This window comes from Scyliorhinus torazame, chromosome 14 (assembly GCF_047496885.1).
Source record: "Scyliorhinus torazame isolate Kashiwa2021f chromosome 14, sScyTor2.1, whole genome shotgun sequence".
Classification (NCBI taxonomy): domain Eukaryota; kingdom Metazoa; phylum Chordata; class Chondrichthyes; order Carcharhiniformes; family Scyliorhinidae; genus Scyliorhinus; species Scyliorhinus torazame.
The window spans coordinates 97,487,225-97,631,403 of NC_092720.1; the positions used below are offsets into that span (position 1 = coordinate 97,487,225).

General features: G+C 46.9%; 1 protein-coding gene across 2 annotated transcripts; it reads right to left on the bottom strand.

The window, feature by feature from the left end:
* Positions 1-11,066: 11,066 nt before the first annotated feature.
* On the bottom strand, positions 11,067-114,506 carry sgpp2 (sphingosine-1-phosphate phosphatase 2). 2 transcript variants are annotated; one of them, XM_072474536.1, is made up of 5 exons: positions 114,098-114,506; positions 71,493-71,648; positions 23,124-23,303; positions 15,052-15,141; positions 11,067-11,713 (listed from the first exon to the last, which is right to left on the bottom strand). In XM_072474536.1, the coding sequence occupies exons 1-5, from the start codon at positions 114,377-114,379 to the stop codon at positions 11,168-11,170; spliced, it is 1,254 nt and encodes a 417-aa protein (XP_072330637.1). In that variant the 5' UTR covers positions 114,380-114,506; the 3' UTR covers positions 11,067-11,167. The 2 variants fall into 2 exon arrangements, with proteins under 2 accessions (XP_072330637.1, XP_072330638.1); XM_072474537.1 differs by lacking the exon at positions 71,493-71,648.
* Positions 114,507-144,179: the final 29,673 nt, after the last annotated feature.

A 144,179-nucleotide genomic window follows, 5' to 3' on the forward strand; every position in this document is an offset into this window, starting at 1 on the left:
GGGTCCTATGTAACCTATCTGCAAATCCGTCCAGGGGCCATTAACGAGGCGGGTGTGACTAAGCTGAGCCTTTCTTGCATATCTGTCCGAATTGTTCTGGGCATAGATCAAGCAATTTTCAATGTAGTGAGTAACATCGGCTTTTAAATCAGACCACCAGCAGAAAGGTCTGAGGTGGGTTAGGGTGGGTTCAGTGCCTTGGTGTCCATGATTGTCATGGAACTGACAAATAATCTGGTTCCTGTCCTGGCTGGGAACTACATAAAGCCTTCCTTCAAAATCACACCGCCGTGTGTGGTGATTGCGTCCTTAAACTTGTCGTACAGGGCTGGGAAGGTTCCTTTTAAAACTTCCCTGAGTTTTTCATCTTCCTTCTGGGCCTTTGCTAGATCCTGAATGTTGGGCTGTGAGACCTGAACCGCGTGTACTGGGCTCTCGGGGGGGTTCCAAAAGTAACCATGTCTGGAACCTGCCTTCGCTAGGGCATCTGCTTTAACGTTACCAAGGGGGGGGGGGGGGGGGAGAACGGTGATGACTGCAAAATTTAATTGTACCGTATTTGTTATCTTTAGCTGTCTCTAGGATATGTCGGAGTAATGTGGCTGAGGGTAGGGGCTTTCTGGCTGCGGAAACAAATCCTCGAATTTCCCACAGGGATAGGAATTCCGTTAAGCTGTTACAGACATATAAGCTGTCCGAATAGATGTCTGCTGGGGTCGGAAACGAGTCAGGGAGGTTTACACTGTAAGCTATGGCTGCCAGTTCTGTTGCCTGCGAGCCTAGATGGCCTGGCAACTTTAGTGAAATCTCATCAAGGGCACGTCCCTGCGCGTCCTCTACATAAATGCCGCAACCGGTGATTCTCTTTCCATCCAAAACTGTGGAGGAGCCATCCACATAAAGTTTCAGGGGTGCGCATGTGTCTGTGGGCTGTGGTCTCTGCGGTGTACTACCTGCTTTCCTGGGAGCTGACTTAGGCATAAATGGGCCTGTGTTGTGTTTTGTGGTGATGATCTCACACTCATGTGGGGTACCTGCAGATTGCAAATTGTCGGCTAGGAAAGTGTGGGTCTTGGTTCTTTTAACTGTAATGTCCCGTCCCTGTAAAAGAAGGGTCCAACGGGCTGCGCGGATTTGGCTGACTGTGCCATCTTTAAGTCGACCGTCTAGTAATTGCTGTGTTGGGGTGTGTTCAGTGAGAATGGTGATGGGGTTGAGTCCTGTAATGTAGGCGAAGTATTGTACTGCCCAAAAAATTGCGAGCAGGTGCCTTTCGCAGGCAGAAAATCCTTGCTCGACAGAATCTAACACGCGTGAGGCGTATGCCATGGGGCGCAATTGGTCATGGCGTTCCTGGAGGAGTACGGCCGAAAGGGTTGGGTCGGTGCTTGCAACTTCGATTGCATATGGGGAAAGTGGATCTGGGACCTGTAATGCGGGGGCTGTGCTGAGGGCTCTTTTTAAAGCATCCACAGCATCCGTGTGCTGTGGAAGCCGTCCCAAGATGCCTGCTTCTTGAGAAGGTCGGATAGGGGCACTGATTTTGTGGCGAAACCTTCGATATGGTTTCGGCAGTAGCCAACCAGTCCTAAAAATGACCGGCGGGCTGTTACGTTATGGGGAAGGGGCAATTTGAAGATCGAGTCAATTTGCTTTTGCGCGATCTCACATTTACCATGTGTGATTACTGTACCCAAGTAAATCACTTTTTCGTGCAAAATCAGGGCCTTCTTGGGGTTGACTTTACATCCAATTTCTTTAGGAGTGCAAGGAGTTCGGCGAGAAGTGAAATGTGCTCTCCCTTTGTGTCTGTCTTCTACATACTGGACCAGACAATCGGGGCGGGAAAAGTTTGCTGTCCATTTGCCAGCTGTCGGTGGAAAATGGAGGGGGAGTTGTGGAAGCCTTGTGGAAGGCACATCCATGTATACTGTTGCCCCTGGAATGTAAAGGCGAATTTGTACTGGCACGCTTTTCCCAATGGAATGGACCAAAAGCAGTTGCTAACGTCCAAAACCGAAAATTCTTTTGACTGGAGTCCCTGTTTGAGCATGTTCTCGGGACTCGTGGCTATGGTGGGGGCTGCTACTGGGGTTACTTTGTTCAGTTCCCGGTAATCAATGGTCAGTCGCCATGATCCATCGGGTTTCCTGACGGGCCAAATCGGTGCGTTGTTCGTGGAGGCTATTGATCTGAGTACGCCTTGACCAAGCAAACTCTCTATTACTTTGGAGATTTCTCCCTCTGCCTCTAGGGGAAAACCATACTGCTTTTGGGGTCTGGGGTCGAGACCTGTAATGTTTACCAAGCCAGCAACCTTGCCACAGTCGTGCTTGTGCTGCGCAAAGCTGCTTTGTGTTGCTGCAGGACTTCCCTAAACTGTTTGTCCTGACTAATGGCTCGAGGGTCGAACCAGAGGTCTCCTACTGAGCTAATCCTGTTTCATAGTCTCCAACTCTGAGCGTGGCGGGGACTCGTGCTGCCTTTGCCATTCTCCATACACATCTATTAACTGGATCAAAAGATAGGTTGTGGGAGCTCATAAAATCGATTCTTACGATGTGTTCAGCTGTCTGGGGTAGATCGACCAAAACTACAGGGTGTTTAGTTGTAATGTTCCCTATTTGTATCACTACAGGGGCTGTGATATGTCCTTGTTGTAAATGACCTGTAAAGCCGCTGAGTGTGATGGTGTCTGTTGTGGGCCACGTGTCTCCTTGAAACATCGTGGAGGAATTGAGTGTGGTGCGGGACCCTCCTGTGTCCCAAAGAAATTCTACGGGGTGTCCCCGGACTTTGCCTGCTACGACCGGACTACCGGACTTGTCCCAAAGGGTGTCGCAGACCCAAGTTGGGGAGCCCGAACACCATCAGTCGGTGCTGTTCATGTCTATGTTCTCTGAACGGGCGCTAACGCTACGGATTGGCTTTGCCCTATTCTTATTTAGGGTGCCTGTCTGTTGGTTCCTCTGCTGCTTTTGGGACAGGTTGCACTCTCGTGCAAAGTGCCCTAATTGTCCACAGTTATAACATCCTGGGATTTTGGCTGTGTTGGGCTGTTCCGGCCCTCATTTACCCATGCGGGATTCTGGTGCGCTTTAACTGGATTCATGTCTGCCTGCTCTTCCTCGGGTTTGCAAATGCGGTTTTGCCTTGGATTGATTGTTCCCAAGTGCGGGACAATCCCTTCAGAACCCATTTCTCATTGTGGTCCTCGTCTGAGAGGTTGTAATTTGCGCTAGCTCTCTGTCCTGCCTCTGTCGCTTGGGAGATGAGGATTCAAATCCATTTGACCATATTATCTGCAGACAAATGGGCGCGGGCTAATTCTCCGAATACCGCTGAAAAATGTATCCACAAGCGTCCAGCAAACACGGTGGGGTGCTCTGTTTTCTTTTGCCTACACTTGTTCAGGCCTTCTACGGGGTCTCCTCTGTTCTAGCCGATCGCATCTAGGATCGCTTTGTGCATCTCTTGGAGTGAACCTCCTCCTACATTCTGTGGGTCGGGAAGGGCTGCCACGACTGAAGGGTCGAGGCTTAAAACTGTGAGATTCACTTGCTCCTTTTCGTCAGGCCGTACATGGTAGCTTGCTGTTTAACTCTAGCGAAAAACTGGTGGGGGTCCGATGTGGGAAGGAATGGTGTAATCTTTCCACACGCGTCCCGTAATTGGGTCACGGTTAATGGGGTTGTATATAGGAAACCTGCGTTTCCTTCTGCTGCGGCCCTGCAGTGTGTGGTTACAGGGTTCATGGGGGGGTGTTCTGCCTGTTCAGTCGGGGGTTGGGGTGCTTTCCTCTTTTGGGGTTTTTCTTGCGTACATGTCCCATATACGTATCTGTGGGCAGTTTCATTGAACTCCTGCCAATCGGGGCCGTTTTCCTGGTCTAATTGGGGTCCAAACGTAATTTGAAACCCATTCTGGACAGAAAGCAGAGATTGCAATTCTGCAATTTGCTTCCGGCACTTTGCGTGATCTACTGAGCTCTGCCTTTGTTCCGTCGTGGAAGTGTGGAGCACTCGTAGGGCTGCTTTCAAATCATTGCATTGTTTCTGCAATTGCTCTACCTGTTGCTCAGCTTCTTGTCTTACCAAGACCGCGCATTGCGTGTCCTGGTAGGCCTTATCGTACTGGGTCTGAAAACTACTCAAATGGGCGAGACAAGGCTGGTGTGCCCACTTGGCATCATCCACCTCTCTGTCCCTCGCTGCTAACTGTTCTCTCAAATCTTTATTCTCCTTCTCAAACTCGCTCTCATTTCCCTCACTATTTCTGTCTCTCTCCTCAATCTCTCTACGGAGCATCCTAATGACCTCCGCTGTGCCTCGCAATTGTGCCAAGCAGGACACAATTGCCATCGGCTTGCGAACTTTCCCTAAGCTCTTCTGTGGATCTCTGACAGATTCTCCCACCAAGTATGTCCTATACTCACGGGACCTGTTTCATCATTCGCACCGAATTTTCTCCAAAGGGGCCATCCTTTCCCTTTGAGGTACTTTCTGATTTCCTCTTCCCATACGGGACACTGACCTACTCTACTGGGTCGCTGCGACCTCGAATTCTTGGGGGTTCATAAGGCGTTCCATTGCCTTCATTGCCATTTTCTCTATCTGGGTTCTCTACTGAATTTGGAACAAGGGGTGATAAAGTGGTGATGTAAACACGGGTATGGCTTACGCTATTTTCCAGCCTACAAAACTCCCGACAGTTTTATGCAACAAAATCTCTCAGGTTTACCTTATATCCCTGTTAGTACGCATGCATTGACACACTTCCAAATCTTGGAGGTTTGATCAGTATCGTTCTCACACTTGTGGTTTTTCTGTTTCCAATTGGATTCCAATTCAAATTTGGGTTCTCTCGGAGTGGTTAGGTCACTTCTAAGACGGATCCCGGCGGAGTCGCCAGTAAATGTTGCTCATTGTGTTTCTCTTTATTTGACTCTGACTATGGCGGTCAATATGGTCGCCTTCCTTAATTCTAATTACGTTTTGCTCTAGAGTCGCTATGTATCTTTCGATGCCGCCACAAGGTTCAAACCGAATACTGATCAAAGACTCGATACACCAGTTAGTTAGTTCAAAGTCAAATTCTTATTTATTTGCACACACAGTTAAATATACTCATGCACAAACACTACAGACTAAACTATCACTACTGCTAAAGCCTATACTTAGCTTCGGGCGCCCGCTCAGTCAGAGGAACAATGGCTGTTGTTCGGTTCTGAGGCTGCTGGGGTGGAACTGGGACGGGATAACAGCTAAGGTTGTCTGTCTGGTAGAGTGTTGACCTTGGACTTATTTGTTCTGGTGCAGCTGTTGGGCAGATCTCTCCTCGGTGAGAGCCGGAGCCAAGAGAGCGATTCTCTCTCACGCTTTTGGGCGGGCCTTGAACTTGGCCCCAATTAATTGGGCCATTTCTCAATCGTTCCTATCGATTTCCTCCAATAGAGAGGTGGGTGCCCTGATGGCTGGGCGTTTCCTAGGTGGCCGTTGCCTGCTTTGTTCTGGTCTCCTCTGGCGCCAGGGTGTCTGCCTTAGTATCGTTTACTTAAATGTTACACTTTTGTCCCCGGAGATGGCTCATCAGTATGGTAATGGATTTGCAGTTTCGGTCTTGTCTGGGAGCTGCGGCTCCAATCAACAGACAAACCCTGCATCTGCTTGCTTTCTCAGTATTGTCCATTTGCCTTGAAATCTTTGCAAAATGTCCATTTGATAATCGGGAAGTGGCCACCCCAGATAGCTACACTATTGACCAGAAACTGAACTGGACTAGCGATATTAATACTGTGGCGACCAGAGCAGGTCAAAGGCTAGGAAATCTGAGGCAAGTAACTCACCTCTTGAACCCTCCAAAGCCTGTCCACCATCTGCAAGGCACAAGTCAGGAGTGTGATGGAATACTCTCCACTTGCCTGGGTGAATGCATCTCCAACAACACTCAAGAAGCTTGTCCATCCAGGACAAAACAACACGCTTGATTCCTATCCCTTCCACAAACATTTAAACCCTCCACCACCGACGAACAGTGGCAGCAGTGTGTAACATCTACAAGATGCTCTGCAGGAACTAAGGCTCCTTCTGCAGCACCTTCGAAAACTACGATCTTTTAGAGCAGCAGATACCTGGGAAAACCACCACCTGGAGGTTCCCCTCCAAGTCACTCATCAACTTGAGTTGGAAATATATTGCCACTCCTTCACTGTCACTGGGTCAAAATCCACCCTTAACAGCACTGTGGATGCACCTACTCAGGGGTTACATTGGTACAGGAAGGCAACTTACCACCACCTTCTGAAGAGCAACTAGGGATGGACAATAAATGCTGGTCCAGCCAGTGACACCCACATACCATAAAGGAATTTTTTTAAACTATTGTGATTAGGGTACAAATGTCACTACTATTCTAGTCCAGATTTCAAAAAGTAACTGGAAATGGATTAAGAAAAATTGCAATCATTACAATAGAGCAAGGTATAATCGAGGAGGTTGCTTAAATCACAAAGTGATTTATTCAATCAACAATGTGGAAATTTATTTACAGGCACAGCAACTACAATACATGTCTTTACTCTTTGACACTCAGGCTTGCACTCTAGGTCCCTTGCTCCCCAGACCCACACACTTCCTTGACATAGATTTGATTTTTGGGGGGATTTTTTTGATTTATTTCGTGTCACATGTGCCGAAGTACAGCGAAAAGCATTTTTCTGCAGCCAAAGAAACATACATAGTACATATACAGTAGACAAAAAAAAATAGTGCATAGTTACAGTGAATGCGAAAAAGTACACAGTACATCGACAAATAAGTAATTAGTTACAGTACGGAACAAGGGCAAAATAACAAAGCAAATAGGACATAAAGAAGAGCAGCATAGGGTGTCGTGAATAGTGTCTTATAGGGAACAGATCAGTCCGAGGGAGAGTCGTTGAGAAGTCCAGTAGCTGTGGGGAAGAAGCTGTTCCTATGTCTGGATGTGCGAGTCTTCAGACTTCTGTATCTTCTGCCTGATGGAAGGGTCTGGAAGAGGGAAAAGCTTGGGTGTGAGGGGTCTCTGACAATGCTGTCTGCTGAGGTTCACACTCTTCCAAGCATTGGAAATCAGCATTAAAAATCTGAGTCCCTGGCCGATCTTGAAAAACGCAGTAAGAAGCCTTACAACACCAAGTTAAAGTCCAACAGGTTTGCTTCAAATCACTAGCTTTCGGAGCACTGCTCCTTCTTTTTCAATTTGCGAGTATCTCCTTTTTACAGAGATTAATGATTGGGAAGTGAAAGCGATGGGTCGGGGGACTGATGGAAGCTTGTCTGGGGATGGCGCAGAAGGTTGCAGGGGAGCACTATCTGGCAGGCCGGGTCCATTGCCATGTTGTACGGCGCGACCGCTGCAGGTCGCCGCCATGTACTTGCACCGCCATGGACCCGGCAATTCTCTGTCCATATCTGCAGGCAAGGCCAGGGGCTTTACGTAGCATGGCTGCTAGCCCCCCAGCGGGCGGAGCATCGGCGGATTGTGGTCGCAATACTAGACACATGCTCCAGACATAGACTCAAAATTGGAGAATCTAGCCCAAAATCTTTGCATGACACAGATCCTGAGGGTAATCTCCCCCCTCATCTAGAACACTTCTGTCCACGATCCTGCTCCTGGTTTCTCAGTTCAACTTCCTCTGTGCCTGCCACTCGGGTCCTTGTCCAGCAGTGTCCCCCTCCAGAGTTGATTCACCTCCCACTCCTGCAAGCACTGTATCTTGCAAACATCCGCTTCAGCATATTTAGTGACTTGAGCTATGTCTATCACTTTTTCTCTGGATATTTTTATTTCTGCGAATAGTTTTCTTTGGATACTGTGATTGTTGATGTCACCTGTGTAATGGCACGAGGGATTAATGAGGAGGCTGCTTAAATCACAAAGGGACTTATTCAAACAACAATATGGTAAAACACAGGCACAGCAACAATATGTCTTTCATTACTCCTTGACTCTCTGGCTCACATTTCAGGTCCCTTGCTCCCTGTACCCACACACCTCCTTGCCTTTGGTTTGTGCGTTCCTAAGCAATGTGTCCCAGGTGGGTCACATGGACCGTGAACAATCACACCTTAAAGAGGCCATGCTACCACAGCATGCATTATTTCAGTGCATGACACAGGAATGATCAATAAGATAATCAAGGTTGTAGTTCACTGTAGAATTGCCAAGGATTTATTTCATGCATTCAGTATGTACCATCTTAAGAGCCCTTCACACCATGCATTTCCACAACAGATGCAGAGGTCTTTACTGATAGTTTTACATTGCAATAATTCCAATTTTAAATAGGGTCTGCAACAACATGTATTTATGTAGCAACTTTAACAGATTAAAAGATCCTATGGTGCTTCACCGACACAGTATAAATTAAATATGACTCTGAGTGCCAGATGGCGATATTTGGTCAGATGAGCTGAATGAAAGAGGTAGATTTTAAAGAGTATCTTAAAGGAGGAAAGTGAGGGAGTCAGACAGAGAGCTGTAGGGAGGAAATTCCAGAGCTTAGGGTTTAGGAGCTGAAGATATGGCCACCGATGGATGAGTAATAAAAGCAAGGATGCTCCAGAGCCAGAATGAGAAGAGTGTGAATATCTGGGAGGGTTGCGGGACTGCAGGAGATTACAGAGATTGGGAAGACCAGATAATGGAGCGATTTGAATAAAAGATGAGAGTTTTAAAGTCGAGGTGTTGCTTCACCAGGAACACATGCAGACAGTGGGAACAGGGTTGCACAGGATTTGTTGGACATTAGTACATGGGCAGTCGTTTTAGATTAGCTCATGTTTCCCAGGGAGAGAATGTGGGAGGCCAGTCAAGAGTGGGTTAGGATAGGCAAGTCTGGCTGGAACAAAGGCATGAATGAGAGTTTCATTAGCAAAAGAGCTGGGGCAGGGGCAGAACGCGGCACTGTTAAGGAGATGGAAGTAGGCGGTCTTGGTGAAAACGCAGATATGTGGTTGAAAGCTCATCTCAAATATGACACTGAGGCTGCAGTCTGGTTCATCCTCGGCAGTTTCCATCGAGAGGGGTGGAATTATTGGCTAGGATGCAGAATTTGTGGCATGGATCAAAGACAATGGCCTTAGTGTTCCTGATGTTTAATTGGAGGAAATTTCTGCTCATTTAGCACTGAATATCAGACAAGCAGTTTGACAATTTAGAGACAGTGGAGGGGTAGAGAGGTGGTGGTGAGGTGTGTGTGTGTGCGCTGTTAGTCTCCAGCACCCATAAGGATGATGTGTTTTCGGATAATGTCACTGAGGGGCAGCATGAACATGAGGAATAGAAGGGGAATAAAGATAGATCCTTGGGGAGACACCGGAATTAACTGTGTGAGGGTAAGAAGAGAAGCCATTGCATGTGATTCTATGTTTTGCAATTGCATCATGAAAAATGGGAGCTGGTGAATGTAGTGCCACCCAGCTAGATACTGTGGAGAGGAGTTGAAGCAGAATGATGTGATCAAATATGCCAAAGGCTAAAGATAGGTTGGTAAGGCTGAGTAGGGACGGTATATCTTTGTCACGGTCAAATGGGATGTCATTTGTGACTTTGATAAGAGTTGTTTTGGCACGATGACAGAGGAGGAAACCTAATTTGAGAGATTCAACCATAGAGTTCCAGGAAAGATGGGCACATATTTTGGAGGCAACAGCATGCACAGGGACTTTGAACAGAAAAGGGACGTTTGAGATGGGTATGCTTTATTGACAAATTTTAATTAATTGTTTTAAGTAACATTTTCCAGAGTACATTGCGTTCATCATCTAATTGCTCCACCTTTGCTTGGTTATGCTTGACTAACAATAAACGGGTAATTATTCCACTGTCCCTCCATCCTCACATCCTTATGATTGAAACACTCTGGAACGTTGTTATCAGTGTTAAAGGTGCTACAGAAATGCAGATATTATGGCTACATTATCAGTACAATACATACTCAGAACATAGTCAAAAGTTAAATAAGTTATTTATGGAATGGATAGAAGAAGCACGTACTGATTAGTTGGCAAGTGGAGTCTGATTGGCAGAGGTATTGCCATGGAAAATGCAGCAGTGAACAATTAACTGTTAAATGACAAGCTTTTAATTCAAATTCAAACCAGACAGGTCAACTATAATTTGCCAAGGTATTGCACTGGTGAATGAACTAGGGAATGGCTGTCCCCAAGCTTTTGTTTGCTTGGAAAAGGCATGATGCATGGACATACGCCTGCTGTCTGTAAAGGACTGGACCCTATGTATAAATATATGTATCTTCTAGCATGTATAAGTGAGCCACAAGTAAGGTAGAAGTATATATATATTCACACACAGTGGGCAGCACAGTAGCACAAGTGGGCAGCACAGTAGCACAAGTGGCTAGCACTATGGCTTCACTGCGCCAGGGTCCCAGGTTTGATTCCTCACTGGGTCACTGTCTGTGCGGAGTCTGCACGTTCTTCCTGTATCTGCGTGGGTTTCCTCCAGGTGCTCCCATTTCCTCCCATAGTCCAAAGACATGCAGGTTAGGTGGATTGGCCATGCTAAATTGCCCTTAGTGCCCAAAAAGGTTAGGAGGGGTTATTGGGTTCTGGGGATAGGGTAGAAGTGAGGGCTTAAGTGGGTTGGTGCAGACTCGATGGGCCGAATGGCCTCCTTCTGCACTGTATGTTCTATGTATGTTCAGTGCCCTCTCTTTTTCCAACTGAACAAAAGCTTAGGGGACAGCCATTCCCCAGTTCATTGGTCATGGCAATGTCTTGATCAATCAGGGTTAACCTATCTCGTTTGAATTTGAAATAAAAGCTTGATATTTAGCTGTTAATTGTTCACTGCTGCATTCGCCATGGCAATGCTTCTACCAATCATAGTACAATTGCCAATCAATCAGCGCCCTCTTCTCACATAGTACAACATGTTGTTTCTCTTTACTGTTGCATAGCTGTCCTGCTGAATAAAAAGCTACAATAGTATGAATCTATCCAACATACTAAATACTAAAATAGCAATACTAAAAAATTAAATAGGAAGTTGAGTCTTGATAGTGTTTGCAGGAATTTATTACCATTAGGTCTTCATCAACACATTAAACACATCTCAGGCCCATATGAATTTACAGAGAAACTCTATCCACTTGCAATCCTCAGAGTAGTTCTAGTAATTGATGCAGCAAAGGCACTACTACTGTTGCATTGAAGCCAATAGATGAATATGTTGCAAATTTATATGGTACTTCAATCTCCAGTCTTTTCCTAGCTTGCATATCATGTCCTGCAACATCAAACCAAGCATACAGTACTTTGAGGGAAAGAGTTTTGACAACTTGACGAGTAGCAACAAGAACAATAATTCCGATGAGAAAGCGTGCAATGGCCAATGACACAATTTGCAGGGTTATCGCAGGAATTTTAAATGGGAGAGATCCTGTAGGCTCATATGTTCGACCATACTGATAGTTCATCCAAAATCCAACTGTACATCCTGATGCAACACCCAGGATAATGGTGGTGTCCCCTCTGGTTGGGCTGTAGTGGTCTAACTCTGGATAGGTATAACTCATGAAAAAGGGCATAACAATTGCGATGATGGGGGTTAGGGGACTGGTTAATTGGAAATTGTCGAGAATGTCCCAGAAAGGATATGTAAGAGTCATAAGCACTGCAGTAATCAGGACTCCACAGATCACATCCTGAAAATTGATATAAACAGAATTAGCATACATTGACAGTAAACTGTTATTAAAATTACTTCAGTGGTATATTTTTGAAAAAAACAACAAAAGAATTAACACTTTCTGAGATGTTGGGTACGGACTACAATAAAATCTTGACAACTAAAGTTAGCAATCATTAGGGTTGAAATCTAATATTATTTTCCTGAATTTTATTCCTCTTATCTCTTAAAGACGGTGACAACTTGGATCACAACTTCATGATTCTAGCAGTGCTGTTAAACTGCTCACTCCTCTTGTGTGACCATAGATGTTAAGTGTTGGTGCTATTTGGCAAGGGATGGCTAAACCTGATTCTGTCGTTGTTTAACAATGGACGGAATTTAATGGCCAAGGCAAATTTGGAAGTGTACGCGGATGGGGGGGGGGGGGGGGGGGGGGGGGGGGTAGGGGACCTTTCCACCCTGATGCTAATTGAGACCCTTAAGTTGACACAATGCAACTTAAGTGCCTCATTCTGCCACTACCAGAGAAGTTGACAAGCTTCAAGCTCACAAAGCAAATCCTGTTCAGTTTGCTTGCAGGCTCCCAGGAGGAGGAGAGGGGGTGGTATATGTTTCTATGAAGTCCCCCTTCATTCTTCTGAACTCCAGCGAATATAATCCTAAACGATTCCATCTCTCCTCATACATCAGTCCTGCCATCCCAAGAATCAGTCTGGTAAACGTTTGCTGCACTCCTTCTAGAGCAAGAACATCCTTCCAAAAATAAGGAGACCAAAACTGTACACAATATTCCAGGTGTGCCTCACCAAGGCCCTGTATAATTGCAGCAAGACACCCCTGCTCCTGTATTCGAACCCTCTCGCTATGAAGGCCAACATACCACTTGCTTTCTTTACCGCGTGCTGAACCTGCATGCTTGCCTTCAGTGACTGTTGCATGAGGACACCCAGGTCTCATTGCACATCCCCCTCTCCTAATTTATGGCCATTCAGATAATAGTCTGCCTTCTCGTTTTTGTTACTAAAGTGGAAAACCTCGCATTTCTCCAAATTATACTGTATCCGCGATTCATTTGCCCCCTCACTTAACTTGTCCAAATCACACTGAAGGATCTCTGGATCCCCCACACAGCTCACCCTCCCACCCAACTTGGTGTCATCTGCAAATTTGGAGAGATTACATTTTGTTCCCTCATCTAAATCATTAATATATATTGTGAATAGCTGGGGTCCTTGCACCGATCCCTGAGGTACCCCACTAGTCACTGCCTACCAATTTGCAAAAGGTCAGTTAATTCCTACTTTTTGTTTGCTCTCATGCTACCAGTTTTCAATCCATCTGAATACACTACATCTGATCCCATGCACTTTAATTTTACAAACTAATCTCTTATGTGGGACTTTGTCAAAAGCCTTCTGAAAGTCCAAATATACCACAACCACTGGCTCCCCCTTGTCAACTCTACTAGTTACATCCTCAAAGAATTCCAGTAAATTTGTCAAGCATGATTTCCCCTTCATAAATCCATGCTGACTCGGTCTAATCTTGCCACTATTTTCTAAGTACTCTGTTTTAACATATTTGATAATGGATTCTAAAAATTTACCCACAGCTGACATCAGGATGACTGATCTACAATTCCCTGTTTTCTCTCTACTCCCTTTTTAAATAGTGGGGCTACATTAGCTACCCTCCAAGCTGCAAGAATTGTTCCAGAGTCTATAGAATCCTGGAAGATGACCACTGATGCATCCACTATTCTTAGAGCCACTACCTCAAGTACTCTGGGATGTAGATTATCAGACCCTGGGGATTTATCAGCCATCAATCCCATCCATTTCCCCAACACCATTTCTCTACTAATATTGATCTCCATCAGTTCTTCCCGCTCACTAAATACTGCATTCTCCAACATTTCTGACGTCTGATTTGTGTCCTCATTTGAAGACAGAACCAAAGTACATGTTTAGTTGCTCAGCCATTTCTTTGTCCCCTATTATACATTCCCCTGTTTCTGACTGTAAGGGACCTACATTTGTCGTCACCAATTTTTTTCTCTTCACGCACCTATAGAAAATTTTATAGTCAGTTTTCTATTCCCTGCAAGCTTACACTCATACTCTATTCTCCCCTTCTTAATCAATCCCTTGGTCCTTCTTTGCTGAACTCTAAACTGATCCCAATCCTTAGACCTGCTGTTTATCTTGGCCATTTTGTGTACTTCTTGGATCGAATGTTTAGAACACAATAACTACTAGGTCAATTACTAGGGGGCATAGGTTTAAGGTGAGAGGGGCAAAGTTTAGAGTAGATGTACGAGGCAAGTTTTTTACGCAGAGGGTAGTGGGTGCCTGGAACTCACTACCGGAGGAGGTAGTGGAGGCAGGGACAATAGGGACATTTAAGGGGCATCTTGACAAATATATGAATAGGATGGGAATAGAAGGATACGGACCCAGGAAGTGTAGAAGATTGTAGTTTAGTCGGGCAGTATGGTCGGCACGGGCTTGGAGGGCCGAAGGGCCTGTTCCTGTGCTGTACATTTCTTTGTTCTTTGTTCTTTGTTGTTAACACACCATTTTTGACCCATTAGGTTGCTGGGTAGCTGAACTTTGTTTTTCGACACACAAATTACACATCTGACTCAGAATACCTTTTAATTGGGAATATGCTAAACGCGCATTAAGATTACACACATTACATGGGATTTAGGGCACACTAAAAGACCATTTCGCCCAACCAGTCCTTGTCGGTGGTTATACTCCACTCGAACCTCCCCCCATTTTTCCTCATTTTAATCTGTCATCGTAACCCTCTATTCTCTTCTCCCTCATATGTCTCTCTCACTTCCCCTTAAATTTATCCATACAATTTACTTCAACCACTCTTTGTGGTGAGGTTCCACATTCCATTGTTCCACATCCTTACCACTCTTTGGGTAAAATAGTTTCTTCTGAATTCCCTTTCAGATGTACCCTAACCTATTTGAAAGTAGTGGACTCTAGCTGTTCTCTTCCACACAAGAGGAAACATCCCCTCCCCCGCATCCACTCTATCAAAATCTTTCATCATTTTGAAGACCTCTGTTAGTCACCCCGAGCCTTCATTTTTCAAGTGAAGAGACTCAGTCTGTCAATCCTTTACTGATGTATTGATAACAGAATGTGCCCAGAGTTAGAAAAGGTATTCTTTCAAGTATAATTACCATACTAGTTGAAAATTAATTAACTTGTTTCCAAATTATTTTTAGCCCTTTGAAGTGCAATATCATCATTTGGTCTTTTGTGCTTCTGTTAGTTATTTTTCATCTGGTGGGAGCTAACTTAGTAATAAAGGGAATTGATGTCTTACCAGCACAGTATGCATTCCTGTGTAGAGCCTGCTGAGTGAGACCAGAGCAGACAGCACCGTCGAAGCCATTAGTCCGAATGCAACTGAATACTGTAAATCAGGCAAATCAAATCTATTAATGGAATGGTTAATTTATTCAGAACAGCAAATTTCACTGAGATAACTGATTAAATTCAAATTAAATTAATATATATAAAATACATAATATTAAAATATGTATATAAAAATATATCCCAGTTTGATAGTAGCATGTTATGTTAATAATATGTTATGACCAATAAATGAAAAAGAATGCCCCACGATGGTATTAAATTGCTGTAAAAAACACAAAGGTAAGGACAAATAAACAAACTTGTAACACAGTGAGGGCTCGACAATTGTCTGATGAGCAAATTAGTATGCATGACATATGCCTTTAACGGACTGTAAAAGGAACAAAATCACTGCAATTCCACTGTACATTTGTTGTTTTTAGAAAATCTATAATGACACGTATAGTATTCTGACTGTTGTCACTGGGGTAAAGTTCATGGATACTTTAATTTTGTGAATGATGGAAGTAAGCAATGTGCCATAGATTAGCAAGAATCAGGCATACACCTACAAACAATTCTGTCTTCACTTTGACAAGTACGGGATATATTTTTTGTAAAGGTTGCTCAGTAAGTGAGTGAAGCTATGTGACTCACCCTGGCACACTTGCTGGTGGCCAGTTCAAGAACACCCTCAACGGCTTGGGAACTTCATCCAAGGAGAACATAAATGGGAGAAAAATATTCATACAATTCTTGTCGTCTCTGGAGTGGTACATGTGGTATTATCAGGTATTACGGTACCTGAGAGGCTGAAATACCATTGGTTAAGCCTAGGGGTTTTACCATTGGCAGTAGAGTATGGTAGCTCCGCCCCGATAGGCGGGGTATAAGAACTTGTGCCGTCCCAGCAGCCCTCATTCTGTACCTGAGCTGCTGGGGAATACTTCTAGCTTATTAAAGCCTTCAGTTGCACTACAACCTCATTTTAGTAGTTATTGATCGTGCATCAATTTAATAAGCTAGATTTAAGTAGAAAGGATGGACCTCCGAATCAAGCCAGAGTGTCTGCAACTCAGTCCCCACGTGGAGAACTCATCGGCGATCTTTAAGCACTGGCTGGCGTGTTTTAAAGGCTACCTGGAGACGGCTGAAGGCACATCCTCGGGGGAGCAGAAACTGCACATCCTGCACTCAAGGGTAAGCCCAGAGATCTACACCCTCATCGAGGAGGCGGAAGACTTTGATGCAGCAATCGAACTTTTAAAAGGACACTATATTCGCCCAGTAAACCAGGTCTATGCTCGTCACCTGCTGGCAACAAGACGACAAACCCCCGGGGAACCGTTGGAGAAATTCTACCGCGCGTTACTGGTGCTGGGCAGAAGCTGTGGCTGCCCGCAAGTTTCGGTGAGCGAGCACACGGAACCCCTAGTCCAGGACGCCCTTGTAGCAGGTATGAGTTCTTCACTAATCCGCCAGCGTCTTTTAGAAAAAGACACCCTGGGGCTTAGGGAGGCACGGGCCCTTGCAGGGTCCATGGACATGGCCTCCAGGAACGCAGGAGCCTACGTGTCCGAACGCGCGGCGGCCCTCTGGGCCACGTGGAATCCCGCAGCGGCCGACCCAGAGACCTTCCCCATTTCCCCGCAGGTCTGCGCTGTAAGGTGGCCTGCCAACCCCGATGGGCCCCGCTGTTTCTTTTGTGGGCAGGCAAAGCAACCCCGCCAGCGCTGCCCGGCCCGCACATCCATCTGCAAGGGATGCGGCAAAAAGGGCCATTTCGTGGAGGTCTGCCAGGCACGAGCGGTGGCCGCGGTCTCCAGCGGCGACTCTGGACCGCCACAGCGAACGTCTCCACGGGCCCTGTGTGGCCAGCGGTCGCCGCCACCCCCATATCCAAGGGCCACATGCGGACCCCGGGCGCCGCCATCTTGTCCCGCGGACACCACGCTGGAAGGATGGGCGCCACCATTTTGTGCACCCCCGGCCACCATGTGCGACCAATGGGAGACGCCATCTTGGATGGGGCCCCAGGACTCCAGCTCGGCCGACCACGCACTGCCGGAACAAAATCCACAACTACTGCATCTGGACTCGGTGACTCTGGACCAAACTCGACCTCGAACACTCTCAACAGCAACGACGACTGTCTTCATCAACGGCCGCGAAACTTCCTGCCTGATCGCCTCTGGGCTCTCCATAGTATCTTTGCACTGTTCGGTTTCCCCACTTACATACACACTGACAGGGGGTCCTCCTTTTTGAGTGCCGAACTGCATCAATTCCTGCTCAGCAAGGGCATCGCCTCGAGCAGGACGACCAGTTACAACCCCTGGGGAAACGGACAGGTAGAGAGGGAGACCGGAATGGTCTGGAAAACCGTCCTACTGGCCCTACGGTCCAGGAACCTCCCAGTCTCCCGCTGGCAACAAGAGGATCAGTCCACCCGCCGCCCATGCCTAGGCCCCCCCACCCACCGACGCCCCCTACAGGCGCCCCCTTCCCGGGTCAGCCGTTTTTCCCACCAGCGCCGTCTAGGGGTGACAAAGCTGCCATGGAGGCCGAAGTCACGTTCCCGGAGTCGCAGACGCCCGAGCCCCCACCGGAGGCACCACCGAGGCTCAGACGATCACAGAGGAGGCCAGGGCACCCGACCAACTGATTGCAACATTTTAACTGATCTGTAAATATTAAACACTGAGTGTACATGTCTGCCATACCTGTAAATAATCACTAAATACTGTACCTCCCGAACTGATTATACCATGTTGTTACATTTTGTAGTTGCTGACCACCAGCCCCGCAGGACTCTTTTTTTAACAGGGGGTGAATGTGGTATTATCAGGTATTACGGTACCTGAGAGGCTGAAGTACCATTGGTTAAACCTAGGGGTTTTACCATTGGCTTTAGGATATGGTAACTCCGCCCCGATCGGCGGGGTATAAGAACACATGCCGTCCCAGCAGCCCTCATTCTGTACCTGAGCTGCTGGGGAATACTTCTAGCTTAATAAAGCCTTCAGTTGCATTACAACCTCGTTTTAGTAGTTATTGATCGTGCATCAGTACATAGGAATTATTTTTATTCTGAGACCCAGTGTGAGATTACCAATACATTTCCACACATGTCACTGCTTCATCCAACAAACTATCAAGTTGTTTCTTTTGTTTTTATTTCCTTGGCCAGAGAGGCCTTAGATTTTGCTGCAAATATAATTAGCGCAGGCAATAAATAACGTATGGAGAGTATTTGACATGGATTAAACTCATGGTTGTGTGAACTTGGCACTCTGCTGTCATCAGATACTGACCTAGTAAATAACCATTTGCCACATTCATATGATTAAACAAAGTAAAGCTGATTAAATCAACAACTTTTAAGGACTGATAAACCTATTAAATACAGATTTATTGGACTAGGCTCAAGAAGATTAAATTGTGTTTTAAAGAGAACAATGAAAATATTAAATGTTTTCTTTGTAAATTTTCAGTTTTGCTTTACGTGACCTTCTATGGTGTTATACTGATGGATACATGATGATACATGATGATACTATTGCTGTTTATTCCTGCAATATTTATTTAGTCGATAACATTAATATAAATGATCAATAGGATTTTATCATCTATTTTGAGCCTTGGAAACTATACCCTAAATTAGTGCAATGCAATTAAAAGGTAACATAACTAAATGGCATTTGTGTGGTTTAATGCATTCATTTTCTGCATAAAAGTTGCAGGAAAGAAATATTTTTGATTCTAAATGTGCCCACGGTGAACAATCATTCACAATTTACCACTCGTTAATAAGGACTGTTTTCACGCTATTAACCCAAGTTATGATATGATGACAATATTTTGACATCACCAAGTAAACACTGCCTCAAAGCAACCTTACTGCAGAGTCTGATGTGGATGTGATAAAAATGAACGACCTTAGAATGTGCAAGTCATTGTTTCAGCCAAGTGCCAATTCTCACAAATTTCTATTTGTCGGAACTGTTACTCAAAAGGCAAAAAAAAGTAATCAATTTTATTTCACTCAGAAAAACTGTTCACAATTGCTCTGTTTAATTTAAAAACAAATAGATGCTGAATTTTGGGTATAGATGTAATGTACAGTACAACTCAGGCATACCATGCTTTTGAAACACATTTTAAACAACATTTAATCAGCTTACGATGTTTTTGCTCGTGCTTAACTAAATATGAAAGATTTGCACTTACATAGTGTTTTTCGTGACCACCAGCCGTCTCAAAGCTCTTCACGGCCAATTAAATACTTTTTAAGTGTAGTTACTGTTTGTAATATAGGAAATACAGTAGCCAAGGTACCACACATAGCAATGTAATAATGACTAGATTCTTTGTTTTTGTGATTGAGCAATGAATCTTGGTCTGGAGAAAATTCCTATGCTCTTTTTCAAAACAGTAGCATGGGATCTTTTATGTCCCTCGAAGATAACTGATGGGGCCTCAGTTTAATGCCCGATTTGAAGATGGTCTGGCAGTCTGGGACTTCTTCAGTACTGTATTGGAGTGTCAGCCTTGATATCGGCAGTCAAATCAGGAACTTAAATCCAGGACCTGTGACTTAGACTCAGTAAACAGTTATACTTGAAACTATCTATCAAATTCCAAGATAGAATCAAGTTGGGAGTTTACAGGATAGCTACTCAGCATTTCTACCTGGATGCAAGGCCCATGCCATTGACATGAGGATGTGCTTTGAGGGGGGAATAGACCATGGAATGCCATTACAGTATCAGGTTACATGCTATTTTCTTAAGATATCCCTGAGCCTTAAAGCCAGGTCAGTCTGAAAAAACCTGAGAGAGTAGAGAGAGAGAGGCAGCCAGGCTCTGTTGTTCACCATGCAGAATATAGGTGGGAGCTCATGCTTGGATTGAAGAGACCATGTTTATGAGGATTTAAACATAGCTGGAAGATTCATTTAGCTGTGTTGCAAGTGAGGGATGTCCAGGGTAACCCTCATCATAAAAATAGGTTCATGGATTAAAGGTTATCTGTCTAGAAATGGAAAAGGGAATCAAGCCATTGGGAGCTGAGAATAGTTTTGGACTGGTTCCTGGAGAAGGAAATGTCCACTTAAAGGACAGAGGAACTGATCAATAACTGACACTGTGGTAAGATTTAGTTACAAACTGTCTGCATAAAGTCTAATTAGATTTAGTTTAATAAGCAATATATCTAATTCATCCATTCATTACCATCAGCATTTAACTATTTGCCTTTGCCAAACAAAAATAATTTTTGTTCAGGTAGCTTTTTATTTAAGAAGGAACAAGACTGAACAAAATCGATCTGGAATTATATTTAATTAGCTTTTATATTTTATTTAACATGAAATAATCAAAATGCACACACATACCCTGAAGGTTGTTATAATGATGTAGTCATTTCCTAAGTTAACCTGGCATGTCTCTTCGTGGATAGTTTCAGAAAGAGTTTTAGAAAGGATAGAGAAAGATCTGGGATCATAACACTGGCTGTCCTCTTGTCTGGTGATATGAAGCATAGGGAAATTTACTTTTTGATAATGGTTGATATTTTCTACTTTTGTGTTTCCCAATCTCCAACCCCCCCACTCAAAAAAAGTGGAAGTCTTAAGAAGTCATTATTAAGAGAGGTGGGCAGAGGGGACGGGGTTCCCTTGTTAATTAGGAATGAAATTAAATCAATAGCACTAAATGACATAGGGTCAGATGATGTGGAGTCTGTGTGGGTAGAGTTGAGGAACCACAAAGGCAAAAAAACCATAATGGGAGTTGTGTACAGGCCTCCTAACAGTGGTCAGGACCAGGGGCACAAAATGCACCATGAAATAGAAAGGGCATGTCAGAAAGGCAAGGTCACAGTGATCATGGGGGACTTCAATATGCAGGTGGACTGGGTAAGTAATGTTGCCAGTGGACCCAAAGAAAGGGAATTCATTGAATGTTTACAGGAGGGCTTTTTGGAACAGCTTGTGATGGAGCCCACGAGGGAACAGGCCATTCTGGACTTAGTATTATGTAACGAGCCAGACTTGATTAAAGATCTTAAAGTAAGGGAGCACTTAGGAGGCAGTGATCATAATATGGTCGAATTCAATCTCCAATTTGAAAGAAAGGTAGAATCAGATGTAAAGGTGTTACAGTTAAATAAAGGTAACTACAGGGGCATGAGGGAGGAACTGATGAAAATCGACTGGGAGCAGAGCCTAGTGGGAAAGACAGTAGAACAGTAATGGCAGGAGTTTCTGGGAGTAATTGAGGACACAGTACAGAGGTTCATCCCAAAGAAAAGAAAGGTTATCAGAGGAGGGATTAGGCAGCCATGGCTGACAAAGGAAGTCAGGGAATGCATCAAAGCAAAAGAGAAAGCCTATAATGTGGCAAAGAGTAGTGGGAAGTCAGAAGATTGGGAAGGCTACAAAAACAAACAGAGGATAAAGAGAGAAATAAGGAAAGAGAGGATCAAATATGAAGATAGGCTAGCCAGTAACATTAGGAATGATTTTATTTAAAAGTTTATTTAAATACATTAAAAACAAACGGGAGGCAAAAGTAGACATTGGGCCGCTCCAAAATGACGCTGGTAATCTAGTGATGGGAGACAAGGAAATAACTGAGGAACTAAATAAGTACTTTGCGTCAGTCTTCACAGTAGAAGACATGAGTAATATCCCAACAATTCAGGAGAGGCAGAGTTGAATATGGTAGCCATCACAAAGGAAAAGTGCTAGAGAAACTAAGAGGTCTAAAAATTGATAAATCTCCGGGCCCAGATGGGCTACATCCTAGAGTACTAAAGGAGATAGCTGAAGAAATAGTGGAGGCGTTAGTTGTGATCTTTCAAAAGTCACTGGAGTCAGGGAAAGTCCCAGAGGATTGGAAAACCGCTGTTGTAACCCCCCTGTTCAAGAAGGGAACAAGAAAAAAGATTTCTAAATTCTTGGAAGTGCAGGGTCGGATTAGGACAAGTCAGCATGGATGTAGTAAGGGGAGGTCGTGCCTGACAAACCTGTTAGAGTTCTTTGAAGAGATAACAAATAGGTTAGACCAAGGAGAGCCAATGGATGTTATCCATCTTGACTTCCAAAAGGCCTTTGATAAGGTGCATCACGGGAGACTGCTGAGTAAAATAAGGGCCCATGGTATTCGAGGCAAAGTACGAGGGAGAATTCAGAATGTCCAATTCCCTTACAGCACGTCTTTCGTGACTTGTGGGAGGAAACCGGAGTACCTGGAGGAAACCCACGTAGACATGGAGAGAACGTGCAGACTCCACACAGACAGTGACCCAAGCCAGGAATCGAACCTGGCACCCTGGTGCTGTGAAGCAACAGTCCTAGCCACCGTGCTACCGTTTTTGAAAGAATGCTAGGTAAAGAAATTAGTTTGGAATAGGATCACAAATTTGAAAGGCAAATGGAGATAGATACGATTCATAAACACCATGGCTGGAGATCTCCGGCCATTGAGAATGCCATTTCCCGCTGGCAGCACACCCCTGCCCGCAGGTTTCCTGGTAGTGTGGCTTCAATGGGAAATCACATTGACAAGCGATGGGAAGAGAGAATCCCGCCGCCAGTGAATGGCGCGCCGCCGAGAAACATGCGGCTGGGGGCCGGAGAATCCCCCCCCCATAGAGAACAAATTCTGAGTTGGTGCAGGTTTGTCTTGACATTACTTTAAAATATATATGAGCTATTTAATCTGCTGTAGAATCTGGTGCTTCTGTTTTGAAATCACCTCAAATGGTATTATTTAAAGGAACTCATCATGTCCAAACAATTATCAGTAAATGCTGTGAATCAGATGCTGCTGACTTTTGAGAAGTTCAGCTTGTAGTCCTGAAGTCTGCCTGTACATGAGCAAGGCTGTGAGCAAACTCTGGAAGTAGTTAGGTGTTAACAACTAGGGCCGGGGTTCCTTTTAATGAAAAGCAAAACCTTCAAATGACCTTTAAAGCTGCACATTATTGGATATCACTTGTGGTTTTATATTTGTGAGATCTTTTAGGAATGCCTACCTTGTATCTGTACATTGTAGCCATTAGGAATGTAAAGGAGATAGCGGTTGCTGCCATAGCATGGGTTGATGGCATACCGTACTCTGCATCAACTCTTGTTTCCAACTTTACAACCGGTGGGGATAATGGACGAGGCCATTTAATGATGTCTTTTGAGGCCTGTCCCAAGTACATAACAATCTGTAAAAAACCAACAGAAAAAATAAGAGTCAGCTGTTCATGAAGGTACATTGTACAATTCCACTCTTTTCTGCATATTTCTTTCTGCTCTGTTGCTTCATGTTAGAACTTGTTAACGTTTAAATATGTCAAACTATTTAATAAAAAACATTTGAAAGAAAACTCGAATTTATATAACGCCTTTAATAATCACAGAACAGAACAAATAGGAGTTGGAGTCACTTAGAATCACTTCAGTAAAGAGCGCGGAGAGAGAGAGGTCGATACTTCAATAAAGAGTGCGGAGAGAGGGCGAGACTTCTGTAAAGAGCGCGGAGAGAGAGAGGGCGAGACTTCAGTAAAGAGCGCGGAGAGAGAGGGCGAGACTTCAGTAAAGAGCGTGGAGAGAGAGAGGATGAGACTTCAATAAAGAGCGCGAAGAGAGAGAGGGCGAGACTTCAATAAAGAGCGCGAAGAGAGAGAGGGCGAGACTTCAATAAAGATCACGGAGCAAGAGAGGGCGAGATTTCAATAATGAGCGCGAAGAGAGAGAGGGCGAGACTTCAATAAAGAACGTGGAGAGACAGAGGGCGAGACTTCAGTAAAGAGCGTGGAGAGAGGGAGGATGAGACTTCAATAAAGAACGCGAAGAGCGAGACTTCAATAAAGAACGCGGAGAGACAGAGGGCGAGACTTCAGTAAAGAGCGCGGAGAGAGAGAGGGTGAGATTTCAATAAAGAGCGCGAAGAGAGAGGGCGAGACTGCAATAAAGAGCGCGGAGAGAGAGAGCGAAACTTCAATAAAGAGCGCGGAGAGAGAGAGGGCGAGACTTCAGTAAAGAGCTCTGTCCGGTAAGACAGCTGTTTGTTCAAAATTGAGCGCGATAGAGAGGTGGTCACACTACAGGCTCAGACTCTGCAGGCAGGAAGGGAATGGGTGACCACCAGACAGAGCAAGAGAGCGAGTGCAGGAATCTCCTGTGGCCATTCCCCTGCAGAACAGATATACCGTTTTGGATACTGTTGAGGGGAATGGCCTCTCAGGGGAAAACAGCAATAGCCAAACCCATGGCACCACAGTTGGTTCTGCTGCAGAGGGGAGGAGTAATAAGTGTGACAGTGCAATAGTTATACGGGATCCAATAGTAAGGGGAAAAGACAGGTGTTTCTGTGGCCGCAAACGAGACTCCAGGATGGTTTATTGCCTCCCTGGTGCTAGGGTCAAGGATGTCTCGGAGCAGAACATTCTGGAAGGGGAGGGTGAACAGCCAGTGGTCGTGGTACACATCAGTACAAACGACTTTGTTAAAAATAGGGATGAGGTCCTAAAGGCAGAATACAGGGAGCTAGGAAGGAAGTTAAGAAATCGGACCTCAAAGGTAGTGATCTCAGGATTACTACCGGTGCCACGTGCGAGTCAGAGTAGAAATGACAGGATATATAGGATGAATACGTGGCTGAAGAGATGGTGTCAGGGGGAGGGTTTCAGATTCCTGGAGCATTGGGACCGGTTCTGGGGGAGGTGGGACCTGTACAAACTGGACGGGTTACACCTGGGCAGGACTGGAACTGATGTCCTAGAGGGCTATTTGCTAGAGCGGTTGGGGAGGGGATGGGGACCTACGCAAGGTGTCAGAGAAAGAGGGAGTGAGGAGAAAAGTGAATAAGAAAAGTGATAGGTGAAGAAACCAAGGACAAAATTCAAACAGGGCAATAGAGAAAAATATTGGGAGCAAGACAAGCATTGTGAAAAAGACAAACTTAAAGGCTCTGTGCCATAATGCACAGAGCATTTGCAATAAAGTGGATGAACTAATCGCGCAGATAGATATAAATGGGTATGATATCATTGGGATTACAGAGACATGGCTGCAGGGTGAACAGGGATGGGAATTGAATGTCCCAGGATTCTCAGTATTTAGGAAGGACAGGCATAAAAGAAAAGGTGGTGGCGTGGCACTGCTGGTTAAAGAGGAAATTAGCACAATAATGAGAAAGGATATTAGCTCTGACATTGTGGAATCTGTATGGGTAGAGTTGAGAAATACCAAGGGACAAAAAACATTAGTGGGTGTCATATATAGACCCCCAAACTGCACTGGTGAGGTTGGGAATGGCATTAAACAAGAAATTAGTGATGCATGGAATAAGGGAATATCGATGATCATGGGTGATGTTAATCTTCACATAGATTGGGCAAATTAAATTAGCCACAATGCCATAGAGGAGGAATTCCTGGAGATGGTTTTCTTGACCAATATGTGGAGGAATCAACTAGAGAGCAGGCCATCTTAGACTGGGTACTGTGTAATGAGAAGGAAATTATTGCCAATCTGGCTGTACGAGACCTCTTAGGGTTGAGTGACCAAAACATGATAGAATTTTTTATCAAGATGGAGAGTGAAGTAGTTGATTCGGAGACTAGTGTGCTGAATCTTAATAAAGGGAACTATGAGGATATGAGGCGTGAGTTGGCCTTGATAGATTGGGGAGATTTGATTAAAGGGATGACAGTGGATAGACAATGGCAAACATTCAAGGAACGCATGGAGGAACTACGGCAACTGTTCATTCCTGTCTGTCACAAAAGCAAAGGGGGTAAGAGGGCCAATCCATGGCTTACAAAGGAAATTAGAAATAGTATCCGATCCAAGGAAGAAGCATACAGATTGGCCAAGAAAAATAATAGCTCTGAGGATTGGGAGCAGTTTAGAATTCAGCAAAGAAGAACAAAGGGATTGATTAAGAAGGGGAAAATACAGTATGAAAGGAAGCTTGCAGGGAACATAAAGACTGACACTAAGAGTTTCTACAGATATGTGAAGAGAAAGAGATTAGTAAAGAGAAATGTAGGCCCACTGCAGACAGAAACAGGGGAATGCATAATTAGGGACAAAGAAATGGTTGAGCAATTAAATATATACTTTGGTTCTGTCTTCACAAATGAGGACACAAATCAGATCCCAGAAATGTTGGAGAATGAAAGGTTTAGTGAGAGGGAAGAACTGAGGGAGATCAACATTAGTAGAGAGATGGTGCTGGGAAAACTGATGGGATTGAAGGCGGATAAATTCCCAGGGCCTGAGAATCTGCATCCCAGAGTGCTTAAGGAGGTGGCTCTGGAAATCGTGGATGCATTGGTTGTCATCTTCCGGGATTCTATAGACTCTGGAACTGTCCCTGCAGATTGGAATGTACTCACGTCACTCCGATATTCAAAAAGGGAGGTAGAGAGAAAACAGGGAATTATAGACCAGTAAACCTAACATCGGTAGTGGGGAAAATGCTTGAATCCATTATCAAGGAATTTAAAGCGGAACATTTAGAAAGCAGTGGCAGGATCAGTCAGAGTCAGCATGGATTTATGAAGGGAAAATCATGCTTGACAAATCTGTTGGAATTCTTTGAAGAGGTAACCAGTACAGTCGACAAGGGGGAGCCAGTCGATGTGGTATATTTGGACTTTCAGAAGGCGTTTGACAAAGTCCCGCATAAGAGATTATTGTGCAAAATTAAAGAGCATGGGATTAGGGGAAATGTATTGAGGTGGATAGAAAACTGGTTGGCAGAGAGGAAACAAAGAGTAGGGATTAATGGGTCCTTTTCAAATTGGCAGGCAGTAACCAGTGGGGTACTGTCACACTCACTCACTTTCATACTCACTCAATCACTATCACACTCACTCAGTCTCACTGACACTCTTGCACACATTCACACAAACTCAGTATCACAGAAACATTCTCACACTCACTCACTCACCCTCACATGTTCACTCACTCACTCCTCTTAGGACTGGGAGGTTTTGAGATGTTATCGCTGAGGACGAGATCAGGATGGCTGTTGTTATGACCATACTCCAGACAAGGTTCCCCAATGTTGATCCAGATGAGACTCCTCAATTTGTCACCGCCCCCAGTAAGGATACAGATGCATCATAGAAAGCATCCTACCTGGCTGCATTACAGCCTGGTATGTCAATGCTCGGCCCAAGACCGTAAGAAACTACCGAGAGTTGTGAACACCGTCCAGTCCATCACACGAACCCGCCTCCCATCCATTGACTCTGTCTACACCTCCGTTGCCTTCCTTGGGAAAGCGAGCAACATAATCAAAGACCCCTCCCATCCGGCTTATTCACTCTTCCAACTACTTCCATCGGGCAGGAGATACAAAAGTCTGAGAACACGCACTAGCAGATTCAAAAATAGCTTCTTCCCCGCGGTTACCAGACTCCTAAATGACCCTCTCATGGACTCATCTGATCTCTTCACACATCTTCTCTACTGAGTTGTACTACTGAGTAGTATGCTTCACCCAATGTCTGTGTCTATGTATTTACATTGTGTATTTTATGGTTGCCCTATGTATTGTCTTTTCATGTATGGAATGATCTGTCTGAACTGTATGCAGAATAATACTTTTCACTGTACCTCGGTACATGTGACAACAAACAAATCCAAAGTCAAAGTCAAAAGTCCTGGATGAGGCAGGATGAGCTGGCTCCCTGTCTTTATCCAACCCCCTCTGTTGGAAGCAAGGAGATTGAATCTAAAAAATGATCGCTTTTCACAAATACCTTTCTCAGACCCAATAGTTATGTTTTAAAAGGAGCCACTTTAATTAGGCTCTCTTGAGTTAAAGATAGAGTGAGTTTATTAATTACTAAAGGCAAGAATATGGGATCACACATGTAAATACATTATTATAAATTAGAAGTGAGAATTGACTCCCAAGTAAGTTAAAAAAAAGGCATACGGAACAGTCCTTGACTTGCAAGGAGTAAATGATGAAGTGTTGCCAACATTGCAATCCAAGATTGTAGTAGAGTTGACTTCATTGGGCGTATAGTTGGTTTTGTCAGTCTAGTGTTCTGTAGTTTGGTGGAGAAGCTATCCATTTTTGTTTTCAGCTGTGGTCTTTTGCTGACTGGATTGACTTCCACAGAGAGGGATTTGTGATATACCTGTAAAAATAGCTATTTTTAGAGGCAGTGTGTGTGTGTTGCTGTTTTGTTTTTGAGTCAAAACTGCCAGCACTCCTTCTCATAGAGCATACACAGACTGAGAACCTGGGGCAGTTTTCAGCTGGCTTTAAACCCACTCTTTGTATATTCCAAGTTGAAGCTGGAATCCACAATTCCGTCCTGGCATTACCGAAAGGATCTCTTGAGACGAGATGGCCATTATATCCCTTTGTCTTTACCAGAGATGGTAATTTGTTCACTAGATTGGCCCCGAGGATGGGAGGGTTGTCCATGATGAGAGGCTGAGTAAATAGTGTCTTGATCAGGGATGGCCAAATTTACTGAACTTAAGAGCCACATACACCAATCTTCAGATACGCGAGAGCCACAAGACATGAGCAAACTTTACTTACTGTTAGTAGAGGTTTTGTGGCTCTTCACCCTGGCTCTAAGCCTTTGAAAGTCTGACTGATAGCGGTCAAGGCTGTACGAAGGATTTTCATCAAGTGTTAATTTGTAGGGACTACAAGGTGCTTCAACTTGACAAAGTTCTTTACGGAATACAGCAGTATGTTGTGCTAAATATTGAAATGAAGTCACACACTAGCTTTCTTGAGTTGGGGATTTTTTTTTGCTGTCTCATGCTCGAAGAATTTGATTGTAGATCGTGACTTATGCATCATCTTTCGACCCATCCCATCTGGAAGTCCACCAGTCCCTTTTCTACAGCAGATGTTCTGTAACCAGATGTTTGAGAATCGGTAAACCTGCATTGGCCACATCAACCATGAATGGGTTTACAAGGAAGGTGAAACAGGATCTCAACTTTTTTTTTAATAAACAATTTTAATGAGGTATTTTTGGCATTACAAACAGCAACAGTATAAAAACAATGTACAAAGAACAATAAACATAGTGCAATCACCGACGCCCATCCCGCCACGACCTGCCTAATTGACCCCCTATTCTACGCTACCCTAACCCCCCCCTCCCCCTGCTGACGATTAATTCTCCGTGAAGAAGTCGATGAATGGTTGCCACCTCTGGGCGAACCCTAACAGTGACCCTCTCAAGACAAACTTAATCTTCTCTAGGCCGAGGAAGCTCGCAATGTCAGTTAGCCAGGTCTCCGACTTCGGAGGCGTTGAGTCCCTCCAAGCTAGCAGCATCCGTCTCCAGGCTATCAGGGAAGCAAAGGCCAGAACATCTGCCTCTTTCTCCTCCTGGCTTCCCGGGTCTTCCGACACCCCGAAAATCACCATCCCTGAACTCATTGCCATCCTTGTTTTCAATACTCTGGAAATGACGCAGGATCTCAACTTCTGCAAGTCAGCAAACGCGGCTCAAAAATTATCATGCAGTCTTTGTAATTTATCTCTTTATTCTTTTTGAGTTTGTGATCTTTCACTTGGATATCAGGGAATATGTTGACCCACCATTTTAGATGGAGAAAGCCGTTGAGGTTTCTTTACAGTATGCCTCTTTGCAAAAGCTTCATTTTAGTCTAGAAGCAGAAAGTTGTCTGAGTATGGTCAGGAATAACTTTATCTTGTTCCTGGAGGGCCAGGTTGAGAGTCTGCAGATGCTGCATTAGATTAGTGAGAAACATCTCTGATCCTGTATCCACTGATTATTTTCCAGCGGTGGATTGGAACTTTTCATCAAGAATAGCAATGATATGCTCCAACCATTCCCCAAATGTGCCTAAGACATTGCTGGTCCACAACCATCTCACAATGCTGGTCTTCAAGATCCAGCTCTTCAGTAAAATTTTTAAATGTTGGTGTTCTTCCCATTTGAGCAGATGGAATTGACAATTACAAGGATTGCTTTCAGAACGTTTTGTATTTGAAGTATCTAGCTGCTGGATGTTAACGATGAATGATACAACGAATAGGAAGAAACTCCAGAAAGTTGGGATCACTTTTCAACAGGGTCAATGCTGGAATCCCAACCGTTGTAACACTGCCGAGTTTATCCAGTCGTACATCAACATCTGTTAATGCTCTGTCACGTGTCTCCTTTATGACAACACCACAAGGTGTTTCCTTTAGCACCACTAAGTCCAACATTTCTTCTTTCACAATTACATTGGAGGAAACATAATGAACAATTATCGCCAGTTGTGGGTTGTCTTGTACATTTGTGGATTCATGAAGACATAAGCTGGACGCTACATAATACTTCAGATAATTTTGCATCTTCCTTGCAATATCTGCACTGATATGTGAAATGTGCCTCTCCGCATGGTAATGTGAAATTATAATTTGTGCTCTTAGTCACTGAAATTTTGTGTGCTTTGGCTCTAAAGCTGCAACAGCTTCAGCAATATTCTTCATAACAAGTTCTCCTTAGAGTATAGATATTTAGCATGAGCAAAATTCCTTATCATAACAAAGCTAGCTTCAGACATTGTGTCAGCTGGCTATTTACCGATGATTTTAACATGGTTAACTTGCTTCCCCATGATTCTGATTTAGGAGCATTGAGCAGCCTGGTGTCTGTTCTTACAAGAGGTCGAATAGTTTACCTACCAAACAAATACTTCACACTGTATTTTATAATTCAACATGCTTTTATTAACTAAACTTCAATCAAACACACTACGCATGCAATTCTTATGCTTTACAAATGATCACAATTGTCCCAAAACTCACAGCTTTAGACATAAGATATTATCCAGTTAGAACGGGCCAGGTTCTTTCTTCTTCAGAGGTCTCTTCTGTTCACTAAGCTTTCACTCAGGGCATTGCATGTGCAACGTGGGTCCCAAGAGTTATCGCTCGGAGAGAAATGACCTCTGAGCTCTGATATTTATGCTCATCTGTATGCATAGTCCATGGAAAAGAGGTCATGTCCTTGTGTTCTGCTCTGAAAGAATAAGAGGCCGAATGACCTAGTTCTTTTTACCTCATTGGTTTTGTTATGCAGTCATTGCTTCAATACATGGCGTATGATAAGACCTTTTGGGTTTCAGGTACCTGGTCCTGCCTTGGTCAACATAAGCTTTGATGAGGTCTTGTGGTTAAGGTGTTGTGTTTTGTCTGGTTCCAGAAAAGCCTTGATGGAGTCTACGGTTAAGGGCGTAGAGAATTTCCTGTTTTCGTATTTTGCAAGCTTTCCTAAATAGGTCATTTCAAAGTTGACCAAATTTCCCATCATGCCGTAAAGGATTCTGGTTGTTGGGCAACACGGTGGTGCAGTGGTTAGCACTGCTGCTTCACGGCGCCAGGGTTCCAGGTTCGATCCGGCTCTGGTTCACTGTCCGTGTGGAGTTTGCACATTCTCCCCGTGTTTGGGTGGGTTTCGCCCCCACAACCCAAAGATGTGCAAGGATTGGCCACGCTAAAATTGCCCCTTAATTGGCAAAAATGAGTAAGGTCCTCTAAATTTATTTTAAAAAAGGATTCTGGTTGTTAGCCATTTTGCACGAGTGGAGCCACATTGCTACGTTTGCCCCTTTGATCCATTAAACAATTATATGTCCAGATGTTCTTCAGCCAAGTTCATATTTGCACATAGGTATATATACTCGTCCAAGCTATGTTGCACAGTTTTGTATTTTTAACAATTCATTTCTTATAAACTTGCCAATTCTCACACAGGTATATGTTTAGCATTGGTTGTACAACTTTTAGGATAAGTCCTTAAGCGATTATTTCTAAACTGACACTTTTCATAGTCAACTACAACATTTATCACATTTATTCCCATAGCAATCTTTTATATCAAAAGCTGGAATGACATGTTTTTTTAGATCACCATCTGTGTCTAACATTCTCTTTCGTTTCAGCACATACAATTCTATTTGCAATTTCTTTTCCATCTTAATTCTCCAATGTTTAAACATCATCAAAGTACACATTTGGTATACTAGTATGAAAATCAATACAATGATAGTGACATGAGAAATAATTATTATCCAAGGGTGAATCTGTACATTTGTATCCCAGTTCCAAATATCATCCCACAAACTTGTTTCTTTAATAGCCTTCCGCTCAGTGTCTTTGGCTTGTTGGATAACTCTAATGAATGTGGGTGACCTGTATGACTTCCTGCGATTAGAGTTATTTCCTTGATTTCCTTGTCAGCTGCCTGCCACAATTCCTTCACAAACTGGAGAAGGAATTCTTTGTTTTCTGGGTTTTATCTTAGTTGGAGGTTGTACAACACCACCTGCCAAGCCTAATGCTCCTCCCACTGCTGCCCCTGCTGGAGGCTGAGGCACAGTTTCACACACATCAATAGGTACAAGGTGAGCGTGATTACTTTGGCTGCCAAATGCTTTCATTTGGTTCACATGGTACCATCTGGTCTTCCCTGAATCCAATGGTACTTGCAGCACGGTAGCACAATGGTTAGCACTGATGCTTCACGGCGCCAGGGACCCGGGTTCGATTCCTATCTTGGGTCACTGCCTGTGCGGAGTCTGCACGTTCTCCCTGTGTCTGCATGCGTTTCCTCCGGGTGCTCCGGTTTCCTCCCAGAAGTCTTGAAAGACGTGCTGTTAGGTAATTTGGACATTCGGAATTCTCCTTCAGTATACCCGAACAGGCGCCGGAATGTGGTTACTAGGGGCTTTTCACGGTAACTTCATTGCAGTGGTAATGTAAGCCTACTTGTGACACTAATAAAGGGGCTTACTTTGTCAGCCATGGAGTACGAGCCATGATATTTTGGGGATAAGAAGGTTCCGGGTTGGTACACCTGCAACATGACCTTTTGACCTCCATCATATTCCACAGGTTTTACCTTTCCAAGAAAATAGGTAAAACCTATTTTCAACACCTCCACCCTATCTTACCTATTTTACCAATACCTTTGCTGCCTTTCTTCTTTTGTCCCATTTTTATGGCTACGGTTAAGTTGGCCGCTTGTACCTTGTCCATTTAGTTGTTGTCCAGCTTTATCATAACTGACAGCTGCCAGTTCAGGTTCCGATAGGTTCAATCGCAAGAGGGCTTCAATCTCCCTCATGGGTTGTCCCATCATTAGGACATGCGGTGTGGATCCAGTGGAGTAGGGTACAATATTTCTTACTAAGATTAGTACAAAGGGTAGCACCACATTTGATGTTGAGTTATTTTGCTGTACTGATTTCCGAATCATTGTTTTTAAGGCTCTATTCATTCTTTCCACTATCCCGCTGGATTTTGGGTGCTCGTCTGTGTGGAACTTCTGACTGATTCCTATTAGTGCCATTACATTCTGCATTATTTGAACTGTAAAGTGAGTACCCTGATCAGATTCAATACTGCAGGGCAAGCCCCAATGGGTAAACACCAAGATCTTGGCTGTGATCTTGGCTGTATTTATTCTGATATGTTGATTACCACTGGGATGTACCTGTACCCCCACCCTCCCTTTGCAGAGTGGCAAAGGTCCCACGTAATCAATCTGTAAATGCATCCATGATCCTTCAACTGGTCGGGTATACCTTAATTCCCCTTTCTTTGCATAATGGTCTGGATTGTTTTGTGCACACACTATACAATTTTCTATATAATGTTTCACTTCTTTGACATAATTTGGCCACCAACATAAGTTTCCAATTCTGTCAGTAGTTGTGTCAATTCCTTGATGTCTGTGCCCATCATGATACTGGTAAATGATTTGGTTTCTGTCCTGGGTAAGTACCACGTGGCTTCCTTCTTTTAGTACCAGACCGTTCTTAATTTCCGATTCTTGTAGGAGTGAGACATATCACCTTCTTTGATTGAGGTAATCTCTTTGACTTCCCTTTGAGCTGCTTCATGATCCTCGATCTTAATTTGGTTAGTGGCTATGCGCCAATTTGTTCTGTTTCTTTGAGAAAAACAAAGGGGGTTGCCATGGGATCCCAGCATAGGCAACCTGATTTGCTAACTCATCTGCTTTTATGTTGCTGGCAGGAGAAGATCTGTGATGGGCCTTTACCTTAATGAAGCCATGCTCGCGGCCTTGGGCTTGTGATAAGGTTTATTTAAGGAGTGGGGCAGAGGGCAAGGGTTTACCATCTGAAGATACAAAGACTCTGGCTTCCCGTAGTGGTAAGAAATCTGTTTGGCTGTTGGAAACAGACATGCTATCTGAATGGACATCTGCTGGGGTTGTAAAATCTTGGTGAAAACGTGCAACGTAAATCACAGCTACTAGTTCAGCTGTTTATGAGCTCATAGCTCTGGGTAGTTTAAGTGCTAATTCATGTATGTCATTGCCTTTGGAATCTACTTTTTAAAAGTAAATTTAGAGTAACCAATTCATTTTTTCCAATTAAGGGGCAATTAGCATGGCCAGTCCACATACCCTGCACATCTTTGGGTTGTGGGGGCGAAACACACGCAAACTCCACACGGATACTGACCCAGCGCCAGGATCGAACCTGGGACCATGGTGCCGTGAGGCAGCAGTGCTAACCACTATGCCCCCGTGCTGCCCATCTTTTGAATCTTCAACAATCATTATTGTGTTGCAAGTAGGTTTAGATTAACACCGTAATGAAGTTACTGTGAAAATCCCCTAGTTGCCACACTGCGGCGCCTGTTTGGGTAATCTGAGGGAGAACTCAGAATGTCCAATTCACCTAACAAACACGTCTTTCGAGACTTGTGGGAGGAAACCGGGGCACCGGAGGAAACCCAAGCAGACACAGGGAGAACATGCAGACTCTGCACATACGTGGGAGCACGATAGCCTTGTGGATAGCACAATTGCTTCACAGCTCCAGGGTCCCAGGTTCGATTCCGGCTTGGGTCACTGTCTGTGCGGAGTCTGCACGTCCTCCCCGTGTGTGCGTGGGTTTCCTCCGGGTGCTCCGGTTTCCTCCCACAGTCCAAAGATGTGCAGGTTAGGTGGATTGGCCATGATAAATTGCCCTTAGTGTCCAAAATTGCCCTTAGTGTTGGGTGGGGTTACTGGGTTATGGGGATAGGGTGGAGGTGTTGACTTTGGGTAGGGTGCTCTTTCCAAGAGCCGGTGCAGACCCGATGGGCCGAATGGCCTCCTTCTGCACTGTAAATTCTATAATTCTATGATACAGTGACCCAAGCTGAGAATCTAACCCGGATCCTTTGCGCTGTGAAGCAACAGTGAAGCTAACCACTGTGCTACCGTGGCCCATAGATATGGATGACATAGATGACACATCCTGTTTTGCGGATGCCATCCACCATCCTGGATTAAACATCTACAAAAATGTTTAATTTGTGGGTTTGGGTGTCCTTCGGACAATATCTTTCTCTTCCTCTGCTGTATTGTTATTTGTTTTCATGCTTGTTTGGTGGGTGGCGTTTACCTTGCCATCTCCACTATTTTATTTTGGCACAAAGGGGCCCTTGGGATCCTTTGCTGTCAAAATTTGGCACTCGTGTGGCTCCCCACTATAATTCAAATTGTCTGCGAAGAGGGTTGGTGTTTTGGTTCTTTCTTTAGCTATGTCCTGTCCCTGGAGCATCAGAGTCCAGAGGGCAATGCGATTTTTGCTCTGTACCCTCTTTTATTCTTCCATTGTGTGGTCTGTTAAAATGGTAAACAGATTTAATCCAATTAAGTGATAGAGTGATAGATTGTCCAACCAGAGGAGGGGCAATATTGGATTTAGTACTGGGTAATGAACCAGGGCAAGTGATAGATTTGTTAGTGGGGGAGCATTTTGGAGATAGTGACCACAATTCTGTGACTTTCACTTTAGTAATGGAGAGGGATAGGTACGTGCAACAGGGCAAGGTTTACAATTGGGGGAAGGGTAAATACGATGTTGTCAGACAAGAATTGAAGTGCATAAGTTGGGAACATAGGCTGGCAGGGAAGGACACAAGTGAAATGTGGAACTTGTTCAAGGAACAGATGCTACGTGTCCTTGATATGTATGTCCCTGTCAGGCAGGGAAGAGATGGTCGAGTGAGGGAACCATGGTTGACAAGAGAGGTTGAATGTCTTGTTAAGAGGAAAAAGGTGACTTATGTAAGGCTGAGGAAACAAGGTTCAGACAGGGCATTGGAGGGATACAAGATAGTCAGGAGGGAACTGAAGAAAGGGATTAGGAGAGCTAAGAGAGGGCATGAACAATCTTTGGCGGGTAGGATCAAGGAAAACCCCAAGGCCTTTTACACATATGTGAGAAATATGAGAATGACTAGAGCGAGGGTAGGTCCGATCAAGGACGGTAGCGGGAGATTGTGTATTGAGTCTGAAGAGATAGGAGAGGTCTTGAATGAGTACTTTTCTTCTGTATTTACAAATGAGAGGGGCGATATTGTTGGAGAGGACAGTGTGAAACAGATTGGTAAGCTCGAGGAAATACTTGTTAGGAAGGAAGATGTGTTGGGCATTTTGAAAAACTTGAGGATAGACAAGCCCCCCGGGCCTGACGGGATATATCCAAGGATTCTATGGGAAGCAAGAGATGAAATTGCAGAGCCGTTGGCAATTATCTTTTCGTCCTCACTGTCAACAGGGGTGGTACCAGGGGATTGGAGAGTGGCGAATGTCGTGCCCCTGTTCAAAAAAGGAACTAGGGATAACCCTGGGAATTACAGGCCAGTTAGTCTTACTTCGGTGGTAGGCAAAGTAATGGAAAGGGTACTGAAGGATAGGATTTCTGAGCATCTGGAAAGACACTGCTTGATTAGGGATAGTCAGCACGGATTTGTGAGGGGTAGGTCTTGCCTTACAAATCTTATTGAATTCTTTGAGGAGGTGACCAAGCATGTGGATGTAGTGTACATGGATTTTAGTAAGGCATTTGATAAAGTTCCCCATGGTAGGCTTCTGCACAAAGTAAGGAGGCATGGGATAGTGGGAAATTTGGCCAGTTGGATAACGAACTGGCTAACCGATAGAAGTCAGAGAGTGGTGGTGGATGGCAAATATTCAGCCTGGATCCCAGTTACCAGTGGTGTACCGCAGGGATCAGTTCTGGGTCCTCTGCTGTTTGTGATTTTCATTAATGACTTGGATGAGGGAGTTGAAGGGTGGGTCAGTAAATTTGCAGACGATACGAAGATTGGTGGAGTTGTGGATAGTAAGGAGGGCTGTTGTCGGCTGCAAAGAGACATAGATAGGATGCAGAGCTGGGCTGAGAAGTGGCAGATGGAGTTTAACCCTGAAAAGTGTGAGGTTGTCCATTTTGGAAGGACAAATATGAATGCGGAATACAGGGTTAACGGTAGAGTTCTTGGCATTGTGGAGGAGCAGAGAGACCTTGGGGTCTATGTTCATACATCTTTGAAAGTTGCCACTCAAGTGGATAGAGCTGTGAAGAAGGCCTATGGTGTGCTCGCGTTCATTAACAGAGGGATTGAATTTAAGAGCCATGAGGTAATGATGCAGCTGTACAAAACCTTGGTAAGGCCACATTTGGAGTACTGTGTACAGTTCTGGTCGCCTCATTTTAGGAAGGATGTGGAAGCTCTGGAAAAGGTGCAAAGAAGATTTACCAGGATGTTGCCTGGAATGGAGAGTAGGTCTTACGAGGAAAGGTTGAGGGTGCTAGGCCTTTTCTCATTAGAGCGGAGAAGGATGAGGGGCGACTTGATAGAGGTTTATAAGATGATCAGGGGAATAGATAGAGTAGACAGTCAGAGACTTTTTCCCCAGGTGGAACACACCATTACAAGGGGACATAAATTTAAGGTGAAAGGTGGAAGATATAGGAGGGATATCAGAGGTAGGTTCTTTACCCAGAGAGTAGTGGGGGCATGGAATGCACTGCCTGTGGAAGTAGTTGAGTCGGAAACATTAGGGACCTTCAAGCAGCTGTTGGATAGGTACATGGATTACGGGAAAATGATATAGTGTAGATTTATTTGTTCTTAAGGGCAGCACGGTAGCATTGTGGATAGCACAATTGCTTCACAGATCCATGGTCCCAGGTTCGATTCCAGCTTGGGTCATTGTCTGTGCGGAGTCTGCACGTCCTCCCCGTGTCTGCGTGGGTTTCCTCCGGGTGCTCCGGTTTCCTCCCACAGTCCAAAGATGTGCGGGTTAGGTGAATTGGCCAATGATAAATTGCCCTTAATGTCCAAATTGCCCTTGGTGGTGGGTGGAGGTGTTGAGTTTGGGTAGGGTGCTCTTTCCAAGAGCTGGTGCAGACTCAAGGGGCCGAATGGCCTCCTTCTGCACTGTAAATTCAATGATAATCTATGATTAATCTAGGACAAAGGTTCGGCACAACATCGTGGGCCGAAGGGCCTGTTCTGTGCTGTATTTTCTATGTTCTATGTTCTATGTACGCAAGTGTTTCACAGGCCAAAATACTGCCAGTAAATATCTTTCACCACTGTAAAGCCTTGTTCCACAGGAGTTAGTAACCTAGATGCATAGGAATACGTCCCAATCTCCCATGTCGTTCCTGCAGTAAGACTGCCAAAATGGTGCTTTCAGTGGCTTCCACTTCTAGCACAAAGGGTAGTTTGGGGTCATACGACCATAAAACATAGGAGCAGAATTAGGCCACTTGCCCCATCGAGTCTGCTCCGCCATTCAATCATGGCATATATTTTCTCATCTCCATTCTCCTGCCTTCTCCCCATAACCCCTGATCACCTTATTAATCAAGAACCTATCTATCTCTGTCTCAAAGACACTCAATGATTTGGCCTCCACAGCCTCTGCGGCAAAGAGTTCCACAGATTCACCACCCTCTGGCTGAAGAAATTCCTCCTCATCTCTGTTTTAAAGGATCGTCCTTTTAGTCTGAGATTGTGCCCTCTGGTTCTAGTTTTTGTACTATTCTTTCTAGTTTTCCACATCCACTCTATCCAGTCAGTTTCAATAAGCTCCCCCCTCATCCCTCTAAACTCAAAACGAGTTCCACTGATTCACCACCGTCTGGCTGAAGAATTTCCTCCTCATCTCTGTTTTAAAGGATCATCCCTTTAGTCTGAAATGGTGTCCTCTGGTTCTAGATTTTCCTACAAGTGGAAACATCCTCTCCACATCCACTCTATCCATGCCTCGCTGTATCCTGTAAGTTTCAATAAGATCCCCACTCATCCTTGTAAACTCCAATGAGTACAGACCCAGAGTCCTCAACCGTTCCTCATACGACAATTCATTCCAGGGATCATTCTTGTGAACCTCTTCTGGACCCTTTCCAAGGCCAGCACATCCTTCCATAGGTACGGGGCCCAAAATTGCTCACAATACTTCAAATGGGGTCTGACCAGAGCCTGATACAGCCTCAGAGGTACATCCCTGGTCTTGTATTCTAGCACTCTTGACATGAATGATAACTTTGCATTTGCCTTCTTAACTGCCGACTGAACCTGCACATTAACCTTAAGAGAATCATGAACAAGGACTCCAAAGTCACTTTGTTCTTCTGATTTCCTAAGCATTTCCCCATTTAGAAAAATAGTCTATGTCTAAATTCCTCCTTCCAAAGTGCATAACCTCACACTTTTCCACATTGTATTTCATTTGCCACTTCATTGCCCACTCTCCTAGATTGTGCAAATCCTTCTGCAGCCCCTATGCTTCCTCAATACTACCTGTCCCTCTACAGATCTTTGTATCATCTGCAAACTTAGTAACAGTGCCTTCAGTTCCTTCTTCCTGGTCATGAATGTATATTGTGAAAATTTGTGGTCCCAGCACAGACCCCTGAGGCACACCACTAGTCACCGGCTGACATCCTGAAAAAGAACCCTTTATCCCCACTCTCTGCCTTCTGCCAGTCAGCCATGCCAGGATCTTACCCTTAACACCATAGGCTTTTAACTTATTTAACAGTCTCCTATGCGGCACCTAGTCACAGGTCTTCTGGAAATCTAAATAAATCACGTCCACTGGTTCTCCTTTGTCTAACTTCCTTGTTACCTCCTCAAAGTACTCCAACAGATTTGTCAGACATGACCTCCCTTTGACAAAGCGATGCTGTCTCAGTCCTGTTTTACCATGCACTTCCAAGTAATTCACGATCTCATCTTTAATAACAGACTCTAAAATCTTACCAATGACCGAAGTCAGGCTAACCGGCCTATAATTTCCCATCTTATGCCTCCCTCCCTTCTTAAACAGTGATGTTACATTAGCCACTTTCCAGTCCTCTGGGACCCTTCCTGCCTCCAGTGATTCCTGAAAGATCATCACCAATGCCTCCACAATCTCCTCAGCTATCTCTTTTAGGACCCTGGGGTGTAGTCCATCCGGTCCAGGTGACTTATCCCCCTTCCACCCTTTCAGTTTCCCCAGAACCTTCTCCTTAGTAATGGTCACTGCACTCAACTCTGCCCCCTGGTTCTCATGGAGCTCTGGCATTGCACTGGTGTCTTCCACCGTGAAGACTGGTGCAAAGTAACTATTCAGTTCGTCTGCCATTTCTTGGTTTCCTATTATAACTTCTCCAGCCACATGTTCCAGTGGTCCAATGTCTATTTTTGCCTTTCACTTTTTATATATTGCAAAAAACTCTTCCTATCTTTCTTTAAAATATTAGCTAGCTTGCACTCATACTTCATCTTCTCCCCCTTATTGCTTTTTTAGTTGTCCTCTGCTCGTTTTTAAAGGCTTCCCAATCCCCTGGCTTCCCACTAATCCTCGCCACTTTGAATGCTTTTTTCTTTAACTTTTATGCTGTCCTCGACATCCCTCATCAGAGACCAGTAGGGCTTGTGCCTTAGCTAGAGTTTTCTTTAGCTCATGTTTGTCTTGGGTATGTTGTTCCTTCAATTCCTAGGAGGCGTTTTTCATTAATAGGTCTGTTAGGGGAGCAACTTTGGTAGCAAATCCATCAATGCGGTTTCTACAGTAGCTTACGTAGAACATAGAACAGTACAGCACAAAACAGGCCCTTCGGCCCTCGATGTTGTGCCAAGCATTGTCCAAAACCAAGATCAAGCCATCCCACTCCCTGTCATTCTGGTGTGCTCCATGTGCCTATCCAATAACCGCTTGAAAGTTCCTAAAGTGTCCTACTCCACTATCACAGCAGGCAGTCCATTCCACACCTTAACCACTCTCTGAGTAAAGAACCCACCTCGGACATCCCTCCTATATCTCCTACCCTGAATCTTATAGTTATGCCCCTTTGTAACAGCTACATCCACCCAAGGAAATAGTCTCTGAATGTTCACTCTATCTATCCCCCTCATTATCTTATAAACCTCTATTTAGTCGCCTCTCATCCTCCTCCGCTCCAAAGAGAAAAGCCCTAGCTCCCTCAACCTTTCCTCATAAGACCTATCCTGCAAATCAGGCAGCATCCTGATAAACCTCCTTTGCACCCTTTCCAATGCTTCCACAACCTTCCTATAATGAGGTGACCAGAACTGCACACAATACTCCAAATGTGGTCTCACCAGGGTCATGTATAGTTGCAGCATATCCCCGTGGCTCTTAAACTCAAGCCCCCTGTTAATAAACGCTAACATCCTATAAGCCTTCTTCACAGCTCTATCCACTTGAGTGGCAACCTTCAGAGATCTGTTGACATGAACCCCAAGATCTCTCTGTTCCTCCACTTTCCTCAGAACCCTGCCGTTGACCCTGTAATCCGCATTCAAATTTTTTCTACCAAAATGAATCACCTCGCACTTATCAGGGTTAAACTCCACCTGCCATTTTTCAGCCCAGGGCTGCATCCTATCAATGTCTCTTTGCAGCCTACAACAGCCCTCCACCTCATCCACTACTCCACCAATCTTGGTGTCATCAGCAAATTTACTGACCCACCCTTCAGCCGCCTCCTCCAAGTCACTGATAAAAATTACAAATGGCAGAGGACCCAGCACTGATCCCTGTGGTACACCGCTGATAACTGGTCTCCAGCCTGAACATTTTCCATCCACCACCACCCTCTGTCTTCTATGTGATAGCCAGTTACTTATCCAATTGGCCAAGTTTCCCTCTATCCCACACCTCCTTACTTTCTTCATGAGCCGACCATGGGGAACCTTATCAAACGCCTTACTAAAATCCATGTATATGACATCAACTGCCCTACCTTCATCTACACACTTAGTTACCTCCTCAAAGAATTCAATCAAATTTGGGAGGCAAGACCTACCCTTCACAAATCCGTGTTGACTATCCCGGTTTAAGCTGCATCTTTCCAAATGATCATAAATCCTATCCTTCAGGACCTTTTGCATTATCTTCCCGACCACCGAAGTAAGACTAACTGGCCTATAATTACCAGGGTCATTCCGATTCACTTTCTTGAACAGAGGAACAACATTCACCATGCTCCAGTCCTCTGGCACTATCCCCGTGGACAGCGAGGACCCAAAGATCAAAGCCAAAGGCTCTGCAATCTCATCCCTTGCCTCCCAAAGAATCCTTGGGTAGATCCCATCTGGCCCAGGGGACTTGTCGACCCTCAGGTTTTTCAAAATTGCTAATACATCCTTCCTCAGAACATCTACTTTCTCCAGCCTACCCGCCTGAATCACACTCTCATCCTCAAAAACATGGCCCCTCTCCTTTGTGAATACTGAAGAAAAATATTCATTCAACACCTCTCCTATTTCTTATGACTCCATGCACAAGTTCCCACTACTGTCCTTCACCGGCCCTACCCTCAGCCTGGTCATTCTTTTATTTCTCACATAAGAGCAAAAAGCCTTGGGGTTTTCCTTGATCCGGCCCGCCAAGGACTTCTCATGCTCCTAAGTCCTTTTTTCAGCTTATTCCTTGATACCTTGTAACCCTCAAGCGACCCTACTGAACCTTGTTTTCTCATCCTTACATACTCTTCCTTTTTCCTCTTGACAAGACATTCAACCTCTTTTGTGAACCATGGTTCCCTCACACGGCCATTCCTCCCTGCCTGACAGGGACATGCCTATCAAGGACGTGTAGTATTTGTTCCTTGAACAAGCTGCACTTTTCATTTGTGCCTTTCCCTGACATTTTCTGTTCCCATCTTATGCTCCCTAATTCTTGCCTAATCGCATCATAATTACCCCTCCCCCAATTATAAACCTGCCTTATGGCCCTAACCCTCTCCATTGCAATCGTGAAAGACACCGAATTGTGGTCACTATCTCCAAAGTGCTCTCCCACAAACAAATCTAACATTTGGCCCGGTTCATTACCCAGTACCAAATCCAATGTGGCCCCCCCTCTTATCGGCCTATCCACATATTGTGTCAGGAAACCCTCCTGCACACACTGTACAAAAACTGCCCCATCCAAACTGTTCGACCTATAGAGGTTCCAATCAATATTTGGAAAGTTAAAGTCACCCATGACAACTACCCTGAGACCTCCACACCTATCCATAATCTGTTGTGCAATTTCTTCCTCCACATCTCTATTACTATTTGGGGGCCTATAGAAAACTCGTAACAACGTGACCGCTCCTTTCCTATTTCTAACTTCAGCCTATATTACCTCAGTAGGCAGATCCCCCTCAAACTGCCTTTCTGCAGCCGCTAAACGATCCTTGATTAACAATGCTACTCCTCCACCTCTTTTACCACCTTTCCTACTCTTACTGAAACATCTATACCCTAGAACTTCCAACAACCATTCCTGTCCCTGTTCTAACCATGTCTCTGTAATGGCTACAACATCGTAGTCCCAAGTACCAATCCACGCTCCAAGTTCACCTACCTTATTCCGGATGCTCCTTGCATTGAAGTAGACACACTTCAACCCACCTTTCTGTCTGCCCGTACACTCCTGCGACCTTGCTACCCTCCTCAGTACCTCACTACTCTCAACATTGGCTTCTGGACTACAGCTCGTTTTCCCAGCCCCCTGACAAATTAGTTTAAACCCCCCGAAGAGCCGTAGCAAATTCCCCTCCCAGGATATTGGTGCCCCTCTGGTTCAGGTGCAAGCCGTCCTGTCTGTACAGGTCCCACCTTCCCCAGAATGTGCTCCAATTATACACGTACCTGAAACCCTCCCTCCTACACCATCCCTGCAGCCACGTGTTTATCTGCACTTTCTCCCTGTTCCTCACCTCACTAGCACGTGGCACCGGCAACAAACCAGAGATGACAACATGGTTTGTCCTGGCTCTCAGCTTCCACCCTAGCTCCCTAAATTCCTGTTTTAAATCCCCGTCACTTCTCTTACCTATGTCGTTGGTACCCATGTGGACCACGACTTGTGACTGCACCCCCTCTCCTTCAAGGATTCTGAAAACACGGTCCGAGACGTCACGGACCCTAGCACCCGGGAGGCAACATACCATCCGTGAGTCTCTTTCGCTGCCACAGAATCGTCTATCTGTCCCTCTAACTATCGAGTCCCCAATAACTATTGCTCTGCTGCTCTCCCTCCTTCCCTTCTGAGCCACAGGGACAGACTCAGTGCTGGAGATCTGTTCACCGTGGCTTACCCCTGGTAGGTCGTCCCCCTCAACAGTATCCAAAACGGTATACTTGTTACTGAGGGGAACGACCACAGTGGATCCCTGCACTGACTGCTTCCTCCTAGCCCCTCTCACCGTCACCCATCTATCTTGATTCTTCGGAGTAACTACATCCCTGAAGCTACTATCTATGACCACCTCTGCCTCCCGAATGATCCGAAGTTCATCCAGCTCCAGTTCCCTAACGCGGTTTCTGAGGAGCTGGAGATGGGTGCACTTCCCACAGGTGAAATCAGCAGGGACACTGATGGTGTCCCTCACCTCAAACATTCTGCAGGAGGAACATTGCACTGCTTTCCCTGCCATCCCCTCTAGATAAAAAAAGAAACAGAAAGAAAGAGCTTACCTGTTATTCACTCTACCCCTTAGGTTAAAGGTGGTGGAAGGGTGGGGGACACTACAAGTGTAGTGTCTAGAGTTTAGAAACTGCCCAACTTAAATACAGGTAAAAATAAAACACTTAACCAGCAACCACTGCGTCCAACACGAGAACAGCAATCAACTGTTATGGGCCTGCGCAAACAATTTAAATCTTTACTACTTACCCAGCATTCACTCTGTCCTCACTCCGACCGGATTCAGCTAGAAACTCCCAACAGTAAGTTTAAAAAAAATTTACTCCCCTTGTCAGCAAGCACTCACTCAGCAACCACTGCGCACCGCACGATAACACCTCGGGGGAAAGAAAAACTACTTACCAGTCACCAGCCAATCACTTACCTGCAGGCTGTGACATCACGGTTCAACATCTTTCTACTTCTACCTGCCCTTGAGTCTCCCTCTTGATCTTTACTCGGCTGGGATCCTTACAGTGATTGTCTTTTTTATTTTGGTTGGAGGTGGAGGTAGGGAGGGAAGCACTGAAGAAGTGTTTTGGGTTTAACTGTCACTTGACAACAGCTCCTCCACAAACCACCTTCAAGATACGGTGACCGTAATGCACTGATGCAAATTTCCTCCACAACAGCCAATCAGCAGCTCCGCTCTACTGCCCTCTGCTGGATGCTTGCCTTCACTTAAACACCTAGGGTGTCTTGCTCAGGTACACTTTCTGGATGCAGTGACCGCAATGCACTGATGCAAATTTTCCCTGCAACAGCCAATCAGCAGCTCTGCTCTACTGCCCTCTGCTGGATGCTTGCCTTCACTTAAACACCGAGGGTGTCGTGCTCAGGTACAGTTTCTGGATGCAGTGACCACAATGCACTGATGCAAATTTTCCCCGCAACAGCCAATCAGCAGCTCCGCTCTCCTGCCCTCTGCTGAATGCTTGCCTTCACGTAAACACTTAGGATGTCTTGCTCAGGTACACTTTCTGGATGTAGTGACTGCAATACACTGATGCAAATTTTCCCCGCAACAGCCAATCAGCAGCTCCGCTCTACTACCCTCTGTTGGATGCGTACCTTCACTTAAACACCTAGGGTGTCTTGCTCAGGTACACTTTCTGGATGCAGTGACCACAATGCACTGATGCAAACTTTCCCTGCAACAGCCAATCAGCAGCTCTGCTCTACTGCCCTCTGCTGGATGCTTGCCTTCACTTAAAACACCTAGGGTATCTTGCTCAGGTACACTTTCTGGATGCAGTGACCGCAATGTACAGATGCAAATTTTCCCCGTAACAGCCAATCAGCAGCTCTGCTCTACTGCCCTCTGCTGGATTACCATCCCTAAAAAATGATCTGAGTGATTTCAAATTAGTTGACAATGGCAATTTGGTAATGGTTTTTATTCTACCATCTTCTATTTCTCATTTTCCATGTGTAATGGTCGTTCCCAGGGAGACGATCTGTGATTTCATGATCTGGGCCTTCTTAGGGTTCACTTTTAATCTAAATTTGTTTAAAAGGTTCAATAGTTCACTGAGCAATTGCAAATGTTTCTCCCTAGTTTCTCTTCAACAAATTAGATAATCTACATAATGTACTAAGCATTCTGGTCTTGTGCCAACCTTGAGTGAAATATTGAGGGCGAATTGTGGAACCCTTGAGGTAGGCACGTCCAAGCATACTGGATAAAAGCAAATTACTGCAGATGCTGGAATCTGAAACGAAAGAGAAAATGCTGGAAAATCTCAGCAGGTCTGGCAGCATCTGTAGGGAGAGAAAAGAGCGAACGTTTCGAGTCCGATGACTCTTTGTCGAAACGTTAGCTCTGTTCTCTCCCTACAGATGCTGCCAGACCTGCTGAGATTTTCCAGCATTTTCTCTTTCATTTTCAAGCATACTGTTGGTCCTGGAATGTAAAGGCGTATTTGTACTGACAATTCTTGTTCAGTGGGATAGGCCAGAGTCTATTAGTAATGTCCAAGACTGTAAAATATCTTGCCTGAGGGCTCTGTTTCACCATTTTTTCATGATGTGGAGATGCCGGCGTTGGACTGGGGTGAGCACAGTACGAAGTCTTACAACACCAGGTTAAAGTCCAACAGGTTTGTTTCAATGTCACTAGCTTTCGGAGCGCCATTTTTTCAGGGCTAGTAGCCACCAATGGCACGGTTAGGGGAGTTACCTTATTAAGCTCTCTATACTCTAGAGTTAAACATCAAGAGTCATCTGGCTTCCTGACAGGCCAAATCGGGAATTGTTTGTGGAGGCTATTGTCCACAGCATTCCTTGGTGTGGCAAGCTTGCAATTACTTTTGTGACTTCCTTTTCAGCTGGCTTAGGGCAGCCATAGTGTATCTGTGATTTGGGGTCTGCTCCTTCTAACAAAACCTCGCCTTCCATTCTACCGTAGTCACACTTGCTCACGGCAAAGGCATTTCTATTTCTGTCTATTAGTTTCTGAACGTCTTTTTGATCTAAGATTTCCTGGGGTTTAATTCACAGTTGTCCTATTGTGCAAATGCTTTCACTGTATTCCCCGGCAGATATTTCTTTGGGGGCCTCTTCCTTCCATGTACCATAAACAACAATTTACAAGGTCAAATGATAAATTACATTTCTTCATAAAGTCTGAGCCTAATATGTGTTTTGCCATGGGGTTTAGTTTTACTAAAATAGCTGGGTGATAACATACCGGTGTCTCCTAGTTTCAATTTTAATACTTGAGTTTCAAATTCTTTCTGAGAGTGGCCAGTGAATCCACTTACTTTTATTATTCTTTTTGTTTTCCAAGATGGGTCAATCCCATGGGCCATATTAAGGATAGTGCAGGAACCTCCAGTATCCCATAGAATTTCAGCAGGGTGGCCTCCAATCTCGCCTTCTACATGTGGATATCCTTCACTATCCCACTTGGCATTACAGACCCAAACAGGAGAGGCCTGACACCATCATGCACTATTCTGATTCTGATTGTACCATGGTCCAGAGGGGCCAGGGTAATTAACACCGGAGTACAGAGGTGCCACTGGCTGACCATTTCTTGATGGTCCTTCTAGGGGAAATTGTGGCCTTCTGTTCTGTTTTTGTGGATTGTTGCTCGGGGCCAATACCCTTGCAGATTGTAGTAGGTCAAACATTTTTGTCTACATTGAAGCCCCGTCCTCTTGGTGAGCTGGCACTGACCAGTGTTGCCATTATCTCCTAGGCGGGATTGGACACCTTGTTGATGGGCCTCCTGCCAAATAGTGGGTAAATCGTGGCCCGCCTGTCCTCCATAGCATCCAATAATCGAGTCAGGTCCACCTCTGAGAATATGGGAACTGGTCTTCTAGCTGTCATCCTCTTGGCTTGAATAAGTGTGAGTGCTGTGGAGCTGTTTAAATGCAGCACCCCCTTGCTTGAAGCACTCAGCTATGAGCACAAAGTGCTGAAAGATTGCACTCAAAATCGCATGGCCGGACTCGCCCCAGTATTGGCACCGAAAATGACGCTTTGCCATTTTTTTCTGTAAAATTGTGCCCATAGTATAATGTGGGAAATTGTGATTTGTCCATTTTGGCAGGAAGAATAGAAAAGCGGCATATTATGTAAATGGGGAGAGATTGCAGAACTCTGAGGTACAGAGGTGCATGGATCAGGAAAAGGTATTCTGCAGGTACAATAAGTCATTCAGGAGGAAAATGGAATATTATGGTTTCTTGCAAGGGGAATCAAAAAAGTAGAAATGTTTTGCTGCAATTAGTGAGTATCGTGTACAGTATTGTGTACAGTTTTGGTGTTCTTATTTAAGACAGAGTACAAATGTGTTAGAAGCAATTTCTCCATTTTGGAGAGTTGTTGATCCATTAAAACAGAAGCTGGATTATAGCAATTTGGGATATTCGAAACATTAATATTGAAAAATGAAACAAACAATGGTGACTGTCAATTTATAATTTTTGAATTGGATGAGAAAAAAACCCAATGGTTGCAATCTTCCCAAAGTACTGAATCAGGCGAGAAAAGCTATGTGAAACTCAACGGCTTCACCAGCTGCCTTTTCTTGCCTGATTAAATGGCACTCTGTGCAATGTCAGAGTACTGGTGAGGATCACACAGCCAGCTGGAGGGGTGGGGCCTAAATGTGCCACCAATGCTGGGATTCTGAGACCAGTGTGTCATTTTTAAAGGGCACCCCCATCTCAAAATTAAATGTTGACTCCCACCTCCCCGCACTGCACATCGGGAACCCCACCCCAGGGACATCAGTACCCCCCCCATGGACATCAGGACCCCCGGCAGACAAGGGGGTCCCATAAGCTGAATAGGACCCTCTCCCACCCCCACGTACCCCCCCCAAATATAGGAGGGTAACCCGCCTGCATCTGCCCCTGCTAGTGCCCCCTTGTCAGTGCCCACTTGGAGATGCCCGTTGGCAGTGCCTCATGCTAGTGCCCTCTGGCAATGTCAGTAGCGATTCGTGTCAGCATGATGTCACGCCACCGAACCTGGGGTAGAAGAGATGTCATGGACAGACCTTCCAACGTCAAGCCTAGTAATTAGATTGAAATGTACTTAAATTTATGGAAATCAAGTTCCAGCCTCCCTGGGTATCATCCTGATTATGTCACCGGTTTGGAGGTGGGTGTGGGGAGGGAGGGGTGTGTGTGTGTGTGTGTGGGGGGGGGGGGGGGGGGCGCGCGCGAGGATGATCTAAAACTGAGACCTCGCTGGAGCAAATCCCTTTTTTGGCCGCTCACGAGATTTAACGGCCATTGCATGATTTGCGCCAGTGGCTGACACGGCCGCGAGATCGCTGTCAATATGACTGAAATAGTGAAGAGAAATATGATGATATTAATCAAAGGGTTAAGTCCATTATGTCTGTGTGACTTTGAGAGTACAGTGTCTAGAGCTCAGGAGTTCGCTAGTAAAACCTGTTGGAACCAGAAAGCATGCAGCTGAGGGAGTATTGACTTTTGCTCTCCAACTAAATATGTGACTGGCTATGGCAACAATGCTGCTACTTTCATGAACAAAATAAAGAGACTAAATAGTAGCCAGCCTTCAGTAAATTTGCAGGCTGCAGTTATTGGTTTCATTGCCTGCTTTTATTGGAAATAAATATGTACCAAGGTAGATTTCTTGCTGTGATTTTTAAAAATAGTTTCTACAAACAAAAAATCATCTGCAACATTCAACCAAATGGCCCATTGTCTTTGGTTGAAAAGTTTTAATTCCAGCTGTAATTTGTATTCAAAATGTGCTTCTGCTTCTTGCTTGCTTTAAAATAATTGCACTGAATGTTTATCAAAATTGCATCCATCCTATTATTGATTGTGCAAAAAGAAAAGGCAGTGCAGAATAGGTAATACTATCCTGTTTTCCTGAATGCTTTTCATTTAATGCCTATATATAGTTTGGGTGAATAAAGACATTCAGTTTTAAGTAAAAGTAGAATCACAGTAGCTGAAAACATATGAATTCACAACTAGAGAGTGCACATTCTAATTCCAGTCTCACAAAAAAAAACAATTCCTTGGAAAGTCAACTTTGACTTTTTAATGGTGTATTTTACACATCCGTTTTGATTGTAGCTGAAATTTGTTTGATAAATATACTTTGTATAGGCCAAACATACTATCTTAATGATAAATTGATAAGGGTCATGGAGATACAGCATTATTACACAATTTATAGCACTTAATGATCACTGGGCCTATGCAAATAGAACATAGAACATAGAACAATACAGCGCAGTACAGGCCCTTCGGCCCACGATGTTGCACCGAAACAAAAGCCATCTAACCTACACTATACCATTATCATCCATATGTTTATCCAATAAACTTTTAAATGCCCTCAATGTTGGCGAGTTCACTACTGTAGCAGGTAGGGCATTCCACGGCCTCACTACTCTTTGCGTAAAGAACCTACCCCTGACCTCTGTCCTATATCTATTACCCCCAGTTTAAGGCTATGTCCCCTCGTGCTAGCCATTTCCATCCGCGGGAGAAGGCTCTCACTGTCCACCCTATCTAACCCTCTGATCATTTTGTATGCCTCTATTAAGTCTCCTCTTAACCTTCTTCTCTCTAACGAAAACAACCTCAAGTCCATCAGCCTTTCCTCATAAAATTTTCCCTCCATACCAGGCAACATCCTGGTAAATCTCCTCTGCACCCGTTCCAAAGCCTCCACGTCCTTCCTATAATGCGGTGACCAGAACTGTACGCAATACTCCAAATGCGGCCGTACCAGAGTTCTGTACAGCCGCAACATGACCTCCTGACTCCGGAACTCAATCCCTCTACCAATAAAGGCCAACACTCCATAGGCCTTCTTCACCACCCTATCAACCTGGGTGGCAACTTTCAGGGATCTATGTACATGGACACCTAGATCCCTCTGCTCATCCACACTTTCAAGAACTTTTCCATTAGCCAAATATTCCACATTCCTGTTATTCCTTCCAAAGTGAATCACCTCACACTTCTCTACATTAAACTCCATTTGCCACCTCTCAGCCCAGCACTGCAGCTTATCTATATCCCTCTGTAACCTGCTACTTCCTTCCACACTATCGACAACACCACCGACTTTAGTATCGTCTGCAAATTTACTCACCCACCCTTCTGCGCCTTCCTCTAGGTCATTGATAAAAATGACAAACAGCAACGGCCCCAGAACAGATCCTTGTGGTACTCCACTTGTGACAGAACACCATTCTGAACATTTCCCATCAACCACCACCCTCTGTCTTCTTTCAGCTAGCCAATTTCTGATCCACATCTCTAAATCACCCTCAATCCCCAGCCTCCATATTTTCTGCAATAGCCCACCGTGGGGAACCTTATCAAACGCTTTGCTGAAATCCATATACACCACATCAACTGCTCTACCCTCGTCTACCTGTTCAGTTAACTTCTCAAAGAACTCAATAAGGTTTGTGAGGCATGACCTACCCTTCACAAAGCCATGCTGACTATCCCTGATCATATTATTCCTATCTAGATGATTATAAATCTTGTCTCTTATAATCCCCTCCAAGACTTTACCCACTACAGACGTGAGGCTCACCGGTCTATAGTTGCCGGGGTTGTCTCTGCTCCCCTTTTTGAACAAAGGGACCACATTTGCTATCCTCCAGTCCTCTGGCACTATTCCTGTATCCAATGATGACATAAAAATCAAAGCCAATGGTCCAGCAATCTCTTCCCTGGCCTCCCAAAGAATCCTAGGATAAATCCCATCAGGTCCCGGGGACTTATCTATTTTCAGCCTGTCCAGAATTGCCAACACCTCTTCCCTACGTACCTCAATGCCATCTAATCTATTTACCTGGAGCTCAGCATTCTCCTCCACAACATTATCTTGTTCCTGAGTGAATACTGACGAAAAATATTCATTTAGTATCTCGCCTATCTCTTCAGACTCTACACACAACTTCCCATCCCTGTCCTTGACTGGTCCTACTCTTTCCCTAGTCATTCGCTTATTCCTGACATACCTATACAAAGCTTTTGGGTTTTCCTTGATCCTTCCTGCCAAATACTTCTCATGTCCCCTCCTTGCTCGTCTTAGCTCTCTCTTTAGATCCTTCCTCGCTACCTTGTAACTATCCATCGCCCCAACTGAAACTTCACACCTCATCTTCACATAGGCCTCCTTCTTCCTCTTGTTAAGAGATTCCACTTCTTTGGTAAACCACAGTTCCCTCGCTCGGCACCTTCCTCCCTGCCTGACCGGTACATACTTATCAAGAACACGCAGTAGCTGATCCTTGAACAAGCTCCACTTATCCAGTGTGTCCAACACTTGCAGCCTACTTCTCCACCTTATCCCCCCCAAGTCACGTCTAATGGCATCATAATTTCCCTTCCCCCAGCTAGAACTCTTGCCCTGCGGTGTATACTTATCCCTTTCCATCCTTAACGTAAACGTCACCGAATTGTGGTCACTGTCCCCAAAGTGCTCACCTACCTCCAAATCCAACACCTGGCCTGGTTCATTACCCAAAACCAAATCCAATGTGGCCTCGCCTCTTGTTGGCCTGTCAACAAACTGTGTCAGGAAACCCTCCTGCACACACTGTACAAAAAACGACCCATCTAATGTACTCGAACTATATCTTTTCCAGTCAATATTTGGAAAGTTAAAGTCTCCCATAATAACTACCCTGTTACTTTCGCTCTTATCCAGGATCATCCTCGCCATCCTTTCCTCTACATCCCTAGAACTATTTGGAGGACTATAGAAGACTCCCAACAGTGTGACCTCTCCTTTCATGTTTCTAACCTCAGCCCATACTACCTCGGAAGATGAGTCCCCATCTAGCATCCTCTCCGCCACCGTAATACTGCTCTTGACTAGCAGCGCCACACCTCCCCCTCTTTTGCCTTCTTCTCTGAGCTTACTAAACCACCTAAACCCCGGAACCTGCAACATCCATTCCTGTCCCTGCTCTATCCATGTCTCCGAAATGGCCACAACATCGAAATCCCAGGTACCAACCCATGCTGCCAGTTCCCCTACCTTATTTCGTATACTCCTGGCATTGAAGTAGACACACTTCAAACCACCTACCTGAACACTGGCCCCCTCCTGCGACGTCAAATCTGAGCTCCTGACCTCTATACTCTCATTCTCCCTTACCCTAAAACTACAATCCAGGTTCCCATGACCCTGCTGCATTAGTTTAAACCCCCCCAAAGAGCACTAACAAATCTCCCCCCCAGGATATTTGTGCCCCGCAGGTTCAGATGTAGACCATCCTGTCTGTAGAGGTCCCAGTTATCCAGAAATCTGAATCCCTCCCGCCTGCACCATCCCTGTAGCCACGTGTTTAATTGCTCTCTCTCCCTATTCCTCATCTCACTATCACGTGGCACGGGCAACAACCCAGAGATAACAACTCTGTTTGTTCTAGTTCTGAGCTTCCATCCTAGCTCCCTGAAAGCCTGCCTGACATCCTTATCCCCTTTCCTACCTATGTCGTTAGTGCCAATGTGGACCACGACTTGGGGCTGCTCCCCCTCCCCCTTAAGGACCCGGAAAACACGATCCGAGACATCACGTACCCTTGCACCTGGGAGGCAACATACCAAACGTGAGTCTCTCACGCTCCCACAAAATCTCCTATCTGTGCCCCTGACTATAGAGTCCCCAATTACTAATGCTCTGCTCCTCTCCCCCCTTCCGTTCTGAGCAACAGGGACAGACTCTGTGCCAGAGGCCCGTACCCCATGGCTTACCCCTGGTAAGTCCCCCCCCCCACAAGTATCCAAAACGGTATACTTGTTTCTCAGGGGAACGACCGCAGGGGATCCCTGCATTGACTGTTTTTTCCCAGTCCCTCTTACAGTTACCCATCTATCTCCAATCTTTGGTGTAACTAATTCCCTGAAGCTGCTATCTATGACCCCCTCTGCCTCCCGAATGATCCGACGTTCTTCCAACTCCAGCTCCAGTTCCCTAACTCGGTCTTGGAGGAGCTGGAGATGGCAGCACTTCCTGCAGGCAATGCTATCTCTTTAACTGAAGTTTCCCTAATCTAATTTTGCTACATATGCTTATGATGTTTTTAATGTCCTTTTCTTACAAGTGTTTATTCAATTTTCTCTTTTAAACGATACTACATTTCTGTCTAGATTGAACAGTTGACATGTTACCGAAAAACACATTTCCAACTCACCCCACAACATCCTTGGTGACCAAACATATACATCAGCAGCACAATCCTCTGCCTTTCATCCCATTGACTTCTGTCGATCAAATTGACTCAAAATGGATGCACAATCCCTATACACATAGGGAAGAAGGGTATCAGGGTACCTATTCCAGGCATCTACAAGTACTGCCCTACAGCAAGTCGCTGGGACAAATTTAATTCTGTCCTTGCAGGGAAATAGATGAGCTTAAAGGCCATTCACAAATAAGCTAAGACATTCATGTATGCAGAATGATAAGAAACAGCATTATTTTTTTTCTCTACTTCTTTCAAACAATATGGAATTAGTGGAGTTATGAGCTGGAAGCCATGTTAATATTGGCTACTTAGATGACTGGTGTTTGTATCGGGCAATATGAATTCTAATTCACACCTGCCTCTGCTACTAGAATGATCAAAAGCAGCTCATGAAATGGTTCACTTAAACTTTGAAGATTAATTTTACATTGCACTGAGACTTTTGATAAGCAGTTTTCAGATTGTGGCACTACCTCAAAGCTCACAATATTACTGGCTATAAGTGGCAATCACATTTTTGGATTTGCACTAGATATTCTCTCAGATTGAGATATACCAGCCATGCCTGTAAATGACCCTCATTCCCTACAATCTGCCGAGTGCTTCAACCTACCCAATATCTAGCTGAACAATAGTGAGTCCCAGGGATCGTCATCTCTGTACATGGTTACAGAAATAATTTATTCCCTCTAGAAAGTGGACTGGATATACACTGGATATACAGAATGCCACTCAGGCATTAGGACCAACAAATGGTTTCCTTTACAAAATCAGGTGAAAGAACAGTATATTCTATTGAACAACACTACCCTCTTCCACGCATTAAAAAGACGCATCATTTATCTCTCAATTTAACAGTTGTGTAGAAACAAACTTAACAACCCCCAGCTCTTCAACAGCTGCTGCAAAGCTAACACTGACTACAGGCTCTTCTCTGAGCACACAGAGCTCTGATAATAACATTTCTGAGGTATACTGAAACAAAAGGCAACGCATGCACCACTGCTTCTCTCATACCATCACCAGCTATTCACAGAAATCTGCATTTCTCTTATTAATATTGAATAGGCAACCAATATTTGACAATGGCAAAGCAATCTGTGACTGACGGTGATATCCCTGGCCATTCAAACAATTCACAACCCAGGCATCCTATTGCGCTTGTCTTAACACTGTGCCTTGTTCAATGCACTGCAGTCAACCTGTCTGGTCGCTGAGTTGGTGCTTTGTCTTTACAAAAAACCCTCTGTGACCTTACGGTTTAGCTCCCTACGTGGTACTTCTTAGAATTGGGCAGCACGGTAGCCTTGTGGATAGCACAATTGCTTCACAGCTCCAGGGTCCCAGGTTCGATTCCGGCTTGAGTCACTGTCTGTGCGGAGTCTGCACGTCCTCCCCGTGTGTGCGTGGGTTTCCTCCGGGTGCTCCGGTTTCCTCCCACAGTCCAAAGATGTGCAGGTTAGGTGGATTGGCCATGATAAATTGCCCTTAGTGTCCAAAATTGCCCTTAGTGTTGGGTGGGGTTACTGGGTTATGGGGATAGGGTAGCGGTGTTGACCTTGGGTAGGGTGCTCTTTCCAAGAGCCGGTGCAGACTCGATGGGCCGAATGGCCTCCTTCTGCGCTGTAAATTCTATGATAATAGAAAATAAAGCCTAAGATTCAACACAGACAAAAATCAATTTTTAGCACTATTTCTCCATAAAATTGTTCAAAAGATTTGATAAATTACCTTTTAAACTGATTTAAATGACATTCCAATAACAGGCAGAGGTGCCTGACTCTTCCTTTTTTTTCAATATCACTTGTAAAATGATTTATTGGTGGTTTTATGCTACCACTGATATTGTAATACCTTTGCTTCCAGAGATTTTTGCTGCCAATATTTACATATATTGACAATTTCATGCATGAAGTTATCCTGAATCTTTTTCAGCGTTTGAGGGAAAACTGCAGTATCGAGAAAACAGGATGATAACCCAGCCAGACCAGCAGCCTCTCACAGTCAAGGAGGTCAGCCAGTTACCACCGGTTGTGTGTGCATGGGTGTTCTAGGATGTTCACGTTCTATGTCAGAATTAATTTTATTAATTATCCAGTCATTGGCCTGAGGTGGATTAATTCACCTCTGTTATTAATGGATTTTGTATTCCATACCAATGGAATATGGAAGTTGACATTTAGCCAAACCTCTGGTAAGATCAGAACTGGTGTATTGGTGTACAGTTTTGGGGTCGGTATAAGACAAAAGATATTGAGGCAAGACAGAGCATACAGGACCGCGCCATTTTTAACATTTTGTACGACTGTGCAGAAACATCACTATGTTCCAGGAGTGATTAAATAAGAAATGGGGCTTGGTTATTTTTACAAACAAAACTTTATTAAAACAAAAGAAAAACAATATTTAAACGTTAAACAGCAAGTAAAAAAAACATACAGTTCTTAACTCCACTTAGATAGGTAGGCTACAATGATATTTGCGTTGTTCAAATATATTCCTGTTGTTAGCTCCTTCAGACTTCTTTTTGAAAGCCTGTCCTTGTGGCAGCTTTTTATGACCTATCTCGGTGACATTCCAAATCCTTCTACCCCCACCTGTTCAAACGTGATTATTTTCTCTCTCTGAGCTCTGCCAAGCCCCTCAAACGATGGATCTTGGGTAGCCCAGACTTGAACTATCTGGGATTTTGATTGCCCATTCCCGTTTACACAAAAGATCAGAGCCATGCTATGAATATGCAATTAACGTCCAACTTACGGACAAAAGAGGTCATCAGATTCTGTAATGGGCTAATAGCTGGTCAGATCAGGGTGTCCCAGAAGACAATGGATTTTGAGTGAATCACCCCAGCTGAACAGGGGTATCCTGTTTATTCTCATTAAGTCTGAATGGGACAATGTAACTTAGGTCAGGTGTGGGCGTATACCTCTGACTCTGCTAGCAGTATTACCCTCAGTCTATTAACCCCTCAACTGCCCACTACATCTTCGATCTCAATTATTGATAAAATTTCCTAACATCTCCCTATCATAACAAGACCCACAAAGTGTCCACAAGCTTGGCCCTTAACAAAGAGAGGTGCAGCAAAAACAGTTTATCACAAACAGGTGTGAACAGACACCATTAAACCCCTATTGTGTAGAAATTGTTTCTAACTTCAAGCGTGGTATGATGGCATAGTGGTTAACACTGCTGCCTCACAAATGTTCGGAGATGGGAGGAGAAAGGAATTAGGACACTAAAATAATTGTTTCTTGGGAGTCATTTTGTGGGATTGAAGGAGCTGGGAGCGAAGTATGGGCTGGAGCAGGGGGAAATATTTAGATACATGCAGGTTTGAGACTTTGCCAGAAAGGAGATACAGAGCTTCCCAGTAGAGCCAGCTTCCACATTGCTGGAGAAGGTGCTGACGACAGGGGGACTGGAGAAGGGGGTAGTATCGGCGGTTTACGGGGCTATTTTGGAGGAGGTGAAGGCACCGCTAGAAGGGATCAAGGCAAAGTGGGAGGAAGAGTTGGGAGAGGGTATGGAGGAGGGGTTCTGGTGTGAGGTGCTCCGGAAGGTGAACGCCTCCACCTCGTGTGCGAGGTTCGGGCTGATACAGCTGAAGGTGGTGTACAGAGCGCACCTTACAAGGGCGAGGATGAGCCGGCTCTTTGAAGGGGTAGATGTATGTGAACATTGCAGGGGGGGGGGGGTGGGGGGCAAACCACATTCATATGGTTTGGTCCTGTCCAAAGCTCGAGGATTACTGGAAGGAGGTGTTTAGGGTAATCTGTAAAGTGGTGCATATGAAACTGGAACCGGGCCCTCGGGAGGCCATATTCGGGATGTCGGACCAGCCGGGGTTGGTAACGGGCGCGGAGGCAGATGTTGTAGCCTTTGCCTCATTGATCGCCCGAGGGCGGATCCTGTTAGGATAGAGATCAATCTCTCCATTCTGTGCCCTGGCATGGCGGGGTGATCTGCTGGAATTCTTGACGCTTGAAAAGGTCAAATTTGAACTGAGGGGAAGGATGGAGGGGTTCTACAATTCATGGGCATTATTCATTATGCACTTTTAAGAATTGGATCACATCAACCATTAGGGGGTGTGGCTGGGAGGGTTGGGGGGAGGGGGACTGTATGTGTTAATGGTGACTATGTGTGATTACTGATTCCTTTTTGTCATTTGTTTATGTTAACATGCAGGCTAATGTTTGGGGGTTTGGTGGGAGGAAGGGATTGTTGTTATTGATATGGGGATTGACATTACATTCGTTACTGATTATTGTTTATTGGGTAAATTTAGGAGAAAATGTGAAGATGGAGGAGAATAAAAGATATTTAAAAAAAAAAACACTGCTGCCTCACAGCACCTGGGACCCGGGTTCCATTCGTCCTTGGGTGATTGTCTGTGTGGAGTTCTCCCTATGTCTATGTGGGTTTCCTCTGGGTACTCCAGTTTCCTCCCATAGTCCAAAGGTGTGTAGGTTAGATTGATTGGCCATGTTGAAATTTCTCCTTCGTGTCCAAAGATATGGGAGTTTGGTGGGGTTATAGGGTTACGGGGATAGGGCGGGGGAATGGGCTTAGGTAGGGTGCTCTTTCAGAGGTTGGTGCAGATTAGATGGGCCAAATGGCCTCCTTCTGCACTATAGGGATTCTATGGATGCTATGGATTTACATGGGCATGCAATCATATGATCAAAACTGACTTCAGATAACAAATCATATTACTCCAAGAACCAGGCAGAAACAGATGAATCTGGAGAGCATCCTCTGACCACAAGAATAAACCCTGACCAACAATCAGTCAACAAAAGCAGTATGAGGGGGACTAATTTATTTTCACATGGAAGATTTTCCTCCTTCGAAACTCAGCAATAACCTCATCTGGATATCCAGAGCAACTTCCAACTTCCATTCATTTGCAAAGAACCATGAGAGAGTGTCCATCAAGGCCTGCAATGTGTGCATCTTAAAGGATTATTTAACCATTGATTTGCTTCTTATGCATTTTATATTCTCCAGAGTCTATCTCTACTTGCATGTGTCTGAGACTTTGTAAGTATTTTACATTTCTGGGTTTTGTGTGAATTACATTATATTTTCTTCTTGGGTGGCATGGTGGCACAGTGGTTAGCACGGCTGCCTCACAGCACCAGGACCAGGGTTCATTTCTGACCTTGGGTGATTGTGTGGAGTTTGCACATTCCCCCATGTGTGCGTGGGTTTCCTCCAAGTGCTCTGGCTTTCTCCCACAGTCCAAAGATGTGCAGGTTTGGTGGACTGGCCATGCTAAATTGCCCCTTAGTGTCCAAAGGTTAGGTGGGGTTACGGGGATAGGGCGGGTGAGTGGGATTATGTAGGGTGCTCTTTTGGAGGGTCAGTGCCGATGTGATGGGCGGAATGGTCCCCTTCTGCACTGTAGGGATTCTATGATTTATCTCAAATCCTGTTTTGTGTCAGTTACTAAAAGTCACAACACTCAAAAGCTTTAAAGCATTCCATAAAACCATACAGTGCAGAAGGAGGCCATTCGGCCCATCAAGTCTGCACCGGTCCTTCGAAAGAGCACCCTAATTAAGCTCACGTGTCCACCTTATTCCCGTAACCCAGAAGTCTCACCTTTCTTTTTTTTAAATAAATTTAGAGTATCCAATTCATTTTTTTTTCCAATTAAGGGGCAATTTGGCGTAGCCAATCCACCTATCCACATCTTTTGGATTATGGGGCGAAACCCACGTAAACACGGGGAGAATGTGCAAACTCCACACGGGCAGTGACCCAGGGCCGGGATCGAACCTGGGACCTCGGCGCCGTGAGGCAACCGTGCTAACCACTTGCGCCACCGTGCTGCCCTCAGAAATCCCACCTAACCTTTTGGACACTAAGGGGCAATTTAGCATTGTCAATCCACCTAACCTACACATCTTTGGACTGTGGGAGGAAACAAGGGCACCCAGAGGAAACCCTCACAGACACGGGGAGGAAGTGCAAACTCCACACAGACGGTCACCAGAGGCCAGAATTGAACCCGGGTCCCTGGAGCTGTGAGGCAGCATTACTAACCACTGTGCCTCCGTGCCTCCCTCTAAACACATATCTTGTTGTGGACAACTGAGACGTGAGGAGAAAGGGAAGGAGTTATCCCACCATTTCTCTTCCTATCCCTAATAATTGCCAAGTATGTGGGGTCCAGGGACATGTGGAGAATGGATGGATGGCTAGCTGCACAAAAGGACGTACAATTAAGAGTTACAGAAGCTGGGACGTTGGTTTTTACAGGGACCATTTGTGTAAATTAGCGCAATTCTGTACTGTATATTCTGAGTAATCCTATCTAATTTTCTCCTTTCTTTCAGGCCTACCCAAGTGATTCAACCAACCCTGACCAAGCAATAGAATTGCTCTTAGAACCCCGCTAATAGTGTTTCACAGTACACCACTGGGTGCTGCTCCAAAGTTCATTGGTCTTCTCCAGTTTCACATTCCACATCACATTAATGTCTCATCCTCACTCACAGGAATCGCTTCCAATTCTTGCCGGCAGAGTGCTGGCCCATTTGTATGTTCTGAATCGCGGAACAGATAGCGCCCACAATGGAATCGCACGCTGTTCACTCCTGGTGGGAAGACATAGTCCGGGATTCTCCAAAATCCCGGCTAAGTGTTGACGCTGGCGTAAACACCAGAGTGTTTCACGCCGGCTTCAACGGGCCTCTTGGCCCAGCCATTCAGTGGCCCACAGGGGGTCAGCACGGCGCCGGAGTGCTCCACGCAGCTCCGGCGCCGATACGTGGCCCTGCACTGTCGGCGCATGTCCGCGCGTGGTGGCAGTTTCCTCTCCGGCGCTTGCGCGTGGTGGCCGTTTCCACGCAGGCGCTACGCAACATGGCGTAACGACACAGCGGGCCCCCGCGGAAGAAGGTAGGCCCCCCCAGATCGCGCACGCCCGTCGATAGCAGGCCTGGCCGTCGTGGAGGCCACCCCCGGAGTCTGATCATCCCCCCCCTCCCACCAGGACGGCCACTGCGGCCGCAGGTCCAAGCTCCCACCGGGTGGTACCATATGTGAACCACGTCGGCGGAACTCGGCCGGACAACCGCGGAGAATCGCCGCGGGGGCCCCGACCGGCGCCGCGTCGAACGCACGCGCGCGACTGCCACTGATTCTCCGGTTGCCGGAGAATCGCGTCCTGGCTTCGGAGCGGCGTGGTGGGAATTTTCGGCATCAACTCGCCGCGCGCGGGCTTGGAGAATCCCGGCCATGGTCATAATTGTATGCACGTGTCAGCGTTTCTGTGTAATTGGAGCAAATGGGAATGACATAGAGTTAATATGATTGTTTGGAATCACTTTTGGATCTAGTATCCATTTTTAGCAGGCCCGGCTGTACATTGAATTACATCTAACAGTACAAATTTTGGAAGATAGTATACCAAGATAATAAAAACAGAGCAGTACTGATGAAACCATCACTAATACTACCGTGCATATCAAACATCTTTCCAGCATGATTTTACCTGGTTCTGAGAACAGATGTGGGAAGCAAATCATATAAATGTTCGCAGGTGTGGTACTGTGTCTGAACTTAAAAATGATTCCTTATGGTAACTTCATGTGCTCAGCATATTTGAAATGCTGCAGCACAAGGCATGTTCTGGTTTGACAGACACTAAAACCAGGAAAAGCACTGAAATTGGCTTGGTGCGTTTACAAAGTACAATCAAATACGGAAAAGCGACTGAGTATTTTTTTTCCCCACTTTTATGTTTATTCCTGTAGTCCAATCGGAACATTTAAATCATCATAGACAAATGTGTTCACTGTGGGTCGCGTAAATCAGAGTAACCAGATGGATCCAACAGCAAGTTCCTGAGTATCAGCCCACCTGCAATTCTATGGCACAGAAGCTAATTAATAATATTCTATGTCAATTTGAAGGAAGAAAAGTGATCTTTTCATTCCAGAAGCACCAATACTGGCTTCAGTAAAAATACTTCAGTAGGTTTTTTTTCTAATGCAGCCGCATATTCCTCTACTGAAGCTATCAGTTTACTTGCTGAGATCAAGAGCTGATGTCATCACATCTGTCCAAATTCTTTTTTAAAAATGTAAGTTGAAAGATTCTATTAACCTCAAGGCAGTATACTAATACACTGCAGAGTGCTACAAGGTAATTTGGGTAGGCTTATCAAGTCACACTCATTTAGAGCCAGATTTATTTGGTTTGGTTTAGAAAGGTCGCTTCTTTAAAAAAAATTTTTTTTTAATTCTCCTTTTTCACATTTTCTCCCAAATTTACACCCACCAACAACAAACAATAATCAGTAACAAATATGTCAACCCCCATATCAATAACAATGATCCCATCCTCCCACCAAACCCCAAACATTAGTCCACATGTCCACATAAACAAATGACAAAAAGGAATCAGGAATCACCCATAGTCACCATTAACACACACCACCGCCCTCCCCACAATCTCCCCCCAACTAACGTTTGATGTTATCCAGTTCTTGAAAGTGCATGATGAATAATGCCCATTAATTGTAGAACCCCTCCATCATTCACCTTAGTTCAAACTTAATCTTCTCAAGAGTCAAGAATTCCCACAAGTCCCCCCGCAATGCCAGGGCACAGGGTGGAGAGGTTGCTCTCCATCCCATCAGGATCCGCCTTTGGGCGATCAACGAGGTGAAGGCTACAACATCTGCCTCCACACCCGTTTCCAACCCTGGCTGGTCTGACACCCCGAATGTGGCCACCCGGGGGGCCCGGGTCCAGTTTCATGTGCATCAGTTTAGAAATTACCCTAAAAAAACCTCCTTCCAGTAATCCTCTAGCTTTGGACAGGACCAAAACATATGAACGTGATTAGTCCCCCCCCCGCCCCCCCCCCCCCCCCCCCCCCCACCCCACCCCCCCCCCCCCCCACGTTCACACACATCTTCTGCTTCTTCAAAGAATCGGCTCACACTCGCCCTCGTGAGGTGTGCTCTGTATACCACCTTCAGCTGTATCAGCCCCAACCTCGCGCACGGGGTGGAGGCGTTCACTCTCCGGAGCTCCGGAGCACCTCACAAGGTCGCTTCTTTTGATGAATCTTACTTTTAAACATAAACACACCTCCAGATGTTTAAATGGGGTTAAGACTTGCCGTACTTAGTTTTAATCTTTTATATCCCATTTTCCAGATATTGACAGCTCTATACTTAGACCTGTTATCTCCTAGGGGTTGAATACTTGGCATTGCCGGTGTTATCATTAGGCAGTCAGTAGCAGGCATGAAGTGAAAGAGACAAAGGTACTTCTCCATTGGAAAAAAGAAATTTTAAAAATAGCAGGAGAATCACACAATACTGATCATGCACGCTCCCTACCAATTGGCTCAGTCACAACAGCTATGAGGAACCGTGCAAAATGGCTTTAAGCCAGAGAAGATTTTCAACCAACTGTCACAGTTGAATGGTACAGATGGGCAAGGGCTGATTTGGGAGATGGGCGACTGTTGCAAAGGATGGGGAAGATAAGAGGAGTGAAAGGGAAATAGAAACTTCAAAAATTAGCCGCTTCATTATTCATTAGTAACTGTCCTCCCATTCAAAATGACCAAAGCATCTGCCGATTCATTTCAGATTACATTTTCTGAAGGAATGTCCAAGTATTGTTTCAGTTGACATTGGCCTATATGGGACACTAAGTTTTATTTAATAACTGTGTTATTAAACTAATTTATTTTTCACGAGTTGATCCGTTTGAAGTCGGTGGAGACGTGGGTGCATACTGAGCTCAATTACAAATGACCAAACTAAAAAGAACTCTAAGAAGTGAGAAGCAGAAAACCAAATGTTAGTATTTCAGTCATTTGATCCGAGCTGAAAAGCAACAGACATCTCTTCCCGGGGGTCAAAGTGAAGGGCAGCTGCAAGAGGGGTTGTCCTAGGCCTAGTTGGATGAAGGACCTCACCGAGTGGTTGCAGCTGAACTGCAGTGGATGTGGCAGGATGGTGCAATGCAGATGAGCATGACATTTCATGACAGCAGATCAACCGGGGGGGGGGGAGTGGCTTCAAGCAGCAGTGGAAATACTATTTTGACTGCTGAACAAAAACCTAGACCCCACTCCACCAGTCAAGGCCACCGCTCGCCTGATTGTTTTGTGGCTGTATCCTTCCATGGCAGAATCTGGCCACCTTTGCTACATTAGTCAATCAGCTGCTCATCAAGAGTGTCAGTGGTGCTCCATCTAGAAGGATTTCACAATGCGAACCCTTCCAAATGGAAGGTGACAAAAACAAAAAGAGAACAAGCTCTATAGTCTGGCAGGGTTTTCACCAGTGCAAGGTGCAAGCGAGGGGACTAGATTTAATGCAGCCCATCACAACAGGAACCATTGAGTGTGGGGCTATCAGGCACAGTGTGTCCAATCTCCGGGTCAAAAATCAGGTGGCCACTGAAAGCCACATTTCTTGCCCTTGCGTCCGACTCCTCTTCACGCCCCTTCTGCTGCACCAACCACCTCGTGACCCCCATCCTGCCTTCACTCGCCTGTAGCTTAATATCCCTCTGTGATCCTCAGTCTCAGGTGGGTGCAGTGCATCAGCAGCAAGCACTCCCACTGGTGTTGGTGGCATAGGGAGCTGCCTGCCTCTGATTGGCTGGTAACTCTTGGTGAGCTAGACTTGCACCACTTGGGATGTCAATTGTGAGGAAAGTCTGAGAGCAGCCAATTTAATGCCTGAAGGGCACTTTCTTCCATTGGGCCTCTCCCAGGAACTGACAGGGTTCTCCTGCAGTTTTATAACTTCATAAGTTCATAAGATATAGGAGCAGAATTAGGCCACTGGGCCCATCGAGTCTGCTCCACCGTTCGATCATGGTTGGTCTCATTTTGGCCTTAACACCACCGTCCGACCCAAATGGCGAGACTCCATTGGTCCATGTTTGGCACTGAAACCCCCTTTTGAGAACACCCTCACTTTTATGTGCAGGGCAGCCTTTCGTTCCATTAATTTGAAGCTAGTCAACCACTTCATGACTCAGGATAATGTATCCAGATGGTTGATTAGGAGAGCTATCTTCTGTAGTTGGGACTGATGCCAGTCTGTAAAAAGCACTCAGCCAAGGCACAGAAACTGCCATCACTGCCTCCACATGAGAACAATACTTCTTCATTATAGCTTTGCTGAAGCCGGGTTGCCTGCAATCTTTACAGCTGAATTCCTCAATTGAATTTTGCCACTCTCTGGTGGAAGAATGGTTCCTCCGTCTCTTTTATGTCCAATTTTATTTACTCCACCACGTGTTCCTGACTCTTCAGCTGTCAAAGGGCTGAAGCTCTGGAGTTCCCTCCCTGAACCTCTCTATGGATCTCTATTCTTTCGAAGGTGGTCCTTAAAACCTACCTCTTTAACCACGCCTTTGGTTATCTGCCCGAATCTCTCCTTATTTGCTTTGAAGCCAAATTCTGTTTGGTAACGCACCTTGGATCATTTTGTTATGTTACAGATGATATATAAATGGAACTTATTGTTAAAACTGGTTGTTGTTAAGGCAGCACTGTTGTGCAGTGGTTACCACTGCTGCCTCATGGCACCTAGCATCCAGGTTCAATCCTGGTCCCGGGTCACTGTGTGGAGTTTGCACATTCTCTCCGTGTCTGCGTGGGTCTCACCTCCACAACCCAAAAGATATGCAGGTTAGGTGGATTGGCCACAATAAACTGCACCTTAATTGGAATTTTTAAAAAACTGGTTGTTGTTATACTGGTTTCAAAGCAGTGTTATTTGCAACTTCCTTTGCCTATCCTTTCTCTCACAACTTCTAACTCTCATCGTTGGGCACTGTCATCATATATTTTACCCTCTTCCACCTTCATATCTCGGCTCTACTTTCCTCTTTCTTCATTTTGATAGCCTCTCTTCTGCCCCAAATCACCTTCTCCCCCTCCCCAGCCTCTCTTCTGCCCCAAATCACCTTCTCCTGCCCCCCCCTCCGTTTCATCATTCTCATGAAACTTTCTTATGTTAACTTTTTGATCACCCTTTACCCTTGCAGTCCAATATTGATGTGATCCAGTTATTTTTCACCTTATAATCATTCTTGTCTTGAATGCTGCATTTACTCGTGACCCATGTGCACAGAGATCAACGAGTAACATGTTAAAAATTTGACATCTATGGCTCTGTCCTGTCTACAAAATGTTACTCTCAGTGTATACCCAAAATTGCCAACATAAATATGGAACACTGTTCTTAGGCACCCTCTTGGATCGGGCAGTGCAGTCCCAGCTCTCCAGTCTGTACTGCACAGAAACCCGTTGTTATGACCATCTCTACTTCACTGCTTTCCAAATACTGTATATTTTTACTATTTAGTTACAAGCAACAATATATTGAATCAAAGGTTTTGCAATAATAAAGACAGAATGATTGACTTTAAAGTATTTGCTGAAATTTATTCTTGTGCGCTAGTCTTAATATCCCGCTACCCTTAATCTTGCTTTTTTTTAAAGCTAGCACGAGTAATTGGATAACCCCTGTTAAACTTGTGCTGGCAACTGTTTTATCTGATTGCTGTGTGCAGCCAGCAACATCCATAGTGTTCACTGTTTGCACTCATCAGCGTGGCCCTTGATATCCCAAATACTTAAAGACAGCCTGCCTCTCGTATGGTAAGGTGAAATATATCTGGAACATATGGTGGGAGTCCTTGTTGACTTGACTGCCAAAGAATGAAGAATATGCTGAATATGGAAGAGATGGAAGCCGAATATGCACCGAGATATTTTGGTAATGCATGGAAACCTAGGTGGAAGAGGTGAAATTGAGAAGTAATGTTCTGTATCTACAGGGGGCAAGAGGTTCTCCAGACATGTGCTCAGGAATCAATAGGAATGAATACTGGTGATGGTCAATCTCAAATGTGTTGTTCCATGTGCAGTGCAGGAGGAAGTTTAATGATCCTACATGAGTTGCCAAGATGAATAACTTCACCTTCAAACTGCACCATTCGCCTCATTCACTGCTCAGTTCATTATACCTCATACTCACATACCAACAACCTCTATCAATCAGCATTGTTCAAAGTTTTGCATCCATTACTCATACTGGCAGCTATTCGGCCATGACAGTCACATCATTTAAACATATTTCTCTACACTCAATCACACAATTCCCTGTTTCTTGTAGGAGAAAATGGTGCACAGTAGGAGGAAGCAGGAATGAACTGGAGGAGATGGTGATGGTCATCATGGGAAGGGGCACTGTTGAAGTCATGGCCACTACTGGCACTGAGCAATTGATGATCAGCAAATTCACATAGCCAATCGTCCTTCTCTCATCCCACATCCCTCTAATCCATCTAGAGGGATGCATATGATGTACTAGTTTCTTACTTCTTCTTCTCTCCCCCACAAAAACTAAGCCTTAACCATTGTTCATATCAGATATCCAATCCAAGAACTACAACCTGTTCAGTCAGTTGAGAAAGAGTAAGAAGAGTAAGAAGGCAGTGAAATTGAAGACACACAGTCATTCAACCTTACAGCTGCTCAGATGCTGACACTACAGATAATTTGGGGGCTAGGAGAGTCCTCTCCTAGCAAGGTCTTCTTCTGGCAAGGCACTGGGTACAAGTGAACAGGAATCAGAGTGGTGGGGAAAGGATTGCACATGAGCGAGCTTGCTGCAAGACCCCCTGCCTCCCTGCCAAGCCTGGCAGCAGTGTTTCACACTAACATCCTAATTGGCCTTTTCTGCATGTTGCAAACATCTTTACCAAGATGATACTGCGTGCTATTCCCACCAGAAGCATGCCCACTATTTCCAGGCATTAGGAGATGGATTAATGTTGAAAGTTGTTGGACATAGTTTGATATTAAGGTATTCATATTTTTAATTGATTCAACGGTAAGAATTTATTAACCGCTAGAAGCTATACATGTAGGTACAGTAAAGGTCCAAGCTACGCATTGTCTCCAGGCTTACTTCTGCACACGGCTCTGTCCACAAATCACTGTGTGGGCAGCACTGTACTCAGTCCTACTTCAACCCTTCATGTGCCAGACCCTTATACTACACACACCACCAACGCCCGCAAAATCTTTATCCAACATATCCAATACGTTAGCCCAGTTTTGAATAGATTCAGGGCAACATAGGCATTTCTGTTCAAGAGAAAAAAAGATTGTTTAAAGATGACGTACATCTGCTCAAAGATTTGTTTGCCGTCATATCTTAATAGTTTCAGAATAATGTTTATGATGGAAAGTGGGATTCCTCTGGGTCCATAAAATGGTGTGTCTGTTGTTCATAGCCCAAAATCTCAGCCATTTGTTCAACTACTAACATTTTCAAAAACAGCTGCCTGGATCAACTGGTTCATGACTTCCCTACGGTAGCGCTTTGTTCTCGGGCTTTGGAAGCGTCAACTCCCAGCCTTTGCTGGGATTTTAAAGCTGCCTACTCAGCTGTGATTACATTTTTAAAAAGATATTTTTTTATTCTCCTCCTTTTTCACATTTTCTCCCAAATTTACACCCAACAATAAACAATAATCAGTAACAAATGTAATGTCAATCCCATATCAATAGCAACAGTCCCATCCTCCCACCAATCCCCAGACATTGGCCCGCATGTTAACATAAATAAATGACAAAAAGGAATCAGGAATCACCCATGGTCACCATTAACATATATAGTCCCCCTCCCCCCAACCCTCCCAGCCCCCAACCGCCCTAATGTTCGATGTGATCTAATTCGCGAAAGTGCATAATGAATAACGCCCCATGAATTGTAGAACCCCTTCATCCTTACCCTCAGTTTAAATTTGACCTTTTCAAGCATTAAGAATTCCAGCAGGTCCCCCCACCACGGCAGGGCACAGGGTGGAGAGGTTTATCTCCACCCTAACAGGATCCGCCTTCGGGCGATCAACGAGGCGAAGGCAACAACATCTGCCTCCGTGCGTGTTTCCAACGCCGGCTGATCCGACACCCCGAATATGGCCTCCCGGGGGCCTGGGTCCATCTGTGATTAATTTTTAACTAATTATTTTCTCTCTTTGTTCGGAACGAGCTGTGTTCAGGGACTGAATCAGGAATCAGGTTTCTTGGACTGTGATTTAAACAGCAATTCTGAACACTGCATTATTTTATTTTTTCAGGACTTGTGTTGTTAAGGCGTTTGACATATTTAACACGTCCCTGCTCGGTCTGCTGACTCTGTATGCTCTGGTTATTGAAGCTAGTCTTCCATGGTATTCAATGGAGACTTCTGCTGCAGTGAGGAATTTAATTTCTGCCTTCAGCTTTCAAGCCTTTTTTTGGAGCTTTTATCCAATGATTTCCATCGGCCCTTTCGCTTTTTGAGCTTTTCTTCAAGTCAGAATGCTTCTTTGCTTTTTCCTTAAGTTTTCCATGGTCTTACTTTTCTTCTGAAGTCTCTATAGGGCTTTGTGTTGTTCCATTTGTTGCTACCATATTGTAAAATGTTGGGCAAATTTCAGTAACTCTTTTTAAGATATTCGTAGTCTTAGGTAGTTCAACAGTAGGTATTTATTAACTACTGAAAAATATATACATAATTATACGAAAGGTCCAAGCCAGGAGTAGTCTCCATGCTTGCTGCTACACAAGGCTCGGTCTAACACCACACTGACTCATGTGTTCTCTTATGTTACTGTGTGCCCGATATGTACGCAGTCCCTCGTTAGCCCTTTATGTGGCAAATCCTTCCATTACAATAACACATAAAAAGTGGGTATAAAACCCATTTTCTCCCACAAATTTGATTTTTTAACTCCCCTTATGTAATGTCACACAAGATTGGCTATAATATAAAACAAAATTATAATATAAAAAGAACAAAATCTATGATTTTAAAATTTGAAGTGAATTCGTGCCTGGGTCTAATTATCTCCTTTCCACTAACTATACTTTGTCCGAAGACCCTTAGTCTTGAGTTTGCATGTAAAGTCAAATTTAGATTGAAAATGTAATGATCCACATAGAAATCATGTGCAAGAGAAAATGTAGAACCTATGGAGGCAGGCCTCACTGTAGGCTGGAATCAATTGGACTTTTTTTGACCAGCATGTCAAAGCACTCTATGTGAAACAGAAAAAGGTTAATATGCACCCAAGTAAAATCATTTAAAAATTAGGAATGTTATGGGGCCCGATTGAACATCCTTGTCGTGCCCAACTGGGTGACGCGACGAGGCAGTTCAATCTCGTGAGAGGCCTAATGAGATCATTGGGCGGGATCCAGATTTGCATGTTTAAGTGAGCAGTTAGCTTCACTTAAATATGTCTACACCGAAGTATCCCAAGGCCCGGGACTGAACGCCCGCGGCCTGGAAGACCTCGCATGGTGCCGTTTGGCACTGGTTTCCACAAATGTGGACCAGGTGTAACAGCTAGGATGCCCAGGTGGCAATGCCAGACTGGCAGTTCCATGGTGCCCGGTGCCAGGTTGCCCGTGCTGGGGATCAGGCCCAGGGAGATGTCCTGCCCTTGTGAGGTGGGGTGAGAGGGGCTCGAGGACCCACTAATTGGTAAGTTGGGGTGTTGGGGGGAGCGTCTGGAGGCCACAGTGGGTGGGAGGGGAGTCGAGAGATCGGCCTCTTCCTGTACTGATGAGCTGAGCTTGTGAGGTAAGTGCGGCCTTGGCAGGGCATTCCTCATGGAGGACCCTCCCAAATACATCTCATTTGATAGCGGAATCGTTCCCGGCACTGCGGGCTCCTAGAAACACCCGCTATTCGCGCCCATGAAATTGCGGCCATAATCTACAACCAACATTCCAACACTTATTATTGTGCTATGGGTTCTTGCTTTCCAATGTTTTGTCTCTGGTGGTTAAAGTAAAATATTATCAAAAGATGTACTTACTGCCCACACACCAACCAGCCTCCTAGTCACAAATGGGTCAAAATTCCAGTAGGTAAATGGAAGGAATGTGATGTAAAAGATCTCCCGACCCAGTGCAGCAGCGAATCGGAACAAGTAGTAGAAAAAATAGTTCTTCACCACATAACCTGGCCTTCCCTGTAAAAATGTAAAATTACATAAGCCCTTAATCTTTATTTCCTTTTTGAACCAGTTGAATTTTTCCAAATCACAAATTCAGTAAATGCCTGTTATCTCTTTCTCATTCAGCAAACAAATAAAAGTGTCTCGCCCAATCAATTCAGCTATCCCTTTCAAGTAATCCAACCGTAAAATAACAAAGTTAGCACACAAAGAGCAAATGCAAAATAAACGTGATATAAATTTGCAATTTTATTGTTTGAGACGCTTGTGTTGGCACGATCGTTGTGCTTCTTTTTGTCTCCATGTTTAATATAGCTTTCTCTCAACTTCTTCGCCTCCGTCGCATTTGTTCCGATAATACCACTTTCCGAAATGGTGCTTCGAAAATGTGTTCCTTCTTCCTCAACCGTGATTTTCCACCTATAGTTGTGGACAGGGCCCTCAACAGTGTGTGGTGCATCTCCTGCGCCACTACCCTCGCCCCCTCCACTCCCTCCCAGAACAAGGATAGAGTCCCCCTCGTTCTCACATTTCATCCCACCAGCCTCCATATGCAAAGCATAATCCTCCACCATTTTCGCCAACTCCAGCGTGATGCCACCGCCAAACACATCTTCCCTTCACTCCCTCTGTCAGCATTCCGCAGAGACCGTTCCCTCCGAGATAATCTAGTCCACTCCTCCACCATACCCTGTACCTCTCCCATCACCCATGGCACTTTCCCATGCAATCACAGAAGGTGCAACACCTGCCTGCCCCATTACCTCTTCCATGCTTAACATCCCAGGCCCAAAACACTCATTCCAGGTTAAGCAGCGTTTCACTTGCATCTCTTCCAATTTGGTCTACTGCATTCGCTGCTCCCAATGTGGTCTCCTCTATATCGGAGAGGCCAAACGCAGACTGGGTTATCGCTTTGCTGAGCATCTTTGGTCTGTGCGCATTCAGGACCCTGACCTTCCTGTTGCTTGTCATTTTAACAAAAGACCCTGCTCCCATGCCCACATCTAGCCTGCTGCAATGTTCCACTGAAGCGCAACTCAAACTGGAGGAACAACATCTCATCTTCTGGTTAGGCATGCTACAGCCTTCCGGTCTCAACATCGAATTCAACAACTTCAGATGATCAGCTCTACCCTACCTCGATCCATTTGTTTTCATCCCATTTCATTTTAACTGACTTTTACCATTTCTTTCTTTCTCAATATATATTTAGTCCCCCCCCCCCCCCCACAATCTTATCCACCTTTCCTTAACCTTTCTCCTCTTTGCTTCCCCTTCCCCTCCCCCCACATCTACAGTTCATCCTCTGATGTTAGTTTCTCTGCTGTTTGACCTTTCACATCTTTTGTCCTCCCTGGGGACTGCCATTAGCACTCTTTCCCCTTGGTTTCTGTGGCCATTAGCACCCGGCTTCCCTAGATTTCTGTGGCTATGACTCATCTTTCATTCTCACTCCACAGTATAACTATTTCCCACTTTCTCTGTCTGTTAGCTTTGACAAAGAGTCAACGGACTCGAAATGTTAGCTCTTTTCTCTCCCTACAGATGCTGCCAGACCTGCTGAGATTTTCCAGCATTTTCTCTTTCGTTTCAGATTCCAGCATCTGCAGTAATTTGCTTTTATTTAATATAGCTTTAGTCTTTCTGCAGCTTCTTGAGACTTGAAAGACTTGGTGAGAAGAATTCATTTCAATGTGTGTGTGTCTAAAAATTTGTTTGTTAAAGTAACATACAATATTAAAATATGATCATTTCACTTCATTCAATAAAATCAACTGAAATTAAAAATATATCTTTATATATATATATATTCATTAAGGTTTTACATTTTCGAACATGACACAACAGAACTACAAAATAATACATCGTCATAAGCAAGGAAAACATGGCTCTGCATACATGAGCACAGAGAGAGACAGGAGAACAACATCACAACGAGCTTGATACATAACTAGGTACCTATGCAGCCCCACCAGAGATGGAGGAGAAACAGGATGAGGCCATGAAAAACACGTTAAAAAATGGTGCACACCCTCCCACGCCGCATCAGCCCGCAATTACGAGGAGAATTCCAGGATAAATTTTCCATGCCATATTCGGGCGTGCGCCAACACACATCAACACTAACAGCACCAAAAGCACCAACGACCCACCAAGCCTCCTCTCCTCGGATACCAGACCCATCTGCACCCATGTGAGAACCGAGCATGGGTTCTTCATATCGACCTTTGCAAAAAAACAAAGAAAATACTCAAATTTCCCAGTTCTGAAAGGAATCTGGTAAACCTTCTCTGCACTCCCTGTAGAGCAAGGACATCCTTCCTCAGATAAGGAGACCAAAACTGCGTGCAGTGTTCCAGGTGTGACCTCACCACGGCTACCATACCATTTGCCTTCTTTGCTGCCTGCTGAACCTGCAGGCTTACCTTCAGTGACTGGTGTACGAGGACACCCAGGTCTCATTGCACATTCCATTCCCACATTCTATAGCCATTCAGAAAATAATCCGCCTTCCACTATTTGCTACCAAAGTGGATAACCTCACATTTATTTAAATTATGCTGCATCTGCCGTTCATTTGCCCACTCATGCAACTTGTCGAAATCACACTGAAGCATTTCTGCAGCCTCCTCACAGCTTACCCTCCCACCCAGTTTTGTGTCATCTGAAATTTAAAAAAATATATATTTTAATTCCAAACGAAAATATACAAAATACACACAATCTTTCAAAAACATAATGCAATCCAAACAGTTTGACATATTTTTCCCACTTTTCCTCCCCGCTGAAACAGACTTCTCCCCCCCCCCAACCCGCTGGCGACAAACAAGTTCTCAAAAAGGAACAGGGACATCCTCCATCTTACGAAGGACCCCTCCTCCAATCCTCAGAGCGAATTTAATTTTTTCCAATTTAAGGAACTCCGCCACATTCCCCAACCATGTCGACACCCTCAGTGGCTCCACCAACTTCCTCCCAAAAAGAATTCACCACCGGGCAATCAGAGTGGCGAGGGCCACAACATCAGCCCCCCTCCAGTAGCTCCGGCAGCTCCGACACTACGAAGATCGCCACCAACACGCTCGCCGACATCTTCACCCATATGATCTCCGACTGCTTCAAAAATCAGGATCCAAATACCCACTAATCTCGGACATGACCAAAACCTACGGAAATTATTACGGCCCCCTTCCACATCTCTCGCACTTAGTCTCTACCTCTGGGAAGAACCTGCTCATACAATCTTGCATCTTGAGCCCTATGCACAACTTTAAACTGTACCAGGCTCATCCTAGCACAGGATGATGTTGCATTCACCTAGTGCATAATTTCACTCCAGGCTCCCCACCCCAATTCCATTCACAGCTTTTTCTCCCATTTCCGCTTTAACATCTCAGTTGGCGCCTTCTCTGTGTGCACCAACCCCCCGTAAATGTCTGCAATCCTCTCATCTCCCAACTCATCCTTTGTTAATACCTTTTCCATCAAGGTATGTTCCAACAGTTGAGGAAATGTGGGTAGCTCCTTCCGTGGGTCCCGCACCTGTATATTTCTAAACTCACTCCCCCTCGCCAACTAGTATCTCTCCTGTAACTCTCCCAAGCCTGCGAACTTCCAATCCACAAACAGATCCCTCACCCACTCCACCCCTTCCCTCTGCCAATGCCTATACATTGCATTAATCTCTGCCGGAGCTAATCTGTGATTCCCACATATTGGGGCCAATACTGACATACCACCCATACCAAAGTGCCACCTCAAACTTAAGGGACGATGCCACCATGAGAATGGGAGGAGGCCGTAGCCTGGGCCCTCAGGTACCCCCCCACACATAAAGCCTCCTCCTCCTGCATCCACTCCGCCCCCTCCTCCCCCACCATTGCTGCACCTTATCCACATTCACCGCCTAGTGGTAGTGTAGTAGATTTGGTAGTACCTGCCGCCCCACCTGCTGTCTCCTCTGTAAAAAAAAAACTCCGAGCCTGTGGCGCCTTGCCAACCCACACAAATGCCAAAATTAACCAGTTCACTTTTCGGAAAAACGCCTTTGGCAGGAATATCGTGAGGGACTAGAAAAGAAACAAGAACCTCAAAAGAATGTTCATCTCGACCATCTGTACTCTCCCTACCAGTGATAGTAGGAGGGCGACCTACCTTTTTCCAGCCCCCCCGCCCCCATCAAGCTGGCCAGGTTCCACTTATGCATCGTGGCCCAGTCGAGGGCCACCTGAATAAGATAAAGGTAAAGTTGCCATAGTCCCAGATGACCATAGGCTGTTTTCCCAGTTGTGGGAGAGAGCTGGCAGGTGGTGATTTAACCTGAGGATAACCACACCTCAGGTTGAGAACCTCAGCCGGTTAGGGAATTGAACCCACGCTGCTGGCCTTGCTCTGCATCACAAACCAACTGTCGAGCCAACTGAGCTATGGAATACCCATGTGTCTAAATCTATTGCTGGTCAGCCTAAATGGTAGGGAACTCCAATCTGGACTCCCCCCCCCCCCTGGGCGTTCACCAGAAATACTTAGCTTTTTGCCACATTCAATTTATATCCTGAAAATGCATCAAACGTCTCCAATATGCATTATCCTATCCATACACTCCACTGGGTTTGAAATGTATAGCAGCAAGCCATCCGCATGCAGCGAAACCCTTTGCTCCCTACCTCCCCTTACAACACCCGATCACTCTCTCGATGCTCTAAGCACAATAACCAAAGGTTCAAGAGGCAGTGCAAGCAGCAGTGGGGACAGCCTACCTCGTGCCCTGACAGAAACAAAAATCTCCAGAGCTCATCGAGTTTGTCCTTCCACTAGCCGTGGGGGCACCATACCGTAACCACACCCAGGAGATAAACGTAGGCCAAAACCCGAACCCCCCCAGGACCTTGAATAAATACCTCCACTCTACCCAATCAAACGCCTTCTCAATAACCTCTGGCACCTTACCTTTCGACGGAGTCATAACCACATTCAACAATCGCCTAATATTGCTTGTCAGCTGCTGCCCTTTCACAAAACCCAACTGATCCTCCAAGACCACCTCCGGCACACACCCCTCCAGCCACCAAGCCAACACCTTAGCCAGTACTTCACATCTGCATCTAAGGGAGATGGCCTGTATGACCCACACTTCAACAGGTCCTTATCCTTCTTGAGATTCAAAGAAAGCAATGCCTGAGCCAACATGGCCAGCAGCTCCCCCTGTTCCAACGAATCATTAAACATCTCCAAAAGATGCGGGCCCAACACCGCCGCAAACTGTTTATAAAAATCAATCGGGAAGCCGTCCGGCCCTGGCGCCTTCCCTGCCTGCATCAACTCAATCGACTCCATTACTTCATGTAGCCCCAGTGGTGCCTCCAATCCCTGTCCCTTCTCCCTCTCTTCTTCCAGGAAAACCAGCCAATCCAAAAATTGCCCCATCTCCACCTCCTCCCCTCGGAGCCCTCAGAAAAGTCTCGAATGCCTCATTAATTTTCTCCAGCCTTGTCACCAACTCTCCCCCTTCATCTCTCACCTGCACTATCTTCCATCTCCCATGTGGCCCCTTGTCATCTCAACTGATGAGCCAACAGGTGGCTGGCCTTCTCCCCCTACTCATACAGAACGCCCCCTCAGATTGCCGAAGCTGGACCACCGTCTTCCCTGTCATCAGCAAATCAAATTGCCCTTGCAACATCTTCCATTCCACCAAAAGCTCCCTGGTTGGGGCCCTCGGACACCGCCAGTCCCCACCAATCTCTGTCTGTCTGCCCTCTCCACCTTATATCTATTGACCTTGTATGATATCACCTCCCCCCACATCACTGCTTTCATGTGGAGGGAGAGGCCTCCCCGTTTTGGTTGAACTCTACATACTCCTTGATCAACAAAGTCACCTTTCCACAAAACATTTAACTCCCAGCAGCATTGAATCCATCCTCCATGAGGACCTCTGTGCCTAACCTGTACCAAGCCTGACATCCATGTGGTGTGGCACGTGGCCCATGGACATGATCACCGCATACTCCGCCTCCACAACCAGGACCCCCTGGGTCCTGCGCCTCACTGACCACCACAAACGCCACCCTTTTACTAAATAGGATTGAAGCCCCTCTCGACTTGGAATCAAACCCCGTGTGATATATCTGTCCCACCCACCCGTTCCTCAACCTCACATGATCTTTCACCCGAAGGTGCGTCTCCTGCAGAAAAACTACCTCCACCCTTAATCTTTTCAGGGTTGCAAACACCCATGATCTCTTCACGGGACCATTCAGCCCCTGCACATTCCAAGTCACTATCCTCACTGTGGGTTTCTAAACCCCCCGCCAGCACCCACCCCCCCTCCCCCACCCCCCCACCCCCCCACCCTTATTTGGGTCCGCCATCCCAATCCATCACAAAACTATCCCTGCCACCAAACCCCTTTTTTCTCCAGACCCAATCAAAATGGCTGCCCCTCCTCTCTCCCCCCTACCTCCACCTAACCAGCTACCTGCGTCACCAGCACACTCCTCCCCCCATTCCTCCCTACCCCACCCCCCTACCCCTACCTTCCCCAAACTACCTGCCCTCCGTTCTCTGGCTACCTGTTGCAGCCCCCTGCCCCATTTTGTTTCCATTCACCAGACGTCTAGCACGGTAGCCTTGTGGATAGCACAATTGCTTCACAGCTCCAGGGTCCCAGGTTCGATTCCGGCTTGGGTCACTGTCTGTGTGGAGTCTCCACATCCTCCCCGTGTGTGCGTGGGTTTCCTCCGGGTGCTCCGGTTTCCTCCCACAGTCCAAAGATGTGCAGGTTAGGTGGATTGGCCATGATAAATTGCCCTTAGTGTCCAAAATTGCCCTTAGTGTTGGGTGGGGTTACTGGGTTATGGGGATAGGGTGGAGGTGTGGACCTTGGGTAGGGTGCTCTTTCAAAGAGCCGGTGCAGACTCGATGGGCCGAATGGCCTCCTTCTGCGCTGTAAATTCTATGATTCTATGACACGTCCTGCTAGCGTGGTGCATCCTGTGGTGATATGCATCACTGTAAATACACATGGGGTTAATGTAAATACATTACGACTAAGTAAACACTAGAGGGAGCACTAGAGACATCATGACATGCAGGCATACAGCTAATGGATACATAGAATAGGACACGACCAATGGGCAGTCAAGACACCCAGAGGTGAGGTGACACTACCATAAGGGGGCATTACACAACCCATATAAAAGGACAGGGCACACATGCTCTTTCTCTTTCCACAGACGACACTTCGAGAGAAGGGCAGGGGCAGATCAGAAGCATCACACCCACCGCATGACTTAGAGCAGACTGGTTAGTTAGACTGAGTTACTATAGCAAGATTAGCAGGAGAGTCGAACTCAGAGAACTGTGCTAATGGTTCAATAAATCACATTGACCTTACTTCAAAATCTGGAGTATCTTTTGGTCAAAGCTGCATCGAGTTGCAGCCTATGTTATCCCATAGTACATAACTCAACAACTTCCACCTGGAGATCAACATCCATACCGCCCGGACTGCCCATCCCCCGACAATGCCTCCCCACCTCCACTCTTCGGAGAGACCCTGCCCAGGACCCCACCACCTGAACCCTCGCCCTACTCCACCAACAGGGGAAAGACACCCAGGACTCAGATCCATCCCCCTTTCGACCATAATAAAATACCAAAAAGGAAAATATGAGCAAAAAACAAAAAACATTGCAAACATTGTGCTAACATATCAAAAACCAAGAAAATGCACACCATTAACCCTCCTTCAAACCATGCTCCTTAATAAAGTAATTTGCCTCCTCTGGCAATGTAAAATAGTGTTCCTTCCCCTTAAAAGCCACCCAGTTTGACCGGATACAACACACCAAACCGGACCTTGTTCTGAAAAAGCACTTCTTTGGCCCGGTTAAACCCCGCCCGCTGCTTGGCCAGGTTGGCCTCAATGCCCTGATATATTCAGATCCGCTAGCCCTCTCAACTACAATCTCGTGTCGTCCTCGCACATCTCAGAATCTGCCCCTTCTCCTGGAATTTATGCATCTGGACTATCACTGCACATGGTGGCTGCCCAGCTGTCGACCTCTGTATTAGCAATTGGTGCACTTGGTCCAACTCCGGGGCCCTCTCACAGACCCCCCTCATCTACGAGCTTCACAAACATCTTCAAAAAGTAGGCCATGGCACCCGTTCCTCCACCCTCACCGGCAGATCCACGATTCGTAAATTCTGCTGCCTAGACCGATTCTCCTGATCGTCTACCTTCACCGCCTTACGGGCCGCTCCCAATATCGCCACCTCTACCTCCAACTCTACAATCTGATTGCTGTGATCCATTATCGCCGTTTCCATCTCACGAATCGTCGCACCTTGCGATTCCAGGTGCTTTATCACCCGTTCCAAAGTCCTGCGAAGGGGGGCTATTGCTCCCTTAATCGCCTTGGGCCAGTCCTCTTGCATCTCTAGCCGATGCTGCCGGAGCTCCCCCTTGATCAACGCCATCAACTGCTCCAATGACAGTGGGATGGCCGATGACGCCGCTCCCAACTCTGCCATGCTTTCTGTAACTGTGCCACGCACATCCTCCACCTCTGGAGCCACCGCCTTATTCGATTTCTGCCAGGTGTGGTAACCTGCCGACATTCCAATTCAGAGGAGAATTCAACTGCCATCAATTATTGGCCGACACCGGAAGTCTTCATCTGCAAATTTGAAGATATTACATTTAGTTCCCTCATCTAATTTTGGGATGGCAGGATTGGCGTATGAGGAGAAATTAAGTCGGATAGGATAATATCCGCTGGAGTTTAGACGAATGAGGGGGATCTCATAGAAACCAATAAAATTCTAACAGGACTAGACAGGGTAGATGCAGGAAGAACATCCCGGATGGTGGGTGTCACCAGAACCAGCAGTCACAGTCTGAGGATATGGTTTAGGACAGAGATGCGGAGACACTCAGAGAGTGATGAGCCTGTGGAATTTGCTGCCACATAAAGTAGTTGAGGCCAAAACATTTGTTGTCAAGAAGCAGTTGGATATAGCACTTGGGGCGAAGAGGATCAAAGGATTTTGCGGGGGGGGGGGGGGGGGGGGGGGGGGGGGGGGGGAGCAGGGGGGGGGGGGGGGAGAGATTAGGCTATTGAGTTGGATATCAGCCATGATCATAATGAATGATGGAGCGGGATTGAAGGGCCGAATGGCCTCCTCCTGCTCCTATATTCTTTGTTTCTGTGTACTGCACAATGCAACCTAACCCCAATTTCAGGCCCAGTGCAGAACCAACATTATTCCATACAATTATGTAGAGAGGACCAGCAACAGCATGATCGGATTATGATCAAACCTTCATGGCCATCCAAACAGGAACAAGAAGAGAGACAGAGCCAGAACTACTCACACTAACCCACAGGATAACAATGGATCAGGGCCCAACCCAGGCTTCGTATTTTTCTGGCGCACGCCAAGCACCCACCAATGAAGAAGAGAACAGGTTGCTCATTCAGTCAAGAAAGCATCCCCCCCCCTCTCCCTCCCCTGATATCCAACAAAGCACAGGACTCGGTTCGTCCCCAGGCCCCCGTGCACCAAATAAGCAAATCCCAACCTCTCAGAATGTCCCTAGTAAGTGCTTTTGAATAGAGACATCCCAAGCCCCCAGGGGCGAAAGGATACCAGCCACAGCACAAAATCTGGCCTATCCCAGCACATCCCGACACACAGGAAATTATACTCCTAGGATCTCTAACACATCCAGAAACCTGCACCCCTGTTGAATGTACACCTCTCCAACCGCTGTGGGACAATGCACCATCACCACTTATATTAAGAAGAAAAGGATAATCACTCCAACCTCAGCGGGAGGGACCCCAACCCCAAAAGAAAAATAACCGTCAAGACATCCAGCAATTGGGCTCTCTGGGAGGGAGGGCCAATTCCCTCCTCTCCGATATGACCAGGGGAACATCCGGCAAACCACCGGACTGGACTAGAATCTGAAACAGCACCCCGCTCAATCGATGAGAAAACAAAAGGAGAAAGAAACCCCCAAGGAAGGGATGCCCGAGCTGACCCAGAACCATCCACGACCGTCCCACACCAGCTGCCATCACAGAGAGGATACCAAGAACAATCCCGCTCCTCGACAAATCAACCACCAATTAACCAGCCACACCTCAGCAAGCACCATTTCTAAACCTACTCTTTCCAATACCTCTAAATAGAGAGAACCAAAGTAGAAACTCAACCTCAAGGAAGTGTCAGACAGAACTCAGTCCTCCCCAGGGCACAGGAACCTCCCAGGCTATCGAAGGAGAAAGGCACGGATTCTTAAATTTAAATAGCATATTTTTAAAAGATTCCCCCCCCAGAAAACCCGACACAGGTATCCACCCACTCTTCACCCCACCCTGGCTCCACTCAGCAAGACAAGGAATGACAAAGAAAGCACTCCCCTCCCACAGCCACAAGGATTCTAAGACATAATAACAGAAAGGAGTACAACTGTGCACAGACCACATTTCACGTATCGACTCAATGTGATTTTGCTAGAACAGGATAATTGACGACGCTCCCCCTTACACTCACATCTCTCACACCCTTGCAGGAAAAAAGACAACAAGAAATAAATAATCAAAAACATTATCACAAGGTAGTAACATCCAGGATTATAGAAGAATTTCAGGATAAAGACGCCATCCATGTTGTTCAAGAAGGCAGAGGTCAAGTTAGGATCAATGAACACTCCAGGATTTCTCAAGGATTCCAACGATTGAAGCATGAAGCTTCGACCATGTCATCACTTCGACCATGTCGGCGTTCTGATGGTCAAGCGATCCTCAGCCCTGGCCCCGGCCAGGTGGAATGATTCGACTCGCTCGGCTAGCTCCAACCCCTCATGATGAGCATCGAGAACATGATGAAATAGGACAGTAATTGGGGGGTTGAGGGGGGGCAAACCGACCCCTGTCCTCAAAGAGTGAATATGTTGTGCTCCACCAAATCTGACCAAGAAAGGTGCTCTTTTGAGTGCAAAATCTTTCTCATGCACCTCCACCATTCTCCTAAAGGTACCTCGCAATTCTTCAAACTGAGCCCCACCGACCTGCAGTACATAGTCGAAATCGTCAACCAGAAGCAATTTTGATAGCGACCATCATCCGGGTGCACACAGCATCGCCGAAGCAAGACCCCGTTCACCAGCAACTGCGCCACAGCGAACTGAGCCGCACCCCAGCCCACTCCGCCCGCCACAAACAGATGAGGAATTTTAGGATTTATCTCGGCTAATCTTCGCAAAACACCAATCAGGATCCTCCAAGACATGTATCCCAAGAAAAAGCGAGATGAAACGTGCATCGGAATAAAATCAAGGATTAAAAGATGAGCAGAGCCAGAGTTCGGGAAAATGCAACCGCTCCAGTGTTTACATCACATGACGTCCCCCTCCCCGCCAAGACATATTTTGAATAAAAACAGAAAATGCTGGAAAGACTCAGCAGGTCTGGCAGTATCCGTGGAGAAAGAAAGAGTCCGTATGACTGTTCCTCAGAGCTTCAAGTCTGATGGACTCGAAACATTAACTGTTTCTGACCCCACAGATGCTGCCAGATCTGCAGGGTCTTTCCAGAATTTTCTGTTTTCTTTCAGATTTCCAGCATCCTCTGTGTTTTCCTTTTATGGAAATGTTTTTCATTGAGATAGGCTTCAAAAAATGTCAGAGAAATTGAAGGATCAATTGCAACTTGGGCACATTGACTGAAAAATTCCGAGCAGCTGCTTCAACTCTGTCAGCATAGGAATTCACCACAAGCACTGCATTGAACCTAGGGGCACAAATAGGGGGTGGCATTCTCCGTCCCACTGCACCTGAATTTGGGTGTGGCGCGCCCCCGCTGGCAGCAGGATTCTTCATCTCACCAGCCGGCCAATGGGGTTTCCCTTTGTGGCCAGCCCCATGCCGTCGGGAAATCCCTGGGCGTGGGTGCACTGCCTGCGTAACGGAGAACCCGGACAATGGAGTATCCAGCCCAGGTTCCTATCGCAGCTTAGGAGCAGCAGCACTGGAAATGCAGGAGCAACCCTGCGGAATTTCCAATGAATGCTACTCGATATTAATATGCTGCATTTTATACTTTGTAGCAGACTGCATTATTTTAGAACATTACTAATATAATGTCCTCAGCCCAGCATAGACGACATCCCGACCCATAAGTACAGGATTCTGCTGCGGCCTGACGCCAAGAGACAGAGAGAGGTACAAGCCCACAGAGAGCGGCCTGACACCAAGAGAGTGGTCCACGCACCCCGAAGAGTTCCCGACTCCACACAGAGAGTGGTCCACGCACCCCGAAGAGTCTCCAACTCCGCACAGAAAGCGATGACAGATTTCACAGCGAGACCACTGCATGACTCCGTTGAGAGTGCACAGATCGACTCCCTGTATTATTTTAGAACATTACTAATATAATTTGCAATAACACGGAGTTATCTTTGTGACATTGTGTGATTGCTTTTCCACCTGATTTATTACCACTATATGCCACTACCAGCACACAAACAGACCATTTGATCCGGCAGGTCAATGTCAGTGTTTATCTCTTCCTACCCTTTGTCATCTAACTCCAACAATATATTCCTTGTTCCTTTTTCTTTTGTGCGTCCACTGAGTTTCCCCTTAATTGTATCTATGCGGCTCGCCTCAACCAATACTTGTGGTAGTGAGTTCCACATTCTAATTACTCTCTGAGCAAGAAGTTTCTCCAAATACCCTATATATATTATGTCAGTTGCTATCTTACATTTATAGCCCTTTGTTCTGGTCTCCAATGCAAATAAAAACTCCATCTCTACATTTAAGACCAGCACCGCAGGTTCAATTCCTGTACCAGCTGAGAATTCTGAATTCTCCCTGTGTGTATCCGAACAGGCGCCAGAATGTGGCGACTAGGGGCTTCTCACAGTAACTTAATTGCAGTGTTAATGTAAACCTACTTGTGACAATAAAGGTTATTTATTTTATTATGCTATCAAAAGCTTTCAGAATCTTAAAGATGGAAGACATCTATCAGATCACCCATAAGTCTTCTCTTCCCCAAAGAATGGGACCCCAGCCTATTCATTCTTTTCCGATAGGTAAAAATTCTCAGTTCTGGCATCATCTCTAGTGATGACTTTGAGCTTTCTCAAGTGCCTGCACATCCTTTTTAAAATAAATATTTTAATTCAGGACATTTTTCAAACCAAAAAATATTTTTACTGAGCATTTAGCTTTTAATATCAAGAATATACAACCAAAACAATCCCAACGCCAATATCAAAATTACAAACAACAACAGTAACTAAAACAGAACTCCCACCCCTTCCACCCGGCTTACTCACTCTTCCAACTTCTTCCATCGGGCAGGAGATACAGAAGTCTGAGAACACGCACAAACAGACTCAAAAACAGCTTCTTCCCCACTGTTACCAGACTCCTAAGTGACCCTCTTATGGACTGACCTCATTAACACTACACCACTGTATGCTTCATCCGATGCCGGTGCTTATGTAGTTACATTGTATACCTTGTGTTGCCCTATTATGTATTTTCTTTTATTTCCTTTTCTTTTCATGTAGTTAATGATCTGTTGAGCTGCTCACAGAAAAATACTTGTCACTGTACCTCGGTGACAATAAACAAAATCCAAATCCAAATACACCCTAAACAAACCGCGCCCCTCCCCCCCACCAACCCCACACCCGCACAAACTACGAACAGTGACCAATTCCTGAAAGTACAAAATGAAAGGCTGCCATCTATGATAGAGCCCCTCAATTGACTTCCTCATTGTAAATTTGACCTACTGTAGGTGCAGATACGCCATCAAGTCACCTAGCCATGCCGAGGAACTAGGTGTCATCGCCTGGCTCCAGCTCAGCAGAATTTGCCTCCAGGCAATCAATGAGGTAAATGCTAGAGCATCTGCCCCTGTGCCCATCCTCAGCTCCGGCCGATCCAAGATCCCAAATATAGCCACTAGTGAACAGGGTTCTAAATCAATATTTAAGATTGCTGATGTGGGACCAGAACATGTGTGTATGATTCGCTGGCCCTCTCAAACACCGCTCACACCTATCTTCAACCCCTGCAAAGCATTGACCCATTCTGGCTTTGGTGAGATGCTCCCTGAACATCACCTTGAGCTGAATCAAACTGAACCTCGCGCAGCATGACATAGCATTCACCCTGTGGAGGGACTCATTCGACACCTGTTCCCCCAATATGAGTTTCTGCTCCTCCTCCCAACTGGCCTTCACCTCTTCCAGTGGGACCTGCTCCTCCCTGATGATCCGTCCAAATATCCGGACGTGCTGCACTCCTCTGACCCTGCACAGGAAAGAATGCGCTCCAATATATTAGGCGGTGGCACCACCGGCAATGCGGGGAATGTCCTACGAACAAAATCCAAAATCCCATATCTGGAAGTACCTAAATATATCTGCCCCCATCAGTCTGGCATTTTCCTTCAGCTTTTCCAGGGTGGTGAACCGCCCCTCCAGAAACAAATCCCTTACCCTCTCCAACCCCTTCTCTTTCCACAATCTCAATTGTGGCATCTACTCTTGCTGGTTCAAACAAATGATTCCAGCAGATAGGGGCCCATCTTGACACTGCCCTTAGCTCAAAATGGTGATGGAGCTGCCGCCGTACCTTCAAAATGGAGACAACCACCGGGTTTGATGACTATTTTGCCGCGCAAACAGCAGACATGCCGCCACAAGTGCCTCAAAGCTAGGCCATCTACACGACCCCGACTCCATCCGTACCAGTTAGCCTCCTGCTCACCACACCACCGCCACACAAATTCGGCAGAGGCAACACCCCCTCCCACCCTCTCACCCCCACCCTGCCTGCCTTTCCCTCTGTACGAATCCTCTCCGAATTTATGGAGTCCTTCCAGCCCATACAAAGCCCACTATGAGCCGCTCCAACCCCTGAAAAAACAACTTTGGCAGAAAGACTGAGAGGCATGGAAATAAAAACAAGAATTGCGGCAAGATGTTCATCTTACTGGATTGAACTCGGTTCGGCAATGATAACAGAAGGCTGTCCCGCCTCGGTAAATCCATCCTGACCCTGCGAGCCAAGCTGGTGTAATTTAATTTACAAAGCTGAGCCCAATCTGGGGCCACCTGAACCCCCTGATACCGGTACTAGTCCCGGCGAAACAGAACGGAAGCTCCCCCCAACCTGACTCCTCCTCCTGGAGAGCTAACCACAAAATACTCGCTTTTCCCAAAATGTAAGTTATACCCCGAGAAGGAGCCGAATCTCTCCAATGTATCCATAATGTCCGCCATGAAGGACGCCGGTTCTCTTATGTACAACAGAAGGTCATCTGCATATAGGGACAACCTGTGCTCTATCCTACCCCTCACCATTACTCTCCACTTGTCCAAGGCCCTCCGTGCAAGTCAATAGCTTGATTGCCAATACCAACAGGAGAGGAGACATAGGACAGCCCTTCTTTGTCCCCTATGTAGCTGAAATGACCCCTGTGGTGTTAGTACGTACGCTGGCAGATGGGAGTTTGAGGACCCAGCCCAAACTTCTCCAGCACTGCAAAAAGATAGCTCCGTTCAACTCGATCAAACGCTGTTTCTGCAGCCAGTGAAACTATTAGTGAGATTATTATCTCCAGATCCGGACCCAACGCTGAGGTGAGAACTACATTGAGTAGCCGCCTCACATTGGATGACAATTTCCTACCCTTCACAATACCCCTCTGATTCTCCCCCACTAAATCCGAGAGACAGGGCTCCAACCTCAACCCTCAGACCTTAGCCGAAAGCTTTGCATCTAAATTGCGCAATGAAACCGGGCAGTATGACTCTGACTCCGTGGTGTCCTTATTCTTCATCAGGAGGAGGAGGGAGGTAGATGGCTTCCCCAACACCTCTGGAAGAGAACCCCGTGCCAGTGAATCATTGAACATCCGTAACATCAATGGGGCCAACTGATCTGCGAACCTCTTATAGAATTCTACCGAGAACCCATCCGGCCCCGGCGCCTTCCCCACCTGCATCTTTTCTAAAGTAGTTCAAACTTCCTCCAGCCCCCACGGAGCTTCTAACTCCTCCCGAAAATCCTCCTGCACCTGTGAGAACTTCAAACCATCCAGAAACTTTATCAACACCCTCTGGTGGCTCCAACCTACACAGCCCCTCATAGACAGTTTGAAAAAATATCAATCTTTTCTGAGGCAGAAACCAATCCACCAACGCCACCCCCCCTCCTCACCCCAGCTCACCTGCACAATCTCCCTAGCCACTGATATTTCCCATTTTATAATATACACGACATTCATTCAACTTTATACACTTTTCATAATAGACAAACAAACCACCAACACACCCATATGCTCCTTTTTGGGCAAAGCTCCCCCCCGCCTCTATTTGCTGACGACTGCCAATTCTTGAAGAAGGAGATAAACAGTCTCCACCTAGAATAAAAACCCTCCTCTGGCCCCCTAATGGCGCATTAAATTTTTTTACAGGTGTAAGAATGGTGATAGATCCCCCACACAGGTCGACGACCTAGGGCGCTCCAGTGTCCTCCACCCTTGCAGAATCCTTCTCCAGGTCATTCAGGGAGACGAAGGCCATTACATCAGCGTCAGCCCTTTTCCCCTCCTGCAGCTCGGGTTCACCCGATACCCCAAATATCGCCACTCAAGGACATGGCTCCACCTTTATGACCAAAATCACAGACATCGTTTCAAAGAAAGACTCTCAGAATGTCCTCAATTTAGGGCAGGGCCAAAATATGTCCGAGTGGTTCACCAGCCCCCTTGGACAATGCTCGCATCTGGCCTCCACCTCCGAAAGAAACCCACTCATGCATGTTTTGGTCACGTACGCTCTGTGCACCACTTTAAACTGTATGAAGGAGGAGGTTGAGTTTATCCTGTGTAGGGCCTCATTTCACACTCCCCCACTCTTCCTCCCATTTTTCATTTCCTCCAGCTTGGCCCTCTCCCTCTCCATCACTGCCCATAAATATCAGAGACCTTTCCTTCCCCTCTCTCGTCCAAAGACACTACCTTATCCATCGGAGAGGGGGGCAGCAACCAAGGAAAAGTAGAATGCACCTTCCGAACTAAGTCCCTCCCCAGCAAATACCTAAACCCATTCCCCTCACCGGAAGCTGAAACTTTTCCACCAGTTCCTCCAGACCACAAACCTATCATCCACAAATAAATCCGTAAGTCTTTCTACCCCTTCCCATTCCCAGACCCTGTATGTTGAGCCCAGTCCCGCCAGGATGAATCCATGGTTTCCATATATTGGCACCCTTGACGACATCGACTCCAGTTCAAAATGTTGCCTAAACTGTTTCCATACCATTAAGAAGACTACGACCATTGGGCTTGTAGAGTACATGGCCGGCGAGAATGGAAGTGAAGCCATTACCAATGCCCTCAAATGCAACCTTGTACACAATCCTCTTCCATCTGCCTTTAAACCGACCCTTCCTCCACAACCCATCTCCGAACCTTCTCAATTTTCGTTGCCCAGTGGTAGTCCATCCTGACTGCCTATCTCTCTGCAAAAATGCACTCCAAACCTGTGGTGTGTTGCCCACCGACACAAAGGTTGAAATCAGCTTATTAATGTTCACAAAAAAAGATTTTGGTAAAAAGATTGGGGGACTCAGAGATATCAATAAAAATTTTGGAAGGGCCATCATTTTCACTGTTTGAACCCTCCCTGGTCACGATAATGGAAGAGCATCCCACCGTTTCAAATCCCCCTTCACTCCTTCTACCAGTCCGGCCAAATTTAGCTCATGCAACAATGTCCAGTCGTGAGCCACCTGTATTCCCAAATATCTGACCTCGCCAGCCGAAATGGCAATTTCTCCAATCCCAGTCTCACAGGGAACACCTCACTTTTCCCCACATTGAGTTTATAAGCCGAAAAGGAGCCAAACTTACTTTACACCTTCATAATCTTGCCTACATTGGAGAGAGGGTCTGTTACATACAATAGCAAGTTACATAGAACATAGAACATAGAACAATACAGCGCAGTACAGGCCCTTCGGCCCACGATGTTGCACCGAAACAAAAGCCATCTAACCTACACTATGCCATTATCATCCATATGTTTATCCAATAAACTTTTAAATGCCCTCATTGTTGGCGAGTTCACTACTGTAGCAGGTAGGGCATTCCACGGCCTCACTACTCTTTGCGTAAAGAACCTACCTCTGACCTCTGTCCTATATCTATTACCCCTCAGTTTAAAGTTATGTCCCCTCGTGCCAGCCATATCCATCCGCGGGAGAAGGCTCTCACTGTCCACCCTATCCAACCCCCTGATCATTTTGTATGCCTCTATTAAGTCTCCTCTTAACCTTCTTCTCTCCAACGAAAACAACCTCAAGTCCATCAGCCTTTCCTCATAAGATTTTCCCTCCATACCAGGCAACATCCTGGTAAATCTCCTCTGCACCCGCTCCAAAGGCTCCACGTCCTTCCTACAATGCGATGACCAGACCTGTACGCAATACTCCAAATGCGGCCGTACCACAGTTCTGTACAGCTGCAACATGACCTCCCGAATCCGGAACTCAATCCCTCTACCAATAAAGGCCAACACTCCACAGGCCTTCTTCACAACCCTATCAACCTGGGTGGCAACTTTCAGGGATCTATGTACATGGACACCTAGATCCCTCTGCTCATCCACACTTTCAAGAACTTTACCATTCGCCAAATATTCCGCATTCCTGTTATTCCTTCCAAAGTGAATCACCTCACACTTCTCTACATTAAACTCCATTTGCCACCTCTCAGCCCAGCTCTGCAGCTTATCTATATCCCTCTGTAACCTGCTACATCCTTCCACACTATCGACAACACCACCAACTTTAGTATCGTCTGCAAATTTACTCACCCACCCTTCTGCGCCTTCCTCTCGGTCATTGATAAAAATGACAAACAGCAACGGCCCCAGAACAGATCCTTGTGGTACTCCACTTGTGACTGTACTCCATTCTGAACATTTCCCATCAACCACCACCCTCTGTCTTCTTTCAGCTAGCCAATTTCTGATCCACATCTCTAAATCACCCTCAATTCCCAGCCTCCGTATTTTTTGCAACAGCCTACCGTGGGGAACCTTATCAAACGCTTTGCTGAAATCCATATACACCACATCAACTGCTCTACCCTCGTCTACCTGTTCAGTCACCTTCTCAAAGAACTCAAGAAGGTTTGTGAGGCATGACCTACCCTTCACAAAGCCATGCTGACTATCCCTGATCATATTATTCCTATCTAGATGATTATAAATCTTGTCTCTTATAATCCCCTCCAAGACTTTACCCACTACAAACGTGAGGCTCACCGGTCTATAGTTGCCGGGGTTGTCTCTGCTCCCCTTTTTGAACAAAGGGACCACATTTGCTGTCCTCCAGTCCTCTGGCACTATTCCTGTAGCCAATGATGACATAAAAATCAAAGCCAAAGGTCCAGCAATCTCTTCCCTGGCCTCCCAGAGAATCCTAGGATAAATCCCATCAGGTCCCGGGGACTTATCTATTTTCAGCCTGTCCAGAATTGCCAACACCTCTTCCCTACGTACCTCAATGCCATCTATTCTATTAGCCTGGGGCTCAGCATTCTCCTCCACAACATTATCTTTTTCCTGAGTGAATACTGACGAAAAATATTCATTTAGTATCTCGCCTATCTCTTCAGACTCCACACACAATTTCCCATCCCTGTCCTTGACTGGTCCTACTCTTTCCCTAGTCATTCGCTTATTCCTGACATACCTATAGAAAGCTTTTGGGTTTTCCTTGATCCTTCCTGCCAAATACTTCTCATGTCCCCTCTTTGCTCGTCTTAGCTCTCTCTTTAGATCCTTCCTCGCTACCTTGTAACTATCCATCGCCCCAACCGAAACTTCACACCTCATCTTCACATAGGCCTCCTTCTTCCTCTTAACAAGAGATTCCACTTCCTTGGTAAACCACGGTTCCCTCGCTCGACGCCTTCCTCCCTGTTTGACTGGAACATACTTATCAAGAACACGCAGTAGCTGATCCTTGAACAAGCCCCACTTATCCAGTGTGCCCAACACTTGCAGCCTACTTCTCCACCTTATCCCCCCCAAGTCACGTCTAATGGCATCATAATTGCCCTTCCCCCAGCTATAACTCTTGCCCTGCGGTGTATACTTATCCCTTTCCATCATTAACGTAAACGTCACCGAATTGTGGTCACTGTCCCCAAAGTGCTCTCCTACCTCCAAATCCAACACCTGGCCTGGTTCATTACCCAAAACCAAATCCAACGTGGCCTCGCCTCTTGTTGGCCTGTCAACATATTGTTTCAGGAAACCCTCCTGCACACACTGTACAAAAAACGACCCATCTATTGTACTCGAACTATATCTTTTCCAGTCAATATTTGGAAAGTTAAAGTCTCCCATAATAACTACCCTGTTACTTTCGCTCTTATCCAGAATCATCTTCGCCATCCTTTCCTCTACATCCCTAGAACTATTAGGAGGCCTATAAAAAACTCCCAACAGGGTGACCTCTCCTTTCCTGTTTCTAACTTCAGCCCATACTACCTCGGAAGAAGAGTCCCCATGTAGCATCCTCTCCGCCACTGTAATACTGCTCTTGACTAGCAGCGCCACACCTCCCCCTCTTTTGCCTCCTTCTCTGAGCTTACTGAAACACCTAAACCCCGGAACCTGCAACATCCATTTCTGTCCCTGCTCTATCCATGTCTCCGAAATGGCCACAACATCGAAGTCCCAGGTACCAACCCATGCTGCCAGTTCCCCTACCTTGTTTCGTATACTCCTGGCATTGAAGTAGACACACTTCAAACCACCGACATGAACACTGGCCCCCTCCTGCGACGTCAAATCTGTGCTCCTGACCTCTATACTCTCATTCTCCCTTACCCTAAAACTACAATCCAGGTTCCCATGCACCTGCTGCATTAGTTTAAACCCCCCCAAAGAGCACTAACAAATCTCCCCCCCAGGATATTTGTGCCCCTCAGGTTCAGATGTAGACCATCCTGTCTGTAGAGGTCCCACCTTCCCCAGAAAGAGCCCCAGTTATCCAGAAATCTGAATCCCTCCCGCCTGCACCATCCCTGTAGCCACGTGTTTAAATGCTCTCTCTCCCTATTCCTCATCTCACTATCACGTGGCACGGGCAACAACCCAGAGATAACAACTCTGTTTGTTCTAGTTCGGAGCTTCCATCCTAGCTCCCTGAAAGCCTGCCTGACATCCTTGTCCCCTTTCCTACCTATGTCGTTAGTGCCAATGTGGACCACGACTTGGGGCTGCTCCCCCTCCCCCCTAAGGACCCGGAAAACACGATCCGAGACATCACGTACCCTTGCACCTGGGAGGCAACATACCAAACGTGAGTCTCTCACGCTCCCACAAAATCTCCTATCTGTGCCCCTGACTATAGAGTCCCCAATTACTAATGCTCTGCTCCGCTCCCCCCTTCCCTTCTGAGCAACAGGGACAGACTCCGTGCCAGAGGCCCGTACCCCATGGCTTACCCCTGGTAAGTCCCCCCCCCACAAGTATCCAAAGCGGTATACTTGTTTCTCGGGGAACGACCGCAGGGGATCTCTGCACTGACTGCTTTTTCCCAGACCCTCTTACAGTTACCCACCTATCTCCAATCTTTGGTGTAACTAATTCCCTGAAGCTGCTATCTATGACCCCTTCTGCCTCCCGAATGATCCGAAGTTCTTCCAACTCCAGCTCCAGTTCCCTAACTCGGTCTTGGAGGAGCTGGAGATGGCAGCACTTTCTGCAGGTAAAATCAGCAGGGACACTAACTGCATCCCTCACCTCAAACATCCTGCAGGAGGAACATTGCACTCCCTTCCCTGCCATTCCTCTAACTTTCTACCAAGATCTAAAAAATAATAATAATATAATAAAATATGGTACTTACCTCAGACCAATGGGTTTTATTATTAGGTTAGAGGAGGAGGGCGGGTGGGAGACACTACACGTGTAGTGTCTCGGGTTTCCTCTCCACCAGAATTTATTGGTGAGGGTCTTCCCAGACGTCCGCGGGTCGACTTCCTGTTCCCGCCTAAAACACTCCCAGCAACCACTTCCGCACTGCTCCCGCTGAAACTTACTCACCAGCTGTTCTCCCGCTGAAATCGACTGGCCTGCCCCTGCAAAGACAAGTGCTTTTAAAGGACAGACTTACCTCCCAGCAGCCACTTCCGCACTGCTCCCGCTGAAACTGACTCACCAGCTGTTCTCCCGCTGAAATCGACTGGCCTGCCCCTGCAAAGACAAGTGCTTTTAAAGGACAGACTTACCTCCCAGCAACCACTTCCGCACTGCTCCCGCTGAAACTGACTCACCAGCTGTTCTCCCGCCGAAATCGACTGGCCTGCCCCTGCAAAGACACGTGCTTTTAAAGGACAGACTTACCTCCCAGCAGCCACTTCCGCACTGCTCCCGCTGAAACTGACTCACCAGCTGTTCTCCCGCCGAAATCGACTGGCCTGCCCCTGCAAAGACAAGTGCTTTTAAAGGACAGACTTACCTCCCAGCAACCACTTCCGCACTGCTCCCGCTGAAACTGACTCACCAGCTGTTCTCCCGCCGAAATCGACTGGCCTGCCCCTGCAAAGACAAGTGCTTTTAAAGGACAGACTTACCTCCCAGCAACCACTTCCGCACTGCTCCCGCTGAAACTGACTCACCAGCTGTTCTCCCGCCGAAATCGACTGGCCTGCCCCTGCAAAGACAAGTGCTTTTAAAGGACAGACTTACCTCCCAGCAACCACTTCCGCACTGCTCCCGCTGAAACTGACTCACCAGCTGTTCTCCCGCCGAAATCGACTGGCCTGCCCCTGCAAAGACAAGTGCTTTTAAAGGACAGACTTACCTCCCAGCAACCACTTCCACACTGCTCCCGCTGAAACTGACTCACCAGCTGTTCTCCCACCGAAATCGACTGGCCTTCCCCTGCAAAGACAAGTGCTTTTAAAGGACAGACTTACCTCCCAGCAACCACTTCTGCACTGCTCCCGCTGAAACTGACTCACCAGCTGTTCTCCCGCCGAAATTGACTGGCCTGCCCCTGCAAAGACAAGTGCTTTTAAAGGACAGACTTACCTCCCAGCAGCCACTTCCGCACTGCTCCCGCTGAAACTGACTCACCAGCTGTTCTCCCGCCGAAATCGACTGGCCTGCCCCTGCAAAGACAAGTGCTTTTAAAGGACAGACTTACCTCCCAGCAACCACTTCCGCACTGCTCCCGCTGAAACTGACTCACCAGCTGTTCTCCCGCCGAAATCGACTGGCCTGCCCCTGCAAAGACAAGTGCTTTTAAAGGACAGACTTACCTCCCAGCAACCACTTCCGCACTGCTCCCGCTGAAACTGACTCACCAGCTGTTCTCCCGCCAAAATCGACTGGCCTGCCCCTGCAAAGACAAGTGCTTTTAAAGGACAGACTTACCTCCCAGCAACCACTTCTGCACTGCTCCCGCTGAAACTGACTCACCAGCTGTTCTCCCGCCGAAATCGACTGGCCTGCCCCTGCAAAGACAAGTGCTTTTAAAGGACAGACTTACCTCCCAGCAACCACTTCCGCACTGCTCCCGCTGAAACTGACTCACCAGCTGTTCTCCCGCCGAAATCGACTGGCCTGCCCCTGCAAAGACAAGTGCTTTTAAAGGACAGACTTACCTCCCAGCAACCACTTCTGCACTGCTCCCGCTGAAACTGACTCACCAGCTGTTCTCCCGCCGAAATAGACGGGAGAAGTTCTCTGTGTTAGTGACACTCGGATCTCCAGACCTCCCTTCACTATACCCTTCCACTCTATTGCCGACCTCAGTGCAATATCCAGCGGGTCAATTGCCAATGTAAAACGTAACGGGGAAAGTGGACATCCCTGTCTTGTTCCCCTATACAGTTAAAAGTACTCCGAGATTAATGCATTGGTGCGAACACTCAAGAGTGGGGCCTTATACAATAATAGCACACAATTAAAGTCCCCCCCATAGTCAGCCAATGGGAATCCAGATCTGGGACGGCCACCAGCATCCTCTTGATAAACTCCATATCCTCAACAAAACCACAGGAACCCACCAGCCTCTCACTCACTATCACGTATTTTTCCCCCCGCATCCACCATTATGTTACCCACCAAAAGGCCACCCTCTTGTTAATAAGCATCATGGTTCCCCTCATGTCGAAACTAATGGAACGCTTGTCCCACCCTCCCTTTCCATGACCTCGTTTAATCCCTAATCTTCAGCTGCGTCTCCTGTAGAAAGTCACATCCGCCTTCAAGCTCTTCAAATGGGCGAATGTCTGAGACCTATTAATCAGTCCATTTAATCCCCTCCCATTCCATATGACCAGTGTGGGTGGGGGCACTCCAGCGCCCCCCCACCCCCCCAATCAGCCATAACCTAATCATAAAGGAATTCACCCAGATTCCAGGCCCACCCAAGATGGCCACCGTCACCTCTCTACACCCTATAGCTCCACAAAGACATCTTCACCGTCAGCAGCCCACCCTCCCCAAAACCCCACTCCTTCCCCACCCCACCCCCGACATCACACCTATCGCCCTCCACCGCCCCCCAACCCCTCCCCCATTCCAAACAAAAGTGGATGATAATGTCTGATAGAATTTTCTTGTAGTCCTCACCTACATCACCCATAGTCCTCAAATTGGGAGTCATTTGCAAATTCTTATCATAGAATCATAGAATGATTTCAGCACAGAAAGAAGCCATTCAGCCTCTGCTTCTCTACTTTCCCACATAGTGCTGCAAATTTTAAAATTTGTGCTTCCAATTCCTGAGTCCCAACTACTTGTATAAAGTGTGGACACAGCACCAACAATTATGGAACACCACTTCCCACCCTTTGCTCTGACCTATATATATATAGTTGAATTTTTATATATACTTCCCATTCTCTCTAATATTACCAAAGCTCTGCAAACCCCTGCATTTAAGAATGAAATGATAATGTCTCAACTTGTAGTGATAGAAATGCAAAGTCCATTTACACAATCTGCACATGCTTTGTTAAGAGTTTTGGTTATTATCTCCTTAAGTATACATAATGCCGGATGTCTCTGATAAGTCAGGGAACTTCCTCGGATATCTGAAGTAAATCACTCTGTAGAGTCAATGGATGAGTTTCTGTCTTGACATAGACAGGTGCACTTAAGCAGCTAAAGCAAGCAATTTAAATAGACCCAAAGACATGCATCATTTTAATATGAGCATTTGAACTCTATGAACATGTACAGATGCACTGTAGGCTTGTAAATCAAATGAGGAATTCTGTGTATGTTGTAGGTAATAATGATCCAGTACCCTTCCAAATGTACATCTTACTCTACAATCTGTCCATGCCCAAGAAATGTGATATCCCAATCTTGAACTAATTATAGCCCTTTATTAATCAATAGCTTCCTCTTAGAATGAGCTACATACAGACCTTACATTAGGTTGTCAGCCTTGGTTCAGTTTGAGTACTTCTGCTTCTCACAGCAGTCACAGGTTCAAACCCTACTTGAGAATAATAAGGAGGGATTGCTAAGAGTAAACAAAGGCTCTATGCGCCCTCTGAGGTGCATGTAAAAGATTCTGTGGCACTATTTGAAAAAGAGTAAGGAACCTCTTCTGGACATTCATCTGTCAGCCAACACTATTAAAATCGACGATCTGGTAATTTACATCATTGTTATTTGTGGAAGCTTGCTGTGCCAAATTGGCTGCTGGATTTGCCTGCATGATGACACTTTTAAAGTACTTTATTAGCATTGCAGCACTTTGGGATGTCCTGAAAACGTGTAGGGTACTATAGAAATCAGAGTTCCTTCTTTCTCTTTAAAGAATAGGGAGATGGTGCGTTTAAGTTCACGGAAATTATTTTCACCTCACGCCTCCAAGGGCCTGGATTCGATCCCGGCCCACGTCACTGTCCTTGTGGAGTTTGCACATTCTCCCTGTGTCTGCATGGGTCTCACACCCACAATAGAAAAGTATGTGCAGGGTAGGTGAATTGGCCAAATTGCCGCTTAATTGAAAAAAAAAAGAATTGGGTACTCAAGATTTATAAGAAAGAAGAAAATACATTATTTTCACATCACTTAGAATGCCAGCCTTGATTTAATTTATTGATATGACATTGGGCTGGTGTACCACACATTGTGTCATTGAACAAGAATGGTAGACACAGGATTGTACACCTGACAGAGGATGCCTGATTTAAGGTGACTGAGTAAGCCAAATTTGCTTTTGTTATTTAGTTATTTAAGGGATTGACTTCCGATCACTCTGTCCATGTTCTCCTCAAAAAATAAATTTATGGTCTTGACAATTACATGTGGAAAGTCTGAAATTTCAGCTGGGACATCAGAAGGTGTTGACGAAAGTATAGATCTCTCCCGATTCTAACTTTGTGAGAAAGCTGGGGGGGGGAAATGGATGAATCAAGCTGAATACCCTGACAGTCAGTTACAGGCCAATATGGATAGAGCTCTGAGCAGGGTCCTTGCTTTTTTTTGGGGGGGGGGGGGGGGGGGGGGAATTATATGAAGGACAAGGAGTTTAAAAGGGGGAAGGACATGATCAAATAATTTGAAGCTGGCATGGGTCAGAGGATGTCAGATTCAATGTTGCACACTCTACAAGTGATTAGGACATCAGAGTTTCATCAGTGTCTCTCAATAGTTATAAATAACAGTCAAAAGCCATTACATGAAGTTTAACAATGTTGCAGCTTTGTCTTTCACACCTTTAATTATCAAATTTATTCTCAGACATCCAAATTGAATGAACAGGAATTTCCTCCAACTAAATATTGGAAAGACTAAGGGCGGGATTCTCCGGTCCGCCAGCCACGTTTTCCAACGCGACGGGCCCCGCCGACAGCGGATTCTCCGTTCCCGCATCCGGCCAATGGAGTTTCCCCATTGTGGCCACTCCATTCTCTAGTCACTGACTTCATCCTTTTCCCTGGTAACTGTCTCAGGCTGAGCTGAACTGCTCACAGCCTTCGTGTCATGTTTGGCCCTTAGATGGGCTGCAGACCACATAACCACTCCATATCTTACAGCAGATTTTCACCTTGGTAATGACCCCTAACCCTGCCTCAGCCTATCTACTGCAGAAACCCTCATCCTTGACTTTGTTACCTCTAGACTTCACTATTCCAATGTAAGCTTGAGGTCATGCAAAGATCTGCTGCCCATTGTTGATAACTTTTGGTTGGTTCAATTGGCTCTGTTTTATAACCTTTGCTCTCGAGTCGCCAGTTATCTTTATGATACCGCCACGAGGTTCAAGTTCAAGTAATGATCAATAACTCAATACACCGATTAGTAAGATTCAAATCAAAGCACATTTATTATACACAGTAATCGCTACTCATACACAAATTCTACGTCTAAGCTACTTCTACGACTAACAGGCCTATACTTAGCTTCGGACTGGCCCACCAGGTCAGGGGAACAAATGGCCTTTCGTTCGGGTTCTGAGTCTGCGGGATTCGAAGTTGGTACGGACTGGTAGCTAGGAGCGCCTATCTCGTAGCGAGCGTTGACTTAAGACTTACTGGATATCGGCGGCAGTTGAACCGGTCACGGTCAAGGGTTGGTTCGCGTTGCTGAGTGACCCCGTCAAGAAGAACGATCTGAACTTGGGGCTTAACGTTATAGTCACGAGGGGCTTCCCGCCTTTCGAGGCGGACCCTGTACCTGGTTCCAAGTGATTGGACTTTGTTCCAATCGCTTGGTTCGATTTCTCCAATACTGGAGCGGTTCCCTGATTGATGGGTGGTCTTGAGGTGTCCGTTAACCTCTTTTGTGTTGGCTCCTGCTGGCGCCGGGGAGTCTGGCTTAGCTTTGTTTGTCCCAAATGTTGCGATTGTTCCCGGGGATCGCTTCTTAGTATGTAGATGGCTGCTCCATTATTATGCAAATGGCTGCTTGTATCGATGCTGTCTGGGCTTTTGCAGAGTTTAATACACAGTAACTTGCACCTGCTGGTTTCTGCCTGTGTTGGCTGAATTTCCCTTCAGCCTTTGCTGTTCTCCATTTTAAATCGGGACTTGGCCAACCCAGGTGGCTACACACCCTCCTTGTGATCCTAACGCGAAGCGTGAAGGATCACATAACTTCATTGTTTTTGATTCCCTGAGCACTCTTCTATGGCCTCTACACTGACCATAACTATGCAAAATTTTTTTTACTGACAATTCTGAAGGGCGCTATGTCAAACAGGGACATGCATTACCAAACAAGAAAATTGGAACCTCTAACTATCCTTAATAAACTACACTCACTCAAACATTTCATCACACTAACTTCCTAAACCATACAAACATATGGTTTTATACACATTTTCTGGCTTGGCAGTCAAGCTCAGGATTGTACAATTGCTCATGAACATTTCTTTATTTACAACAAATCGCAAATGAATGCTCTTTATTATAGATCGCGGGGGTCGGGGGTTTGGTCGTATCCAAAAATAGGGGATCTTATCCTATATACCGGGGTGCGAGCGCGGTAGGCTCTCCTTCTCCATTTTCTCAGACGAATAGTCTGCACGATGCAGCAGAGTATCGCCAATACCAATAGGGATTCTATCAAGTAGGACAGGGGAGTACCAGGCTATAAACCTGACACACCAAGATGGTGTGGTGTCGCTTGTGACAGGGCTCTGGGTACTGTGGGGAAGTGAATCATTAATGGCTGGGGGGGGGGGGCGTTGAGGTCAGGGGGTTCACGTTCACGCGCAACCAAATGTCCATTAGGGTTATGAGCCATGCGGAGGATGTCCTCATGGTTCTTCGTCTTCTCTTCTCTTCTCTGGTCCTGGAGCTTCTGAGTCCTGTGTGATCAAGCATAGTGTCTGTTACTATCTTGGTTTAATATCTCTGTCTGTCTGTCCTTTAGTGCCAATTACTCCCTTTATAATTGGTCACTATGTGTGACTCCCTCATTTTGTTCTCTCAAAAAAACGAATTTCAGGACAAGCCACATTTACAAATAATGAACCAGTACGAGCTGTCTCGCAGGCTGTGCGATTTACCATCCAAATGTTTGAGGATGTAAAGAGCGTGAGGTTGGCAACCTAAGGGTCACCTGAAAACAAAACAAAACTTTTTGAACAAAACTTGCCGAAATGAGGTGCGTATGGGCTGCGACGGGTATGATTTGGATAGAGTCCCCGGGTAGGACGGCGACCAATGCCGTGTGTGCCCTACCCGAGCGTAGTTGACCAGTGGGGGGGTTCCCAGGCAGGGCGGGTCCCAATGCCGTTTCTCCACTGCCTGAGCAATTGTCAAGAACGGGCAAGAAATGTAGTCATTGTGGGGGGTTGCCGTGGTGGTTCTTCACTCGAACCAGAAGGCCAGTTATGAACGGGGGTCTGTGCATCTGTCGACAGACGAGTTCCGCTGAACTGGCGTCTGGGACATTAACAAGTCTCTGTGGACAAATTCTCAGAGGTTTCGGCCGAAAAGGCGTGGGACCGTGGAAAAACAATTTTCCGGTCTGACATACAACATTTAACAAAACACTACAAACAACATAAAACATGCTGCAGGTTCTATCAGAAAGGACACCATTTCTCCCAAGCGGTTCCTTTTAAAACATCATCTGGACACCTCAGTTATCGGTTGTGAACAGGGTCGCAAAGGGGTTCTCGTTTTGGGAGTCAGACTCAAAGTCGTCATCTTCTCCCGGATGCCAAACTCTCGAGTGCATCAGGGCTGATAGGGCTGCATGGTGTGATTTTGGATTGCTCTCGTCGTTCCGGACGAGTCTGTAAGAATTATCTCGGTGCTAAAAGGTGGTGTCTCGTTCTGTGGGGACGGAATCGGGGTCGTCATTATTGGTCGTTGGTGGGGTTTGTTTGGGAAAGTGATCATGAAGGGATCATTCGAATCGTGCTCAGATTCGCTGGGTGTCGGTCCTGTTGCATGGGGATAGTAGGGAGGTGTGCTGTGGCTATTGTCTGAGTCACAGTCGCTGTCGCTGCTGCTGCAGTCTGTGGGCGTTCCGGGGCGGAGTGTATATTTCTGGGGTGGATTTGAGGTTGAGTCCGTGGCTGGGCTGGACGTGTTGGGGGTGGGTAGGGTTGCGTTGGCTGTGGGCGGGGCATGGTCTGCTGCGTCGAGCATGACGTGGTGTGCGTGGTTAGACTGTGTTCCGTATGCCTTCATCTGGTTGATATGGAACCACGCAGTCTTTCCATTGGGGTACTTTATTTTGTAGACGGAAGGGCTTACTTTGTGCGCAATGGAGTACGGACCCGAGTACTTTGGTGACAGGAATGTGCTGGGGTTGATACGGAGAGCATGACTTGCTGTCCTACACTGAACTCAGTCGCATGCACTGTCTTATCGAAACAGGCCTTGCTCTGTTTCTTTCTGGTGCCCAATTTTACTGCGGCTGCTAGCTGAGCCGTTTTAACATTCTCCACTAATTGCTGTACTGCTTTCTCGTGTGTGAGGGACGTCACTTCGGGGCTGGTCAAGTCCAAACCTAATAAAAATTCTATGCCTTTCATGGGCGTCCAGTCATGAGAGTGTGTGGGGTGTAACCTGTGGAAGGTGAAACTGTATTTCGCAGAAACATCAGCGCAAAAGGGAGGACTGAATCCCAAATGGTGTTGTTTAGCTGGACCATTTTTCTGAGGGTTGATTTTAGGGTCTGATTCATGCGCTCCACGATACCACTCGACTGTGGGTGGTATGCAATGTGGAATTTTTGGGTAATGCCAAATATCGTGAGGACGTTCTTCATGACACGTCCCGTAAAATGGGAACCTTGGTTGGATTCAATGCTGCGCGGGAGTCCCCATCTCGTAAAGATGTGGTGGGTTAAAATCTTGGCTGTGGTCTTTGCAGTGTTTGTTCTGGATGGGAATGCTTCCATCCATTTTGTAAACGTGTCTATCACTACGAGTACATATTTATAACCATTCCTGCAAGGGGGCAATGGTCCAATATAATCAATCTGGAGGTTAGTCCAGGGGCCATTAATGGGTCGGGTGTGACTGAGTTGAGCCTTTTTGGCGTATCTGTCCGGGTTGTTCTGGGCACAGATAAGGCAATTCTCAATGTAGTGATTTACATCGTCCTTTAAACTCGGCCACCAGCAGAGTTGCCCGAGGTGGGCTGTAGTGGGATCGATTCCCTGAAGTCCATGACCGTCATGGAACAAACAAATCAGTTGATTACTGTCCTGTTCGGGAACCACATAAAGGGTGTCTTTTAACACCACACCGTCATGTGTGGTCAGAGCATTTTTAAACCTCTCGTAGGGTGCTGGAGAGTTTCCTTTTAAAATCTCCCTGAGATTGCTGTGCTGCTTCTGGGCCTGCACTAAATCCTCGATATTAGTCTGCGAGACCTGAACTGCATTCACTGGTGCGCTTTCGGGGGGTGTCCAAAAATATCCGTGTCTGGAACCTGCTTTAGCCAGTGCGTCGGCTTTCACATTTCCAGGGGGGGGGGGAGGAACGATGGTGACTACGAACTTTGACTATACCAAAAGTCCTGTTCTGTGCTCTCTCTAAGATGTGACAGAGCAATGGGGCCAAGGGGAGGGGTTTTCCATCTGCGGAAACAAATCCTCTTGCTTTCCACAGGGTAGGAATTCCGTAAGGCTGTTGCAGACATAGAGGCTGTCCGAGTATATGTCTGCTGGGCTGGGGAAGGAATCTGGGTGTTCCACTATATACGCGATGGCCGCGAGCTCTGCTGCCTGCGCGCCTAAGTGTCCTGGAAGTTTTATTGCTATTTCTTCTAGGGCGCGTCCTTGACATAAATACCGCATCCTGTTATGCGCTTCCCTTCTAATATTGTGGAAGATCCATCCACATATATCTTTATGGGTTCGCACGTGTCTGTGCGCTTGGGGCTCTGGGGTGAACTACCTATCTTTCTGGGGGGGGTTTTAGCAATAAAGGGGCCTGTGTTGTGGTGTGGAGAGACAATTTCACATTCATGGGGGGTTCCGGGGTACTGTAAGTTGTCGGTTAAAAAGTGTGGGTCTTTGTCCTTTTAACAGTGATGTCCCGTCCCTGCAAAAGAAGGGTCCATCTCGCTGCTCTAATCTGACTAACTGTACGGTCCTTGAGTCGTTCGTCCAGTAAAAGTTGTGTGGGGGGGTGTTCTGTGAGGATTGTGATGGGGTTCAGTCCGGTTATGTACGGAAAATACTGTACTGCCCAGAATACTGCGAGCAGGTGCCTTTCACAGGCTCAAAACCCTGCTCCACAGCATCTAAAACTCTGGAGGCGTAAGCCACGGGTCTTAACTGTTCGTGCCGTTCCTGAAGGAGCACGGCCGAAAGGGTGCGGTCTCTGCTTGCTACCTCTATCGCATAGGGGGAAAGCGGGTCTGGAACTTGTAGTGCGGGGGCTGCTATGAGTGCTTGTTTCAAAGAGTCCACAGCATCCGTATGCTGCGGAAGCCATTCCCAGGGGGCTCCTTTCTTTAGGAGGTCTGAGAGGGGCGCTGCCTTGCTGGCGAAACCGTCAATGTGGTTTCGGCAGTAGCCAACCAGTCCTAAAAATGACCGGAGGGCTGAAACGTTCTGGGGAAGGGACAATTTAGCAATCGAGTCAAATCTTTTATGCTCGATCTCGCGTTTACCATGTGTGATAATTGTACCCAAATATATCACTTTCTGTTCCAAAATCTGGGCCTTTTTGGGGTTAACTTTGCATCCAATTCCTTGTAGGAGTTCTAGGAGTTCGGACAGAAGCTCGATGTGCTCTTCCTTGGTGTCTGTCTGCAGTAGTAGGTCGTCTACGTACTGGACCAGACATTCGGAGCGAGAAAATTTTGATAAACCATTTGCCAGCTGGCGGTGGAAAATGGAGGGGGAGTTGTGGAATCCTTGTGGAAGGCATGTCCACGTATTCTGTTGATTTTTAAAGGAGAAGGCAAATTTATACTGGCACGCCTTTGCCAATGGAATGGACCAGAATCCATTACTGATATCCAAAACTGTAAAGTATCGGGAATTCAGTCCCTGCTTGAGCATGGTCTTGGGACTTGTGGCTACTGTGGGGGCTGCTGCGGGGGTGATTTTGTTGAGTTCCTGGTAATCGATGGTCAGTCGCCATGATCCATCGGGCTTTCTCACTGGCCAAATCGGGGCATTATTAGTGGAGGCTACTGATCCAAGTACGCCCTGCTCTAATAAGCTGTTGATTACCATTGAGATTTCTCCCTCTGCCTCTTGGGGAAATCCATACTGTTTTTGGAGTCTAGGGTCAGGTCCTGGGATTTGTACTGAACCAGTCATCCGGCCACAGTCGTCTTTGTGGGTCGCGAATGCTGTCCTGTTCTTTTGTAACACTGCCCTAACCTGCTTGTCCGTGCTAATTGTCGTTGGGTTAAACCAAAATTCGCCTACTGCGCTAATTTTGTTGGCGTATTCCCCTATTGTGAGCGTTGCGGGGGCTCTTGCAGATTTTGCCATTTTCCAGACACACTGGTTGACTGGATCAAATGATAGGTTGTGGGAATTCATAAAATCGATTCCCAGAATGTGTTCTGCTGTGTGGGGCAGATCAACTAAAACTACTGGGTGATTGGTGGTGATGTTGCCGATTTGAATGGGTACAGGGGCTGTGATGTGTCCCTGCTGTGAGTGGCCTGTAAAGTCGTTAAGGGTGATAGTGGCTGTAGTGGGCCACGTGTGCTTTTGGAACATGGTGGAGGAATTTATTGTGGTGCGGGACCCTCCTGTGTCCCAGAGAAACTCGATGGGCTGTCCCCGTATTTTCGCTGCAACTACCGGTCGTCCGGACCTATCCCAAAGGGTGTTGCAGACCCAACTGGGGGAGCCCGAACACTGTCAGTCCATTCCGGTCAGGTCCGTCTGATCTGAACGGGTGCTCACACTATGTATGGGCTCTGTCTTATTCTTACTTAGAGTGCCCGTTTGCTGGGCTCTCTGTGGCTTTCGTGGGGCATTGCATTCCCTTGTGTCCACAATTGTAACACTGTGACTTTGGTGGGGGGCTGTTCTTGCCTTCATTTATCCATGCGGGGTTCTGGTGTGTTTTAACGGCTTGTATGTCTGATTCTGCCTGCTTTTCTTCGGGATTTTTAACTGCGGGTTTGTTTTGTACAGACTGCGCCCAGGCGCCGGACAAACTTTTTACGACCCATTTCTCGTTATGAGCCTCCTCTGAGGGATCATAATTCGAACAAGCTTTTTGTCCTGTTTCTGTGGCATGGCAGATAAGGGTGCGGGTCCATTTGGCCATGTTGTCTGGGGACAAATGGGCTCGGTCTAAGTCTCCAAAAACTGCTGCAAAGTGGATCCACAGGCATCCAGCAAACGCTGTGGGATGCTCGGTTTTCTTTTGCCTGCATTTATTGAGGCCATCTACGGGGTCACCCCGGTTATGCCCGATCGCGTCAAGGACCGCGGTATGCATTTCTGCAAGGGTGCCTCCTCCTACATTCTGTGGGTCGGGAAGGGCTGCTACGACCGAAGGGTTTAGACTCAAAACTGTGAGCTCTACATGCTCTCGCTCATCCAGGCCGTACATGGTCGCCTGCTGCTTTACTCTGGCAAAGAAATGGTGGGGGTCTGAGGTGGGGAGGAACGGTTTGATTTTCTCGCACGCGTCCCGTAATTGGGTCACTGTTAAGGGGGTGGTGTACAGAAATTCCGTGTCGTCCGATGTGGCTGTGCGGTGGGTGGTTACAGGGTTCATTGGAGCCTGAACTATCTGCTCTGTGGGGGGTTGGAGCGCTTTTCTCTTTTGGGGCTTTCCCTGCGCACATGTTCCCTGAACATATCTCTGCGCTGTCTCATTTAACTCTTCCCAATCAGGGCCGTCTTCCTCATCTAATTTTGCTCCAAAGGTTTCCTGGAATCATTTTTGAACTGAAAGCAGAGATTGCAGCTCTGCAATCTACTTCCGGCACTTTGCGTGGTCTAGTGAGCTTTGTCTTTGCTCCGTGGTGGCAGCATGGAGTGCTCTTAACGCTGCCTTCAGGCCACTACACTGCCTCTGCAATGCTTCTACCTTCTTCTCAGTTTCTTCTAATACCAGGACTGCACGTTGTGTGTCCTGATAGGCCTTTTCATACTGGGACTGGAAGCTGCTTAGGTGCACCAGACAAGACTGGCATCATCCACCTCTCCGTCTTTTGCTGCCAACTTCCTCCTTAGCTCTACATTCTCTCTTTCTACCTCACTTACATCGACATTGCTCATTAGATGTATGCCTTCGCTCTCTTTCCGGAGCATCCTAACGACCTCCTCTGTGCCTCGCAATTGTGCCAAGCAGGACACGATTGCCATCGGCTTGTGAGCTTTTCCTAAGCTCTTCTTGTGAATCTCGCTCAGGTTCTCCCACCAAGTATGTCCTATACTCCCGGGACCTGTTTCCTCATTGCTACAGAATTCGCTCCAAAGGGGCCATCCTTTCCCTTTGAGGTACTTCCTGATTTCTTCTTCCCATACGGGACACTGTCCTACTCTACTGCTGCTGGTCGCTGCGACCGCAAATTCTTCTGGGTTCATGAGGCATTGCATTGCCTGCATTGCCATCTTTCTTATCTGAATGCTTCTTTTAAATTTGGAACAGGGGGACTAAGGCGGTGCTGTAATTACGGGTACGGCTTTCGCTAATTTCCGAAATACAAACTCCCGACAGTTTTGTTGCAACAAAAAAATCTATCAGTTTACCTTATAGCCCTGTTAGTTACGCATGCATTTAACACACTTCCGAATTATGAGGATTGATCAGAACTGCTTGAACACTTGTGGTTTTCTGTTCCCAATTGGATCGCTAATCAAATTTTTGGGTTCTCCCGGAGTGGTTAAGCCACTTCTAGTTCGGGTCCCGTCAGATGTCGCCAGTAATATGTTGCTAACTTTTGGTTGGTTCAATTGGCTCTGTTTTATAACCTTTGCTCTCGAGTCGCCAGTTATCTTTATGATACCGCCACGAGGTTCAAGTTCAAGAAATGATCAATAACTCAATACACCGATTAGTAAGATTCAAATCAAAGCACGTTTATACACAGTAATCGCGACTCATGCACAAATTCTACGTCTAAGCTACTTCTACCACAAACAGGCCTATACTTAGCTTCGGACTGGCCCACCAGGTCAGGGGAACAAATGGCCTTTCGTTTGGGTTCTGAGTCTGCGGGATTCGAAGTTGGTACGGATTGGTAGCTAGGAGCGCCAATCTCGTAGCGAACGTTGACTTAAGACTTACTGGATATCGGCGGCAGTTGAACCGGTCACGGTCAAGGGTTGGTTCACGTTGCTGAGTGACCCCGTCAAGAAGAACGATCTGAACTTGGGGCTTAACTTTATAGTCCCGAGGGGCTTCCCGCCTTTCGGGGCGGACCCTGTACCTGGTTCCAAGTGATTGGACTTTGTTCCAATCGCTTGGTTCGATTTCTCCAATACTGGAGCGGTTCCCTGATCGATGGGCGGTCTTGAGGTGTCCGTTAACCTCTTTTGTGTTGGCTCCTGCTGGCGCCGGGGAGTCTGGCTTAGCTTTGTTTGTCCCAAATGTTGCGATTGTTCCCGGGGATCGCTTATTAGTATGTAGATGGCTGCTACATTATTATGCAGATGGCTGCTTGTATCGATGCTGTCTGGGCTTTTGCAGAGTTTAATACACAGTAACTTGCACCTGCTGGTTTCTGCCTGTGTTGGTTGAATTTCCCTTCAGCCTTTGCTGTTCTCCATTTTAAATCGGGACTTGGCCAACCCAGGTGGCTCCACCATGTCGTTACTCAAATTGCCTAAGTTCCATTCACCATTGTCCCTGTCCTTCATGATCTACATTGGTTCTTGGTCAATTTTGATTATAGAATTCTCACCCACGTTTCAAATCCTTCCTTGGCCTTACCCTTCCCTACGTGTGTACTCTCCAACCCCACAATTCTCAGAGATATCTGAGCTCGTCTAATTCTGCCCTCTTTAGCACCCTGATTTGAATTGCCCCATTATTGGTCAGCGTGCATTCAGTTACCTGGTTCCCAAGCTCTGGAATCCCCTGCCTTAGCTCTCCTTCTTCCTTTAAGGCTCTCTTTAAAACCTACCAAGCTTTAGGCCATCTGCCCTGATATTCTCTTCTGCGGCTCAGTGTAATTTAAAAAAATAAATAATTATTTTCCAATTATGGGGCAATTTTTTATTTGCAAACTTTAGACAGAATTCTCTTTTTGACAGAAAAGACTTGGAGATAGTAAATTATTTACTTTTAAAATTCATTCATGAGACATTGGCATCGCAGGCTGTGCCAGCATTTATTGCCCATCCCTAATTACCCTCGAGGAGGCAGTTAAGAGTCAACAACATTGCTGTGGGTCTGGAGTCACACGTAGGCCGGAGCAGGTAAGGATGACAGATTTCCTTCCCTGAAGGACATCAGTGAACCAGATGGGTTTTTACAACAATCGGCTATAGTTTCATGGTGATCATTAGACTTTTGATTCCAGATTTTTATTGAATTCAAATTTCACCATCTGCAGTGGCAGGATTCGAACACAGGTCCCCAGAGCATTACCCTGGGCTTCTTGTTTGTCAGTCCCATGACAATACCACTACGCCACCAGCTCCACTTGCTAGTGTTGGAAGATTTAAGCCGAAAAACATTCTGGGGCCCGTGGGAACTTGGCTTCAAAGGAGCCTTGTTTCAATGTCCTATCAAAACTCTGGCGGGAGATCAATGGAGCACCCGTGAGGTGGCGTAATTAGCCATTTACTCTTATTCTCTAATAATTCCATCATCTAAAGGAAACCACTGCCAGTGATGCTGAACTCCTTCCTTACTGCACATGGATGTCAGCTCAGATAGATTTCAGGTTTTGAATATGTTGAATCCACAATCTTTCATAGCACACAATTGAGGAAGTGGCACTGAATCTTTATATAACCCCAGTTCAGTCTCAATGGCAGAACAGTATTGTGTCCAGTTCTGGACACCACACTTTAGGAAGATGTGAAGACTTTAGATAGGGTGCAGAAAAGATTTATCAGAATGGTTCCAGGAGCAAGCGGTAACTTCAGTTTGGTGAATAGATTGGAGAAGTTGGTTGTTCTCCTTAGGGAGGAGAAGGTTGAGAGAAGAGATGCTCAAAATCATGGGCGGGGGGGGGGGGGGGGGGGGGGGGGGGGGAGAAAGAGGGGTGGTGGGGTCTGGACAAAGCAGATAGAACTGTTCCAATCATGCTTTCGGGATCCTGAAGGGGGAGGGGGAGCAGCCCCAGGTCGTGGTCCACATAGGCACCAACGACATAGGTAGGAAAAGGGATGGGGATGTAAGTCAGGTATTCAGGGAGCTAGGGTGGAATCGTAGAGCTAGAACAAACAGAGTTATTATCTCTGGGCTGTTAGCCGTGCCACATGCTAGCGAGACGAGGAATAGGGAGAGACAACAGTTGAACACGTGGCTGCAGGGATGGTGCAGGAGGGAGGGATTCAGATACCTGGATAACTGGGGCTCATTCTGGGGTAGGTGGGACCTCTACAAACAGGATGGTCTACACCTGAACCAGAGGAGTACCAATATCCTGGGGGGAAATTTGCTGATGCTCTTCGGGAGGGTTTAAACTAATTCAGCAGGGGGATGGGAACCTGAATTGTAGTTCCAGTGTACAGGAGATTGAGAGTAGTGAGCTCATGAGTTAGGTTTCAAGGTCGCAGGAGTGCACTGGCAGGCAGGAAGGTGGTTTGAAGTGTGTCTACTTCAACGCCAGGAGCATCTGGAATAAGGTGGGTGAACTTGCAGCATGGATTGGTACCTGGGACTTCGATGTTGTGGCCATTTTGGAGACATGCATAGAGCAGGGACAGGAATGGCTGTTGCAGGTGCCGGGATTTAGATGTTTCAGTAAGCTCAGGGAAGGTGGTAAAAGAGAGGAAGGTGCGGCATTGTTAGTCAAGGACAGTATTACGGTGGCAGAAAGGACGTTTGATGAGGACTCGTCTACTGAGGTAGTATGGGCTGAGGTTAGAAACAGGAAAGAAGAGGTCACCCTGTTGGGAGTTTTCTATAGGTCTCCAAAAAGTTTCAGAGATGCAGAGGAAAGGATTGCAAAGATGATTCTGGATAGGAGCTAAAGCAACAGGGTAGTTATTATGGGGGACTTTAACTTTCCAAATATTGACTGGAAACGCTATAGTTTGAGTACTTTAGATGGGTCAGTTTTTGTCCAATGTGTGCAGGACGGTTTCCTGACGCAGTATGTTGATAGGCCAACAAGAGGCGAGGCCGTATTGGATTTGGTACTGGGTAATGAGCCAGGCCAGGTGTTAGATTTGGAGGTAGGTGAGCACTTTGGTGATAGTGACCACAATTCGGTTACCTTTACTTTAGCGATGGAAAGGGATAGGTATATACCACAGGGCAAGAGTTACAGCTGGGGGAAAGGCTATTATGATGCGATTAGGTAAGGCGTAGGATGCATAGGATGGGGAAAGAAACTGCAGGGGATTAGCACAATTGAAATGTGGAGCTTGTTCAAGGAACGGCTACTGCATGCCCTTGATAAGTATGTACCTGTCAGACAGGGAGGAAGTGGTCGAGCGAGGGAACCATGGTTTACTAATGTAGTTGAATCACTTGTCAAGAGGAAGAAGGAGGCTTATGTAAAGATGAGGCGTGAAGTATCAGTTAGGGCGCTTGAGAGTTACAAGTTAGCCAGGAAGGACCTAAAGAGAGAGCTAAGAAGAGCCAGGAGGGGACATGAGAAGTCCTTGGCAGGTAGGATCAAGGAAAACCCAAAAGCTTTCTATAGGTGTGTCAGGAATAAAAGAATGACTAGGGTAAGAGTAGAACCAGTCAAGGACAGTCTTGGGAAGTTGTGCGTCAAGTCAGAGGAGATAGACGAGGCGCTAAATTAATATTTTTCGTCAGTATTCACACAGGAAAAAGACAATGTTGTCGAGGAGAATACTGAAATACAGGCTACTAGACTAGACGGGATTGAGGTTCATAAGGAGGAGATGTTAGCAATTCTGGAAAGTGTGAAAATAGATAAGTCCCCTGGGCCGGATGGGATTTATCCTAGGATTCTCTGGGAAGCTGGGAGGAGATTGCAGAGCCTTTGGCTTTGATCTTTATGTTGTCATTGTCTACAGGAATAGTGCCAGGAGACTGGAGGGTAGCAAATGTTGTCCCCTTGTTCAAGAAGGGGAGTAGAGACAACCCCGGTAACTATAGACCAGTGAGCCTTACTTCTGTTGTGGGCAAAGTGTTGGAAAGTATCATATTAGATAGGATTTATAATCATCTATAAAGGAATAATTTGATCAGGAATAGTCAACACGGTTTTGTGAAGGTCGTGCCTCACAAACCTTATTGAATTCTTGGAGAAGGTGACCAAGCAGGTGGACGAGGGTAAAGCAGTTGATGTGGTGAATATGGATCTCAGTAAAGCGTTTGATAAGGTTCCCCACGGTAGGCTATTGCAGAAAATATGGAGGGTGATTTAGCGGTTTGGATCAGAAATTGGCTAGCTGTAAGAAGACAGAGGATGGTGGTTGATGGGAAATGTTCAGCCTGGAGTTCAGTTACTAGTGGTGTACCACAGGATCTGTTTTGGGGCCACTGCTGTTTGTCATTTTTATAAATGACCTGGAGGAGGGAGTAGAAGGATGGGTGAGTAAATTTGTGGATGACACTAAAGTCGGTGGAGTTGTGGACAGTGCGGAAGGATGTTGCAGGTTACAGAGGGACATTGAAAAGCTGCAGAGCTGGGCTGAGAAGTGGCAAATGGAGTTTAATGCAGAAAAGTATGAGGTGATTCATTTTGGAAGGAGTAACTGGAATACAGAGTACTGGGCTAATGGTAAGATTCTTGGTAGTGTGGATGAGCAGGGAGATCTCGATGTCCATGTACATAGATCCCTGAAAGTTGCCACCCAGGTTGATAGGGTTGTTAAGAAGGCATACGGTGTGTTAGCTTTTATTGGTAGAGGGATTGAGTTTCAGAGCCAGGAGGTCACGTTGCAGCTGTACAAAACTCTGGTGCGGCCGCATTTGGCGTATTGTGTGCAGTTCTGGTCGCCGCATTATAGGAAGGATGTGGAAGCATTGGAAAGGGTGCAGATGAGATTTACCAGGATGTTGCCTGGTATGGAGGGATGATCTTATGAGGAAAGGCTGAGGGACATGAGGCTGTCTTCGTTAGAGAGAAGAAGGTTAAGAGGTGACTTAATAGAGGCATACAAGATGATCAGAGGATTAGATAGGTGGACAGTGAGAGCCCTTTTCCTCGGATGGTGATGGCTAGCACGAGGGGACATGGCTTTAAATTGAGGGGAGATAGATATCGGACAGATGTCAGAGGTAGGTTCTTTACTCAGAGAGGAGTAAGGGCATGGAATGCCCTGCCTGCAACAGTAGTGGACTCGCCAACATTAAGGGCATTTAAATGGTCATTGGATAAACATATGGATGATAAGGGAATAGTGTGGATGGGCTTTAGATTGGTTTCACAGGTCGACGCAACATCGCGGGCCGAAGAGCCTGTACTGCGCTGTAATGTTCTATGTTCTATATTGGCGGACACCAGTTTCATATATTGTTTTAGAATGCTCCTGTGAAGCGTCTTGGCATGTTTTATTACTTCAAAGCACTATATAAATTTAGGTTTCTTGGAGGTAGATTCAATTGGGGCTTGTGAAAGTGAGTTGGGGATAAGCAGCTGAAGAGAAAGAAAAAACTACAGGGTACCGGTGTGGAACCATCGAAGTTCCTCTTGTGGACTTGTGGAGAGCCAACACGGACACTCGGCCCAATGGCCTCCTGCACTGTAATCATCCTTTGATTTGTTAACTGGACCAGGTTTGGTGCTCATTCATAGTCAATGGCTAGGATTCCGAGCCCTCTGCCCAAGTCAGGCACTTTGCCGTGTAAAATCTTTACAATATAACATCTAATAGATACAGATAATTTTTATCCCATAAGCTGACATTTAATTAAGTTTTATTTGAGCTAATTGTCACATATATCTGGTTCTATACAAACACATTGGCAGGTGCCTTCAGTGACAGCGCCCCAATATCAAGAAGCTGGTGAGCTGATTTGGCTGGCGGGAGATACAGTTGTTTTTCTCGCCATTAACAGTTTGTTCCAGTCGACTCCTCCCCACGACAGCCCTGCTTCCTCTGCTAGTAAAGCTGGCCAACTGGAAGGAGCTGTTCTACCGGATTACGAATGTCCCAATATCCCCATTAGTGCAGTGCAACGCCTTGTTGTCAAACAAATACTTATCTTATTACTGGTTACTTGGTGCAAAGTCCAGAGCGAACGTTTTGAAACAGCTGGATGGAGGGAAATGGAGAAGCTGGTTCAAAACAGATCTTTTAAAGGGAGGAAAGAGCGAGTGATAGGCAGAGACGGTCACGGTTGGCACATTTCTCACCTTTGCTGCACATTCGCCCACACCATGAGGGTCCTTTCTGTCCTGCCCATGGGGATGAGGATGGGTCCCATTGATCTTGCATCTCCGCTCTCCATTGGGGCGTTCACTGCCCCTGGCGACTCCAGCTCTCTCCGCCAGCCCTGGGCTCCCACTGGCGTTGCCATGAGCGTTGCTACAGCCGGCGCCAAGTCGCTCCTCAACTTGGATAAATAAACCACAGCATCTCTGGAAACTGGCAACGAGGTGAGGATCCTGCAGGGACTGGAGGACAGAATTTATCATTTTTTTTCTCCCCCCCCACAAAAAAAAATCCCCTCTCTCCAACCTCAGGTCCGGGAGATCAGTGGAAAGGGGGAACTCTGCACAGCTTGCGGCGGTACCTCACGTGGTGAGGTTCAGCTGTACCTGTCCGTCGAACACAACAGTTTTTTTTTGCTCTCCTGATAAACGAGGAAGTAACAAGCACCTTTCGTTTGGCTCAGCTGCAGTCCTAGTGTCCACAGAGTTTGGCAGGAATTCCAGCTATGTGGGCTGTTTAAAAAAAACGCTATCCTATTACTTGTCGTCTGGCAGGTTGTGGTGGAGTAATAATGATACATAATGTAGGATGTGCTACCTCCTGAATGTGGAATCTGTTGCCACATGAATTAGTTACACCCAGATGCAACATAGATGTTGTTATGCAGGAGCTTGGTAAGTACATGAGATAGAAAGGAATAAAAGGTTATGCTGATAGGGTGATATGTAAGCCAGGTGAGATGAAGCTCCTGTGGAGCATCAGTACATAGACCAACTGGTTCCTGTGCTGCACATTTTATGTAATTCCTTTGTAACCTGCAAGGAAATCAAAAACAGCGATTACCTCGGTTGAAATTGCATTAGCGTAAGTGCAATTCAGTTCAAAACATGTTGCTCAAGGGAGGGAGCTTGTCATCTCTTATTGGCTACCAGTGTGCTTGCTGCCAATGTTTTTCCCCCTAGAGACAACATTAATCTATGTCCCTGTGGTCATACATAGATAATAACCATGGTGTGTAATGCATCTGTGGGTGGAGATGTCTGAAACAATGTCCTTAGGTTGGCGTATGTTAGCATATTAAACCTGGGAGCTTGGTTTCCTGTGTGTTATTTCTAATAAAATATAAAAGTGCTCTAAATGACTGAATTGCTTTATGCTTTGGCTCGACATCAGAAGAAATCCTCCCACTAGTGGGTAGAATTTCCCAAATAAACAACACTTAGTAACATGTCCCAAGGTACATGGGTGAACAAAATTTAACGCTGAATCCCATGAGATGTTGGGCAAGATTTGGTTCCTCCAATGGAGGCCCCCCCACCCACTCCTGTTGGAGCACTGGTGGTAGCGACATGTAAGGATTGAGGACAGGGGAGAGAGGAAATCACTGCACGAGCAATGAGAGACCTATGAGCTACCACTAAATTCCAGTGGGCCCAGGGATAATTGGTGTCAAGTCTCAAGTCATCAGTGAGGTATTAGAACCTGCCATCAACGTGCGGAATTCCCATGACTTTATTGGGGGCAATTTTCCCAATGCTTGGAATCAGATGGGGATGCTCCTGGCCCACCTGCCGTCATGCCCATTATGAAGGACTGAATTGACTTCCGGGTGCGGCTATGCAGCGCTAGGTCGCATATTCGGTAGCTCCCGCTTGGAACGGACTTTTGGGCTCTTTACAGGGCCCCGACGGCATTTGTTTGACATTTCCCGGTGTGGGAAGAAGACTGCAACATTCCCCTGACAGTGTCCCCCAGGAATGGTATGTCTCTTGGTTACCAGACCCGGCAGAAACAGTAAAAGATTTGGCTGTAACTGCAGGGGAGAGAGGGGCCTCTTCCAGCATGCAGGCGGTGGAAGGGCAAGCTTAAAGCTGCAAGCTGACTTGAGGGCCTTTATTAATGGTGAATTCTAGCAGCAGAGGGAACAACTGTGAAAAGATCTACCAAGGCCATTGAAGAAGCGGGGACGAGGCATCCGGTGGCAGTCATAGAGGAATAGGTCGCGCATTCGGCAGCTCCCGTCTGGAACGGACTCTCAGACCTTTTTCAGGAGTTTCCACAGACTTTTGGGGGCAGATTGGTGAAGCGAACACTGCCAAAAGGATTCCCTCTCGAGACTTCCATTTGCGGCTATGCGGAGCTAAGTCGCACATTCGGCGGCTCCCGCAGAAACGGACTTTTGGGCTCTTTTCAGGGCCCCCAAGGGCACTTTTTCGACGTTTTCCGGTGTGGGAAGGAGTTAATAACAGCTCCCCGTCAGTATATGGCTTTAACTAGGAGCGGGACAACAAAAAAGGTGGTGGTGGACCAGAAGAAGGACAAAATGGCGGCGGGCGCAGACCAGGCAGCGTGGAGGCAGTGGGCGGAGGAGCAACAGGAGGGTATCCAGCGCTGCCTCAGAGAGATTAAAACGGACCTGCTAGAGCCGATGAAGGCTTCTATTGATAAGCTGCTGGAGACACAGACGGCCCAGGGGGTGGCGATCCGAGAGGCTCGACAAAAGATCTCTGACAATGAGGACGAGATCTTAGGCCTGTCAGTAAAGGTGGAGGCGCACGAGGCGCTCCACAAGAGATGGCAGGAGCGGTTCGAGGAGATGGAGAATCGGTCGAGGCGGAAGAATCTGCGGATTCTGGGCCTCCCGGAGGGGCCGGACGTGGGGGCCTATGTGGTCACCATGTTGAACTCGCTGATGGGAGTGGGGTCCTTCCAGGGGCCCCTGGAGCTGGAAGGGGCCCATAGAGTGTTGGCGAGGAGGCCCAAGGCTAACGAGCCTCCGCGGGCGGTGCTGGTGCGGTTCCATCGGTTCGTCGATCGGGAGTGTGTGCTCAGGTGGGCCAAGAAGGAGAGGAGCAGCAGGTGGGAGAACGCGGAGGTTCGGATATATCAGGACTGGAGTGCGGAGGTGGCGAAGAGGAGGGCCGGGTACAATCGAGCGAAGGCGGTGCTGCACAGGAAGGGGGTGAAGTTTGGCATGTTGCAGCTAGCGCGACTGTGGGTTACCTACAACGACCGGCACCATTATTTTGAGTCTCCGGAGGAGGCGTGGGCCTTTGTTCAGGCCAAGAAGCTGGACACAGACTGAGGGTCGGGATGGGCGATTGGAGACTGCGGTGGAAATGTTATGCCTATTCTTGGTTCGGGGTTTGCATTGTTTTGGGTTTCTTTTTCTCTGTGTTTTTCTCTTTCGGGTTGGGGAGGGTGGATGGTGCGGGTTGGGCACTGTTTTGGTTGGTGGCGGGGCCTGGTAGGTGGAGAGCGCGGGCTTTTTTCCCGCGCCGAAGACTGGGGGGGGGGGGGGACGTGGCCGGGGTGGGGAAGGAAGGATTAGAATGGAGGGGGGAGGTGGAGAGCCTGTGGATGGGGAGCGGGAGAGGAGAGTGTGCCACACAATGGGAGGAGTCGAAGGGGAGGCGGGAGTGGCCGGGGTCAGCTGACTTGCGGAAGTGCAATGGGGGGAGTAAACCAGCTAGGATGGGTCCTAGCTGGGGGGGGGGGGGGGGGGGCGTGGGGGGGGGGGGGGAATCGAGTTGCTGCTGCTAAGGTCAAGGAGGAGTTGGAGCGAGTGGGGTGGTCGAGACGGGGGTATGCCGTTGTGGGGAACGGGCCGGGTGTGGGGTGCGGGCGCGTGGCTGGCCGAGGAGGGGTCATGGCTAGTCGGCGGGGGAGGGGGGGGCGGGTAGCCCCCTGATCCGGCTGATAACCTGGAATATAAGGGGACTGAATGGGCCGGTTAAGCGGGCCCGCGTGTTCGCGCATCTGAAGGGGCTCAAGGCGGATGTGGTTATGCTCCAGGAGTCACACCTGAAGGTGGCAGACCAGGTAAGACTGAGGAAAGGGTGGGTAAGTCAGGTGTTTCACTCGGGGCTTGATGCCAAAAATCGAGGGGTGGCGATCTTGGTGGGAAAGAAGGTGTCATTCGAGGCGTCGAGCATTGTGGCAGATAATGGCGGCAGGTACATAATGGTAAGTGGTAAGCTGCAGGGAAAGAGGGTGGTACTGGTCAATGTGTATGCTCTGAACTGGGACGATGCGGGTTTTATGCGGCGTATGTTGTGTCGGATCCCAGACTTGGAAGTGGGGGGCCTGATAATAGGGGGAGACTTTAACACGGTGTTGGATCCGGCACTGGATTGCTCCAGGTCTAGGATGGGTAGGAAGCCGGCGGCGGCTAGAGTGTTGAGGGGATTTATGGACCAAATGGGAGGGGTGGACCCTTGTAGAGGGGAGAGCTGATCGCCAGTAGGGCCCACAAGGAGCGGAGGGAGCGGGGGGAGAGGGAGAGGCTGGTGGGGGAGATGGTGAGGGTAGACAGGAGGTATGTGGAAGAGCCTGAGGAAGGATTGTTGAGGAAGAGGCGCAGCCTCCAGGCCGAATTCGACCTGGTGACCACCAGGATGGCGGAGGTGCAGTGGAGGAAGGCCCAGGGGGCGGTCTACGAGTATGGGGAAAAGGCAAGCCGGATGCTGGCGCATTAGCTTCGGAAGCGGGACGCAGCTAGGGAGATTGGGGAGTTAAGGACAGGGGAGGGAGCGTGGTGCGGAGTGGGGTTGGCATCAATGGGGTCTTCAGGGACTTCTACGAGGAATTGTACCGATCCAAGCCCCCACAGGAGGAGGGAGCGATAGGCCGTATCCTGGACCAATTGAGGTTTCCAAAGGTGGAAGAGGGACAGGTGGCGGGACTGGGGGCTCCGATTGGGCTGGAGGAGCTGATCAAAGGGATAGGAAGCATGCAGACGGGGAAGGCACCGGGGCCGGACGGTTTCCCGGTCGAGTTTTATAAAAGATATATGGACCTGTTGGGCCCGCTGTTAGTTAGGACCTTTAAAGAGGCAAGGGAGGGGGGGCTTTACCCCCGACGATGTCCCGGGCACTGATCTCCTTGATCCTGAAGCGGGACAAGGATCCCCTGCAATGTGGGCCTTACAGACCGATTTCCTTGCTAAATGTAGATGCCAAGGTGCTGGCGAAGGTCTTAGCCTTGAGGATTGTGTGCCGCTGATCATCCACGAAGACCAAACGGGGTTTGTGAAGTGGAGGCAGTTGAACGCGAATGTGCGGAGGCTTCTGAACATTATCATGATGCCGGCGAGGGAGGGGGAGGCGGAGATAGTGGTGGCGATGGACGCTGAGAAAGCCATCGATAGGGTAGAGTGGGGGTACCTGTGGGAGGTGCTGAAGCGGATCGGGTTTGGGTAGGGGTTTGTCAGGTGGGTTAGGCTGTTGTATGAGGTCCCGATGGCGAGTGTGGCCACAAATAGGAGGAGGTCCGAGTACTTTCGGTTGCACCGAGGGACGAGACAGGGGTGTCCCCTGTCCCCCCTGCTCTTCGCACTGGCGATTGAACCCCTGGCTATGGGCACTTAGAGAGTCGAGGAACTGGAGGTGGTTGGTGCGGAGTGGGGAGCAGCATAGGGTGTCGCTTTATGCGGACGACCTGCTGCTGTATGTGGCGGACCCGGTGGGAGGAATTCCAGAGGTAATGAGGATCCTTAGGGAATTCGGGGACTTTTCGGGGTACAAGCTCAATATGGGGAAGAGCGAGCTGTTCGTAGTTCAGCTAGGGGACCAGGAGAGTGGGATTGGCGAGCTCCCACTAAAAAGGGCGGAGTGGAGCTTCAGATATTTGGGGGTCGAGGTGGCCAGGAGCTGGGGGGCCCTGCATAGGCTTAACTTTACAAGGCTGGTGTAGCAAATGGAGGAGGAGTTCAAGAGGTGGGACGTGTTGCCGCTGTCCTTGGCGGGTAGGGTGCAGTCAATCAAAATGACGGTGCTCCCAAGGTTTTTGTTCCTGTTCCAGTGCCTCCCCGTGTTTATCCCGAAGGCTTTTTTCAGGCGGGTTAACAGGAGTATAATGGGGTTTGTGTGGGCGCGAGGGACTCCTAGGGTGAGAAGGGTGTTCCTGGAGTGGAGTAGTGATAGGGGGGGGCTGGCGCTGCCCAACCTCTATGGGTACTACTGGGCCGCCAATACGACGATGGTGCGCAAGTGGGTGATGGAGGGGGAGGGGGCTGCATGGAAGAGGCTGGAGACGGCATCCTGTGTGGGTACGAATCTGGGGGCGCTGGCAATGGCGCCGCTGCCGCTCCCTCCAAGGAGGTATACCACGAGCCCGGTGGTGGTGGCGGCCCTCAAAATTTGGGGGCAGTGGAGGCGGCATAGGGGGGAAGTTGGGGCCTCGGCGTGGACCCCATTACGGGGGAACCACCGGTTTGCCCCAGGAAGAACAGGTGGAGGGTTTTCGGGGTGGCACAGGGCAGAGATACGAAAGTTGGGGGACCTGTTTGTGGACGTGAAGTTCGCGAGCTTGGGTGAGCTGGAGGAGAAGTACGGGCTCCCCCCTGGGGAACACCTTCAGGTACTTACAGGTAAGGGCGTTTGCCAGACGGCAGGTGGTGGAATTCCCGCGGCTACTGCCACACACACTACAGGACAGGGTGTTCTCGGGGGGGGTGGGTGGGAGTGGGGAAGATCTCGGAAACTTACCAGGTGATGCAGGAGGAGGAGGAGGCCTCGGTGGTGGAGTTGAAAGGTAAGTGGGAGGAGGAGTTGGGAGAGGAGATCGAAGAGGGGACGTGGGCAGATGTCCTAGGGAGGGTGAATTCTTCCTCTTCGTGCGCGAGGCTCAGCCTCATACAGTTTAAGGTGCTGCACAGGGCACACATGACCGGGACAAGGATGAGCCGGTTCTTTCGGGGTGAGGACAGGTTTGTTTGGTGCTCAGGGAGCCCAGCAAATCACACCCATATGTTCTGGGCATGCCCAGCGCTGGAGCAATTTTGGAAGGGCGTAGCGAGGACGGTGTTGAGGGTGGTAGGATCCAGGGTCAGACCGGGCTGGGGGCTCGCAATATTTGGGGTGGCAGAGGAGCCGGGAGTGCAGGAGGCGAAAGAGGCCAGAATTCTGGCCTTTGCGTCCCTGGTTGCCCGGCGAAGGAGTCTCCTTCAGTGGAAAGATGCGAGGCCCCCAAGCTTGGAATCCTGGATCAGCGATATGGCAGGGTTCATTAAATTGGAGAGGGTGAAATTCGCCTTGAGAGGGTCGGTACAAGGGTTCTTTAGGCGGTGGCAACCGTTCTTAGACTTTCTGGCAGAACGATAGACATTGGTCAATGGCAGCAGCAGCTCGGGGGGGGGGGGAGGGTTTACTTTATTTTTGTTTATGTTATTTACACTGGAGGGTTTGAGGGGGTGTATACACCTGTTGTGTTAAGTCGGGGTGTTAATGTTAATTTATTATTTATGTACGGGGGGGAGGGGTTTGGGGGGTTGCTTTTTTAGATTGTGTTTTGTACTTAACCCTGTTGGGTTCTTTTTTCTTTCTCATTTTGTTATTGATATTTTATGAAAACCTTTAATAAAAATTATTTTTAAAAAAAAATTATTTAAAAAATGAAGGACTGAATTCAATTTTGCCCATTAAGGCAGATGGCCAAAAGCTTGGCTAAAGAGCTAAGTTTTAAGAAGTATCTTAAAGGAGGAAAGAGAGGTACAGATGTTTAGGAAGGGAACTCTGGAGCTTGGGAGCCCAGAAATGAGGCAGTGATATAAATTGGTGATTTACTAAAGGCCAGAAATGGAAGACTGCATTTGGAGGGTTGTGAGGCTGGAGATAATTCAGAGATGAGGCCATGGAGGGATTTGAAAACCAAAATGAGAATTTTAACATTGAGGCACTGCTCATGCTATTGGATTAGAAATAGACAGCCTTAATGATGATGTGGATGGACTTCCGGGTGCGGCTATGCAGAGCTAGGTCGCATATTCGGCAGCTCCTGCTTGGAACGGACTTTTGGGCTCTTTTACAGGGCTCCCACGGCATTTGTTTGACATTTCCCGGTGTGGGAAGAAGGCTGCAATATTCCCCCGACAGTGTCCCCCAGGAAGGGTATGTCTCTGGGTTGCCAGACATGGCAGAAACAGTAAAAGATTTGGCTGCAACTGCAGGATAAACAGGGCCTCTTCCAGCATGCAGGCGGGAAGGGCAAGCTTAAAGCTGTAAGCTGACCTGAGGGCCTGTATCAAAGGTGAATTCTAGCAGCAGAGGGAACAACTGTGAAAAGACCTCATCAAGGCCACTGAAGGGACTTCCGGTTGCGGTGATGCCTAGCTAGCCGGACGCTTCGGCGGCTCCAGCTCCGACGGACCTTCTGGCTCTTAAAAGAGCCCTAACGGGGAATTTTTCGATGACGCAACCCGGTGTGGGGTGTGTGAGAAGGGAGTCCCCCCCAAACGAAGGAGGAAAAAACCGGCGGCGGCGGCTGCAGCGCGAGGAATCGTCGACCAAAGGGTCAGAAAGAGAGAAGTACAAGATGGCGGCGGAGAAAGCGCAGGCGACATGGGGGCCTGAGCAGGATGAAATTGTGAGACGGTGCGTGGAGCTGCTGAAGAGGGAGGTGCTGACCCCGTTGCTGCAGGCAATTGAGGGGCTCAAGGAGACATTAAAGACCCAGGAGACAGAGCTCCGTGTGGTGGAGCAGAAGGTGACAGATATTGAGGACGAGATCCTGGGCCTGGCGGTTAAGACACAGACGCACGAGGCACTTCATAAAAAGTGTACTGAAAGGATTGAAGCCCTAGAAAATGGAGCGCGAAGGAAGAACCTTCGGATACTGGGTCTCCCTGAGGGTGTGGAAGGAGTGGACTGTGGAGCGTACGCAAGTACGATGCTGAGCTCACTGATGGGTGCTGAGGCCCCTACGGGCCCCTTGGAGGTGGAGTGGGCAAATCGGATTCCGGCGAGAAGAGCAAAAGCGGGAGAACCACCCAGGGCGATAATCGTGCGATTTTACCGCCTTAAGGATAGAGAAGAGGTCCTGAGATGGGCTAAAAAGGTGCGGAGTAGCAGATGGGAGAATGCAGTGGTACGGGTATACCAGGATTGGAGTGCGGAGGTGGCGAGAAGGAGGGCGAGCTTCAACCGAGCCAAAGAGGTGTTGCATGAAAGGAAGGTGAAGTTCGGGATGCTGCGGCCGGCAAGACTATGGGTCACGTATCAGGAGAGACACCATTATTTCGAGACGGCGGATGAAGCATGGACCTTCATCAAAGAAGAGAAATTGGATCGGAACTGAGGGACTGATGCTGCAGGCAATGTTATTGTTAATGTTATGGTTGAAGTTAATTGAGAAGTAAATTGGGAAGGGGGGAGACATTGGGGAAATGTGGGCGCCGGTGAGGGGGGAAAGACGGGACATAGTTGGAGAATGGGGAAGGGGAGGGGGAGGGGAAAGGGAGCTGCGCTATAAGAGGCGGGTCGGGTAAAGGGATGTTCCCGCGCCAGAAAGAATAAGGCGGGAAGACAGGCGCAAGGTGGATGGGAGTTTCCCACACGGGGGGGTCGAGGAGTGAGCAGGAGTAGCCGGGGTCAGTTGAAGTCAGCTGACTTACGGAAGTAATATGGGGGGAGCAATCATGCTAGAAAGAGATCTAGCGGGGAGGGGGGGAGGGAGGGGGAGGGGGGGGACAACTGGGTTGCTGCTGCGGAAATCCAAAAGGAAATGGCTAAAGAGTGGGTGGGCGGGGATGGTGTGCGACGCTGGGGGAGCGAGCGGGAGCGCGGAGGCGGGATATGGGACTGGCCTAGAGAAGGTAATGGCTAGTCGACACGGGAGGGGGGGCAGGTAGCCCCCTAGTGAGGCTGATCACGTGGAACGTGAGAGGCCTGAACGGACCGATAAAAAGGGCCCGAGTGCTCGCGCATTTAAAAGGACTAAGGGCAGACGTGGTTATGCTCCAAGAGACGCACCTAAAGGTGGCGGACCAAGTTAGGCTAAGGAAAGGATGGGTGGGACAGGTGTTCCACTCAGGACTGGACGCAAAGAATAGAGGGGTGGCCATTTTGGTGGGGAAACGGGTAGCATTTGAAGCAAAGAACATCGTAGCAGATAGCGGAGGTAGATATGTAATGGTGAGTGGCAGGCTGGAGGGAATGGAGGTCGTGTTGGTTAATGTGTATGCCCCAAACTGGGACGATGCGGGATTTATGAGACGGATGCTGGGGCGTATACCGGACCTGGAGGTAGGAAACTTGATTTTAGGAGGGGACTTTAATACGGTGCTGGACCCGGGGCTAGATAGATCCAGCTCAAGGACCGGAAGAAGGCCGGCAGCGGCCAAGGTACTTAAGGGGTTTATGGACCAAATGGGGGGAGTGGATCCATGGCGATTTCTTAGACCTAGGGCTAGGGAGTTTTCCTTCTTCTCCCATGTCCATAAAGTGTACTCCCGGATAGATTTTTTTGTTTTGGGAAGGTCGTTGATCTCTAAGGTGGAAGAAGCTGAGTACTCAGCCATAGCGGTTTTGGATCATGCCCCACATTGGGTGGACCTGGAATTAGGAGAGGAAAGGGAGCAGAGAACACTCTGGCGATTAGATGTGGGACTGATGGTGGATGAGGGAGTGTGTGCAAGTGTGCGGGGGTGTATTGAGAGATACCTGGAGGTCAATGACGACGGCGAGGTCCCTGTGGGAGTGGTATGGGAAGCACTAAAAGCGGTGGTCAGAGGAGAGCTGATCTCCATTGGGGCCCACAAAAGGAAAACAGAGGCCAAGGAAAGGGAAAGATTACTGGGGGAGATTTTAAGGGTGGATAGGGAATTTGCAGAGACCCCGGAGGAGGAATTGTACAGGGAGAGTAGACGACTCCAGACGGAATTTGACCTTCTGACCACCAGAAAGGCGGAGGTACTGTGGAGGAAGGCACAGGGGAGGAGGTATGAATATGGGGAAAAGGCTAGTCACCTGTTGGCTTATCAATTGCGAAAGAGGGCAGCAGCGAGGGAGATAGGAGGAATTAGAGACGAAAGGGGAGGCACGGTGCGAAGGGCAGGAAAGATAAATGAGGTGTTCAAGACCTTCTATGAGGAACTGTATAGGTCTCAACCCCCAGAGGGAGAGGAGGGGATGCGGCAGTTCCTGGACCAATTGAGGTCCCCGAAAGTGGAGGAGCGGGGGGTGGTAGGCCTGGGGGCACCGATTGGGGTGGACGAGGTTATTAAGGGACTGGGAAGCATGCAAGCAGGGAAGGCCCCAGGACCAGACGGGTTCCCGGTGGAGTATTACAGAAAATATGTGGAATTGTTGGCCCCGTTGATGGTGAGGACGTTCAATGAGGCCAGGAAAGGGGGGACTCTACCCCCGACGATGTCGGAGGCGACGATATCGTTAATTTTGAAGAGGGATAAAGATCCGTTGCAGTGCGGGTCTTATAGACCCATTTCATTATTGAACGTGGACGCCAAATTGTTGGCAAAGGTACTGGCATCGAGGATAGAGGACTGTGTCCCGGGGGTGGTGCACGAAGACCAGACAGGGTTCGTAAAAGGGAGACAACTGAATGTTAACGTGCGACGACTATTAGGGGTGATAATGATGCCCCCAGTGGAGGGGGAGGCAGAGATAGTGGCGGCAATGGACGCAGAGAAGGCATTTGATAGGGTGGAGTGGGAGTATTTATGGGAAGTGTTAAGGAGGTTTGGGTTTGGGAACGGGTTTATTAGCTGGGTTAGACTTCTTTATGGGGCTCCAACGGCAAGCGTAGTTACAGGTCGACATAGATCGGAGTATTTCCGACTATATAGGGGAACAAGACAGGGATGCCCGCTGTCTCCATTGTTGTTCGCGTTGGCAATTGAACCTCTGGCCATGGCGTTGAGAGACTCCAGGAAATGGAGAGGGGTGATTAGAGGGGGAGAAGAACACCGAATCTCGTTATACGCGGATGACCTATTGTTATAAATGTCGGACCCAGCGGGGGGGATGATAGAGGTTATGCGAATTTTGAGGGGGTTCGGGGATTTCTCGGGGTATAGGCTAAACATGGGGAAGAGTGAATTATTCGTGATACATCCAGGGGACCAGAGGAGAGAGATAGAAGGCTTGCCTCTAAGGAAAGTGGAAAGAAACTTCCGATACCTGGGGATTCAGATCGCTAGGAGCTGGGGAACCTTGCACAGACTTAATCTGACACGGTTGGTAGAACAAATGGAGGAGGACTTCAAGAGGTGGGACATGCAGCCTCTATCGCTGGCGGGCAGGGTGCAAGCAATTCAGATGATGGTCCTCCCGAGGTTCTTATTTGTATTTCAATGTCTCCCTATACTAATCACCAAGACCTTTTTTAATAAAATAGACAGGAGCATCACGAGCTTCGTGTGGGCAGGGAAAGTTCCGAGAGTAAGGAGGGGGTTCCTTCAGCATAGTAGGGACAGAGGAGGATTGGCACTACCAAACTTGGGCGATTACTATTGGGCCGCCAATGTGGCAATGATACGTAAATGGATGATGGAGGGTGAGGGAGCGGCGTGGAAAAGACTGGAGAGATAGTCCTGTAAAGGGACGAGTTTAGAGGCGCTGGTGACGGCGCCGCTACCGTTCTCACCGAAAAAGTACACCACGAACCCGGTGGTGGCGGCAACATTGAATATCTGGGGACAGTGGAGGCGACAGAGAGGGGTGCGGGGAGCCCTGGTGGGGTCCCCAATCAGGAACAACCATAGGTTCGCCCCAGGAAGAGTGGATGGAGGATTTCAGAGCTGGTACCAGTTGGGAATTAGGAGGGTGGGAGATTTATTTATAGATGGGACTTTTGCGAGCTTGGGAGCATTGGAGGAAAAGTATAAGTTGCCCCGGGGAAATTTCTTGAGATATATGCAGGTGAGGGCGTTTACTAGACAACAGGTGAGGGAATTTCCGTTGCTCCCGACACAGGGGATACAGGACAGGGTGCTTTCAGGGGTGTGGGTCGGAGAGGGCAAGGCGTCAGAGATTTACCGAGAGATGAGGGAAGAGGGGGAGGAGTCGGTGGGTGAACTAAAAGGAAAGTGGGAAGAAGAACTAGGGGAGGAGATAGAGGAGGGTATGTGGGCTGATGCCCTAAGCAGGGTAAATTCCTCTTCCTCATGCGCCAGGCTTAGCCTGATTCAATTTAAGGTGCTACATAGAGCACACATAACGGGAGCAAGATTGAGCAGGTTCTTTGGAGTGGAGGACAAATGTGGGAGGTGTGGCGGGAGCACGGCAAACCACGCACATATGTTTTGGGCGTGCCCGGCACTGGAAGGGTATTGGAAGGGAGTGACGGGAGTGATTTCGCGGGTGGTGAAGGCCCGGGTCAAACCAGGCTGGGGGTTAGCTCTATTTGGAGTTGCGGAAGAGCCGGGAGTGCAGGTGGCGAAAGAGGCCGACGTTGTGGCCTTTGCGTCCCTAGTAGCCCGGCGCAGGATCCTACTCATGTGGAAGGAGGCGAAACCCCCCGGACTGGAGGCCTGGGTAAATGATAAGGCGGGGTTCATTAAACTGGAGCAGATAAAGTTTGCCCTGAGAGGATCGGCTCAAGGGTTCACCAGGCGGTGGCAGCCATTTCTCGACTACCTAGGGGAACGTTAGAGGGAAGACAGATGACCAGCAGCAGCAACCCAGGGGGAAGGGGGGGGGGGGGTGGGGGGAGGGGGGAGGGGGGGGTTTAGTTTAGTTTAGGTCAAAGATAAAGGGGTTTTGTTACTTGTGTATTGTTAAAAATTTCTGTATTGTTATTGTTGCGTTTGCTTTGTAAGAGGGGAAAGATTGTTGTTTGGGAAAAAAATTTCAATAAAACATATTTAAAAAAAAAAAAATGATGATGTGGATATGTGCCAGAAATTATCTCAGGGTTAAATAATACACTGAGCTTGTGAATAGTCTAGTTCCACCTCAGACAGTTGCCAGGGAGGAATTTGGAGTTGGTGTCTAAAAAACAGAGTTTCTGGCTGGAATCAAAGGCAATGATTTTGACCTTCCCAATATTTAGTTGGTGGAAACTGTTGCTCATCAAAAATTGAACGTCAGCAAGCAGTCTGACAATTTAGAAACAGTGATGGAATCAAGGGAGATGGTGGTGAGTTAATGATAATCTTTATTATTATCACAAATAGGCTTACATTAACACTGCAATGAAGTTACTGTGGAAATCCCCCAGTCGCCACACTCCGGTGCCTGTTCGGGTACACTGAGGGAGAATTCAGAATGTCTAAATTACCTAACATGCTCATCTTTTGGGACTTGTGGGAGGAAATCGGAGCACCCGGAGGAAACCCACGCAGACACAGGGAGAATGTGCAGACTCCGGACAGACAGTGACCCAAGCCGGTAATCGAACCTGTGAAGCAATAAGCAATAGTACTAACCACTGTGCTGCCGTGAGCTGGGCATCATGAATGTTTGTGTGGAAATGTGTTTTGGGATAATATGAGAGAGCTAAGGATAGATCATTGGGGAACACCAGTGCTAGCCATCTTAGGTTATTCTTTACCTATGATTGGATAAATAAAAATGAAACCAGGTGAATGCAGTTCCACCCAGCTGGAGAGGTGTTGGAAGAGGATGGTGTGGTCAATCATTTTGAAAGCTACAATCAGGTTGAAAAACGAGGAGGTACAGTTTACCATGGTCACAGTCGTATAGGGTGCTCTTTGTGTCCTTGAAAAGAGAAGTTTTGGTGGAAGTGTAATTGGAAAGGTATAGAATTGCTGAAAAAAATAGGAATAGATTTGAGAGACAACAGCATATTCAAGGACTTTAGAGAGGAAAGAGAGGTTTGTATTTTGGCAGTAGAAGTTTTGTGATCAGAAGCTTGAAGACAACAGCAGATTTGAAGGAGAGGGAACAATATCTAAGGAGAGTGAATTATTAACATTATCAGCTAACATGGGCATAAGGAAAAGGAGTTGGGCATTCAACATTTAATGGCACTATGGATGAAGGAGCAGATGTGGATCTTATGGATAAGATGATCTCAGAGGGAACATGAGAGGAAACAAGAGAGGAAACAAGAGAGAAAGTAGAGAAATGTTCGAGTTTAGCGGAAGGACAGGGGAGAACCTCAGAGGACCTTTGGTCAGGTAGACCACGGAAAGAGAGAGAAGCAGCAGAGGCTGCTGATAGAATGCTCTCAGTCTTAGTGACAAAGTGGTCCCTGAGATGGATTGCATGGGATTTCAACAGATTAAAATGTAAATACCTCCATCATTGGAACAGAAATGCTGGATACCAGGGACAAACCAGTCCCATTAACACCTCCATTACGATGGGTCGAATAACAATATATATTTAATAACAATTTATATTGAATGACACATTTCTGACATTCAAGTATAATTTAATACCTACTTTACATGCATGTCTGTATGGTTAGATGTACTGTACATCACCTATTGTTTATGATACCTAGTCAGAGGCATGTAAAAATGTGCAGGGGTACAGCGGAGCACATCTCCAACCCATTTCCTACTTTACCAGCTCCAGCTCCATCAAAATAAAATCAGCAGAGGAGGGAGGGTGAAAAGTACTGGACTATATTTGTAGCACATAGTGACGAAAGGAAACCTTCCTGGATGTTGATAAAATGCAAGACCAATTCATCTCAATCCCCCAGCATATTATGACTTTTTACTGTACCCAAATCTCTGTTGTCCTGCTTATATTACCTCCTCAAACACTTCCTCCCCCTCCCTCCTTTCTCAAATGAGCAAAACAACCACATATTCACGGTGTTTCATCATAGATTATTTTATATGTTCAAAAACATTTACACCACAATTATACCATAGCTTTTGAGGGCTGAACCTGACCACATTTTAACTTCCTTTGTGCCGTGCTCTATTCCACAATACTGCAGAGCTTATCCAACCTTGACTCACACATTTAGCAAAACTGTCTGTGAAAAAGTTTCAGATTGTTATTTTCTTTGCGATAGTTGCAATCCAATTTTTAAACTTGTTTATCTTCACTTTTTAAACCTTTGCTGATATAATTTCACTTTTATTTATGATTGAGAGGATTGTGCTGCTAACTCATTTCAGTCAAAAAAACAAATGGGAACAGAAAAAGGCGGGCACGGTAGCACAGTGGTTAGCACAGTTGCTTCGCAGCTCCAGGGTCTCAGATTCGATTCCCGGCTTGGGTCACTGTCTGTGCGGAGTTTGCACTTTCTTCCCATGTTTGCATGGGTTTCCTCCGGGTGCTCCGGTTTCCTTCCACAGTCCAAAGATGTGCAGGTTAGGTGGGTTGGCCATGCTAAATTGCCCTTAATGTCCAAAAAGGTTAGGTGGGGTTACAGGGATGGGGTGGAGGTGTGGGCTTGGGTAAGGTGCTCTTTCCAGGGGCCAGTGCAGACTCAATGGGCCTCATTTTGCACTGTAAATTCTATGAGAAGAGGCTAATTGATTGTAATTTATCCCTGTGATAAACACTCATGAGCCCCTTCTCCGTCCCCTTCCCCACCAATATTGCGAAATTGGCTGCTTTTGGCATCTTTCTAATAAAGGAGAACCCCATTTTCTGTTTATTCCTTTCACAGTAATAAAAGCAGGAACAGTATCAAACTCCTTCCTCACCATGCCCTCTTCTCTTTTATCATTCAATTAGATGGATCTTTGAGATGGTTCTTACAAGTTAAAAATCTAAGGGCGTGATTTAACGGGGAAAAGAATCAGAGTCTACATTTGGGCACGTTTAGCGCGGCTGCAGCTGAGGGAGAGATCCAGACCACGACGTGCAGTTGAATCTCACAAGACTTCTCAAGCATCGTGAATCTCGCGAAAGGCCTCTCGCAAGATTCAACGACCTCATCGTGACACCAATCTGGCGTGACAAGGCCGGTAAATTTTGCCCTAAATTCCTGATCTTGAAGTTTTTTCTTAGTGAGGTTTCCAACAGGTCGGAATGTTTTTGTTAAGCGATAAAGGAAATTATTTTTGTATAGGGCTGTCATCAGGTAAGCTTCAATGAAGTGATCACCCTGCCCACTCAATGGCACAAGCAAGAGCCCCAAACTATTTTCATGAGCAAGTTTCACGGGAATAGTTGCAGCAAGCTGTCAGAGGTGGAGAGGAGTAAAATATCCACCAGTTTCTCTGAGGTGGTAGTCTGAAGTACGTCCATAAATGGGAGGTGGCATTGGGTGACGAGATTGGGTGGGGTGGGGTGGGAGAGACTGTGGGATCTGATCTACTGACAGTAGGTGTGAATATTTGTATGGGACCAGGATGTTTCTTCTGCCCCTACAAAACTAAGTGCCATGTTGATTCTATTCCCCATTTGTAGAGCAGCCTTAAGTTGCCACTGGTTCAGCCTTTCTGGACTCAACTCCACTGGGCAGAGCCCACGTGCCATCCAGTGAACTACCAACATTGATTTGAGGCTCTAGATGGCACGGGACCCAAATATGTCTATTTAAATAGGCCCACAACTGTTTGGACTGTGTTGTGTTCTGTTGTCTTGCTGTTGCAATGATGCTCACAGAACTGCTGATGACTTACTTAGAATTATGTAATATTGATTAACACAAGGAAGGATAACATACAGCATACTATACAGGCTAGGTTGCTCTGGAAGTACCCGATGTGCGACTGTCCTAGTGTATGCCTTACTACCAACTGGTGAGTCTGCCACACCACGTGACACCACCAGCTGGTTGGAGGTCACATTGCTAACTGCATACAATCTTATTCACAGACATATCAACACAGACTGCAGCTCAGCTAATTCAAAGTCATAACAGGCTGGGAAACACAGAGACGAGTCAGTAAATAGTGCACCACGTTTGTCCCAATGGGGTGAAAATCAACTCCTTGGTAACTTGAGCTGGATACATTATTCTTGCTGTAGTCTCACCATTTCATTTTGATTGCACACACAAAATGCGTAGTTGAGCCACTATTGCAAAAATCAATGAACTTTTAGTATTTTGTACCTTTGCAAAAGAATTACACTGAAATTGGCTTCGAACCAAAGTTAGTTTCTTTTTTAATTATGCTGTCAACGTTACAAATTAATCTATAAAAATAATAAGAAAAGTTCTCAAAAACTTTACATTTCCTTTGGTGAATCTGATCACATAACAAAACAGTTCTTTTGGTAAATGTAGATTCCCATTCGATATTTTAGAGCAGATGATTTGTTTTGCTCTTTGTCGTGAAATTTTAAACACAAGTATAGAGAATGCATTCATGATTTCATTTAACTAGCTAATAGAGAAGAACTTCCTCCACGTGCCTGGCAGATGATCACATCCAAATCTTTTTCTTATTTTACATTCTGGAAACTTTTATCTGTAATTTATGACTTTTCATAGTCAACTACTTGCAATGCTTCCCTTCTGCTCATGTTGGAGGACATTTGCCATTGACCTTGAGGACTACATTACTCTAAAGTCATTTGAAAAAATCCAAGTTTTGACATATCAACATTACGTGTAAAATTTTGTAGTGTGTACCAACTTCAATATTCTTCGGCTTACACTCATCAAATGACATATTAAACAGTGGAAACAATAGTTGCTTCTAATCCATTACTTTCCCCGTGTCCTGGCTAATATTTATTCCTCAATTAACACCAGAAGAACAGATGGTTATTACCACATTGCTGATTGCCATTTGCTGTATGCAACACATTGCAACAGTGGCTGTACTTCCTTAGCTTTAAAGTGCTTTGAGGTGTCCGGTACATGGTCATGAAAGGTGCTACATAAATGTAAACATATCCGCCATGATCAAATGGGCCAAATGACCTAATTCTGCTCCTATACCTAATGGTCTTATGGTCTAAATCTTTCTTTCTTGCATCTCCATTATGAAATACTGCCCAGCTGCACTTCACAGACAACATTCATATCCTAAGCTGAGTCAAAAACCACCATATCTTTAGAAGGAATAAAAACAGAAAATGCTGGAAAAGAAAACTCAGTTGATCTGGCAGGATCTGTGGAAAGAGAAACAAAGAGTGCGATCTATCGGCCGCATTGCGCCTGAAAGGTGGCGCGGCCGGTAAATGCCAGGAGATGGGACTTACCCGGCTCGCCACGCCTCCCGAGATCTAACGTGATATCATGAGATGTCGTGATCTGAATCCTGCCCATTGTGGTTTCTCTGTTTTACAAATCTGCATATTAGAGTGACGCAGCTAGTTTCACTCTAATATGCACTCCCATGATCAACCCAACGGGTGGGATCTCACCCCCTTGGCATGGTGATCTCGGGTGTGCCGTTCAGTGCTAGTCTCCACAAATGGGGACCAGACGGAATGGTACTTGTGGGGGTCGCCTAGGTGCTTGTCCTCTGGGCAAGGTGGCAGCTTGACACTATTGGTGCCACATGGGCACCCTGGCAATGTCAGCCTGGCATCTTGGCAGTTCCACATGAGTGGCAGCTTGGCACTGCCAAGTTGCCAGGGGCACTGCCAGGGTACCAGGCTTGCAGTGCCAGGGTGCCCTGGTGGCACCTGTGGGTGTCAGGCTGGCATTTTCCCTGTTCCAGGGATCGAGGGCACTGGGGGGTTCCGGGGTCAAGTGATCGGGCAGCCATTTTTAAATGGCAGCCTGATATTCTCCTGCACTGAGGAGTTCTGGCGAGCGGAGCCCCTCAATGCAGAAAACGGGACTGAGTGCGGCCTCATCAGGGAGGTCCTCGCTGAGGCCCCGAATATAACCAGAGTCCCGGTACATAAAATGGTGTTTTTCGATGCCGGAAAACACCCGGCTAAATGTGCTGTTCGCATTCGGTTAGACCGCGTGCCAAGAGTTAATGTTTTGAGCTCTGAAGGAGAGTCAAACAGACTGTTTATCTCTCCACAGGTGATGCCCGATCTGCCAGGTTTTTCAAGCATTTTCTGTTTTTAATTCAAATTTCCAGCATCAGCAGTATTTCTGCTTATATATCTTAAGGAATATTTGATTATTTTCCTATAGTTTATCCACATGTGATCCATTTTAATTTCCAACCAGATTTTTCTTTATCTTCTTTAAATTAGTTAACTAACAGGATCAATTGCTTTTGCTGAAACTTTCTTTACACCAGTCCATATTTCGGATTGGGATGGGGAAAATATTATCGCAATTTCTAGTCGTGCCTTGTTCATTTAAACCAATATCCTTGAGTTCCTAGCTTACCTATCAGTCTGCTTATATCTATATCATCTCCACCTTGTGGTGTTTTGAACACCTGAACCATGCCTCCTTTTATTTTATTCCCTCTAATGGAAACACCTTTAATAATTAAGTTTCCCCTCAAATCTTAGAGTACAACGCCCTGGAACCATTCTTTTCTCTCTTCTCTAAACTGACTCCAGCTGGGAATGTCTTTTTGATGGCAAGATGTCCAAGACGGCACTCATCATTGTAAATACGGCCTCATCAGTCATAGATCTGTGCAGAGTTATGATGAACTGTCCTGATGAAGGATATTTGATTAATTATATTGGCAGGTTTTCATTGCCTGGAATGTTTTAATGTATAATCAACAACCCGATTCAAATCTGTTTACTCCTTCGTCTTTGGAAATACAACTTATATCGAGGTGCTTACTGCTTCCCATAGCAATATGCATTATTATACAAGTATTCTAATTCCAATTCTCTTCATGCACCTAGTGATGCACTAAGGCAGATTTTTGTCTGTTCCCATTACTATAAATTCCCAGAACAGGTCGTTAGTCGGTCGCCAGGGGCTTATAGCTTGAGGGGCACAACTCAACCTCAAGCGTGGCTGACCAGGAGTCTCTCCCACTCTTATAACCTGCCATTGGCACAGTCAACCTGCTTGACTGCATTATGAATTCACCTTCCTTGGCCATCATGTCCTGGGGTGGAACTCGAACCCGGAGCTTCTGGCCCAGAGGCTTGCGCCACAAGACTTCCATTATACAAATATACCTACACTTAAATCAATCAAATATGCCTACACTTATATCAAGCAGTCATTTCTTAGCCCATCTATTTAATTGGAACAAGCATTTTTGTATGTTGCCCTTTCCCTTACATTTACATGCTGGCACTATAGTTTAGTATAATCAGCAATTTTCCATTCATATATGGATTTCTTCAAGTCACTTTGAAATAATGTTAACAACAAAGTAGAAAAGAGCACTGCAAACCTCATCAGGCACCAGTCCTTGAAGAGAGTTCCTTCCATTTATTATCATGTTCTGCTTTCTTATTGTCAAGTTAGTTGTCAATCCAGCTGGCTAATGCGTCATTAATTCTATTGAACCAATAACTTTTGTTTTTTTTCAACGCCTGACATGTGGGACGTTATAAAATGGCTTCGGAAAAACAAAGTAAATCACTCCTGCTGGAAGGTACTGAACTACAAAACTCACTACCTCCTCAAAGAATTTGGGCTATGTTGGAACCAGCCTTGTTTACTCCCACGTGACTGACTCAACATCATTGACAGATTCTGAGGGTGGGTGACTAATCAGTCCACTTTGGGTTTAAAATGTTTTTTAGAGTACCTAATTATTTTTTTTTTTCAATTAAGGGGCAATTTTAGCGTAGCCAATCCACCTAGCCTGCACATCTTTTGGGCGAAACCCACGCAAACACGGGGAGAATGTGCAAATTCCACACGGACAGTGACCCAGAGCCGGGATCGAACCTGGGACCTCGGAGCCGTGAGGCAGCAATGCTAACCACTGTGCCACCGTGCTGCCCTATCAGTCCACTTTGTTGCATGATTGAGAAAGTTGTGGAGAAGCTTACAGGAGAATTGAACACAATTTTCATCTGCGACAAATAGCATTGTAAATAGTTTTCAATTCAGGTATTACTTTAAATCATGAGACATACCATACCTGACACTGCAATGTTTCCCAATATGTATATTCTGGTCATTCAAATTGTACATACAGAGGAGAGCACAAGACAAAAACTAAATAAAATTTTTGTAGATGACAAGAGCTCAATACATCAGAAGGCTTAGTGGCGAAGTGTAAGTACAAGAAAATTAAAAGTAAAATGAGGAAAGCAAAGAGACATCATGGAAAAATATTGGCAAGTAAAATCACGGAAAACCCAAAAATGTTTTATAACTACAAAAATAGGAAGAGGATAATTATGGACAGAGTATGACAAATTAGAAAACAAAATGTGACTATTATATTGAGACAGATGAAGTAGTATGACTCTTAATAAATACTTTACATTTTGACTTCCGGGTGCGGCGATGACCAGCTGAGTCGCACGTTTCGGCAGCTCCCTGTGAAACGGACTTTTGGGCTCTTGATAGGAGCCCCAACGGCAATTTTGACGGCTAAAAACACTGTGCGGTAAACCAGAAGGGAATCCCCCCTGGATACGGATGGAAAAAGGAGAGGGAAGTGGCCAGATTGCAGTGGATCCTTCAGAACAGCGGCAAGGAAGGCAAGCAAAAACCAAGATGGCGTCGGAAGGTGGCAGTTTAACATGGGGCCCTGAACAACAAGAGTTCTTGAAATGCTGTGTGGAAGAGATCAAAAAGGAAATGAAGAAAGAGCTGTTGGCCCCGATACTACAGGCGATCGAAGGGCTAAAGGAGGAACAAAAGACCCAGGAGCGGGAGCTTCGGGTCGTGAAGGCAAAGGCAGCCGAGAATGAGGACGATATACAGGGCCTGGTGGTGAAGACGGAGACGCAGGAGGCACATCAGAAACGATGTGTGGAAAGGTTGGAGGCACTGGAAAACAACGCAAGGAGGAACAACCTGAGGATTCTTGGTCTTCCTGAAGGTGTGGAGGGAGCGGACGTCGGGGCATATGTGAGCACTATGCTGCACTCGTTAATGGGAGCGGAGGCCCCGGCGGGTCCGTTGGAGGTGGAGGGAGCATACCGAGTGATGGCGCGAGGACCGAGGGCAGGAGAAATTCCCAGAGCCATAGTGGTGAGATTCCTCCGTTTTAAGGATAGAGAAATGGTCCTTAGATGGGCAAAGAAAACTCGGAGCAGTAAATGGGAGAACGCGGTGATCCGCGTTTATCAAGACTGGAGTGCGGAGGTGGCGAGAAGGAGGGCGAGCTTCAATCGGGCCAAGGCGGTGCTTCATAAAAAGAAGATAAAATTTGGAATGCTGCAACCGGCAAGACTGTGGGTCACATATCGAGAGAGGCACCACTACTTTGAGACGGCGGATGAAGCGTGGACTTTTATTGTGGAAGAAAAACTGGAATGAGCGGGTTATTAAAAAGAACGTTCGAACAAAGTGGTGGGGCGAATGTGGGGGGCAAAGAGGGGTTTTATGTACTAATCCTGCGATGTGGTAACTTTTCTCTCTCCCACAGGTGGTGATGGGGGGAGGAGGGGAGGTGGAGGAGATGGGGCGTTGGCCATTGGGGGCGGGGCCAAGGGAGAAGCGCGGGCTTGGTTCCCGCGCTATGATAATCATGGCGGGAATAGAGAAGCAGGAAGGAGGGGGCGTCGCACGGTGCGAGCCGAGGTCACGGGGGGAAGCCGAGGTCAGCCAGAGTTTGCTGACTTCTGGGAGCAACATGGGGGGAGTAATTACGCTAGCGGGGGATCTAGCGGGGGGGGGCGGGTGGGAGGGGGGAATTACTGGGTTGCTGCTGCTGGGGAGAGGGGGGAGCTGGTATGGGAGAGGATGGGCGGGGGGGCACCGCCTGGGGGAGATACAGCTGCGTGGGAACCGGGTGAGGAGCTGGAAAAAGGTGATGGCTAATCGACAAGGGGGGGGGTAGGAAGCCCCCCAACTCGGCTGATCACGTGGAACGTGAGAGGGCTGAACGGGCCGATAAAGAGGGCACGGGTACTCGCACACCTTAAGAAACTTAAGGCAGATGTGGTTATGTTACAGGAAACGCACCTGAAACTGATAGACCAGGTTAGGCTACGCAAAGGAGGGGTGGGGCAGGTGTTCCATTCGGGGCTAGATGCGAAAAACAGGGGGGTGGCTATATTAGTGGGGAAGTGGGTAATGTTCGAGGCAAAGACTATAGTGGCGGATAACGGGGGCAGATACGTGATGGTGAGTGGCAAACTACAGGGGGAGACGGTGGTTTTGGTAAACGTATATGCCCCGAACTGGGATGATGCCAATTTTATGAGGCGGATGCTAGGACGCATTCTGGACCTAGAGATGGTAAAGCTGATAATGGGGGGAGATTTTAATACGGTGTTGGAACCAGGGCTGGATAGGTCGAAGTCCAGGACTGGAAGGAGAACGGCAGCAGCCAAGGTACTTAAAGATTTTATGGAGCAGATGGGAGGTGTAGACCTGTGGAGATTTAGCAGACCTAGGAGTAAGGAGTTCTCGTTTTTCTCCTATGTCCATAAAGTCTACTCGCGAATAGACTTTTTTGTGCTGGGTAGGGCATTGATCCCGAAGGTGAGGGGAACGGAGTATACGGCTATAGCCATTTCGGATCACGCTCCACACTGGGTGGACTTGGAGATAGGGGAGGAAACAGGAGGGCGCCCACCCTGGAGAATGGACATGGGACTAATGGCAGATGAGGGGGTGTGTCTAAGGGTGAGGGGGTGCATTGAAAAGTACTTGGAACTCAATGATAATGGGGAGGTCCAGGTGGGAGTGGTCTGGGAGGCGTTGAAGGCGGTGGTTAGAGGGGAGCTGATATCAATAAGGGCACATAAAGGGAAGCAGGAGAGTAAGGAACGGGAACGGTTGCTGCAAGAACTTTTGAGGGTGGACAGACAATATGCGGAAGCACCGGAGGAGGGACTGTACAGGGAAAGGCAAAGGCTACATGTAGAATTTGACTTGCTGACTACAGGCACTGCAGAGGCACAATGGAGGAAGGCACAGGGTGTACAGTACGAATATGGGGAGAAGGCGAGCAGGTTGCTGGCACACCAATTGAGGAAAAGGGGAGCAGCGAGGGAAATAGGGGGAGTGAGGGATGAGGAAGGAGAGATGGAGCGGGGAGCGGAGAGAGTGAATGGAGTGTTCAAGACATTTTATAAAAAATTATATGAAGCTCAACCCCCGGATGGGAGGGAGAGAATGATGGGCTTCTTGGATCGGCTGGAATTTCCCAAGGTGGAAGAGCAGGAAAGGGTGGGACTGGGAGCACAGATCGAGGTAGAAGAAGTGGTGAAAGGAATTAGGAGCATGCAGGCGGGAAAGGCCCCGGGACCGGATGGATTCCCAGTCGAATTCTATAGAAAATATGTGGACTTGCTCGCCCCGGTACTGACGAGGACCTTTAATGAGGCAAAGGAAAGGGGACAACTGCCCCCGACTATGTCTGAAGCAACGATATCGCTTCTCTTAAAGAAGGAAAAGGACCCGCTACAATGCGGGTCCTATAGACCTATTTCCCTCCTAAATGTAGATGCCAAGGTCCTGGCCAAGGTAATGGCAATGAGAATAGAGGAATGTGTCCCGGGGGTGGTCCACGAGGACCAAACTGGGTTTGTGAAGGGGAGACAGCTGAACACGAATATACGGAGGTTGTTAGGGGTAATGATGATGGCCCCACCAGAGGGAGAAACGGAGATAGTAGTGGCGATGGATGCCGAGAAAGCATTTGATAGAGTGGAGTGGGATTATTTGTGGGAGGTGTTGAGGAGATTTGGTTTTGGAGAGGGGTATGTTAGATGGGTGCAGCTGTTGTATAGGGCCCCAGTGGCGAGCGTGGTCACGAATGGACGGGGATCTGCATATTTTCGGCTCCATAGAGGGACAAGGCAGGGATACCCTCTGTCCCCATTATTGTTTGCACTGGCGATTGAGCCCCTGGCGATAGCGTTGAGGGGTTCCAAGAAGTGGAGGGGAGTACTTAGGGGAGGAGAAGAGCACCGGGTATCTTTGTATGCGGACGATTTGCTACTATACGTGGCGGACCCGGCGGAGGGGATGCCAGAAATAATGCGGATACTTGGGGAGTTTGGGGATTTTTCAGGGTATAAATTGAACATGGGGAAAAGTGAGTTGTTTGTGGTGCATCCAGGGGAGCAGAGTAGAGAAATAGAGGACCTACCATTGAGGAAGGTAACAAGGGACTTTCGTTACCTGGGGATCCAGATAGCTAAGAATTGGGGCACATTGCATAGGTTAAATTTAACGCGGTTGGTGGAACAGATGGAGGAGGATTTCAAGAGATGGGATATGGTATCCCTGTCAATGGCAGGGAGGGTGCAGGCGGTTAAGATGGTGGTCCTCCCGAGATTCCTCTTTGTGTTTCAGTGCCTCCCGGTGGTGATTACGAAGGCTTTTTTTAAAAGGATTGAAAAGAGCATCATGGGTTTTGTGTGGGCCGGGAAGACCCCGAGAGTGAGGAAGGGATTCTTACAGCGTAGCAGGGATAGGGGGGGGCTGGCACTACCGAGCCTAAGTGAGTATTATTGGGCCGCTAATATTTCAATGGTGAGTAAGTGGATGGGAGAGGAGGAGGGAGCGGCGTGGAAGAGATTAGAGAGGGCGTCCTGTAGGGGGACTAGCCTACAGGCTATGGTGACAGCCCCATTGCCGTTCTCACCGAGGAACTACACCACAAGCCCGGTGGTGGTGGCTACACTGAAGATTTGGGGACAGTGGAGACGGCATAGGGGAAAGACTGGAGCCTTGGGGGGGTCCCCGATAAGAAACAACCATAGGTTTGCCCCGGGGGGAATGGATGGGGGATATGGAATGTGGCAAAGAGCAGGAATAACGCAACTGAAAGATCTGTTTGTGGATGGGAAGTTTGCGAGTCTGGGAGCGCTGACCGAGAAATATGGGTTGCCCCAAGGGAATGCATTCAGGTATATGCAACTGAGGGCTTTTGCGAGGCAACAGGTGAGGGAATTCCCGCAGCTCCCGACACAAGAGGTGCAGGACAGAGTGATCTCAAAGACATGGGTGGGGGATGGTAAGGTGTCAGATATATATAGGGAAATGAGGGACGAAGGGGAGACTATGGTAGATGAACTAAAAGGGAAATGGGAAGAAGAGCTGGGGGAGGAGATCGAGGAGGGGCTGTGGGCAGATGCCCTAAGCAGGGTAAACTCGTCGTCCTCGTGTGCCAGGCTAAGCCTGATTCAGTTTAAGGTATTACACAGGGCACATATGACTGGAGCACGGCTCAGTAAATTTTTTGGGGTGGAGGATAGGTGTGCGAGGTGCTCGAGAAGCCCAGCGAATCATACCCATATGTTTTGGTCATGCCCGGCACTACAGGGGTTTTGGATGGGGGTGACAAAGGTGCTTTCAAAAGTAGTAGGAGTCCGGGTCGAACCAAGCTGGGGGTTGGCTATATTTGGGGTTGCACAAGAGCCGGGAGTGCAGGAGGCGAGAGAGGCCGATGTTTTGGCCTTTGCGTCCCTAGTAGCCCGGCGCAGGATATTGCTAATGTGGAAAGAAGCCAAGCCCCCGGGGGTGGAGACCTGGATAAATGACATGGCGGGGTTTATAAAGCTAGAGCGGATTAAGTTCGTCCTAAGGGGGTCGGCTCAAGGGTTCACCAGGCGGTGGCAACCGTTCGTCGAATACCTCGCAGAAAGATAGACGGAATGGGAAAAAGAAGGCAGCAGCAGCAGCCCAGGATCGGGGGGGGGGGGGGGGGGGGGGGGGGAGAGGAGGAGGAACCAGAAGGACTCTCAGGGTTGTTAATATATACTGTATAGTATGTATAGGTCGTTGCTACAGATAATTATATATTGGACTGTTAAATTATATTTTTGGAGAGTGTTACTTGTGACAAGGCAGTTGCCAATTAGGGCTAGTTTTCATTTTTGTTATTTATTATTTATTCATTTTTTGTTTATAAAATAGGTCATTGTTATTTGTGTTGTTATAATATTGTGTAAAGGATGCACAATGTACTGTGATGGTTGACCAAAAATTTTCAATAAAATATTTAATAAAAAAAATAAAATAAATACTTTACATTTGTTTTCATAAATGGAGGGATGAAGCAGATATTGCAGTTAAGGAGATGTGGTATGACTTTCGGGTGCGGCAATGACCAGCTAAGTCGCACGTTTCGGCAGCTCCCGGTGGAACGGACTTTTGGGCTCTTAATAGGAGCCCCAATGGCAATTTTAACAGCTAAAAACACTGCGGTAAACCAGAAGGGACTCCCCCTGGACATGGATGGAAAAAGGAGAGAAAAGTGGCCAGATTGCGGTGGATCCTCTAGAGCAGCGGCCAGGAAGGCAAGCACAAAGCAAGATGGCGTCGGAAGGTGGCAGTTTAATATGGGGCCTTGACCAACAAGAGTTCCTGCGGCGCTGCGTGGAAGAACTTAAAAAGGAGATGAAGAAGGAGCTGTTGGCCCCGATATTACAGGCGATTGAAGGGCTAAAGGAGGAGCAAAAGACCCAGGAGCAGGAGGTCCGGGTCGTGAAGGCAAAGGCAGCTGAGAATGAGGACGAAATACAGGGCCTGGTGGTGAAGACAGAGACGCACGAGGCACAGCACAAAAGGTGTGTGGAAAGGCTGGAGGTGCTGGAGAATAATGCGAGGAGGAAGAATTTAAGGATTCTTGGTCTTCCCGAAGGTGCAGAAGGGGCGGATGTCGGGGCATATGTGAGCACAATGCTTCACTCGTTAATGGGATCGGAGGCCCCGACGGGCCCGTTGGAGGTGGAGGGAGCTTATCGAGTTATGGCGCGAAGACCGAGGGCTGGAGAAATTCCTCGAGCCATAGTGGTGAGATTTCTCCGATATAAGGACAGAGAGATGGTCCTCAGATGGGCAAAGGAAACCTGGAGCAGTAGGTGGGAGAACGCGGTGATCCGCGTATATCAAGATTGGAGTGCGGAGGTGGCGAGAAGGGGGGCAAGCTTTAATCGAGCCAAGGCGGTGCTGCACAAAAGGAAAGTTACATTTGGAATGCTGCAGCCGGCAAGACTGTGGGTCACACATCAAGGGAAACACCACTACTTTGAAACGGCAGAAGAGGCGTGGACATTTATTGTCGAGGAGAAACTGGAACAAGCGGGCTAGAAAAAGAACGTTTGGGATAAAGTGGTGGGGTGATTACGTGGGGTGAAGGGGGGGGAAATGGGGGAAGAGATGATTTCTGAAGTTGTTAACCCTGCGACCCTGTAACTTTTCTCTCTTCCCCATGTCGTGGGGGAGGGGGGAGGGAGGATGGGGAGCTGGGGGCGCCGGCCATTGGGGGCGGGGCCAAATGGGTAGCGCGGACTTTGTTCCCGCGCTATGGTAATCATGGCGGGAACAGGGAAGCAGGAAGGTGGGGGCCTCGCACAGTGGGGGTCGAGGTCACGGGGGGAAGCCGAGGTCGGCCAGAGTTTGCTGACTTCTGGGAGCAACGTGGGGGGTGCAATTACGCTAGAAAGGGATCTAGCGGGGGGGGGGGTTAACTGGGTTGCTGCTGCTGGGGAGAAGGGGGAGCTGGTATGGGGTGGGGTGGTCGGGGCGGGAGGGCACCGTTGGGGGGAGATACGGCTACGTGGGAACCGGGAGAGGAGCTGGATTGAAAAAGGAGATGGCTAGTCAAGCCCAACTCGGCTGATCACGTGGAATGTGAGAGGGCTGAACGGGCCGATTAAGAGGGCACGGGTACTCGCACACCTAAAAAAACTTAAGGCAGATGTGGTTATGCTGCAGGAGACGCATCTGAAACTGATAGACCAGGTCAGACTTCGCAAAGGATGGGTGGGGCAGGTGTTTCATTCGGGGCTAGACGCAAAAAACAGGGGGGTGGCTATATTAGTGGGGAAGCGGGTAATGTTTGAGGCAAAGACCATAGTGGCAGATAGTGGGGGCAGATACGTGATGGTGAGTGGCAGATTGCAAGGGGAGGCGGTGGTTCTGGTGAACGTATACGCCCCGAACTGGGATGATGTCAATTTTATGAGGCGTATGTTGGGACGCATCCCGGACCTAGAGGCGGGAAAGTTGGTAATGGGTGGAGATTTTAATACGGTGCTGGACCCAGGGCTGGACAGATCGAGGTCCAGGACCGGAAGGAGGCCGGCTGCAGCTAGGGTGCTCAAGGACTTTATGGAGCAGATGGGAGGAGTAGACCCCTGGAGATTTGGTAGACCTAGGAGTAAGGAGTTTTCGTTTTTCTCCTATGTCCACAAAGTCTATTCACGGATAGACTTTTTGTTTTGGGAAGGTCACTGATCCCGAAGGTGACGGGGACGGAGTATACGGCTATAGCTATTTCGGACCACGCTCCACATTGGGTGGAACTGGAGATAGGGGAGGAAAAAGAACAGCACCCACCCTGGAGAATGGACATGGGATTATTGGCAGATGAGGGGGTGTGTTTAAGGGTGAGGGGGTGTATTGAAAGGTACTTGGAGTGTAATGACAATGGGGAGGTTCAGGTGGGAGTGGTCTGGG

What these genes read in the sequence shown, in the direction of transcription:
- sgpp2 (XM_072474536.1), bottom strand. Translation starts at nt 114,379, where the DNA reads ATGATAAATTCTGTCCTCCAGTCCCTGCAGGATCCTCACCTCGTTGCC. An exon ending in TGGGCGAATGTGCAGCAAAG is followed by an intron (nt 71,649 to 114,097) that starts GTGAGAAATGTG and finishes ACATTTTTACAG; the next exon opens with GGAAGGCCAGGTTATGTGGT. An exon ending in CTACAATGTACAGATACAAG is followed by an intron (nt 15,142 to 23,123) that starts GTAGGCATTCCT and finishes CCTGATTTACAG; the next exon opens with TATTCAGTTGCATTCGGACT.